The sequence below is a fragment of the Oreochromis aureus genome, linkage group 14, assembly GCF_013358895.1.
Source record: "Oreochromis aureus strain Israel breed Guangdong linkage group 14, ZZ_aureus, whole genome shotgun sequence".
Lineage (NCBI taxonomy): Eukaryota > Metazoa > Chordata > Actinopteri > Cichliformes > Cichlidae > Oreochromis > Oreochromis aureus.
In genome coordinates this window covers 9,198,047-9,342,225 of record NC_052955.1, presented here as the reverse complement: position 1 = coordinate 9,342,225, position 144,179 = coordinate 9,198,047, and the positions used below count along the sequence as shown (strand labels likewise).

At 39.1% G+C, this 144,179-nt stretch overlaps 6 protein-coding genes across 10 annotated transcripts in view; 1 reads left to right on the top strand and 5 right to left on the bottom strand.

Annotated features, from left to right (window-relative positions):
- spartb (spartin b) overlaps positions 1 to 5,256 on the bottom strand; it is an 8,046-nt gene extending 2,790 nt beyond the window's left edge. Inside the window, exons 1-6 of one of the 4 annotated variants that reach the window (XM_031727763.2) lie at positions 5,162 to 5,256; positions 3,677 to 4,502; positions 1,567 to 1,764; positions 520 to 679; positions 186 to 380; positions 1 to 93 (exon numbers count right to left, since the gene is read on the bottom strand). The exon at positions 1 to 93 is cut by the window's left edge and continues 66 nt beyond it. In XM_031727763.2, the coding sequence (XP_031583623.2) occupies positions 1 to 93; positions 186 to 380; positions 520 to 679; positions 1,567 to 1,764; positions 3,677 to 4,498 (1,468 nt within the window). In that variant the 5' untranslated portion in view covers positions 4,499 to 4,502; positions 5,162 to 5,256. The other 3 variants (XM_031727764.2, XM_031727762.2, XM_039598081.1) reach the window with 3 other exon arrangements.
- A 21,947-nt stretch (positions 5,257 to 27,203) lies between these two features.
- On the bottom strand, positions 27,204 to 40,088 carry postnb (periostin, osteoblast specific factor b). 2 transcript variants are annotated; one of them, XM_031727760.2, is made up of 21 exons: positions 39,928 to 40,088; positions 39,429 to 39,527; positions 36,370 to 36,434; positions 36,001 to 36,158; positions 35,758 to 35,922; positions 35,532 to 35,678; positions 35,194 to 35,335; positions 34,255 to 34,467; positions 33,990 to 34,124; positions 33,182 to 33,330; positions 32,901 to 33,037; positions 32,581 to 32,711; positions 32,326 to 32,456; positions 31,904 to 32,006; positions 31,742 to 31,809; positions 31,454 to 31,499; positions 30,073 to 30,249; positions 29,952 to 29,999; positions 29,537 to 29,611; positions 29,413 to 29,445; positions 27,204 to 28,481 (listed from the first exon to the last, which is right to left on the bottom strand). In XM_031727760.2, the coding sequence occupies exons 1-21, from the start codon at positions 40,044 to 40,046 to the stop codon at positions 28,453 to 28,455; spliced, it is 2,370 nt and encodes a 789-aa protein (XP_031583620.1). In that variant the 5' UTR covers positions 40,047 to 40,088; the 3' UTR covers positions 27,204 to 28,452. The 2 variants fall into 2 exon arrangements, with proteins under 2 accessions (XP_031583620.1, XP_031583621.1); XM_031727761.2 differs by lacking the exon at positions 29,413 to 29,445.
- Positions 40,089 to 49,730: 9,642 nt separating this feature from the next.
- trpc4b (transient receptor potential cation channel, subfamily C, member 4b) lies at positions 49,731 to 59,436 on the bottom strand. Its single transcript, XM_039622275.1, has 12 exons — positions 59,366 to 59,436; positions 58,566 to 58,979; positions 57,215 to 57,733; positions 53,512 to 53,854; positions 53,193 to 53,332; positions 52,733 to 53,049; positions 52,433 to 52,628; positions 52,134 to 52,328; positions 51,835 to 51,876; positions 51,613 to 51,702; positions 51,438 to 51,510; positions 49,731 to 51,224 (listed from the first exon to the last, which is right to left on the bottom strand). Exons 2-12 carry the CDS (start codon positions 58,941 to 58,943, stop codon positions 50,962 to 50,964), a joined length of 2,556 nt encoding a protein of 851 aa, XP_039478209.1. The 5' UTR covers positions 58,944 to 58,979; positions 59,366 to 59,436; the 3' UTR covers positions 49,731 to 50,961.
- A 6,122-nt stretch (positions 59,437 to 65,558) lies between these two features.
- Positions 65,559 to 66,629, bottom strand: LOC120432807. Its single transcript, XM_039598014.1, has 2 exons — positions 66,187 to 66,629; positions 65,559 to 66,050 (listed from the first exon to the last, which is right to left on the bottom strand). Exons 1-2 carry the CDS (start codon positions 66,457 to 66,459, stop codon positions 65,559 to 65,561), a joined length of 765 nt encoding a protein of 254 aa, XP_039453948.1. The 5' UTR covers positions 66,460 to 66,629.
- Positions 66,630 to 74,725: 8,096 nt separating this feature from the next.
- frem2b (FRAS1 related extracellular matrix 2b) lies at positions 74,726 to 124,470 on the top strand. Its single transcript, XM_039598011.1, has 24 exons — positions 74,726 to 79,917; positions 81,020 to 81,109; positions 97,933 to 98,079; positions 101,434 to 101,664; positions 103,629 to 103,754; positions 104,279 to 104,530; positions 112,393 to 112,542; positions 113,444 to 113,653; positions 113,740 to 113,937; positions 114,116 to 114,280; positions 114,469 to 114,651; positions 114,747 to 114,877; positions 115,001 to 115,156; positions 115,402 to 115,705; positions 115,838 to 115,969; positions 116,138 to 116,469; positions 118,045 to 118,237; positions 118,361 to 118,465; positions 118,693 to 118,820; positions 118,903 to 119,037; positions 120,271 to 120,397; positions 121,007 to 121,194; positions 121,286 to 121,432; positions 122,260 to 124,470. The coding sequence occupies exons 1-24, from the start codon at positions 74,907 to 74,909 to the stop codon at positions 122,755 to 122,757; spliced, it is 9,339 nt and encodes a 3,112-aa protein (XP_039453945.1). The 5' UTR covers positions 74,726 to 74,906; the 3' UTR covers positions 122,758 to 124,470.
- Positions 124,471 to 124,693: 223 nt separating this feature from the next.
- LOC116310845 (tripartite motif-containing protein 3-like) lies at positions 124,694 to 142,378 on the bottom strand. The gene is made up of 13 exons (XM_031727756.2): positions 142,242 to 142,378; positions 133,380 to 133,552; positions 132,642 to 132,882; positions 132,295 to 132,446; positions 131,992 to 132,172; positions 131,164 to 131,893; positions 130,871 to 130,974; positions 130,630 to 130,797; positions 130,358 to 130,526; positions 129,735 to 129,794; positions 129,435 to 129,505; positions 127,361 to 127,501; positions 124,694 to 127,262 (listed from the first exon to the last, which is right to left on the bottom strand). The coding sequence occupies exons 2-13, from the start codon at positions 133,523 to 133,525 to the stop codon at positions 127,110 to 127,112; spliced, it is 2,316 nt and encodes a 771-aa protein (XP_031583616.2). The 5' UTR covers positions 133,526 to 133,552; positions 142,242 to 142,378; the 3' UTR covers positions 124,694 to 127,109.
- Between the last annotated feature and the right edge of the window lie 1,801 nt (positions 142,379 to 144,179).

Below are 144,179 nucleotides of genomic sequence, written 5' to 3'. Positions count from 1 at the left end.
TCATAGACTCTGGGATCAGCTTGCCTCCGTGTTTTTTCACATGTGGAGCCAACTCTCGACCCACGCAGCTAGCAACAGAACACACGCCATCCACTGCAGTAAGAAAGCATTAGTAAATTATAAGTTCACTGCCAAATTATCACTCAAGGGCAGTAAAAAATGCTGACTGAAGATGACTTAATGACCTAGAAACTGGCTGACTTTGACAGCTCCTCCTGTAGCTTGCTTGGCAACATGGAGGCCTTTTGTGACTGTGGGGCTGACGGGGGTGGGTTTGTCCTCTGGAGTGATATGTTCTCTGAGTTTAGCTGCCCCTTTGTGAATGGCTATGCCTGTGTACTCAGCTCCTTTGACCAGTCCCCAGCTTAGCCAGGATGCACCTGACAGGATCACACAGGGCAGACAGCGTTAGTGATCATTAGTGAGGACTGCTGACCTATATTCATAAACAATCCAATTCCAAACTAACTCCTAACTTTGTAAAACAATGATATTAAAAATTTAAGAAACACTGCTTACCTGTCAGGATCCCATTTGCCACCTTTTCACTCCATTCGGGTAAAGTCTTTTCCTCTTCGGTCTCTGCTGGAGTCTCTGTAGGAGTCTCTGCTGGTTGCTCAGGTGTATCAATAGACACCTTCTGGCTGAGATTAATGGTGTCTGCAGCTTCTTCTGGAGCCTGATCATAGAGACACATTGGTTAGCCAGTGCAGAATGAAGACAGTGTGGGATGAAAATAAGAAATACTTTGGACAACTTGTGGAAGCTGCACACATCTAACTTCAGATGTTCGTCTCCCAGTAACCCCCCAATGCACACAATGCATCCTCTCATTCTGCACTCCTCATTACAATGCGCTATTTGTTTGCCTTCAAACAGACTGCCATTTTAAAAACGTCTCTCTGCTGTAACGAAAGATTTGAGCTAAAAGCCTCAAGTATCCTATTAGACTGAATAATAAAGAAATTAAAAAATTGCTTACTTTCTGATGTGATATCACCTCCATTTGACAAGATAATTAGCCTGCGTGCAGTCATTAAAACTGACCTTGCCTGGTGTCACTCCAATCAAAATACCTCCATCATGGCTAAACTGGCACTTGTCTTTCAGCTGAAGCTCTTGGGTTCTAACTGCTGCAGATAAGAGCATTATAACTGATTAATTCTCCTCACCTGCCTGAGTCAAATCCCCACAATGCTGACGCAGGGGTAATTTGGGGAGGGCTGCTAGATCAAAAATAAGCAGCAGCAAGAGTTTCATTGCAAGCCAACAATATAGCAGAGTGCAGCATCAAAAGTATTGTTTGTGTAAGAATAAACAAAACAATTAAACTGGAATTAAAAACTTGAAGTTGGAAAAGTTTGGATTTTCTAGTTTTTTTTTTTTTTTTTTTAAAAAACACAGAAATTAAATACAGCATGATCTCTGTGTGGGGATATATTTAGCCACAGACTCTTCTGTTTGGGAAACAAAGGCCTTACAGCCTGGTCTCAATTGCAATTGTTTGTCAGATAATACCAAATATTTCATGCTGTTGCAGATCTAACCACAGTGAAACACACTGACCTGAACCCTCAGATCTGTCATCTGGGACAACAGGTCCTGAAACAGTCCTCTGTCTGTAGCAGGGAGCTCAGAGGACAAAACCACTCCCACATAATACCCTGGAGCTGGTGCCATCATGTCCGGAAACATAAACACACCAGTGTTACAGAGCAACACTGGAGAGTTCATGGCCATGAGAGGGTACAGCCAGTCACACACCTGCCAGGATCAAAAGAAAGTAAAGAAAATAAAGAATGCAACAGATGGAAAATGTGAAAACAAATCAAAACAGGTATACTATGATATGAAATGATGTGTGTAATATAGTACAGTGAGTGAATTGAGGTGAAAATAAGATTTAACAGGGTAAAGAAGCCTGCAGACATTTTGTTTAACTAGAGGTTTTCAAAAGTAACCTTAAATGAATGCTGGCTTTACAAATGGTGCTTCTGAGGAGTGCACAACACAGTGAGACAAACTAGAGTACACAGTCATCCTGTGATTGCTGCATGTCTAACAAGATTACAGAGCATAACTGTGTAAGCAGGGTTTATGTAATTACTTGCACTCATGTGAATCACTGATGTCACACACTTTCAATAACACCTGGGAAATTCCCCTACTGAATAGGCAAATTTTAGTCTCATGACACTAGTGGCATGAAAGCCAAACGTAATCATAACAAATAATCCTGAATAGGTTAGAGACATTTGATGGTATTGATTTAGTCCCTTAATAAAGAACTTAAGCTGTGTACATACCTCCAAACTCTTTCTTATCTTATCATTGACTGATTGCGGTGCTGACCTTTACAAATCCAACTTGGCAGTTCAAAACACCTCACAACCTTTGATTTCACTGCATCATTGCTTTTTATTCACCAACTTATTTCAAGTCAAAAGAAAAAGAAAAATCTGGAAAGCATCTCAAACATTGTTGAAGATTCACAAACCATGTGATATGTTAAAAAAGTATGATCCCTGCTTTCATGTGACAGTTGAGGCATTAGAGTTAGGGTCCAGCGGACCATCGATTGTGCAATGTGGACAATTTGGCTTTGCAAGACAACTCATGTGAAATAAGCAACTAATCTCTCTTTTTTCATTATTTGTAATTGTCTTGTTATATTATATAAAAAAATGTTCATTATAATGTTCATAGTACATTTTAAGCTTAAACTGAATGACAAAACTCTTCCAGGATAATGTGCATGCCTACAAAGTAGTGTTGAAAATTTTTCTGTTATAATTAGAGTACCATCTGGAAATTCTAGAATTTTATTCTATTTGGATAAGACTAAATTGAAAATTTAATCAAAATAGTGTTTTATTCACTTTTATGACTATGAATTTTATGTTAATGTGTATTCTATAGGTTTTATGAAACAATTGGTGCAGTGGTTAGCACTGTTGCCTCACAGCAAAAAGGTCCTGAGTTCGACTCCTTTTTCTTTTAAGTAGCCCAGGTCATGTTTCAGTGTATTTGCCTTTAAGTGCACACCCTGATTCAATTTTCAGGTAAACCTTTTAGGTTTTCATCTTTAAAGGTCTTTGAGATATTAATGTTCAAACACTGCTTTAGTTTTTAATGTGTAAAAATGTGTAAAAAAACAAACAAACCACCTCCTACTAAAAAAACCTTTATACCCTTTATCATTTATAGGAGCATGCCCATCTAGCTCCTAGCTACTGTTATTCTCTTTTTAAAACGTCAAATTAACTTCACACATATTCTTGGCATAGTGCACATACCTAAACATATGAACACTCCAAATAACTTCATTTCTTTTTTTGAATATAGTCACCTGTGCCCCAAATCTGATTCATGTCTGCGATTCCCCTGAGGATGACATCATAGCCATAAACCTACTGGGATTAGGGCATTAGGTAAACAACCCTCACATGACTCTGTCCTTTGGAGGAGGGACATTGATCTTTAACTGGCCTATGTCCTTCTGCTGATGACTCATTGTAATGGGGATATTGAGAAATTGAGCAAACATCTTATAAAATCGGGTAAAGGGACACAAAAAAGAAAAAGAGGGAGAGAATTGATAACTTATTTTCTCCAGTGATTGCTTAACACTGCATGAATGTGTCATTTTAAAATCATATAATTTTTTTCCTCTTACCTGCAGAAATGCTGGTGGTCGATTAGGCACTCTGTCTGAGTGATCACTGGTAAACCTCACCAGCCGCAGGTAGCCCGGGTATGAGGGAGCGCTCACTTGCCCCTCAGGTGTGACAAAAAATATCTGCACACCGTGGGGAATGTACAGCAGCTCCTCTCCATCTTCACCTATGCTCTGAGGGGAAGGTGTCGAGTTAGATGTATGACTGTAGAACTCTTCCCCGACAAATGACATCTCCCCTGAATCTGTTCCATATGAGACAGATATGTGACCATCAGCCGCCTGAGGAGAGTAGGCTGGAGGCTGTTCTGCAGGAACTGCAGAGGGTCTGGTAGGTGACAGGGGTTGACCCACTCCTCCGCTTGGAGGCAAACCTCCTACAGCTCTAGCTGGCTGACCATTAGCAGAAGGAATGTCTGGTGGAGGTGGCCGTGCTGGCTTCTCTGTGGTGGGAAGTCCCGGGTAGAGACCTTTCGCAGAAATACTTGTTGCATCAAGGGCAGATACTGCAGATTCAGGGTCAGAGCTGGTCTCTAGTATGGCCATGCGGGTGGTGATGTTGTTTAGTGTCTCCTGCATCTTCTGCTGCATCTGCCTTGCTGACTCCCAGGAGTTGCCAACACACTCTTCCCCCTTCGAAGGCACACTGATAGCCCTAAGAAGGTGCTGTCGTCCTTTCTTGTAGAGCTCCAGGGCCCGACTCTTGTCTCCAGCTTCATCTGCAGTGAGTCCTTTATTGATGCACTCGAAGGCCCTTTCATAGCCATCTTTGATCACTTGAAGTCTGGCATTATCAAATGCATCTTGTTTAGCTTTCTCCATTGCTCTGAAACAAGACAATTGGATTTACATGTAAATTTCTAGAAAGTACAGTACATGCAGGGAAATGATTATCTTGGTTAGACTCTGCAAGGGCTAAAGGTTATTCAAATAATATTTTACTGCTTACTTAACTTCGACCCCAAACTCACATGTACAAGTCACTTAGAAATAAAACACATCGCGCAAATGGCCCTTTTGGTCTTTCGAGATCACAGGTAACCTGGTTTATTTTCGTTACGTACGTCAGTGTTACTGGTTTAAAATGATCCACTAAAACAGGCTTTAAACACACTAATCCTCATGTTAAAGTTGCTAACACAGACCAACAAGAGCTAACATCTGCGTTCGGACAAAGTCAGGAGTTACGCCACGATTTTAGTGTACCGACAGCAACATATATATATAACACATGAAGTCGTAATTAGTGATAACTACTAGCTGTCAGCTAGCTCCAACTCACCTAATAGCGAATGATATTAGCTCTTACCTTAGAGAGCGGAAAACCACCAAAGAACAGCTTATTAATTTGCCTGCTAACGTTCCTCCTAGCTAGCAAAGAGTGTTAACTTCGACCAGGAACCTGAGTAAATAAACTAGGCTTCTCTGCTTGACGACTCCCTAAAGTAAAGGAGTGCCTAGTGATGTCATGAGGTCATTACTGACCTTTCAAAGCAAAAGTTCCGCGACCGACGTGCCCAATACTATCATATGTCAGCCCCCCTTTAAAAAACATAGCAACCGGAAGTAGTGAAAACCACCTAAACTTGACAATTTTTGTAGTTCGTCACTATAACCACAAGAGGTCACTAAGCATCCATTCAAATTGTTTCTACTGATAAATGAACCATTTGAATAAGGGGACACTTCCATCTACTGGTCATAGTGAGCAACTGCAACAATTTATTTTCCATTAAATCAAATTTCAGTTCCATTAATGTCAAGCAGAAATTATACACTTATACACATTATACACTTCCATATAGATTCAAAAACGGTGATTCAATGATAGCAGTGTATATATATATTTTAATATTAATAAAGAGAGTTTGCAGTTAGTTTGCATCAATAATACAAACTAGCTGAGCTTATGATAAAAAGCAAGTTCACAATGCAGCATTTTCAACAGTCTCAAGCCACACTCATGTTTTTTGTTTTGTTTGTTGTTTTCAAAAAAAAAAAAATTTATTAATTTTTTCTTTGGTGCTATTAACTAAATTTTTGGGAAATCTTGGGTGATGCACTAATGCAGAAAATTTTAATTTTGATCTGACATGCAATGCCATAAGGTAAGCATGTGGCTGCCAATGTGTTGGTTTTTCAGCATCACAGTATCCCAAACATACTGCCATTACAGTGATACTATACTGTTTCAAGGGTAAGCCAAGAAGGAGGCAGAGATCTCTAGTTTGACCTGGAGACCCTGTGTTTTTTACACTTTTCAACTACCACTGTGCATCTTTTGAAACTGTCACCCTAAATCACAACGTTGGTCATTAACTGGTACAGCAGCCTCAGTCATGGTGGCCATTGCTGACCACAATCAACACAGAAAAACAGCTGCAATAATGTTAAACAATAACAATAACAACAGATCAAGTTAACTGGAATAGCTGTTATAACTCTGTAACTTAACACGTGAATGTCAGATGAATAGTCCCATGAGTCTTTAAGCTAGTGGCTCCTCCCCTTAGCCCGCTACAGTACTTCTTTAGAAAAATGGAACACTATCGGTGATGGATTGGCCTCCCCGTAGCCTGGACCTTACAAGAAATTCACAAGAACATTTGCTTGAGAGAGTTTAGGCTGTCCTGAAGAAGGTGGTCATGACCCTCGAGCTTGATGTCCAAACTTAAACTATGCACTGAAGATTGCATGCTATTCCTGTGTCTGCAGCTTACTCAAGATTGCTCCCATAACCCAAAGACATACATGGATTAGTTTAATTGGTGATTCTAAATCACCAGTTAAAGTAATAAAGTGGACATGTATTCATTAACTGAAATGAATGTATTCAACAAAAAATTGAAAACAGCAACAACTAAAGAGATTCCCGGAACCCTCTTTTATACCTCAGAGGTCTGAGCTGACCTCAGGTCACCCAGCTGTTGAGAAAGCTGAAATATTAATCTGCTCAGTGACCGTTTCCTGTTTACTGAACACTCACAGCAGCTGTGAAACTGAGGAATCTGTTTACCGGTGCTAAATCATTTTAAAGTCAGACAAACCGTTGACCGACTTGACAGAAAATTGTGCAGGTTCATCCAAATGTTGATACAAATGTTGTATAATATTTCCAGAGGGGAAGAAAGTGGGTCAGACAGGACATGTCCACTTCTTGTTCGTTGTTCTTCTTTCAACACTCTCACTGCAAATGGCTCATTGAAATTGCTAGCACATGTTATTGAGCCCCCAAGGACAATAAGAAATTTATCTACAAATCTACTGACAAAAAGAGAAGATTTGTTATGGATTTTAAAAACATGTCACGTTGGCCATAGACACCTTCAGTGACTAGATTTCAGATTTTTGAGACTGCACACCAGAGGGAGTCAAATCCTACCTCAAACATAGATCTTCAGTAGTAGGTGGTGAAAACAGCACAGTTTTTATGTTGCTCTGAGTTCAATCTAATCAAAAACTTTTAGCATCCTTCATAGTTGAAACATGTTGTCTAATCATGGGAATGATTAGACATGCAGCTTGGTTCAAATGCGCCTCTAATGACTGTGAAATTACCCAGCATGTCGCCATCAAACAGCAGAAACCTACAGGCATTTTAAAAGCAATAAGAACAAATCAACATGCATAATTTACTAAGAATGGACTTTTTCTGAATCACTTATGTTTTTGTTTTAGTAGTCTGACTCTCATCAGTTTCTTAGCTGCTGCGACCCTGGAAAATAGCTCAACAAGTCTAATCTCCAGTTTGACAGATTCCCAGTATTCACTGAGCACAGATGCCAAAACACTGGGACCAGACTGGACATGCTCTTCACACATGTTGCGGTGTTAATCCAGTGCAGCTTTAGCTCACTATTTTCAACTCTGTCATGCCCGAGGGCAAGCTGATGTTCAAAGAATCTGAGCTCCAGTCCTTAATATGAAAAGGTCATATTTAATAAGAACTGTGTTCCTGTGTTTCTGTAAATTGTGCTCAAAGTGAATAAAAAAGAAATCTATTTTTCATTCTCTTATTACCGACTTTGTTTTCTGAAGTTAGTTATAGTTTATTATTCATCTCGTTGAATTGTATGTGCATCATACTCTGCTTCACTGCAGTTTTGTCCAGTTGTACTGAGTGCACTACAAACAGGTTGCCTGTCTTTACTTTGATTATTTTACCAGATGGGGAAGTTTTGAATTTGTTCTGCTTCACCGAGAGGTCGACTAATGTCTGTAACTGGAACAGGCTGGTAAAACATGTCTTCTGTTGTTAAAGTTGGTCCACATATGGGCAACGTATGTATGGATCATCATTTTGCAAGACAGATTGCTTTAGATCTATAGATCATGGATTTAGTTTGGTCACAGCAATATTTTTTCTATGTGGATAAAGAATATTCTTAATAATTCGTTTTTCTGAGTCATGAACAGCTATAAATTATCATGCCTGCAGCACAAACTACAAGTTAGACTTGGTATAACAGAGAGAGTATGACTGTTAGTCTTGCTGTTTAGTTGCTGTTTTCATGAAGAGTTGCAACATTAAGATTTGTTTTAACCAAAAACAGGTTATTTGAATTCTTTGTATAAACAGACTTCAACATTTCAATACTCATGGAGCTACTGAAACACATGCACAGTGATGAATGAGGAGTTACATCCCAGCCAACACTCAAATGATATGCATGTGGGTTTTTGGCTTTGCTAATCCTCAATTATTCAAGTAATTTAAATTCAGTAATCTACTTTTCTGTGGAGTTTTAGTTTTGAGTTTATAAGATAAAAGTCAGATTAAGCAGCTATAAAATGAGTTATTTAAGAAGTTATTTGGAAGAACCAGAGACAAGGCTGTAATGAATGTACAACTCTTTTACAGGCTGCTCTGTGGGGTTTTTCCACATGACTACTATATAATGTTCATAATGCCCCTTAAAAAAACCTTCATAAAACTGTTTTGTCCAAATTTCCCCCTGCCTGACCTCGTATTTTCCTAGACTGCTAGTCTTCAGTTTAATCACAGTGCGGATCAAAACATACCATTACTTTAATGATTAGTCAGTTAAATCGCACGCAGTTGTTTTCATATTTATCTATTTTTATCTTTTGGGCAGACTTTCATTTTAGCTGTAGACGCAGTTATGTCAGTAATTTATTGCTGCCTTTTTGTCAGTGTCACTTTGTTCCAGATTTACACTTTGTTAAAGATATAATGATGCTTTCTTTTCCATAACTTTTTGAGCATATATGCGATGGTCGGTGTTCATAAAAACAATTATAATCAGAAGAGAGTAATGGTCACATCCACTTCTATTTAGTATTTCTTTTATATTGGTTTAGGAGAAAGATCGGAAGAGAAATGAAGGGTTGAGCAGGAATTATGGCACTGAAGGGCTTCTCAGGCATTGTGTAAACAAATTTCTGCCTGTGTGCCAAAAAGAAGAGCCTTTCTTTCATAGTTATTTGTCAAAATGGAAGCAGAAATGCAATCAATCATAAAGGGCTTGTTCCAGGCTCAGATTTTTGCTATGCAGGTCTAATGTTAGGTTTTTATGGCGTTTGTGTGTATAATAGATAAACAATTCTCTTAATCTTCATTATTCCAAACAGTACTATGATCTGTTCAAAATGAAGACATTCATCTCGAGTAAATGATTAACATTTGTATTTACTTATTTATATGTCCTCGTGCAAGCCCACTAAATAAGCATTCACCATAACAAGGCAACTATGTCACTGCAGTGGTGTAAGATGGCAATTAACTTGAGACTAGAACTTGATATAAATACACAATAATATATATGTTGTTATCCAGTGCACATCTCCTATGAACCAGTAACAAAAAAGGTAGTGGTATCCCATGTGTTTCATGTTTTTATATTATGACCATGAAATAAACAGGTTTGTTAAAGAGCTAAATGTGCATGAATGAGCTATAACCACAAGCAGAAACAAATGGAAATTGTGCAACCACAACAAATGCGAAAAAATGAACAACAAATGATTCCAATTAATGCAAGCGTCAAAATGAATTGCCTTTTTTTTTTCCTGGTGAAGCTGTAAAAGACACACTAAAATATGGTGCAGCTGTGTCCTCTGCACTGCATTTTTGAGCCACAAATACACGCCGCTTGTCCACATGTCATAAAACCCCATATGAATTAATGGTTTTCCTAACAGACATCAGGATCTTAAGTCACAGTTTCCCCTCAGCCCTCCACTGAGGTCCGTATTATAGAAAGTTAGTGTCCCTGAAGTGGCTGCAAAAAGTCAGTAAAAGAAGAAAAAGTTCCGCTTCAACAAAACCCTGTTCTCTAAAAAATGTGAGTGTTTAAAAATAATCTTGATTAAAAGAAAGCTGATAAAAAAGTATGGGCAACAGTAAGAATCAAAAGGTGACTGGTGTCCTCTATTATTATTATATCAGCAAATCTCACCAGTTTGGTTGAGAGTGATTAAATTAGAGGAAATTGAAATACCTTTTCTTTATGAAAAACTAAATGTGGGCACCCTGACCTATTTTTTTAATCAAATGCTTATTGTCCTCAGTTGAAATCCACATAAGCTGCACAGGGCTGACTGAAAAAAGAAAACTGGATCACGGTCGCTAGTAAACCTGTCTCAGGCTATGGGATTTATGGACAGAGAGATCATGTTCTTTTCTGACTCCGGCAAGCTGCACAGTCTTGCACTATCATCCCCAAGGTGAAACAATGCTCCAATATTTGGGAAGTCTCGCTGTTCCTACTTTAACATCTGGTTCAAAGGGCGCTAAATATTGAACAGGGTATACCAATCTAAAACACTGCTTTAATAGGAGTCATCAAGAATGACACGAAGTTAACTTAAGCGCTCCCTCACAGATTTAAAAAAAAAAAAAAAAAAAGAGTCTCCTGCATGAATCACCCAGCTATTAAAAAAGTTATTATCTGTACCAGGGGCTACAGTTACTCCTTCCAGCAGTCTGACAGTCTTACATGCATGAACGCTTTAGCTCAGGAAAAATGCAGGGAAAACTGAGGTAACAAAGGTTTGCACTAGACTAAAGTAATTTACCCATAAACTTCATCTCTGGGGTGTTATGGGGCCTTTACATAGTTTACAGTTAGTACATTCCCCTTATAAAATTACTAAAAATCCAAGCTATTATAGTCCATGTGATGATCTGTTGCTTCTTGTTTATGTGTTCTTACATGTTTAATTACATTAATAAGTGAAGGGAGTGTTTCAGTGTTGGCTAGTGAATCATATTCATGTGGTTAAAATGCTGTCAGGCTAAAACATTTCGTAAAATTGCAATTGCATTACATTTAGATAAGATGTATGACTTTGTTTGTATGCTCAGTCTTATGGAGGCAAATTTCACTTTGAAGTACAATCTTCTTCCCTCACTAATGCTCATCATATGTAGTGCATAATTATTTTTTGGCAGAACTCAGACAACAAACACAGACATGTAATGGTTTTGCGTTCAGCTATCCTTCTGAGCCATGTTTCCATCTGAAAAACAAAAAGCTGCCTGAAGCGACTATAAATGATATTCATACTGCACATACAGCATCTTTAGCCACCACCCTTCCTAATATTTTGCTAAGAAAATGGGAAAAAGCTGCAGAAATGTACTGAAACATATAAGACAAACACGGAGTTTGTACAGTTCTAATGAGCTTGAAAGTTATTTACACCTTATTCTTTAACACACCCTGAAATTTCTTAGGAGAACTTTCTTTAAGGAGCCACTCGGAATAGTTTCTTGAAGGACATTCAAAGCTCCTCTTTGGATTTTGGCTTTCTTTTGCTCCGTTGTAAGTCAGAACAATCCAGGAATGCTTTTACTGCATTGGCAGTGTGTTTGGGATCACTGACATGCTGAAAAATTGAGTTCTTACCAATCAGATGATTTCCATATGGTATTGCATGGTGACAAGATCTCTAATACCACAGGCTGAAATGCAGTTCTATATCATGACAGAGCTTCCACCATGTTTTATAGACAGCTGTAGACTCTGTTGAACCTCTCTTCTGACATCCTTTTTTGAACACTAATCATGATTTGAACCAAAAATTAAAAATTTGGATTACATCACTCTGTAAAACATGCTACGACTGATTTTCAGTCCAGGTCTTGTATATCTTGTGTATATCTCAGCCTTGTCTGCCTGTTTCCCTTTCCTAGGAGTGGCTTATTGAAAGACACCCTTCCACTGAGACTATTTTTGATGAAGTGTCAATGAAGGGCCAGGTCCTATGTCAGTTCTTTGTTGGATTTCTTCCTATTTCTTAAGGACATGACTTTCAGATGTTGTTCATTTTGTAGTAGACATTTTTTTTAGGACTGCCTTTTACTTTTGTCCCCCAGTTACCTCAAATTAGGGTAACACAACACACCGTGCAGCGATATCTCAGGTTTTTGGTTATTAAGTGGCTTAATAAACAAAACAAACAAACACACATTCTTCTAAAGATGATCAGACTGGAGGACTGGACTGAAAATGAGTGAAAAAGCAGCCGATGTCTAAAGAAAACCCCTGAAAGACCTTCCATAAGCCTGGAGAACAAGTGTTAAGGATTAGTGATTATTTCGTGGATCAGATTTTAAAGTGTTAGAATTAAGTCTGTTTCCTTGGAAGCAAAATATAAAGAAATGAGGGGTGAAGCAAGACGTCTGCACACAGCTGTATGTTGAATGTTGTGTGTGAACGTAAAGTCACTGACCATACTTGAAGAATACCATGTGGATGAGCCATAGTGATGACAAAGCCAGCAACGGAAGATTCACAAACGCACGCAGACATCAGTGGAGCAGTTTCCCAAAACAGTAAAATATCTCTGGCAGGAAAGTGTGGAAGGAAGGCCAAACATATTGGGTCCGGTACATCAACATCAAAACAGCCAAAGACTGATCTAAGAGACATAAAAATGAGAAACACACAAAGTTCTTTTTTTTCTTCTAGAGTTTTAAGATGTATTAAGATGTAAAGAGCTTTTTGTAACCAGTCAGTATGGTAATATGTGGAAAAAAGAGAAGCTGTGATTTAGGGGAAAAACTGGCAAGTCACTTGTGGAAAAAGAAGGATGATTAGTGACGTGTATTTTGGCTACATTCTGTTTCTGACATGATAAAAATAATCCTGCTTCTCACGTATAAGGTCTTGAATAATCAGGCTTCATCTTATGTTATTGACCTTATAGTACCATATCACCCTATTAGAGCACTTTGCTTTCAGACCGCTTACTTGTTTTTCCTAGAGTATTTAAAAGGAAAATGGGAGCCAGAGCCTTCAGTTTTGAGACCCTTCTTCTGTGGAACCAGTTTCCAATTTGGATTCGACAGACAGACACTATCTCTAATTTTAAGGTTAGGCTTAAAACTTTCCTTTTTGCTAAAGCATATAGTTAGGGCTGGATCAGGTGACCCTGAATCCTCCCTTAGTTGTGCTGCAACAGGTCTAGGCTGCTGGGGGATTCCCATGATGCATTATTTCTTCTTTAGTCACCTTTCTCACTCACTATGTGTTTATACACCTCTCTGCATTGAATCATTACTTATTATTAAACTCTGGCTCTCTTCCACAGCATGTCTTTTATCCTGTCTTCCTCCCCTCACCCCAACCAGTCACAGCAGATGGTCCCTCCTCATTGAGTCTGGTTCTGCTGCTAGTTTTTCCTTCCCACTTTTGCCAAAGTGCATGCTCATAGGGTGTCATATGATTGTTGGGATTTTCTCTGTTGTATTATTGTATGGTCTTCCTTCAAATATAAAGCACCTTGAGGTGACTGTTGTGATTTGGTGCTGTATAAACAAAATTGACTTGAAGTATGAGAGTATAAAAGCAAGTATAAAAGCTAAACAGGGTAAAAATAGACTAAGATGGAATCATGATGAAGGGTATGCAATTTTTCATGGTGGGGGTCAAAAATAGATACTGGTCTGTGTGCGCGCGCTTCCAATAAACGTCAGTGTTGAGGTTTCCATTCTCTTCAATGCACACAGCACAGTCTAGAAATGGCAAACTACTATCCTTTGTATCTTTTCTAGTGAACTTTATGTTTCTATCCACTAAGTTGATGTGAAGAGTGAAGGCTTCTACTTCTTGGGTTTTGATTTTGACCCAGGTGTAATCCACGTATCTGTACCAGTGGCTAGATGCAGTCCCTTTGAAAGAGCCAAGAGCTTTACTTTCCACGTCCTCCATGTAAAGGTTGACTACAATGGGTGACACAGATGGGTGATTCAGAAGTCCATATATACAGGGTATTGCATCCCCTGTGTACAGACGGTGGTATGCAATTAATTACTCCTTATTGCTGTTTTCGTGGCTGTGATGACATCCACCATGGGTGGCTGTTGTGGAGAAATTGCAAAATTAAGTCCTTTGGCTAATACCTTTTTGTGATTCAGTGAAGAGAAGCTGTGATTTAGGGGAATGACTGGCAAGTCACTTGTGGAAAAAGAAGCCTGATTAATAACATGTATTTTGGCCACATTCTGTTTCTGACATGATAAAAATAATAGTCAAATTTTAGTAATGAATCTACTTGTGTACCATATCTCACATGGCCAGACTCAAATGCAGGACTCAGTTCAGTGAAGGTTTATTTACAGTTCACAAGCCCAGTATGTACAATATGTCTGATAATTTCTTCATCCACTTTTCCTGACTGTCTCCAGTTGTGGTGTCCTCCTGTTGTTGTCTGTACGGTCTACGTATCGACTCGGGATGATACGTTTTTGTTTGCAATGTACGGAATGAAGTTGTCTGTCTTTTCATTTAATTTGTTGGGCCTGCTGAGCCTTTCCACAAACTTAGAAACTTCTTCTTAAATCAGGCATTGTAGGAGTGTTTTGAATCCCTGCAGAGTCTGATTGATCTTATTCTGGAGTGTATCTATAGTGAAATGGACCTGTCTTATCCATTAACTTAGAAAGTGGTTGTGTGCTCTCCATAGAATCAACTTTGTTCTATGTCCTCTGACCGTGGATCCAATTTGCAAACTCTTGGGAACAAGTCTGCTTTGTCTTCATCTTAGGTTAAACCCTTAATGGCCACTCACAGCTTGCATCAGTTGATCTCAATAAGGCTACATTCACACTGCAGGTCTTAATGCTCAATTCCGATTTTTTGATCAAATCCGATTTTTTTGTCTGCTTGTTCACACTACACATAAAATGCGACATCAAACGCCTCCAGTGTCTTAAGATGTCACACACAACTCGCTCTGTTTAGACCCAGAGCAAACAATATTGTTTGACTGATTGCCCTTAATATAAAGACTTCGGACTTTATGTTTCCAGATTTTTGCTTTAAGTTATTTTGTTATTTACATAATAATGTAGATGACCTAATAATGATCCTTTTTGTTGTTTAGAGGAGCGGTGCTTCAAAGGATAGTTGCAGATTTCTGTCAGAATCTGCAGAAAATACAGTAAAAATAAAATGTTCACATTTCTCCAACGTTGTCTTCCCAACAGTTTCACCGGATGGTAGGAAATCGTTCGCGATGTCTTCTCGGGCGCTTCTCCGCGCTGATAATTGGCGCCTGTCTTGTGTCAGTGACGTAAAGACGGATTTAATGCGACTTGACCGCTCACACAGCAGTCGCTTTCTAAAACATCGGATATGTATCGGATTCAGTACCACATACTAAAGTGACCCAGATCGGATTTGAAAATATCGGATTTGTGCCGCTCACACCAAGATCGGATACGGGTCGCATAGGGGCAAAAATCGGATTGATGCGCTCAAACGTAGCCTAAGTCACATGATAGGGTGAGGCAAGGTTGCACAATGATTTCACCTGAAACCTCTGAAGATAATGACCCACACCTTTTTCACACCATGGCTCATGTGATGAGGCACATGACCAATAGTGGGTCAACAACCCTCTTAAGGGACAACTCCCATTAGGGTTTAAATACCTGGGACTCTCCACCATTTGGTCTAATACTTGAATAAGCTTCTCTGAGAGGTAAGATAAGATAAGATAACCTTTATTAGTCCCACACGTGGGAAATTTGTTTTGTCACAGCAGGAAGTGGACAGTGCAAAAGTTGTGAAGGAAAAATTAGAATAAAATGAGATAAGAATAAATACAGTACACAACTGTACAGAATAGAATAAAATAATATACAGTAGAATAAAATAGAATAAAATATACAATAAGATAAAATACAAATGCTATATACAACTGAGTAAAGTAAGTAACTGGTGAAACGTCGTCAAGAAACTTAAAGAAGTCCAGTCGCTTTTCTTTCCAAGCTCCTTAGATTACCATGACCTGGATGACTACTAATGTGTTCAGCATGCCAGAGCACATGAAGGCATTCATTAGATGCATCAAGGTGTGGCTCTGGTATGTAGCCTTATCTCAGTTTGAGAATTGAAACAATCCGTTTTCATATCAGGGTTTGGAAAACATAGTATTTACAATTAGCAATAGTGCATGTCTAACCTTCCCAACAATCCTATGAACCACCAGTCATCATGTAAAGTTCAGTAAAAATATACATATTTTAAGTCAGAAGGCTTAATTTTTTTAGCTGTAACCTAAACACACCCACAAACTGCAGGAACGCACAAACTCATGAAAAGGTTGTAAAATAGTTTTCTTTACCATCAATAAGAATACAGTTTAGTTCAAGATGAACCTTCTAAAATGCAACATTTACCTAACTTCTTAAAAACACCAAAGGCAGAATGAAGCTCATCTCTAGGCAAAAAAATAAATATGTATGTCATCACTTCAATGTTTCAGCTATTCTATATGTGTAGATTGATGAATGTATGGAGTCTGACAGCAGAAAGATGCTTTTATTAATTCTGCCAAAGGGGTAAAGTTTCTCTCTGGTGAGGTTTTCTGCTCACCTTAAATCTGAGTTTGAGGCAGGCACTTACAAGTATGTTTGATGAGTTGTTTGGGTGCCAAAATGCAAATTTCTGGAAGGTTGTTATGAAAACTAAAAACTTTCAGGATGTATGCACAACACTGACTAGACTGATGAGTGATGCAGGGAGTGACTTTATTCAGGAGTTAAATATTTTAAAATGCATGAAGTGTTTTTTTTTTAAAGGAGTAGGACTCCTTTTAAGATTATTTAACCCCATATTTTGCATTTTCACTGGAATTTTAAGGTACAGTATTGCAGTATTTTTAATGTCTTAAAATGTGCGTTCAAACACTCTTTATATATTTAGTATCTTCTATCAGCTATTAGTGCAACATCCTGTCATATGTATAACATGTTGATCCTGAACGCAGCTCATTGCTATAATTCAGTATTGGATTTGGATTAGTCCTTTATCCTTTTTGCTAACCGGACCCCAGTGCACTATGGGATAAGTCTTGCAGGAAGCAAAACAAGAGTCGCTGTAATGACTCCCAACATTGTTAATAAAAGTTAAACCTTGGTATGTCTGGACCCTTAAAGTATACAATACAAAACAAGGCAGTTAGTACATGCACGGTGCTAATGCATTAACGAGCTAACCGCGTGCAGCCCTGGCACTGGGCGTTCCGCGTTAACTCGCTAACGGAGGTTAATACAGTTATGGCGCTAATGTCATTTTAACGAGATTAACGGTGACAGCACTAATTTATATTAAAAAAAAGGTAATTTAGCACCTTGCAAAGTAAATTATAGGCATGTATTATTCAACCTTTGTGGAAATATCATAGTACATCATGCATATTTCAGCTTCAACAAAAGGTGGTTTTGGTTAATGAATGCTAAAAATGAGTCTTTTTATCCCATTGCTAGGCGGGTACTGGGCAATGTGATGACATAATAATATCTGGTATAGAAAAGTACTTTTAGGGGTCTAAGATGTACCTGTGTGCCAAGTTTAATTGCTGAACTTCAGATTTTTTTTCGCAAGGAGCTTGTGGACAAAGAAACAATCAAAATTGTGTATGTCTCTGTTCTGTGTCCTGTGTACTGTTTGTTTGTAGTGTCTTTTTGTGGACAAAAATTTCCCCTTGAAATTAAAGGATTATTCAATCATTCTATTCTATTCTAAGTACAGATAGGCTGAAATTTTGTGCATTTTGGTAACATCCACTGGTATTGCTGAGTGAAACATTAATTTCAGAGTTATATTTTGCACTTTGCTATTACATCATTGGAGAAAAACAAAATCTTGGCATCATTTTACACACATTTTCCTAATTTAGCCTGACACATTGAGCTTCTTTGGACCCTGTCTTGAATTCAAAACAAACTTCTGTGGGTTTGAACTGTGCCTAAAAACATGACTAATGATGTACTTGCTGCAGTCCACGGGGAAGATGAGGTAAGACCAGCCATTGCCTTAATGAAACATATTTTTTTTTTCTGTATATGAAATTTATAGTGCATATGAACAATTAGCTTCTTTTTCATTTACAACTTTCCACCAAAGAAAACATCTCACATGAGTTTTATGATTTATGATAGGTCATGTTGTATAACTGTGAACTTTATCTGCTTTTGGCAAGGAAACACAACATGCTAAGAGCACTACCACTGAGCAGAGAGGAAATAACAGACTGAAAATCTGGACCACAAAAGCACAGGGAATCCCATCGACGTGGCTCATGACTCTGGGGGAGGGGAGAGCTGTTGGCCAAGACCTAATGATGGAAAAGAGTAAAATAGTGCCTTTCCACTCCTATTACCAGCCACACGAGGATAACTCCTATATGTAATGTTTTGTAAATTAAGTAACCTCAAGGCATACAGAATCCAGTTATGGGCATGCTAAATGAGGTTTTTATCAAAGTTTTACCCCAAGTTGTAGTATAGCATAATTAGTTTTGCTAATTAATTTTAAGGACCAAGTCCAAGACAAGATAAACCTGGCATCATCACAGTTAATGTTTAGCATGAATTTCTAAAAAAGGAATCAGGCTGAAATTCCACTGTTTTGAGTTATCACTGGGGAATGCTGAATCTCATAATTTGGATTCAATGACAGCCTATCTTGGAAGTTAACTATTCATATGTGGATCTGAATGCAGGAATTCTTTTGGGAGGACTCCTCATCACAGCATACCAGAGAAAAATGTATATTTTGCATCATAAAAAATGCATAAAATAGAAATGAAGTAAGAAAATTTGGAGACATCACAGACTAATCTGAACTAAATAAAATATTATCACTTTGCAAATTAAATTTCATGCTTTTCTTAAATGCCCGTGCAATGGGCTGATAACATTCAATATGGGTTCAAGAATGGTTGGTCTAATTCCCCATCCAAAATACAGGTTGTGTTGTACATTTGAGGTATAATTGTTAAATGGTATCTTAATATGCTGTACTCTAAGATCTCAAGACTGTTAGGTTTTTGTAATGTTGATTGTCATTTATGCTTAGGAATATTTAACCATATATGCTTAGAGGTGTATAATCGATTGTGTAGTGATAGGATGTGTGATCTTTAGTAGTCTGCAGAACGTTGTGTGCATTCCAGAGTGGTCTGGCTTTCACACTCACATTCTGGGAGCATGGGAGAGGTCGTACCTTGTCTTATTGTTTTATGGTAGGATAAACGTGTTGTAGTCTAAGTGCCTTTTGTTTAGATGAACTGCTGGACTTCCAGGCCAGCAGGTTTAGGGAAGTCATATATGGGGTCATGCTTTGACCCCACACACACACACACACACACACACACACACACACACACACACACACACACAGAGGGTATTCTTTGTTCACATGCATACCTATGTAAGATGTCATATGTTAATGAACCTATGCATATTCATGTAACCACAATAAAAGAGCAGTGTTACGGGAGAGCGGACGAGAGCAACTGGGGTCAAGCGAAGGAACGGCGTTTGTCCAGTTCTCTCCCGTGCACGTGAAACATAAAGAACTTTGCCTACTTCGTGTCTTGCTTGCTGTGTAATTACATTGTCTTCAACGTTCCAGCAAATAGGTTCAAGCTACAAACCTATCAAAGACCACTTCCACCAAGACCACCATGCAAACCTGGTCAGGGTTATAGTCTGCATTTTGAATTTGCCTCATAGTAGCAAAGCCTCAAAGCTCAAAGCTGTCACTAACGCCAAGAGAAATAAAACAAAGAGTGTTACACAGCTGTGCAGTGTTTGGAGCTCGTGTTCCACAGGAAAACACAATGGTAGCATCAGTCATAACAGATTTTATAAACTTCTATTAAGACAATTTGTTCTTGGTATTTAAAGTAGCAGTATAAAACATTTTAATGTGTTTGTAAGTTCACACTTTCCCTATAGGTTTATAGGTTCCAAAAATACAGAAACAATGCTTAGTGTTACATGGAGGAAAGAGGCTGCCTTTTAATTTTGTAAAATGTAAAATTTCCTGTTGTACAGTATAGGCAAAAAGTGTTATCTCATTCACATTGTAGTCAGCATGAAAGAGTTAATATCCTTATTTTATCATGCATGGAAGCTCTTCTGCAAGCCAAGGCTCATGAAAACTAGGGCATTTCACAATATTTGGGTTGGCCCAGGTAATGAAAGGTGTTGGACTTCAATGTGATGAGCTGCTTTGAAGAAGAATGATGAATATCCTCAGGTGTGTGCTGTCAGGTTGTAAATCAGAAACAGTGAACGAGGTCAAATGTATAGTGAGTTCATGCACTGCTGAAACCCCCCCAGAAACAAAATGTACTGACAGTGTTTTTCAGTGATGTTTCAGTAAAACGAAGAGAATAATCTAATCACCGGATGTCAGAGTTCTTGTTTACCAGATCTCCTCTATCCACCTGCCAGTGTTGGATAAACTATGCAGGAAGTGGTTGCATTCTTTTGATCCTTCTTGTGCACAAAGCCAACTATGACATTTGGAAAAAAAACCATGAGATTACAGCTACCTTTGGTCAAACTGGTCAAAAAGTTTTGTTTTACTTTTTCATGTGTAGATACTAAATGTCAATCATTGTTAAAAGAATGAATGAATGTCACAGCGACATCTCTGAAATATATTTATTACAAAGGAGTCTTGAGTTGGAAAGTAGTTTGGGAAAATTGAACTGCATTGAAATTAAGAAAAAAAAGTATCTAGATTTTCCTCTGAATAGGACAAAATGAACTGCCCATAAACACTTAGTTAATTTGCAATTCCAAGGAATTGTGTGTGAAAAACCTCAGATTGTGTAATCGTCACTTAATCATTACAATGATTTGCATGCCTAATTAGTAATTCTACTATAAACATTCAGTCACACACATGAAACTGAATAAGGCATAATGAAAACAATGAAAAAAAACTAAATGTGCATAAAATCTAATATCTGTCTAGCTAACTAGAAAGATTTTTGTGTATTATATATATATATTATAAATCAAACAGCCAAGATGCGACTGACATGCAGACTTTCAGCTTAATTTCAATTTATTGTTTAGCAATTACATCCATTTTTATGTATACATAGTCCCTCATTTTCAAAGGCTCAAAATTAATTGGACAAACAAATACAAGTTTAGACATAAGGCTTGTTTTTAATACTTGAATAAAAATCATTAATAGTCCAGAATCCATGGGCATCAAAAATCCAGTGATTACTCTCTTGAGATGCTTTCTTAGGACTTTACTGCAGCCATTACCAGCTGTTGCTATTTTGTAGATTTCTACCTTCAGTTGTGTCTTGAGTAACTATAGATTATGACCTGCTGGGTTGAAATCTTTGGCATTGCCTTCTTTGCCTTGAGAAATTTTTTGCTTTTCCGGTATATTTGTGGGTCATTATCCATTTTCACTGTGAAGTGGCTTCCAGTCAGTTTTTATAAGCAGTCACATCAGTTAATACAAATCCTTGAATAAAGCTGGAAGTTTTCACTTTAATCTCATATTGACTGCTATTTAAAGTCCACTGTGGTTGTCTAAAGAGGCAAAATTTAAAAAAAAAAAAAGAAAAAAAAAGAAGTGTCATTCAGACTTAACTGGATTTTGTCATGCATCAGATACCTCTCTTATGTGATTTAGGACTTTAATCCAGTACCACACATGTCCTGTAATAGCTTATTTTTGAAACTGAGTTATTGCTTTCAAGTACAACAGTCCAATGAATTTAGCATCTGTTGCACAAACTATGCCACTCAATCCCCATGGAATATTCAGGAATTACCTGATAATAGCTATTTTTGTGTTTCTGTATTGTGCTGCAGTTGTTTCAAAGTTGGCTTTGACAGCTTGGGGTCCTTAAGGGAATATGGAGCGATTTGTGGATATTGTCAGTCACAGTTGTTGTCAGTGACTGTCAGATGGAAGATAATCCACATGTGCTTTTCATTTGAGGAATTATCTGCACTAGAGCAAAATGGAGAAATTGAAAACATAAAGGCATATTTCTTTCTGGAGAAAAATAATGAATACACTTCAATAAATACAGGTCTGCAACCATTTAAATAATAAACATGGTGAAATATTAATGTTGTTAAAGACCAGAAGTCTGCTTTTTTCTGTAGTACTTGAGCTTATAATAATTTGCCTACCATGTCAATTTCATCTTCCTCCATCTCTTCCTGACTTCTCCACAGCTGCAGCCTCTTCTGACTGTGAGGCCTGGTTACTAGTTATTGCTGGTCCTACTGTTTATGGTGCAGAAGCAGCTGCTAGCTAACATGTTGGTTAATTTGACACATCTTGCTGCAACTGTTTTTACTTGTGATGTCTTCAATAAGATTTAATATTAGGGACTAATACCAAAAAAGTCATCAGGAGTTTATGATTTTCTGGTCAGTACTGAGATTATAGAGCAAGGGAACCAAAGGCTGTTTTCCCAGACTTCTGTGCAACCGGTTGCCACTTGCTTTTCACCTTTCAGGATCAATTTACATGCCAGTAATAATAAACAGTTGGGAATTATTTTGTGCATAGTCTTCAACTGTACTGAGAGAAGTTCCAAAGAGCTGGCTGTTCAGATTTTCTGGTAAGTAACCTGAATCATTGTTTAAGCCTGTTTTTGCTAGCCTGAATTAGCATCTGACTTAATATATAATGGATTATGGGTATACCTTGCAAATCAAGCTAGCTAGTCAGAACTATTGATAGAACTACTGTAAAACAGAACTTAGGTACATACAAATAACTTATTTTAAAAAATACACATACATACATACACAGATAGACATTCACATGTGCTTAAGAAAGTAAAACTGGTCAAAGTCGTTTTATAAAAATATTGCACTTGTGTACGAAACTTTGTACAATTCAATATGAATAGTATTGCACCAGGTTTAGATTGACATAATGTGTTATCGATTTATTTTGTGCATGATTTCATGTCTGAGTTCCCAGATGAATTTGACATAAAAAATATTTCTCTATGTAGTGCTTGCTTTGGACCTAGAACATTTGCCTGGAGGCAAACATTTAAACAGATGATAGGCAGGGTGAGTTGTAGCCTTTAGGTTTCAGCCTACTTTCTGCAGGCAGCTTGATATGTATCCGTCATCAAGAGCAGGCAGCTGTGTGTTGGTAATCTATTGTGCAGTTTTTATGACTCTCTTTAGATCTCCTTCTTATCCGCAAGAGAGCTGTCATCTTACCATATGTCTGTGTCCTTTAAAAATGACAACAACGATAACAGCAATCAACATTTTTCAGCCAAACTGCCAAACTCAAAGCTGAGTGATATCACAGTGGCAACAATCTTTTATGCCTTTATTACTTTTTTATGTTTTATTCGAGTTTTTTAAAGTCTTTCTCTTCACTGCAGTGTTTTGCTTTGTTGCAGTAATAAAATATAAAAGCAGGTATAGTGCGCATATGGTGCGTCTGTAGCCAAATTCTAATGTTATTGCCTCTGTGTAAAAAGATATATTTGTGTAATTATTTTCAAGGTTTTTTTTTAACCATTTCACCTGAATATTTTAGAAATTATGTTATAACAAGACATCTCTGAGTGTTCAGTGCCAGATTTTTGTCATTCAGTTCAAAAGTGCAATGTCTTTGGGCCAAGTTAAAATTATGTTGCTGTTTGGAATGACATTGGCCCATTTTGTATCCAGTTTTAACATTTCAAAGCACACCCTTAGCAACATGAGTAATTCCCCAGAAACAATATTTCCTTGAACTCATGTTATACAATATAAATAGCTACTGCTTTGCACTTAATAAATTTGCAGATTTTGTGGACACTTAGCATTACCATAGCCTTACCTTTTATTTATACATCTGATATTTAATATAGTTATATCAAACTTTTGCGTGGGCTTTTTCTTATTGACATTATTATCTTAAAATGTACTTAGTTCTTTAAAAAAATCTTTACCAGCCCAGTTGTTAAAAGTCTTGTGGTATATGTTCATTAGTCTGTGCATGTCTGCTATTTAATTATGAGCAGATACAGCTTTTAGAACTGACTCGTGCAGCTGAATTGCATTAAATTGGGGAGAAAGAAACAAAACAATAGCATTTATGGAAGTTTGAAGTGTTCATTCTATGTGAAATCTGTTCTTTTACAATGTACTATAATGTTATTCTCATGCATCTTTTGGCCAGACAGTGTATTATGTGACATCTTGGCATTTATCATCAAACACAATCTGCTTGTGAACAGACATGAATATAAGATTGGATCCATCGAAGCCTCATTAACACTGATAACTACGTTGTTGTGTAAATTAAAGCTGTTTTTGTTTTTAAATTTATGGATAATTAAAACTAAGTTCTAACTAAAGACATGTGGGTTTGGAAGTTCTCAAAAGCCTACTTATGTAACATACATTTTGAGAAAAACACTATCTTGTGAAGCAAGAGAGCAAATAAAACTCTTGGAAAAAGATTCTCACAAAACCGTCTGATTTAAATTTACAGAAAATTATAACTGTGCTCAATTTATGTTGTTCTGGCAATTATTCCTGGTTGTCTGTCAGAGAATGAATGATTATCTAACTTCTGAATCTGCTTTTCTTTATGAAACATACCGCAAAGATGGAAAATAAGTCACTGTGCGCTAAGCCTTAGATGACCTACATTACTGTTAGGCTTAATAGTCTTAGTTTTGTACCCATACAAGGTAAAAACAAAATAAAATGCAAAAAACGATGAACTAGAAACTATGATTGTGTTTTGTACATAATGATCACCTCGGAATCTCATGTGAATACCTTCAAATTGTACTTTGTGAGGGCCAAGTCTATACATGATGGGGCTGCAGTTGAACTTCATCAAACACATCCAGTGTTCCAGAAATATGACAGCTCTTTGGAGCCAGCGTTGCTTTCATGCAGCTGCATCCAGGCAACCTCTGATACGCAAATTTGCTGGACTGAAGTGTTGTTTTGGTAGAGTGGCTGATGTGCATCAGTTAAAACTGAGTGAAACTTTCCATTAGATTCTACATTTATTGGTCAGATAAGGTTTGTCATATATATTTCATTGTATTATTTCACTGTATTATTTTCACATCTTAAATAGTAATGTCACTGCAGTTCCCTGATTAGTAAAGTAAAATATGATAATAACAGCTAAAGAAAAAACTTTTAAAGACAAAAAAAAGAAAAAAGTTTAAAAATGGTGTTCAAAATTTGTAGCCTGATGCACCTTCAAATGCGGGTTTTTTCAAGTACAGATGACCCATGTCATTAGGAGAAATTTGACAAGTCAACACAACAAAACTAGGTAGAAGTATCTGAAAGCTTATTAAAGGGATGCTGCACATGAATTTGCCAACTCTGTTGTTTCGTTTATGGATGAGAAGACAGTCGCTTTTTGGTGATGAGCAGTGGAAACTGTTGTACTAAGTCAAGTGAAATTGGAGACTGTTGTTATTGACATGAACAGTCTTATAAATGACCAAATAATTGATTGGTAGATCGCTGCTGAAGAGAGCATGGAAAATCATAAGGCTAATGGAAAAGTAACATGATCCCGCACCAGATGTTTTCAGAAGAAGTTGTAAATGTATAAAATAGTGCCCACTGTGAGTCTGACTGCAGAATGTATTAAACTTTATCTGTAGCAAGGTTTGCATGTTACTGTAGGGCTTTAATGGTTACTTGATCTCTGTTACACTCTATGGTGACACAAGAAGGATAAAAAGTTGTTTTTTTTTAATACAGACAAAAAACAAAAGATGGAAAAATAAATGGTTTCTTTTTTTATGGCTCCAATGCACCAAGATAATATCAACATGATGCCACACGGTACCTAAAATGTGCTGCAGAGGTTGTTTCAGCACTGCTGAATTTGAGACATTCAGTTTTAATCCCCTTGTAAAGAACACAAACTTATCAAACAGCAAATGAAGGTACTTCTTGTTTCTCTCATCATGCTGAAAGAAACAGCATCAACAATGTGAGCTAAAATATGTTTAATTGCTATTAGGTAAGTAAGAAAAATGTAGCATGCAGACTTACATAACTGAGCAGCTTCTGTGGTGTAAGCAATTATGTCAGATATTCAGTAATGATACCTGTCATCTATAATTAGAGGTATAAAAAGTTGCCTCACAGTTATACTTCAATGCGGATGAGCTTTTGACAGTTCATTACTTGTTAAAACAGCCACAGAGTACAGATGTGAGCAGGTTTTAGGCCATATGGTGCAGGTCTCGCTCTACAGAAAATACTAAGATATTATTTGTGCTTCTTTGCTTGGTAGACAAATATTATTTTTGATTTTTCATAAGCTACTGACTGCATGAGCAGATGTGATGCTTCACTTAGGCTGTCAATAGGGATGTTTTTGGGAAAAGCAACACATAAACGGCAAAACACTGATTATTTGTATGACTTCATCATATCAGGCCATGTGAACCAGCAGCCTGGATCGCCAAAGCTTGTTGACGATTCCTGTAAATGATTTCTGATGTGAAATAACAGATAAAAAACAAAAAAAACAAAAAACGTTTTATATTTTGCCATGTCTGTTTTGCCTGTTGCAAAAGTTTCTTGGCTGCTTGAGGTTGTAATCCGTTTTAATGCATCCAAGAAGCCATAAACTGCACTGAGGAATTTCTTCTCATGAAACAATAACGCAGAAGCTGGTGCTGACCCAAATATCTGTACATAACAGCAAACATAATGTCCCTGTAACCTCAGGGAAGTATCTCAGCTGCATTGTCACAAAAAACATATTACTTACATATTCTTTTGACAAATGAAATTCGGCAAAGCATTTTGAAATGAAATGTAAGTATTTTGTAATTGATGCCAATGTTAATTTTTTTTTGTCATCATATTTTGTAGTTTACATAAATTATTTGTAGTTTTATAGTTAGACCTTTTTTTTTATCAGTAAAGGCAGCTGACTCTTCTTGAAAATTAGGATAATGCAGTTATTTTTTAAACCAATTTTTATGTTTATTTTGTACAGAATCCAAACTGCTTGGATCCTTTTAAACTGGCAGATGCATGGCTAAACCACTGAAAGGAATGACTCATACGTTTTAGAATCTACAGTTCTGTTTCCAATAAGTTGGACTGCTGTTTAGACTTTACAACTCTTTAAAACCCTCTTTTAGGCCACTATTAAACTAAAAATACTACTATGAATTTATTGTGAGCAAAATATTTTGAAAAACTTGGGTAAACAAAATACTGGAAAAGTTAAGTAAATATAAAGCAGACATCCACAGGCAATCTCACATTTAATAAAGTTATTTTGGCAAAGGGTCAGCAACAGTCACAAATGTGAAAAATACCATCAAATGGCTATAATTGAGTACATTACATTATGATGTAATTTGTGTAAATATTTTGAAATCACTGCTTAGGAGCATTTCCAAAATGTGTGTAAAGGCTCCATTAATGCTGAACAACAATCACATTTTGGTAGAAGAAATGCTGCTACTCACACTGCCATAATCCACGCATATAGAGGAGCATGACTCTAATAAAAGTGTCCAGGTGCTAATGTGTTGGTCCTGTGTCTGGATATGTCACTCATTAAAAACAGCTGGCACATTATGAAATTAAAATAACAAAGGAAGCTTGCATATACTCACTAGATAAAATCCTATATCAAGTGGCAAAACATTTTCAGAAGTATACATTTTTCTCTGAGCAGGACCATCATAATGTTAAACATTTAACAGGCTAACAAAAGCAGAATGAGCATACATTTAAAAAAAAGTGATGTTGTTTGTGTACTATGGTCCAAATTTTGTGGAGTAAAGAATTTTTTTCCAAGCACAAATTTAGTTTTAACATCTCAATGAAGCAAAACTTACCATTAAAGAATTTTGCAAAGACTTCAAAATGACACAATCTCCACTAATACCCTGTTCAAACAGGCATATTTATCTCAACAAAAGCACTTTATTGGAAGTTGTTTGAAAAATAGAAGGCAAAGCCAAAAGCATTCAGCTACATCATTCCAAATGATAGAAAGAGAGACAAATTTACATTACATCTTAAACAATACACAGAGACAATTAAAAAAAAAAAATACAGTTAAAGTCAGAAAACATGTTTTTTTTTTGTTTTTTGTTTTTTTTTTTTATCTTTATCATGCTTAGATTTTGAAATTTTCCAGGCAGCTTTTAACCTCTTCGCATTAAGCAAAGTCATAGAGAAGCTCACAATTAAAGTATTTTATTGTAAATCTAATGAATGAATGAATGCATTCAGACTATCCTATAGCTGCATTGACTTTCTGTGTATTTAAAATCATGCTAAAATGTTCATGTGAACTTGCTTTATATACATTCAAAGCACCATTAAAGTGTTTATGAGAGTAGTTTTTTTGTCAGGTATACCTATTACAGTATGAAATCACTGACATTTTAGGCAAAGCCCTTGTATTAGAACACCAACTTTAACCTCTGGGTTTGACGTCTCTTTCTGCTTTTACCCGGGAGGTGTTCTCATCGGCTTGTGCTCAGTCCCTTCCCCTCCTCCTGCCTCCATCTGGAAAAAAAAGAACAATAAATATTTGTCAGTCATGTGGATTAGGTTGTTGTCTAAGTCTAAAAGATATACTGTGCTGAAGTTTGGCATCCAAACTCTCATCACTGCCCAGATGGAAACACCAAGCGCATGGAGCAGGAGTGATGATGATGACTTCCCCTCTTGGGAAGTGTATAGTCTCAGAAACTATACAGGTGGATGCCGGGCTGGATGTGGGTCTCACAAAATGTTGTATAACAGCCACTGAAGCAACACATTTCAGCATAGCCTTTGAGGAGAGCATTGTGGCAGCAAGCATGACAGCAGATGAGTAAAGAGACTGCAGCTGGAATAAAGGAATGTTGATATTTTGGGGGAATTGTATTTGCATCTTTCTTGTTGAAAGTTAGATGAGAAGACTGATAACATTACTGTATGCACAAGACCAAAATGAAGCTATAGCAGCTGGCTTAACTAAGAAATAGCTGGAAAATAACTAGCCTGGGTCTGTACCAGCACCAGTTAATGAATTTTTGTCTGTTTAATCTGTATCGGAATTCTGAAACCAGCACGTGGTTTTACAGAAGGCTTTGTGCAGGACTATATTTTCTTGGCATTACAGTGTGATTGCCAGCTATCTCTTTTGTCTGTGTTAAACTAAGCTGGGTTGCTGGCCCTCTCAATCCATAAATGAGTGTTACCAGTTTTTTTTTTTTTTATCAAACTCTCAACAAAGAGTGAGTGGAGTAAGCAGATTTCCCAAAATGCCAAGCTATTCCCGTAGGTTCCAAAGTGATTGCAGGGATGTGTTGGACATATGGTACAGGAAGAGTATGGAGCATAATTGAAGCCAAAGTCTTAAAGTGACAGCCTAAACTATCTGTCTCATTTCTTTCTGTCTTTCTTTCTATTTCTTTTTCCTTCTTCTTCTTTTTTTTTTTTTTACTTATACCTCTTCTGGGATTAGTTCCTCTGGAACTGCCTTCTATAAAGGCAAAACAAACACACAAATCACACACATTATTTATGAATTATTTTCCTGCTTTCCACTTCCTAGAGACTTGAAAAAAACTCACTTTGGATTATTTTGGTAAGCCTTGATGCGTCAAGATCGCTCGTTTCAATGGTGGAAACTTCTGAAAGATCAACTCCTAATGGAAAAATGAAAGTATCTTTAAAGTGATGCTGAAATATTTGGCAAAAAATATCAGATAAGAGTGATAGCACATAAATTCTACCTAAATCCTCCAACAGATATGTTTTAATGAGATTTAAAGTCTATTATATGTATTTGAAAGTTACCTATGATGTGTGTATAAATTCTCTTTATTATAGTCTAGATTATTGTATTTTATTTGTGATAGCTAAATTCAGAGATAAAATATGCAGTATATTTTCTTTCCATACACATCTAACAATAATTTATTAATAATATTAATTAATAATCACACAAACAATCCTTAGTTTTAAGTTTCCAAGCATTTCACTGACCTTCCAGATCGATGTTGCTGGTGCGAGTGCTGACTGAGTATTGAGGCCCTGGAAACAACAGCATTTGTGAGTTCTGAATATGAAGTCATATGATTGTGTTTTACACTTAAAAAATACTTACCAGAGACAACCCTGGTAACCTTTTGGACAGGGTTCTGCCTTTCAATCACCCTGGTAACCTTTTGGACGGGGTTCTGCGTTTCAATCACCCTGGTAACCTTTTGGATGGGCTTCTGCTTTTCAATCACCCTGGTAACCGTTTTGACGACGGGTTCCCTTTGAATGACCCTTGTCACTTCTTTTACCCCAGGAAGTGTAAAAGAGCAAAGAAGCCATGTTTTACTACACCGAAATCAAGAGTGCACAGCATTGTACGCTGATCAACTTCTGTACAGCCAACATACACAAAAAACAGTTTCAGTTGATCAGAAAACTTCCATGAAAGAAAATGGTAAATGGCCTGTATTTGTATAGCGCTTTACTAGTCCCTAAGGACCCCAAAGCGCTTTACACATTCAGTCATCCACCCATTCACACAGTGGTGGTGGCAAGCTACATTGTAGCTACAGCTGCGCTGGGGCGCACTGACAGAGGCGAGGCTGCCGTACACTGGCACCACCGGGCCCTCTGACCACCACCAGTAGGCAACTGGTGAAGTGTCTTGCCCAAGGACACAACGACCGAGACTGTCGGAGCCAGGGCTCGAATCGGCAACCTTCCGATTACAAGATGAACTGCCAACTCTTGAGCCACGAGAAAAGGTGATTCCTAATCAAAGGATATCTACTAATATAATTTTGATATAATTTTCTACAGCTTTATGATTTGCTTTAGCTCAGCTTTATTTTAAATACATGTGACTAATACATCAGTGATATCCAAATATTGTGTTTTAAAATTTGTAATTAACTAGCTTTGAGTGCATGACTACATGTAAACTGACAAGTTTGGCTACATAAAGTGCACTGTGAAATCCTGGATGGTAATCTCATAAAGATTCCCATATTTTGTTATGTACACTGTACACTCCCTGTCCTCACTGTTCACCATCTTGACTACCTTAATGGAAATGGAGCGATACCAAGCAATTTTTGGCAAGTGGAAAGAAGAAATGCCAATGGATTAACAAATGCTAATCTTAGCTAATTGCCTAATGTTTTTTTTTTTCTCAGGCAGTGACAGGTATTGTGTGAGTACCTCAGGGTGGGGCCTTAAACAATTTCCAGAATGTGGTAGCAAGATCAGCAGTCATAATCAAATATTGCGGTTCTCATTAGATGAGGAATATATTATTTTTATTTTTTCCACCGGTCCTCAGTTTTGTGCTTCCAACAGTTTCATTAAATATAACTGGTCATACTTCACTGATTAGGAATCACATGATGTTGATATTCTTTAATCATCATTACTATACCTTCCTGAATGACACAAGTGACAGTCCTCTATAATAACAACAGGGAGCACAGAGTTATTAATGACAGTGAAAAATGCAAACGACTTACTCAAAAATGTAAGAGGAATTTCCTGATATCTGAATCCAGAAATGTACTGTAAAAAAGTAAATACAATTGTTAAAGCATATTAAATGTCTATGCTGCATAATAAAGCATATAATTGCTCAGCTCAGCTGAAAAATATTGTATTTGCTACATTGTATGTGCTATTTCTTATACTTTACATGGAATTATAAAAATTTTGTTACGACTTAAATAAAGAATAAAAAACTGCAAACTAGACCCAACCCAACATCTCTGGAACTTTAATAACAACAAAAAAACAAACAAACAAACCTTAAATTGAATATAAGAGATGAGCTTCGTCAGAACCATCTGGAGTTCCTGGGATCCAATAGGGATTTCTACAAGACAGCACGGCATTGACTGCAATTAGGTATTTACAGTTATCACGTTTCTTGACAGATTTATAAGACAAAAACTGGATGAAAGTTTTACCTTCAGGATACAACAGCTTGTTGACAAAGTGAATAACTCCATTTGTGGCCATCATATCAGCCTCAGGGACTTGAACAGAATTAACCTTCACAGTGTTGTTTGCCTGAGGACAACCATTAAAACAGTTACAGACAAGAAAACCACAAAGTGTTGGGTGTGAATGAAACCACATACTAAAATATGAGGAATGATCTCTGTCCCACATTAAATATCATTAGCTTACTGGAGTCACTGAGTTTCAAAGTGGACAATGACTTTTAATCAGACAGTATTCATAGACACTACCATATAAAACAGTTTTATTGAATACTTAACTCTTTATGATTAAATAAAACAAAACAAAAACCCCCAGTAATTATCTGAGGTATAAGGTTTAATAGATTAAGACATATAGGTTCCATCTGGATGCACAAAATACCTACAACTACAACTTTGAGGTTGCTGCCCTGGAGGGACTTGAGAAGGTTTGTCACCCCAGGCTCCAAACCACCACCAATGAAGATACCATTATTGATGTGATACAGAAGGATGGTTCTAAGTGCATTTATGTCCTCTGAAATAAAGCAAAGACATACACATTAGCTATTATTTTATTTTGCATTTCTATCCAGACTTTTACCGCCCAACATAAGTACTTAAAACAAACACAAATAGACAAAAAAGTCTGGTAAACTTACTCTTCAACACAGCCATGTCCCTTTCACTTAAACCTGCAAAAGCCGTGTCGCTTGGGGCAAACAGAGTAAAGCCTCCCTCCTGTTGAAGCACGTCAGTCAAGCCAGCAGCTTCCATCAGAGACAAAAAGATCCTAAAGAGCAGAGAAGAAAACTGTAACTTGGCTGTTGTAGACGCCTCTAAGGGATGACATATTGCAGCAACAGCACTTTCCCATTCCCATATGTGCCATGTGGATTTAATGTAATGATAGTCAAGATGTGGTTTGAGTATTATACTGGTTTTTAAGACCACAGTCCATTTTCATTCCCATTGTACTTACTTGAACCCTCCGTTTTCTGTCAGAATCTCGTACATAGTTTTTTCTGCAGGTTTCAACAGAGTCCTCATGAGATGAAGGGCCCCATTGCTTCCTTCTTTACTGCCTCGTATCAGGCAGGAATTCTCGATGCACACAGCCTGCAGATGTAAAACAAGTTGAATAAAAGAGAATAAACTTGAAGTCTCAAAGATTTGAAGATTGATTGAGGCTATTGCCTATAACAAGTCTTTAATGGCCTCCAGCTATAACTACTGGGCAAAACTTTAGAGAAGAGTACTCACTGAACGATAGATGAAGACCCGAAGAATTTTCCCTCCAATGGTCTCCAGCTGCTGGCCATTGTACAGCTGTCCCAGAACAATCTTATTCTTCAAGATGTGGTTCTCCAGGATAATTCTGAGTAAGTCCTGATCCATGGACATTACTTCATCTGCAGAGGAAAGAAACAGTTTTATGTTTCTCATTTCAAATTAATTACGCAGGAAAAAAATACATTTAAATTTAAAGCATTGGCTTCAAAAAACTATATTCTTACTACTTTGACTACCATTACCCTAAAGCAGCAACAAACATATTTTGACCAAAGTCAACTCTGTACTCAGTGACCTGACAGTTCTGCAGATGAACCACAAATAGTATCCTACAAATGACGATAAATGCTCTGTAGGTCCATGTTCACAGACAGACAGAGGGAAAGTTTATGGATTGAGCACGAAACATCATCATCTGTCACAGTTTTCCAGATTTTTCTTGGACGTGTCTTATGCCAAGATAGACAATAAATAGAATAAATGCACAGAATAAATGTGACAACATTCAGTGATAACAGTCACTTTTAGATTTTCTTATTGTGGAATTCTTTACATCCACTGACAAAAGAGTATCAATATAAATAAGATACAATTTTTCCCTAGCTGACTACAATTAATTGTTTCTTAAAACATGAGAAGCATAGCGGCTACTTTTTTCAACATATGACATTAAGACTTTGCATGAATTCATTGAAGCATTTTTAAAAAATCAACATTGCAACCTGCTGAGTGGAAAATAGAGGAGTGCAAGTGGTATAATGAGCAGTATGTAACTCACCAGTAAAGACACTGTTGAATGGAGCCAGTAAAGTGTACTCTGCATCTGATCTCATGCCACCAGAAAGGCCCAGCTCGGACACCATGTCAGTGAAGGTTGACTGGGAACTTTCCAACAGTTCCATTACCTGCTTGGCTTAAAGAGGTAAAGGAAATCCTGACAGTTTTAGAATATGAACTATAGACAAATATATACATATTCTTCGATATGCATATTCTGTAATAAACAAAGCATGTCCGAATAGGAAGCAAAGAGGTGCTCTAACCTGAGTCTGGAACAAGTGCTTTGTCAATAATATGGATGACACCATTGGTGGTGACAATGTCCTTCTGGCGCACCATTTTAATGCCATTGACTGTCAAGCTTTCGCCATCACAGCCAATTTCAATGTTGTTGCCCTCCAGTGTCTCATAAGAGGTGCCAGCCAGGATACCTTCAGAGCACTGGATTGAGTCCAGGAGGTGGAAAGACAGAAGAGCTGAAACAAAAAAAATAAAAATAAGTAAAATATTTGAGTTAATATATGATTTAGTTGTATAAGTAGATGTTTGTCTGATACACTGGGACATTAATGTTTTTTCCTTTGTTATACCACAGCCAAGATGGTTATATCCAAGAAACCTGCATATCCTTTAGATCCCAGTGGTCCTCTAGTGAGGCCCTGTTTGTCTTTGAGGGGAACTGTTCTGATCTGAGCACGGCACAGCAAATATATATGAGGAAATACAGATGAAGTACAACTTTTTACTATCTCTTGGTGCTTAGATTGAAAATTATCTTGAAAGCCTTTTAGAAATTCTGATTCTTTAAGAAATCACAATGTATATCTCAACTTAATTTTAAATAATAACTAATATTACTGATAATTATACAAGTATATTTTATGAAGATACATATAGGTGAACAGCAGTTAAAAAAAAGGCCATAAAAATGTCAAATTATGTGTTGCATTATATGTTTTCAAACTCACAATTTAATGCTTGGCTTGAAAGACAAAAGTTGTTTTTTGGTTCACGTTAGTTTTTAAAGCTAAATAAGCTCCAGATCTATTGTGGCTTCATCTGTTTTGAATTGGAAGAAGCTCAATGCACAACCATGCTCCCAGCAACCACTACATTTCTTTTCCAGTACTTCCATCAGTAAACATCGTTCTGCTACAATTAACTTAACACTAAAAATAAGCCTTTGAAGAAGTCTGATTTACCTTTGAGGGCCTGCTTGTCACTCTGAATTCTTTCCAGTACATCGCTGCCGAGCTGCTCAAAGGCTTCATTGGTAGGGGCAAAAAGAGTGTAATGTCCTGGCTGACCCAGTTTCTCCAAAAGCTCAGAATTTTGAAATAGATCCTAGAAGATTATGTCACCATCAATATTATATTTAGTGAACTTCATTATACTGTAAAGCAGCATACAAAGAAAATATTCACAATTTAATTGTATAATAGTAACTGTAAGAGTCTCATATTACATCAATAAGTCGTTTACAGCAGGGTTTGCAGTTTTAGTTGTTAATCATTTTTCTTCAACCAAAGCTTGTACTCACACTCAGTGTTGTCAAGTCATCGTTAACTTCAATGACATCTTGAATAGTGTTTCCAATAGTACTGATGACGCGGTCGATGACATGCACGACTCCATTTGTGGCGATCTGGTTGGCGTAGATGATCCTGGCGCAGTTCACAGTCACTATCTGTACACAACATCTGTTTCAGTGTAATACCCCTGACAAATGGTTTATGTAAAATGTTAAAATAACACTGAGTACACACCCCATTGGAGTAATGGTTAATATGGAGATCAAGGTCGTTGTACATGGAGGTCACTTTTATTCCATTCTTTAAGTCTTTGGTCAGGAGGCGGTTGTTGACCATATGATAATGAAGAGCATTGTATAGTTCAATATTGACGTTGCTGACCAGCGCATCCCTCACTGTCTGTTAGATGAAAAAAACTGGGTGTTAAAATCTCAAAGATGAGGATCTCCCAGAGCTTTTTGTTTTGTCCTGACTCACTGCATCCAAATTATCCCAAGCCTCATTGCTGGGAGCAAAGAAGGTGAAAGATCCTGGTCCCTCAATCTCAGATCTTAGCTTGGAAATGTCAGCGTAGTTTTGGGTTGATGAGGCCTTCACTATAGACAAACTGCCATACACGTGGTCAATCGGGGCAACTAAGAAAGAAAAAAAAATCACGATAAGTGTCGAGCTTTGTTTTTGAAAATAGAAATAAAACACAATCTTTGAATTGATCGATTGGAACTTGAAATAAAAAAAAATGCATCAACAATATGCTGTGGCACTTGCTTCTAGTTTATTTGGTCTGGTTTCAAAGCTAAAACACAGCTGTTCTACAACTGTTCTACAAAACAGTACAGACCATACCTGCAGGGCAGCCAAGCATGCCATCCATTTTCATATACCCTGGGCAACACTCATAAAGCACAGTCCTGCAGGAAAAAAAATACACACATCAAAAATATGGATTTGCACATAAGTTTAAGATACCAATCTTAAGAATACGTGTAAGAAAGTATTTTTTCTTGCTGCTATGTTTTTAGTTGAATCATCGTTCTGTGATTTTCTGTTTTCTTCAGTGCTTCCAGATGTTACCCATTATCCTCTGCATTACCCAAACAGACCATGTGATCCAAAGGCTTTTGCCAAAACCTAATTGGGTTCATGCTAGCATTACAGTAGTAGATTTATAACACCAAGTCCTCCTCTTTTAAGCTACAGAATTAGTCTGAACTCTATGTGACATTTATATTAAGATGTCTGTCTTGAAAGTCTGATTAGTAATTATATCTGAGTTTACGAAATGTTGGTTAACATAAAAAAATGGATTTGATGGACTTAGTTTAGCTACTCTGGACACCAGCATACCCATTTTTAAAACAGACTTTTATACTGAGAGAATAGTCATTTTGATTTATGCTTTGACACATTTTTATTTGCTGTTGGACACACATATGAAGAGCAGCAGCATGTTCTCCAAAATGCCTGAGGTCATAGCCTGAAGAGACCAGTAAAATTCAAAGTGCAGCTGCACGATGTAAAAATGTCTTACGTCAGCAGGTTCGACCATGCTGAAGCTATAGCATTATCTCTTCCTCTGGGAAAACTGGACATTTGAATATATCTACTTTACCTCAAATACCTAACGTGTATTCAACAGTAAAAAGACTCCCAAGATGATGAAAACGTCAGAGACATAGCTATGAGGAATAAACAATGCCATATGCACCAAGAGTAGGCAGGGGAGATCATTGAGGTAGATTGCCCAGTTTTAATTGTCAGAAAAAATAAACCCTAACTGCAGGAAAGCTGCTACTTTTCCAAGTCATGGTAATTAGTGTATAATAACAAGTAGTATTGCTTTTGGCAATGCATATACCAATTCCAAATACAAGAAAAATAAACTAAAGGAAAAAGGATGTTAAAATACAAAAGTTTAGCAGTTCATTTCTATCAACAGTATTCCTGTGAGATCGGCATGTGAAATCTGCCATTAATAGTTTAGAACAGTTTAGGCAAATTTAGACAATAAAGACAGAATTTACACACATGTTTTATGGCTTTTAAGGGATACATGTGAGAAACATTATACAACATGGTGGCAAGATGAATTACATTTAAGATGATGATTTATAGTCTAGACTTTACTTTACTGTTGCTCTTATCTGATTATTATGTTTCAGCCAGCGTACAGACCAACGCTTCTTGGTCTGCATCAGAGTTGCGGGAATTGGGATGAGATCACATAAGCCCCATTGAGGCAGAGTCAGCAAAAACCTCGTAACATTGCTTTCCCACGCTGTGGAGCTGTGTCTGGCTACGGAATTGGAAACTTTTGATTTAGCAGCATCTCTTCAAAAGTACTGCTCCGCTAACTTTGTTATTTTGTATCCTCCATGAAGCGTAATTTCAGTTAAACCCATCAAAAAAATTTCAGCCTGGATTCTGAAGTTTGTTAATATAAAGCTTCTTTAGAGGCAGACCTGCTCTGGCAGAGAATATTCTCTCAGAGGGTGAAGACAAACACTTTGAGTGCAGCACCAACTGCCATAAATGGAAAAGTTCTATTCAGGTCTCACTGTCTTTGATTATCTTGGTGAGCTAGTTACCCTGAAGTTCTTCAAATGATCACAAAAGGCACTGGTGACATTTTAGCTTAAAATGCACATGTTCTCCCCTACAAGGAAAATTTAGAGATGGTAAACAAAATCATTTTGCAGTTTTAATAAAGCACTTCTGAAAGTTATAACTGAAAGAAATGTTTTGCTCTAATGCTGGAGGACTACTAACATCTGGGGGATTTATGGAAGACAGAGTAGGAGGAATGATGGGAGGAGCAATAGGCTTGGTTGGAGAAGGTAATATAATCTGATGCAGTTAATGCATCCAGGAGACCTGGCCTCCTCAATCATGTAACATGTACATTAAAAAAAAAAAAGAAGGTCAATTTATTTGTACTCAACCAGATGATCCAGTTAAACTTCACTGACAAATATGAATATCTCTGCTGTCAGTGCAGCTCTTCTATGGGAGAAAAGTCTAACTCAAACTGAAGTTTACTTATTTAATTTAGAAGATTGTAATAGGTTTAAATGAGTAAATCAGTTAGCTTTAACTGCAGCTTTAGCTCAGCCAACTTTTCATTGATTATATAGTTCCTTGTCAGACTTCCGCTAAAACAAACACAATATTTTGACTGTTTTCAACCTTATCATTTGCCAAGTTCAGTGAGCAGAGGGTATTCAACATGAAGAACTAAGCCTATTTAGAGTGCGAAGCATGACTCAGTCAAGCACTGAGGGCAAACTCAGTGTGAGTGCTGTATGTATGTATATGTGTGTGAAAGGAAGAAAAAGAGTAAAGGGGGTTGTTAATAGCCACAAACTTGATTCATGTTTAAACTAAAACTGCTGAGATTGCTGGAACAAAACCAATATAGAGGTTTCTTATAATGGCTGAGCTAAACGCTTTTCCATTCAAGAATACAGTCAACATTTTGCAGCCACATCATATCCTGGAATCAGTGGTTCACCACTGTGGCATTCAACATCAACCAGACTGCTCAAGTTATGAAAACCCTAACTTTTAGTTTATAGGGTCAAACTGGACTGTTTTCTATACAAAGAGTTTAAAGGCTGGATCTATAAATGTGTTTTTCATTTTAAGTGGTAATGTAATTCAAAGTAAGATAACAGATGTCTATCTCTGTGGAAACATCCGAGTTTCCATGAAAAATGGGGGCAGGAGGTGGTGTGTGTGTGTGTGTGTGTGTGTGAGCGCGGTGGGGGTTGTGGGGTGGGGGTGGAGTAGAAGAAATGGGAAAAGAAAATAAAGAGAACAGTAAGCCCACATAACTGCTGAGTGAATGTATTTGTTTGAACTGGAGGTACAGTTTTTCCTGTTGGATACACAAAACAAGCACTCACGCTTTCTTTCCACAGATGGACCCTCTGTACCAGTTACGGCAAGTGCTAAAGTATTTCTTCTTGGTTCCCATGACTTGCTGAAGGGCGCAGACATTGGGTCTAATGAGAATTAATACCAAAAAATGTGATGAAGAATTAGTCAGCAAGTAAGACATCAGTAGGAATCTATGAAATTATTCACGTGTAAAGGATTATTTAACAGCCCAGATGGATAAGACATCAGGCCGTCAAGCATGAATAATTATTTGGCAAATACTACTGCTGCTTTTGAAGCCAGACTGTTAAGTATGAATATTGATAACGACACATGCTGGATTAAACATGTCCTAAGTGAAATGCAAGATTTTAGATACCCTTCAAAAAAATACACAATTAATATTGTTGAAATAGTTGGACTTATAGAGTTATACAACATACAGATGTGCAGAAATGATAACAACTGTTCAATGTTCATGCATGCACAAAAAGAGAGCAAAACAATATATATAGATGAGCTTACCCTTCTTTTCTTGCCCTGATCCTGCTGTGGGCAACAATTTTGTCATAAGCTGAGGAGTCAGCATTATCAAATGTACAGAGCACAAAAAGTGCACAGGCAACCACAAAAAGGAGCTTCATCCCTGATTCCTTCGCTAGCCCACCCAGACCCAGAGTAGTGGGAGCAGACGGAGAGCAGGAGTTTATATTCCACAAGTCTCACCCACCCTAGGAGGATGGCAATTTTTTTTGTACATGCATGGACCACCCAGCACTTAAAAAAAATCCCATATGACTTAAAACATGTACTGAGCTTTATCATTTATAATCAAGGATTGCAATCTTTTTTTTCTATATTAACTGATCTGAGAAAAGCATTTTTAAAGTAGTGAGACCATTTTTAATTGTTAGCAGTTTTACCATTTTTTAAATTAACCTTTTCAATTCCTTATCTAAATTTGAATGTGCACATTTGCCACAAAATAATTTCCATAAACACATGTTTTAGCCATATAAGAGTCATTCTAAAAGTCACTTTATCTGTTTATGCTTTCACTTTATGGAAAAAGTTTTATCAAAAAATCAGTTGTGTTGTATTGCATCTGCACACTGATTCAAAGAAAGATTCGAAGGCTCACCACACATTCTCAGTGCACAGATGCAAAATATTTCAGTTTGTGTCTAGTGCTATGAAGCTGAGTGATGCATGATAGATATAGATATTGAACAGATGGGATACTTGGGATGAAGAGTTCAAATGTATCTTGCCTATAAAAGTGTCCTTTATTTGGAGTGCAAACAAAGACACATTACATAATATCTGCTCTGAACAAATGCCAGAACAAGGATGGTGTAAATCTTTCAGAATGCAGTTTGCTCCACCTTGTGGCTGTGGGAGTACAAGCACCGAGGCTCACAGTGCTGTTGGACATGGATAATATCGCCCATGATAACTTTTACATTCGAGGAGCAGTAAATATTGAGATACAGAAGTATCTGAAAGTATCTTCTTGTTTAGCAGAAAACTATTTTTGTAGTCTTTGAAGTTCAGCTGGTGTTTTCAGTTCTTTGCATCTACTATTAACTTGTCAGATGTTTTCATAGTGGAGCCATGGTATTTTTTAAGGCTACAAAGAATGGAGTCTCGAGGCAACACTTAAGTGCTGTAACACAAGTAGTAACAGGACATAGAAACTCGCACTGGCATGTTAACAGAAGCGTCTTAAAAACAACTTCACATATATAACAGAGCACAGGAAACAATTGTCTGGGAAATGTCTCAGATGTGGAAAATGTAAAATCCCACAACTGTTACAAGGAAATGATAACAGGCTGTAACTATGAACAGCAGGAGCCCATGTGCCAAGCATATGAAAGCAATGTATATGTCATCTTTTGTTATTTCTAAAAGTTGCAACTCTCTAGTCTATTAATAAGCTAAATGACTCATGGCACTGGTTAATGATCATTAATTTGTTTTCACTGTGCAAATATCAACAGTTCTGGATTGTAATTGTTATTTGTACCATACCCAAAGGTTTTAGTTATAGAGTTCTGTTTGCCACATGTTGTGAAACCAATCTGGTTTTAACCAGATGCTCTAAATAGGATAAGGAAAAGATTGTCTTAACCAGCCAAGTCAGCGGATTTGAAAAAAAAAAAAAAAAAAGCTACAATCTAAGACCCAATACTGTGCACACATTGAACTCAGTTTAGTTTTATTTATGTAACATCAGTTCAAAACTGCAGTTATCTAAGTGAGCTTCATATTGTAGGTAAAGATGTAGGTAAATATTAGAGAGAAAAGCTCTCTCTAAAAGTTCCCGTTTAGCAAGCACTTAGGGAATCAGAGCTCAGTCGTCACAGAAAGAGACCTCTGGAAGAACCCTGTTCGGGGAGAGGCAGCTGCTGTGACTGGTTGAGGGGTTAGAAAGGGAAGATGGCAAAGAAAAGCAAACAGACAGACATCTGGAGCTGAAAATCAGTGGACTGACTTTGTATTTTCAGCTTGTAAGCCTGAAATGAAAAAATCAGCCAATCACATTTAAAAAGTGACAGTTTGAAGGCCCAAGCTTCTTATCACCTTTATTTAATGCATTTAGAAAGCCCCTTAATCCTCGAAAATCCAAAACACTGAAATACAGTTACTATGCAGTCCCGTCATCCTATTAAACAGCCAGTGAGAGATAATGGAATCACCACACACTCGTTGCAGTGATAATCAAATGCAGTGTGGCTTTTGCACTTTGAATCAGAACACGCTCTCTCTGAATCAGTCCTTGACACACACGCTGGCACCGACACAAACATTTCATGTGCCACAAAGAATAAAGTAAGTCTTGATCCCAAGTACGGGCTCCTCTCATTTTACTTTTAAGTGGAAATGAAAGGAAAAAGTGCAACAGCAATCTTAACTGAGTGAGCTTTTCAGATATAGTACAAAGACCCAAACACTTTGTTGATTGGTTTCTAAAGATAGCAGGGCTGCTATGGTAACAGAAACTGACATCAGTTTCATCCAGCACCCAAGGTTGCCTGCAAGCTTCAAACCATGAAGGTGTGAAACGGTCTGTGAAAATACAAACTATGAGTAACCAAGCACCAGCAGCACTGATTCACAGGCACCTATTAGCTCAATTAATCAATGTAGTACCATACCTCTATTAAACTCTGTGTTGTTGACTACAGGTTAAAAGTAGCAACAAAATAGGCCTCTGTCTACCTGAAAGGTACCATCATGGCATGTTTTTCACAGGTTTTCTACTTTAAATAGTATGATTAGTTACATAGTCACTACACAGAGGTACCATAGTATTGTCATTAGCCAACTACTCTTGTTTTTTTTAATATCCTCACAGATCACTAGAGGGTGCTTCATGTCCTATTTGGCTATAGACCATATTACAAGCTCCTTTTTCTTCTAACCACAGAATCACTAAATCATAAGAGAGAACCGGAAATATCAGTGCTGAGTGCTAAATTATTAACAGTGGTGAAGCTCTCACATGTACCAACAGCCTGTAGTCTTACTGCACCAGTTTCAGTGATCAATAGCATAAAACCATACAGGTTTCTCTTCCATTTAAGTCAAGGTTGACAAAAGGTATGCTGGGCTTACCAGCTAATTAAAAATGACTTAGAAAAATCTCTTACAAAGAGTCATGGATGTAAGAGTGTTATTACTAGAATATTCATACTAATGCACTAACATTCAAACAGTTGTTCTTTTCTGTAACTCTTCAAGGCAGACCTCATTTTGCAAATTGATTTACAGTAAATATTCAACATGTCACATTTATGATTATGATAAGAAGAAACCATATCTGGATAAAAAAGGCACTTAATTTATCTTAAAATGAATGACTGTTCTGCCCAACTGTTCTTGGTCTTTGGTTAAAATAACAATTAAAAAATGGCCAAAACTACTTTAAAAGGTATTTATTTATAAGAAGAGCTCCACATGTAAGAATTTATAGTTCATGACAAAAACAGAATTAGTATTATTTGTCATATATGAGAAAGAAAAATATGCCTTTAGTGTTTTTTTTCCTCTAATACGTCACAGAGTCTGTGAGAAAAGGAGAAATATTGAGGACAGCTGTGCTACGCTGTTCCATAGAAGAACGACTGTATATACAAGTAGAGAAAAGGTAAACTATTTACTAAATTCTTTTCTCCAAGCACAAACAAGATTTCTGCAATTAGGTTTGGTTTAGTTTATTAAGATCCTCATTAGCTAAAGCAGCTATTCTTCCTGGGGTCACAGGTCTTTAAATTTTAACAGTGCATTATTACAATCTCCACACAGATATATAACATCAATAAAAGCATAAGACTTAACAAACTCTGTTTTAATTTAACCAGCTAAGACCTTTATGCTCCCTCCACAACAAAGGTAATGCATGCCACTCATAAAATGTCATAAAATGTCAAAGCCTGGATTAACTGTCTGATTGAGTCTGGTCTTTTAACCCCAGAAATCCCATTTCCTAAATTAGCGACAATCTTGATATGTTCTGTCCAGGATAATTTACTAAGATTATACACAGTCTCACAAACTTGGTCAACAAACACACAATTAATGGAAACCTTTAAAATTTGAGCTTTTGAAATAGAAAAGTTAGAACAAAGTATCATGCCTTATAGACATTCAAAATAAATTTATTGCTCCTTTTCCACTTAACTACTGACTTCAACTCAGAATCTAAATGACATTTAACTCTTTCTTAGTAGTAGCTAATATATATATATAGATGAATCATCTGCATACATTGAAATAATAGGCTTATTAAGGATGACTGTTATGCTATTAGTTAAGATAACATACAACAGTAGGCCAAGACACCTTTCTTGGGCCATTACACACTTAAAAGCCCTGACATTTAAGCCTGTCCTATTTACTGTTACTTAAATAATTCCATCCTTAATAATGCAAACTGGTTAAAACCATAACAGAATTTCTTCAACAATGAATTACATGAATTATATCAATTGCCACTGTAATGTCCAGCAGTACTACACCACCCATTTTCTTCTTTTCTTTGCTTCTTGTACACCACATACTGCATGCGGCGTGCTCTCTTGCATTTAGATCATGCAATGATTGAGCGGAAAACTGCAAAGTATGACTGAGGAAAACCATCAGAGCAGCCAAAACGCAGTACAGAGAGAAGCTGGATGGCTTCTATTCTACTGCTGACTCCAGGCACATGTGGCAAGTCCTACAACACATCACAAACTACACAAGCACTACCAGCATCACCAGCTCCATAGACAGCATCCCGATGACCTCAACACCTTCTACACCCATTCTGAGACCTCCAGCCTTAACACAGAGAGGAGACATACATACAGGACCACCAGCCCCTCATCCCTTCACCCAACAATCTCATCAGATCAGGTACACACAGCACCGAGGAAGATCAACCCTCATAAGGCAGCAGGACTAGACAACATCCCTGGGTGGACTCTCAGAGCATGACAATGAGTTAGCTGATGTTCTCTTCTTCATCTTCAACCTCTCCCTCAGCCAGTGTGTCAGGATTAGTAAAGGAATTTTACCCAGCATTACTACAAACATGGGCACTCCACAGGGATGCATCCTCAGCCCCATCCTCTACACCCAGTTCACCCATGACTGTGTTGTCTATAACAAGGCGCCTATCATCCTAAAGTTTGTGAATGACATCACAGTAATAGGATCCATCATCAGTGGGGATGAGCCGACAGCAGGGAGGTTGCAAATCTGATGAAAGATGAAAGAGATGGTAGTGGACATGAAAAAGGAGGGGAGAAGCCACCGGCCATTGTTCGTCTGGGAGCTTAAAGTGTGGGCAGTAGCGGTTATAGTTTCTGAGGAGGCTGAGGAAGTTTGGTATATGCCCTTGAATTCTCAGCAACTTCAACCGCTCCATGGTTGAGAGCATCTTGATCAACTGCATCACTGGGTGGTACAGCAACACTGATGCTATGGACTGCAAACGCCTGCAGAGAGTGTTGAATTGCTGAAAAGATCATTAGAATGCCACTGCCCTGTATGCAAAGCATCTATTATTGCAGAGTCCATAGGATAACTGCCTCCATGCTCAAAGACCCTACCCACCCCCAACATGGACTGTTCACACTTCTACCCTCAGCTGTATCCCCAGGTATAGAAGTGTGAAATCTAGGACCTCCAGGAGAAAGGACTGACTGGTTTTCCAATACAACTGAGTTGTTGTCATAGCAACACGGCCGAGCATCCCGTTACGTAATTAGTATGAGACACGATATTAGTGTAAAGTACGTAATTAGTACAACCCGAGTAGGTACTAATGGAAAAGGAACTTAAAGCCTTTTTTTCCATTAGTACCTACTCGGATCGACTTGGCACAGTTTTCAGGGTTTTCCATTAGGTCATAGTACCTGGTACCAGGTACTTTTTTAGTACCTCCTTAAGCAATCCAAGCAGGTACTAAAATGTGACGTCGTCAGACTGCATGCCACCGGTTAGCTGGTAAGAAGCATCACTCGATGAGTCATGAGGGCATTTCGTTCATGAAAATCAAAACCGCCCTTTTGGGGACTTTTCTTAATTTGCACATGCTTATTTGCACGCACACTACTGTCTGTCTGCTGCACATGCTGATGTAGCATTCTTAATTGTAAATTGTGTAAATATGTACTTACCCTTTTCCAGCTCAGAATCCTTTTACTTTATTTGTATACTTCTGCATAGCTTATATTTATATTGTATTTATTTTATTGTACTTAGTGTAGTTCCTTTTAATTGTTTCTATTGTTTTTAAATGATCATTTATTCCTGATTGGCTCACTATTTTCTAATTTGTCTTCTTTTTATTGTTCTCTCTCTCTTACCTATCAGCTTGAGTGTGTGTATATGTGGGCAAGTTAACTTCAGTCTCTGTTTCTTGTGGATTACCGCCTTCTAGCTCAGTGCAGCTGGAGGTAATGAGCTCACCTGTTTGCAATCACTCATCACTGCTTGCTACCTAAGGTTGAGAAAAGCCTGTAGTTGATGCCTGTGTCAGTGAAGTTGGCTCTTAATGCTTTATTGTTTACTCTGTTTTTGCCCTGACCTTTTTTTTTTCTTCTGCAGAGATGCTTAGGAGTGGAGTTTGAGAGAAATCGCAAAAAAGATTTGTCAATTTGCTGGTTCTTCTGTTCTGTTCTAAGTGGAACCCTTTGCTCAAAGATCCATTGAAATGTCTTCTTTTTTGCTGCAATGGAACTACATTGAGAGCTTTCTATGCTTGTGGGTTGTTTTAATGACGCTTCAATTAAAAATATGAAGAATAGTAAGAACAGTTAAAGTAGCTGACATAGTGTCTCAGCACATCAATGACCGCCCCCTCCCTCGACCCCCACTAGTTTGCTTACACAGCAAATTGACATCACCATCACCCTTCGCAGAGTGCTGAGCCATCTGGAGAACAGGAAGAGCTACGTGAGGATGCTCTTTGTGGACTGCAGCTCAGCGTTCAACACCATAATACCAGAGAACCTTACCACCAAACTGGACCACCTTCAGATCCCCCTGCCACCTGCTCCTGGATGAAAGATTTCCTTACAAACCAGCCTCAATCAGTCCGACTCGGCCCCCACCTCTCCCCGCCGACTGTCACTCAGCACTGGATCCCCACAGTGCTGCATTTTCAGCCCCCTACTTTACGGCCTGTACACCCACACACCCAACTAACATCCACCATGGTTGGGTTCATCTCTAATGGAGATGAAACAGTGTACAGGCAGCGGTAGAGAACTTGTCCCACTGGTGCTCTCAAAATAACCTGAAGCTAAACGTCCTTAAAATAAAAGAAATCATAATGGACTTCAGGAGGCACAGATAGGTCCACTCCCCTCTGATTATAAATGGAGAATGGGTGGAATCAGTTTCCACCTTTCAGGTTTCTGGGCACCCACATCTCCGCTGATCTCACCTGGACCCACAACACCAACGCCCTATTAAAGAAGACCCAAAGGCAGCTGCACTTCCTCTGTGTCCTAAGGAAGAGTAACCTGGACGGGAAGCTTCTGGCCTTCTACTGCTCCTCACTGGAGAGCGTGCTCTCCTACCAGTGTTGGGGAGTAACAGAATACATGTACCGGCGTTATGTATTTAAAATACAAAATATGAGTAACTGTATTCCTTTAGAGTTTACCGTTTAAAAAGGTGGTATTCAGAATACAGTTACTTTGTTGAAATAAATGGATTACACGGCGGTCTTTTCCTGTTTCATATGTTTTGCTATGCCCTCTCTATTTTTGGTAATTCCACGCCGGTGGAAACCCAAACAAAACACGCTTCAAGAGGCTCTAATGCCTGGGTCTCAATCTCGCGGCCCATGTCACCTCTACTTGCGGCCCGCATAATGACGTGACGAAATATTTTTTTAAATTATTATTCAAAAAATTATTTAATATGAAGGCAATAGGCAGAGTGTTACAGGCATAGCCCTAAAGAATGTAGCCTCATGGGCAGTGTAGTTCGTGCTGCAGGGAGAATGGACTGCCATACCCGTTATGTGTCTGTGAGTGTGAGGGAGGGAGAAAAAGGAGAGTCGAAAAGTACGAGTTGTCACCGACCAGAAACGGGAGATGGAAGCATGTAAATATAATAATAACCACTTCAGCCAAAAAGAGTGCCTGACGAGCCCAGTTGTAAGTAAGCTATTAAGACTCGATTGTAAACTGTGTTCGTGTTTTCCTCCGAAACAATAAGTTCAGTTGGAGCATCCTTTCAACGCCTCTCTCTGTCTCTCGCTAGCAAAGTTGACCCAGACAACAAAGTAAAGCTAGTTTTCAGCTACGAGCCCAACACGGAACCCACCGTATTAGCCACAGGTCCCTTTACTATGGTTCGGAGCCGCGGACCTGTTTTATATACGTGCAGAATAGTTTTCTATATGAGATTGCTGCAAAAAAAGCAGCCTTACCTAATGTCCACCCTACTGTTACTCATTTTATATTAAGATTTAAAAATGTAGTTGGTATTGGTATGGCGAGTTACCTTCAGTGACTCGCCATCTGATCTGAGTAACCCTTAATAAATCACACAGCAATAGTACATTCATGTAGTTGTAAAAAGCATGATAATATATTAAGTAATCCAAAGTATTCAGAATACGTTATGTTACGCAGGAGGCATTACTGAGTACAGGAAGGCTGCGCAGAGGGTAATTAACACCGCCCAAAAAGTAATTGGTTGCCCTTTGCCACCCTTTGAAGCCATCGCTAGTTCCTCCTGTCTCAGAAAAACCAGGGCCATCACAGGTGACCCCTCGGGCCCCACCCACTACCTGTTTGACCCGCTGCCCTCTGGTCGGCGCCTCTGGTCAATCAGGTCCCACACCTCCAGATTCACTAACAGCTTCTTCCCCTGGGCTATTTGGGGTGCTAAGAAACACTATTCCCCCCTCACCTCACCCCACCCCTGCCCACCCACCTCAACAATCTGAGCCATGATCTGAGTAACCCTTATCACTCAGGTTACTCACAGACAGACTCTATACTCAAACCAAGTCCTTTTGCACTGCTTCCAAGCACTTTGTTCTCCATTGTGTGCCTTTCTCTTGTTTTGTATATATATGCTTCAACTGTATATATCTCTTCTGTTTGCTATTTATTCCTGATGTCTTTAGTATTTTTATCTGTTTTTACTCCTGCACAGCTGGCATGGAGCACCTATAATTTCACTGTACATGTACAATGACTAAAAAGTTCTATTTTATCTATATATGTACTACAGTCAGGAGCCTGTTTATTATTAGACAGTTCTGCGAATTCCAATTGATATTCAGGTCACCTGTAAAGTAGATCTCATAATTAAGATCACAAATTTGATCTAATATGTCACACATTGTATACAGATAAAAAAAAAAACCCTTCACACTTGGTCTATAACAACAAGCCATTAACACTTTCATTTGGCATTAAATCATAAATGTCTAAGTTCAATCTATCTGCCATACATACTCCTCACCCTTGCTGAAGATACTGTATGATTGAACCATTAATTCTCCATTCATTCTCAAATGTAAACTCAAGATGTGTCTGATATTACTAAGATATGTTATCTGAGAATAATATATTATGTAACTTATTTTAAATAAGAAATAAGTTACGTATTCTATTTCTAGAATATGTTTCTGCTTCTACAGTATTTATGTGTCCTATCATTAATCCTTTTCTCAGTAGTTTAGAATGACCTAACATAGACTAAACACACAGAAATGTCATTGCTTACCAAAAGACAACCAAACAACTGGAGGACTTCTAACTGAAGAGAGGTACATGATGTGGTAGCAAGACAAGATAACACTTACATTAGCATTCAATTTTATTTATTCAGATCAATTTAAATACATGTGACAAGTTACTAAACTGAAGAGTAATCACAAATTTCTAGAACGCCTTTAACCTTGCAAGCAGTGTTAGGAAAATGTAAATCATACTGAAAGAACTGGAAGAACTACACCTAAATCAACACATGAAGAAATTTTGTTTATATAGAGCCACTTTAAAATATAACTTCAAACAGATTTTAAAAAAAGAAGAAGATTAAACTGGCAATCTGCATATGATATAAAAATTTTAACAAAATATTTTTATAAAATCATCATTGTATATCTCAGTGATATACAGAGATATGGCCAGTGAATAAACACACTCAGTTATGTTTATACACTGGCCATCACACAGTTGCCTAGGAACTCCAGGTGGGGATAAAACAGCATGTAAAACCCATCACTTTTATCATTGATGATGTTGCTTAGTGAACGCTGGGCAATACCAGCCTGCTGTACCTAGTTTAAACGCTGGTTGATTGCCATCGTAAAACTGTTTAAATAAATGGGTCAAAGCTGTAGCTTTAACAGCTAAGCACCCACAAAAACATAAAAATGAAGTGCTTACGTTATTGTGGATCAACTGTAAGTTATTGCAAAATAAGTTAAACTATAAATCAAGTTAAATGTAGTTCACTAGTCTGCAACACTGCCTGCAAGGTTACAACAGTTACTACAGGACCAAATCTAGATTACATCATCTAAATTCCAACTGCAAAAATAAGAATAAAGCTTTCCCTTTCACCTCCCAGTGTAGGAGAGAAGGGTCTTTTGTACTTGACAGTATGATTAAATTTCAAATTACCTCCAGTACTGAATACAATATCAGTGTTAAAACTGTTGATTATTTCTTCTGTACAAATAACTGGACACTGGGTTAAGATACAGTATTTTTGCATAGCATAGTAAGTGGGCAATAAAAGAGTAGAAGATAGGCAGCGGGGTGTAAGGATTCTTTGGAATGAATTGCTCAGTGTAAAACATAAATTATTAACTGGTTTGGCAATTGCTTGAGGATCAAGTCGGCACTGATGCCTGTCCTCAGCACATATTTTTGTGGGTGTATGCATCTCATATAATTTGTGATTTTCTAATACCATTATATACCAGATAGAATTCATGATTAAGCAGAATAGGTAATTTACCACAGTACAGTTTATCACAAGCAAACTTATTTCAATAAACTATTTTAAGTTTTACTTGCTGGCAGATTAATTTTTATATTTTGTCAGCTCATCCTTATCAAGTTCTTTGCAAGAAGGTTTAATCTCCTTGAATTCCTTCTCATCAGTCTGTGAAACGTCCACAATTATGTCCTCAGTCTGATGTTTTCCTTGCATTTCTTCATCAGTACCCAACATTTCTTCTTCTGGCAATGAGCATATTTCATCACATTTCAGAGAAGGGAGTTTTTTCCTTCTGTGAAGGGATCCAGTGTTTGAATCTTCTTTGGTAGCCCCTTTTTGAGTCTTTCCTGCAGTAGACAAAATAACTGAACCACTGATTTGGCTATTAAAGCAAGCAGACCTGGTGATTTTGGCAGGTTGTAGGGTGGTGTTGGTAGTGTTGGTGGTGGCAGTGAACATATCAAAGATGTCCTGCTTCTGTTGAGACTCATCAGTAGGGAATTTAGGAGAATATTTGAATGGATTTCCAGGGTAAGCCAAGGTGGTACTTGCAATATTACCTGCTAGCCCGGGTTTACCTTTCATCATTCCCAGAACTTCAAAGCGAAAGCTGGAGATATCCTGTTTGAGCTCCTATCAATTATTGGGAATCTGAGATTAAACAGTGGAAAAAATATATGGAAAACATAATACAACTGGGTATTTAAGCTTAAATGATAAAGAATTTAATGCTACCTTGAAATTTTCTTCTGTCAACCCCTGCTCTGTCTTGGCATCTCTAATCATTGCAGCCACATATCGTTTCATGAGGTTCTTCAAAACCTCCTAAAACACATTATTTTTAAACAAGTGAAGAGTTATGTTTACATTTAATCATTTACATTTAATCGAAATAGGATAGTAAAAAAACAAACAAAAATAATATACAATACAGTACAATATAATACAAATTATTACCTGATACTCATGGCTTAATTTTACATTTTCAGCTGCACGTCTCTGCAATTACAAGAAAAACAAAAGGCTCATTAAGACAGCACCAGGTTATTTCCATTTTCACTGATTAGGTGATTTTTTTTTTCTTACTTGCCCTTTTTCAATAGGTAATCGTTTGACACACATTAACATGGATGAATTCATTTTCGAAGCCACTTAGAGGCTGTAATAGTAGACAGGGTATAAACAGGCATGCATGAAAATGTATGCCATGCAGTGGTGACAGTACAGGTCAGAGAAAATCTCTGGAAACACTTTACCCCCAAAGTTTCAAAGGTTTCAAGACGTTTTGTGCTTGGTCTCCTAAACAAATGTGTTTTTATCCATCCAATTAGATAATAAACTGACTTTGGACTGGGTATTATATTGAATGGAGATGGCAAAGTTCCCCCTTCTTCAAAATAGCTCATCCATAATTTTGTCCGTGCAAATTTCCACTCTATGTCTGCATGATCCTGAAAAGAAACACAAACAATTTATACAAAAAAGCAATAGGCAGATTATTTTGATAACTCTAATGGGAAATAAATAATTGTGTAATCTTTATTTTGCTACTTACAGCAATGTGCTGGTATGAGTTGTTCATCATTGCAATTAGCATGTTTAGAAGCACTACCAGGGAGATGATATTATAGGTGCCAAACATGGTAGAGCCCACAAACTCTGTGAATGTATGGTCCGGCTCCACGTTCGTCACATACAGGTTAATCAGGCCAAAGATAGACCAAAATAATGACTGCAGTGTTTCAAATAGCCTAAAAAGAAAACAACCATACATCACAGTATGCACTGTTGGAAAAACAAACATATTAATCAAGTCAGATTTTCATGGGTAATTTATGTAAGAATTTCAACTTGCGTGGAGAAAGCGTTGTTTTGCTGATTACAGCGGATGCCCTTGCAAGTCCCATTAGTTTTTGTTTCATAGTAAAAATAGAGCTGGTTGAGGCCATTGGCAAATGCTAGCAGCACTAGACAGTAGATGAAGAGAAATTTAAGGATGTCCAGAAGCATGCGGCCCAATGAAATCTGTAAAGGCCCCAAATGGGAGTTGGCAGTGAAAAGACTAATGAGACGCAAGGAGCTGAAAATGTTGGCGATGGAAAACAATGCCTCTGCCACCAACGTTGGGTGCCACGTTTCCCAGGTGTCTCTCAACTGGCACTTTGCACTGTACTGTTGAAAAAAGAAAAAGAACAATAGTCAAACATGCTCAATACTGATAGCACACAATGTCAACTTTTCCGGCATGATGCTTGCTCCAGCACAAAGTAACAAATAAAACAGACAGACAGATAGAAGCCTTTAATATAAATTACCTTAATATAGGCAACAATCTTCAGTGAAATTGTTGCAAGATACAAAGAGTTCATTATGAAATCCATCAGGTTCCACCAGTCATCTATGTAGTCTTCTAAACCACTATCCCACATCTGTTTGATCTCAGCCCATAAAAAGCCTTCAAGGAATGAAAATAAGATGTGTCATTGTTGTATTTTTGCTTAGGTATTTGTCCAGAGGGAAACACACATGAGACGCAATGAATGAAATCATGTGACAAACCTCTGTTTAGACTACAGTGTTCATGTACACAGGAGTGAAAGCTAAAAAGAGTCTGCAATGTGTGTGTATTATTACCAAGCACCCAGGGCAGGATTATCCATTCCACAATGGTGGGTGGTGGGCCCTGACGGTGTTCCAACCGATCATCACTCTGTAGATGCTGCGAGGCCAAGAAGAGCAGGAAGAGGAACGTCAGGTAGGAAGCAGTGTGACAGATGAACTTGATGAAAGGCTTACGGATGAATAAGCCATAGCGGCTCTTTGGAGCGATCAGGTAGAAGATGGATAACAGCGGATACATGAGGCCAATGAAGATACAAGTGATGAGCTTTACTGCCCAGTGACGCCTCCTCCAGCCGGGGAATTCATCATACCAGCGAGATGCCAGCAGCTGCTGGCAGTTGGGCTGAGCAACAAACTAGGAGACAAAGATAGAGACAAATAAAGATTAAAGATGTTTACATGAAATAAATTGTCTCTCAGGTCCAACCAAAAACTGACTAAACAGAACAAAGGTAATTAATGGTGCACACAAGCTATTTTTTTGCCACAATAGATCAAGAACTCCAAAAAACTAGAAACATTCATTCAAGACAAAGAGTTTCAAAAAGGTATTTCTCAAGTGATGTTCAATGCTCTGTTAAGAAATGATTGCCAGATCTTTTCCCCATGCACATTTTCTCTGCTCTATGAGATTTGATATAAAAGTCTGTTGGACATCTGCAGATGGTGATGGAATTCAATTTCAACATAACCCAGTTATCGCTAAATGGATCCCAATTATGGTACTAAAAAGCATTTTGTTGCGGGTGATGAGGTCATCTATCAGTGCAGAATCTGCCTTTTTAAAGTTTCCTTCAGGAACTGTCCTGGCCAGATTTGAACTTGACATAAAATGACTGGAGGCAAATGGTGGCATCTGGAAGGAACAGATTTTGTATGGGGACATTTTCTGACGGTGAAAATGACGCTACACAGATCTCACGCTAGACTCTCCTACATCAATTAGTGTTCTTACTTCTGTTTCACAGTATATTGCAAATTACATCATATAGAACATTGATATTCACTCTATTATCTAAAAATTCACAGATAACACTACCACTATTTGTAATAGTTACTGTAGTGAGAATCCAAAATTCAAAATCAGTTAAATATATTTTGTACTTTTTAAACACTTAACACTTTGGATTTGGAGTTTGAGCTCAGGTTCAGAGGAAAATGTGCAAAAGCAGAATGAGCACAGCAAGTAGCAAGAAAAGAAACCTCCAGAGAAATCTCCAAAGAATACAAGAAAGAAGATTTTCATGATACTAATATTGCTGACATCAAACAAGTTCTTGTTTGTGTAGTCCAATTAATATTGAAGTGAATAATTTTTTTAAATCCTTGACTAATATGGCTCTGTGTCTGTCTTTTTAATCTGAATTGTTATTAGAATTGCTATTATTGTTATTATTAAACAATGATATTCTACACTCATGAGCCACTCTATTAGGTACACATGTACAACATGTTACAACAAAGATTTCTAATGATGGCAAACATGGCAACAACTCATGGCATGTAGACATGGCCAAAACAACCTGCTGAGGTTCAAATGAGCACCAGAATTAGAAGGAGAGATGATTTAAGTGACGTTGAATGTTACATGGCTGTTGGTGTCAGACAGGGTGGTCTGAGAAAACTCCTGATCTACTGGGATTTTCCCACACAGACTCTACTACTGTGTACAGAGAGTGATGCAAAAAAAGCAAAATATCCAGTGAGAAGCAATTTTCTGATACAGCTGGCAGAGGAGAATGGCCAGACGGCTTTGAAGTGATAGACTAGACATGGTAGGGTCAGAATCTGGCATAAGCAACATGAAAGCATAGCTTTTCAACAGTCCAGGTTAGTGACAGTGGTGTATGGTGTGGGCGATCAGCATTTAAACACCACAGTGTACTTCAGTGTTGTTGCTGACCATGTTCGTCCCTTTATGACCACAGTGTACCCATTTTTTGATGATTCCTTCCATCAGGATAACTCTGCATGTCACAAAGTTAAAATCAAGTCACCAGAATATTGGAAAAATGTTACCTTGTCTCATGACAAGGTAACATAATACAAAATAATACAGAGACCCCCTATGAGCAATAAACAGTGGAAGCAAAAACTACCTTTTAACAGGAAGAAACCTCGGGCAGAACCAGGTTCCAGAGGGAGACGCCATGGTTGGGGGTAATGGGAACTGCTTTTTATCATCGGTTCAGTTTTCTGTAAGGCCCATTAAATATAATGCTAATGCTGTTTTTAAATGTGCTGATGTAGATTTTTAATATGGACCCTTTATCTGTATTACAGCTAAAGAGGTTTAAAATAAATTTACAAATAATCACATAAGCTGAAAACCAAATGTCAAAAATGTTTTTTAAAAAAAGAAAATGATCTTTTTCTTACCAAGATCATTTTTCTCACTTCAGGCTCACTGGAGTCCATTTAGGCCAAATGATTAGATAAACAAAATTAGTAGGAAGGCCTGTCTAAAGCCTTTTCCATGGAGATAAATTGTAGCACACAGAACTGTTGGCAGTCATACTGATCTTTCTTATTCATGTCGCCAACTGTGTCATCAAAATACACTGCTGACTCTTAAAGCCTCAATTCTAAGACTACATGGGTGGTATGAGCCATTAGCTCTGCAAATACTATACAACTGCTGTAGACAAACAAGACCCAAAAGCTCCACACAGCCTCTTTAATGAGTGGAATAAATGAAAGACACCCGCAGAGTGCACGCAATGTGTACTTTATATTCCAGTCTGTTATCCAGGAAACACCAAAACAAACAAAGCAATCCTGAATTTGTAACAGTGTAAGTAGAGTTAAACCATATACCAGAAAGAGCTGCATGTGAAAACATAAATGCCAGGTGGACTGAACATTAACTGGTGTTTACTCTCACAGCTACCTGGTATAAACGCTGTGTGATGCACCGATGTGACAATAGCACCGGTCACTGTCAGGTGAATTCACAGGGAGCAGGTGGGGTCAGGTGACCTGCCTCTGCCTCTATACATGCTCTACAGAGACACCACCCTCACCAAAACAAAACAGATTCTCCCGACACTATTCGCCGTTTAGGTGTGAAAAAAAGTTACATGTTGTGACCTGACACCAAAAGCACCACTTTTTAAAAACTTGTTGTCACCTGCTCTGTGTTAGGTTGATATTCATGCAATGTACTGTTATACTCCAAAATAAATTAAACATACATATAATTATGAATGAGACAGATCTTTGTGTGAATGCCACAGTATCTAATTATTAGTAGATTTTCTTTAAATTGCCGCAAATAATACAAAACTGGCATGTAATTGAGAAATATCCAGAGAATATGTTAAAAGACAGTAAAAGGTCCCCACCCAGTTTAAAATATTATGAGTTTGTATTTCAGGGAAATGGCCATTACTTCTCCCATCATTATCCTCAATTATCCAATTATCGTGGGATTCTCTAAGAGGGCTACTGTAATGCATCGCTAAGAGCCAGCCTGGCAATTACATATTGCTCTAAACTCCCACAGGACATCTCCACCCAGGCCATTTACAACTCATCTTGGCGCATTTCTTGTCATATTCAACTAGAGTGATTCTTATTTCTTGTTGCCTCTCTGAATGTGCGCTGGTGTAGACAAATTCCTGTATTCATGTCTTTTTCACCTTGAATATATCCAGAAAAAAAACGTTTTGTTCCAATGTGACAAAGACCATATCGAAATCAAATAAAAGCTCACCTCTTTCTGGGAATATTTGATAGCCAGTTTCAGTCGGGCCAGCTCATTAGTGTTCTCATCAAGCAACGGGTTGATGTCGTCACGGTAGTTGAGGATTACTTCCAGTTCTCTGGAACTACGGGTCTGGTCCAAGAGGTCCTTTGCGAATTGTTTACATGTACGGGACAGCTCTTCATACTCTGATTTAAATTCGTTCTCCACCGTGCTGAGCTCCTTCAGCTCCCAGCTAAGCTGAAATGCCGTGAGGAAAGGATCCTCGCTTGAGAGGGCAATGAGTGACGGGCTGGCAAGGGCCTTGTAGATGTTTAGACGAGAACGGGAGTGACGCAGGACATCCACGTCTGAACTGGACACACACTCCATACAGTTGCAACGTATAGCGTGTGGCTGGGGTATAGAAACCCCTCGCTGCAAGAGCAGTTTGATGATCTCATAGTTGTTAGTTTGAGCTGCGAGGATGATTGGAGTAATGTCTGGGGTGAAGTCTGAAAACTGTTTGTCCAGCAGAGCTGATGGAACCTTTTGAAGAAACCAACAGAGCAACACACAAATGAATAGACATAAAATAACGCATTTACAGTACACAAACATTTTATCACAAAAGTACAATGCTTTTAAACCTCTCACAGGAACTGAAACAACTCTTTGACTGGATCTAATTTCATTTGTCTTCAGTCTCTAACCATCTTGTCTAACAGCAAGCACACAACTAATGGCTTGTGGTTCAGCTGGCCTCAAAGTGTCTTCCTGGTTGGAAGCAACACCCTGTTTTTTCCCTTTTCACAGAATACATAGAGAGAAGCAAGCAGTACTGGAAGACCTAATTTACAAAGATGTCAAGAAGCTAAACACAAGCGGGGCCTTTCTCAAAGCATCTGATAAACAGACTGTGGAGAATGGCTAATTTGTTGTAAAAGCTGGAGCAGAAAGACCCACAGAAGCAGGGGTTTGGTAACTTATGAGAGAAGATAATAGCTTTATTCCCTAAATCATCCAGTCATAGCTAGAATACAAGGGCAAAGAACACACTTATTTGCATCTTATCTCTTTCAGAGTCAGACTAGAAAATAAAATGATTTTTCTCACTGCTCCTACTTAAACATATGAGGAGTTTATACTATATACAAATATTTAACAATAAATTCCTGTATACAAATATAACCATGTAATAATTAGTAACTTGTAGTAAGACAGTGAGACACTTCTGCTCTAACGTAACCATGTAAAGTAAAGTCATTGTCAAATGTCTCTATGCAAATACATTACAAAAGTATAATGCACAATAATATCACAGATATGTTGAAAGGTCAGCAATAACTGCAAATCAGATGTCACTGATTATAGATGGTACCTGCTTTTCCCCACGTGGCTTCTTGTGGTTGAGCAGCAGCTCAACGGCCCCCACTACCTCTTTACGGATGGCATGTAGCAGGGCATCACCCACGTGTACGTTATAGCTGAGCAGCAGCTCAATAATCTCCAGGTTCTCGTTTTCAATAGCAATGAGCAGAGCTGTGCGTCCTAGGGGGTCAACGCAGTTGATGTTGATCCTGAAGTAGATCTCAGCCTCATCCAGAGCTTGCTTCACGCTGGCGTAGTCCCCCTTCTCTACAGCCCCCAGGTAGGCCCGCTCCAGAGCAGAGAGCTCCGATTCTGCCCGCACGATCCGCAGAGGGATGCGGTCCCTGTACGTGGAGCTGTCAGCTTTCTTATAGTACAGCTGAGACATTGCTGCCCAAGCTGTCTCAGTCTTCACGGAGAATTACTGAAAAATAAAGACAAGAAAAAATACCAAGTCAAATGTCAACTACTGACAAAGACTGACCGTGTTATACTTTTATACACGAAAAAGACATATTTCTGCTCACATGACACATTTTGAGATGCCAGTGCTTAACCAAAAACAAAACAAACAAACAAATAAAAACAGGTATGTTTGCCTTTAAAACATTGTAAAATATATATTTAATCACCCATACTAACACAACGAATAACAATAACATATCATCGTTAACTGAACGATGATTAAAGTTGTTTTTCGCTTACAAATGCAGGAAAAAAAGCGACTAAAATCCTTTAGTTTTCGTTTAAAGTACCCTAGTCCTTGTTTAATCGTGGCTTTAATAACACACGAAAGAATACAAACTTTACCTCCTGATGCTTTCCAGTTGTAAGTCACATGAATCAGTCGACGAAGCTCCGCGCACAGCTGCAGTCGGAAAGGGAAGCTGCGCGCTCTGATTTTTTTTTTTTTTTAATCTCTGAAGTCTCCACCAAAGAGTCTGCAACTTAATGGCATGTCAGGTCCCCTGCCCACCCCTTTCCTTCAGTTTACCGCAAATGTCTCTGTAAAATACACGCAAGAAAACAGCACGTGACGTTCATCCAGGCGCAATTTCTACTGTAACTGTAACTTTGTTTGTAGGTTTAAGGACATTAACACTGGTGTAACAGGTGTCGGGGGTAATGCTAAATAAACGAAGGAACAAAACGAGTAATAACGGTGCTTAGAAAATAAGATCATTAGTCTCTTAAGGGCGGGATTAAAATCATACAAAATAAATAAATTTAAAAAAACAGTTAAAATATGTTCGTGTGAGTGTATAGCTCACATGAACAAATTTTAATTGTTATTATTAGATAACGGCCAAATCATTAGATACACATTGTTAATACTCGTTTGGACCCTCTTTTGCCTTCCGCAGAGATTTTGTTTTTGGTAGCTGTGGCGACCATTTGAGTGGCGTGAATTGATTGTCATGTGCAAGAAACCAGTTTTAGATGAATTGAGCTTTGTGACTAGGCGCCTTATCCTGCTGGAATTAATCTTCAAAATATGAGCAAAATGTGCTCATAGATGGATCGCCATGGAAAGCAACAACACTAAAGTAGGCTGTGGTTTTTAAATACTGACAATCCCCCACACCACTACACCACCATCACTAGCCTGAACAGTTGAAAAAAGGCCCAGTGGATCCATGCTTTCATATTGCTTATGCCAAATTCGGACTCTACCTTGTAGTATTGTTGGAGAAATCAAAAGTCATCAAACCACACAATATTCTTAGGGGTTGGTAAAAACGATCGCCTCAATTTCCTGCTCTTAGCCGACAGAAGTGACACCCACTGTGGTTTTCTGCTGCTGTAATCCATCTGCTAACGATGTTTCCTGGAAACCACAAGGAATAGATATACATCACTGAGAAGCAGATACCAAAGATCTGTGATTTCCCTGGAATTACCAACACATGCAGAATTTGCCCTTTAGTAACATCACACATTTCCTTTAAAAAGCAGAGATTTGTATCTGCGCAACACCCTAGCCTGCTACTTTCCTCTTTGTAGTCTCAAGGGTTTTGCAGACATCCTGCAACCCCAGACTCCTATAAGAGTGTATTTTTTGTATTGCAAAGTTTTTGGTTATTTAATAAATGTTCACAAGAATCTACTTTACCAGTCATATTGCTGTTCAAGAGATCTTGTGAATTCTCTTTATATTATGATATCCACTGGGCTCTTAAAGGATTGCTGTTTGAGTTATGTGAACAACAGCCAAGTGATGTAAGAGGTTAATATGAGTCTTTAGCTGGCTAATGCAAACACAGAAGTGGCTAAAAACATTCTTTCAAAACCACCTTTTCTTCCGCAGCCACTGTCGGTGCTTCCTCCTTTTGAAATACAGCTATGTGGGATGACTTTGTATGAGGTACTTTATACTTTTGTGAGGTGCATACTTGTAAATTCCTTTTACTCGGTTCTTTTCAGCCTTTTGGTTTTGCTCCGAAGGTAATTGCTGACTTTAATCAGTTGCAGGCATTGTGAGAGGACAGTCTTGAGATGATGGACTTCATCAAGTGATGTCCTATGAATCATGCACTCACATTTAGTATTTCCTCCTTTTCTTTGTAGTTGTTGCAACTTGCACGTGTTAGTCTTGTGTGATTTTAGCAGATACTGTATGTGTGTGAGAGAACACCGCGTATGATCCGACAAATTTCCCCTGCTTTGGAATATCTCACTTACAGGACTTGTGATCATTGTTATTGTTTTAACTCCAGCTGTTATTACATTGCACCTGCAAGACATCTGCAAAACAGTCTGCTGTTTTGTGCATTTACTAATGCAATTATAACAGAGCAAAGAAAGATTTATTACAGTATATGCAGATGGTGTAGCTTTCCTTTTTGCGTCCTGTTGCTCTCAAGTAATAAAGAGTGTGGCTGGGGCAGCAGGTGTACAGTTTTTGCTGCAAGCAGTCTGTATAGCATGATTTCCAACACTAATGATCAAATATAACCAGGATACATTTAGACAAAAACAATTTCCGGTTAACTTGCTTGCCATAATAACGTCTTGTATGATCAGCTCATGTCCCATATTTTTATTATGATGCATTTTTGGTGGAGATTAGCTGACAGAGAGAGCTGATACATGGATGCAAGCTGGCCTTCTTTATATTACAGCCCTTTATATCCTAAAAGCACACTGTAATGCACTTATATATGTTTTTTGGTACATTTTATTTAAGACAAACTGAGACAGAGGAAGGGTGGAATGGTGGTTTGCACTGTAGTGTCACAGCAAGAAGGTTCTGAGTTCGAATCTACTTTGCTGGCTATGGTCTGTTTGAATGGAGTTTGTCTGTATGGGTTCCTTCTGCTTAATCTGGCTTTCTCCCACAGTCCAAAGACATGCTTGTTAGGTTAACTGGTGATTCTAAATTGGCTGTAGATGTGCATGGTTATCTGTCTCCCTGCGTCAGTCCTGCAACGGACTAGGAACAGCATACACTGCCTATTACCCTTTGGCAGCTGGTATAGGCTCCAGACCAACCATGACTCTGAAATTGGATAAGTGGAAGAAAATAGATGGGTGGAAGATAAGATTATTGTCTCCCATAGGAGAAAATCATCCTGGATCAGGCAACTGCTGCATTGAAAATCAGATAACAAAAATCAAGACAAAAACCTAAAATGGGTGCACTTTTAGTAAATACAGATCACATAACAAGTAAAAACTTAATAAATAATTAAAAAACAAATATTTCAAAACCTCTTTACACTGTCATTCAGTCATGAGCTGTCCATTCATCAATTTAACTGACGGAAGGAGGAATAAATACTCTAATTTATCAGATATATTTACACAAAGGGACTCTATCTCCAACCAGAATTCAACAGCCAAACTGTGGACTATACACAACTTTCTTGGGGAATGAGAAGTTTTGTGTGCTGTTCCTATGACCTATCCTTATGTTTTAACCAAGCTAGAAATTTAAACTTTATACTTAGCTGTTCTACAACAGATGTAGCATCACTGCATAAAGTTTTCTCAGTGGAATATGAAAACCCAGATGGCCTCTGGTATACACACACCTTAGTATGAACAAGTATTGGCTCCTTTCTTTGATTTCTTAGATGCATATTTGTCATATGTTTGTTTTAGATTATCAAACAAATCTGAATATTAGACAACGATCAAATGCAGTTTTTAAATGATCATTTCATTTATTAAGGGAACAAAGCTATCCAAACCTACCTCACTCTATGTGAAAAAGTAATTGCCCTCTAAACTTAATAACTGTTTGTGCCAATATTTGCAGCAAGAGCTGCAACAAGCATTAGCAAATATGTAGCAGTGAGTCTTTTTACATCAGTGCAGAGGAATTTGTGGGACTGGTGATTATTGTTATTATTGTCATTGATCTGCTCTGTTCTGAAGTGTTTTAAATCAAGTAATTTTGTGGTAGAGAGCAGAATTCATGGTTTCATCAAAGACAGCAAGGCATTCAGATTGTAAAGCAGCATACACTACCACCACCATGTATGATTGTGGGTGTGGTGTTCTTTTCATGAAATGCTGTGTTAGTTTTAGATGTAATAGGACTCAAACCTTCCAAACTCAGTCCACACATTATTTTTCCAGAGGTTTTGGCAACCGTTGAGATGTTTTTTGCCAAATGTGAGATCAGCCTTTGTGTTCTTTTTGGTCAGCAGTAGTTTTCGCCCTGGAACTCTCCCATGAATGTCATTTTTCTCCAGGTTTTTTTCTTACTGTTGAATCATGAACACTGACTTTAACAGAGGCAAGTGAGGTCTACATTTCTTTAGATGTTGCTCTGGGTTCTTGTGACTTCCTACTCATATTTCCTACTCCTACTTCATGGATGGGTTGTCAGTGTGCTTTTGGAGTAATTCTGGTAGGCCAGCCACTCCTGGGAAGGTTCACCACCGTTCCAAGTCTTGTAGATAATGGGTCTTACCATGTTTTTCTGGAGTCCCAAAGTCTTAGAAATGGCTTTGTCCCATTTGTTAGACTGAAAAATGTCCCTTACTTTGTTTCTCAGCTGTGTCTTTCGATTGTGGCATAATGTGCTGCTTTTTGAGCTCTTTTATCCTGCTTCACTTCAGAGGGGTTCTATTTAAGTGATTTCTTGATTCAACAAGTCTGGCAGTAATCAGTCCTGGGTGTGGCTTGTGAGATTGAATTCAGCTTTCCAAGTTGTTAATCAAGTCATCATTTAACAAAAGCAGCAATCACCTTTTTACAAAGGGCTAGACAGGTTTGGATAGCTTTTTTCCCCCTTAATAAATGACATCAGTATTTAAAAACAGCATTTTGTATTTACTTGGTTGGCTTAATTTAATATCCAAATTTCTTTGATGAACAAATTGCAAAAAAACAACTAAGAAATCAGACAGTAAGAAATACATTTTCATGGCACCATATTTGCCAAATAAGTACATTGTCACCGTGTTCCCCTATATCTGAGTTACCTGTGAGTAAACTAACATTAGCAGTGGCATCAGAAAACTTTGCAGTATGGTATAATATGTCAACATGGTAAAGCTGGGAGCTTTTTAAAAAGCTTGATAAAGTCACAGACCTGGACACCTGGTTTTGAAGGCAAGCTCATAATCAGAGACGTTTAATGATGATCCCAGCACCAGATTCAAAGAAAAAACTATCAACATCATAAAAATTTAAAGCTTGGTATTGGAAACTATTATCACAGTTGTTTTATTACTAACGCTAAACAAAACGGAAGCCCATGAATGTTCATCTTGGCAGTGTTTGCAAGCACATCAGTGAAATGGGCCCACATTTTTTAGATTTATTTTAGGACATTTTGCTTTTATTTGAGAGTTAAACATGGAAGAGTAGACAGGAAAAGGGGGAGAGAGAACAGAGGAGAGAGAGATATGCAGCAGGTCAGAGACTCAAACCTGGGCCGCACTTAGGCATATAGGCGCCTGCTCAACTGGTGCCCAGATGTACATTCTTTTAAATTTATAAGCCACACCCTTTAATTATTTGGGATTTTACTGGATAGAAATTGTGATTTAGAGTTAAACAACCCTCACCAAGTCACTTAATGCATTTTCCACTAGAGGGCAGAGGGATGTTGCCTTCTCTTCAGAAATCCTAGTGACCTCTTAAATAATGTTTTTCCTTTCTTTTTTACACCACCAGGCCACCGGGCTACTACAATTGTTTTATTTTTATTCATATGTATGTATATGCAGTGTCCAACAAATGTATTAGACCACTTGTCATTAAAACAAGAAAACACAAATATTTTAGAAATCTGCCAAATTTATTTGAAGAAAATTTATTTGTTCGGGAATGCAAGTAAATAAGTTTCATTTGGTAGTTTAGTTTACAAAATATTACAGTTTTTCTCAAATGCTAAAACACATTTCACAAATGTTCCCACCATGTTCTCCAATAAACACAACACCCTTTTCTAAAGCTACATAAACACAACCACACCTTCCCACTGCAAAACTCAAACTTTCACACCAAAAGAGCAGCTTGAAGCTTTCAAAAATGTAAACACTATACACATCATTACACACTACAGCAAAACAATTGAAAACACAATGCTCAATTTGTGAGAAGGTTCTTTGTTTCATAACTGCCAATGCATATTTTTCAAAACTATACAGTAACGGATCGTCGTAGATCTCTGCAGAGGATTAGGCATTTAGATTTGTGAGTTTCATATGAAGAGTATAAATCTATAGAAAATCCTGCATGTACGTACACTACTGTAACACAACTCAATGCAAAAACAGAATCTATTGCACACAACAGTAGTCTTGAAAACATGATCAGGGCTTGAAGTTTTTTCATTTACTTTATTCACACCACACACACACCACAATCACTGTGCGGCATCATGTCGCTGAGCTGCATCGGGCCACATCACCTCATCCACATCGCAGGCTATATTGTCTCTCGCCAGGCACCGCGGGAAAAACGCCCTGGAATGGCGAATCCATCCTTGGAAGGTCTCCGCTGGGATGTCAACACAGGCCAGCTCCATTGCCCTTAGGAGGTTCTATCTTGTGTATGGTTGTCTGTCATAAACCTTCCATCTCCATGATGAGAAGAACTCCTCTATGGGGTTCAGGAAAGGGGAGTATGGTGGCAGACAGACGTTTAAAAAGCGGTCACTGTTGGTGGTGAACCACTCTCTGATTTGGTTTGTTCTGTGGAAGCGGACATTGTCCCAAATGATCACATAAATGTGATGTGCGGGCCCAGGATGGTGTTGTTGGCGGTCCAGGAGGATGTCTTTTAGCTCCTCTAGGAAGATGAGGAGACGTTGGGTGTTGTAAGACCCAAGGACAGCATGCCGGTGGACAAGCCCCTCCGAACCCATGGCTGCACAAAGAGTAATATTACCCCCCCGTTGGCCAGGGACCTCAGTGATGGCTCTTTGGCCAATGATGTTACGGCCTCTTTGCCTTCGTTTCTGCAGGTTGAAGCCAGCCTTATCCCGGAAGAGGTACTCATGAGGTCTGGCCATCGCGTCCAACTGTAATATCCTCTGTGAAAATGTGAAAGTGCACAGGTGTTTAGAACAACAGTCAATCAGGTAGCACAGTATTGTCCAGAAGTAATGTAGGCCACTGAGCAACACAGTATGTCCACTAACTGTACTGTGAACATGGATGTATACTTACTTGCACATACTCGTAACGTAGGTCTTTGTGTCGCGCAGAGTTGCGCTCAAAGGGAACCCTATAGATCTGTTTCATCCGCGTCTTTTGGCGCCAGAGAACTCGGTCTATTGTGGCCAAGCTGACATCGTCAATGCTCTCAAAGTTGACATTATCGGCAATGACTTTGTCTCTGATCTCCCGGAGTCTGATGAGGTTGTTCCCACGAACCATATCCACAATGAGGGTTTCTTGTGCCGCTGGAAATATGGCAACCCTCCCACCTCTATGTGGCATTCTTTCAACTCTAAAGAAAGAAACATGTGTTGTCAATTGACATGTGTTACAATACAGTCACAACTGATTTGAAACCAATAGACTACTTTCACAGGTTTGTAAAACTGTATTGTGACAAAGAAAGCAATAGAGTACAATACCTGTTGTGTTGTCTGAATGCCCTGATAATGGTGGCCACGGTGAACCTACTCAGGTTTGGATGGACTCTTAGTCCTGCTTCAGCCATTGTCGTGCCATGGACAATGACATGGTCAATGACTGTTGCTTGCATCTCGTCCGTAATGATGGTGCGAGGTTGTCTTGCTCTCCCTCCAGGACCTTCTCCTCTCCCATGTTGGCCTCCTCTTCCTCGTTGATCTGCTCCTCTTCCTCCTCTCATTTGAACTCCTCTTCCTCGTTGGCCTGCTCCTCTTCTTCCAGGGCCACCTCTTCTCCCTCCTCTGCATCGAAATCCTCTTCCCCTGACTCTGCCTTCATCCATTGTGTTTGTTTGGAATCTTCAGCAAACTGTGCACTCTGAACTTGCTTTTATACATGTGGTCACAGCATTAGCAACAAGTGTCTTCAATTTTGAGTCGTTGTGTGTAATGAATGACGCCAGGTGTGTTCATTGTGTTCAAATATTGCTGACTGTGGCAAGCATGTTGCATCACATGAGCTTTCATTTGAGAATATGAGCAGAGTTCTTTTGCAACTTGTGTTTTAGCAAGGCAAAATGTGGTTAGATTTATGACAACGGAGGATTGTGTTCTGTGAATTGTGTCTTCATGTGACATGTGTTTATGGCTAGATGTAGTAAATGTGTTTAGACAACTGGTCATTTGGTTTAGAGGTTTGGCGTTTGTGTTTTAGCATTTGAGAAAAACTGTAATGTGCTTTACTGTCTTGTATTTGTTTTTGTAAAACAGTGAATTTGAAAGTTCATTGAAATTCATTGAAAATATCATTAGCAAGCTCTTTAATCGTTTTGATTAAAGAGCTTGTGGATACTGATGGATTAAGCATTACAGAAACATAAAAAAATGATTTTGGCAATTATTAACATTGTAATTTAGGGTAAATCTGACCTAAGCCTTTCACTGAGTTGTGGTCAAATTGTTAAGCACTGAATTTACTTACAAGATCATTATAAGATGGTTTCCAACCAGTGAATTACAGAAAGGCTTTTCAGGAGTATACAAACTTCCTTAAGAGGAGAACGTTCAATGAGAGTTAGAAAATCTAGGTCAAATGTTTGTTAATGATGTTTGTTGTTCCTGCGACCCAGTTCGGCTTGTTGATTACTATTTTCACTTTTCTCAAGTATGCAATGACTCTTATTTTCTGTGCCAGCACTTGGGATTTATGTGTTTAATCTGCACATAATTAATAACAAGAACTGCCATGCACTTACAGAAAAAGGTCTCAGTAGTAAACTTTTGATCAGGTTGCTGGTGCACCAGCCATCAGCAGATATTTCTAAAATTATGAGATTGTATTAAGTATGTGAAGAATATTGATACAAACATTGCTGTATCACTGTGAAATTGTGCTTTCATCATTCAAGACAAATGTATTAACAATATATCAATAGATTTTTTGTATCTGTTTTAAGGGTTACAGTTGTTGATTTTGTTGTTGGTTGCTTTAATGAGAAAGCTACTGTATGGCCAGGTTTTGACCCTGCTTCTATTTAGTCATTACTTGATAAATTGACTGAACTTTGACTGGTACAGAAGACCAGGCATATATAAGCACTCCTTCTACCTCACATTAGTCAGTCACTATTTAGTGGACGTTTCCTCTGTCTGTTAAAAAGTTATGACTGAATTAAATAATAACAATAAGAGCAAAAATAAACGATTAAATAAAAGAAAAACTGAAAAAAAACAACAAAGTATACATAGTTATAGGTACACAGTTTCCAATTATTGTGCGTTATATATGCTCACTTTTAACAGGACCTCGGGGCATTTGCTCTGCCTGTGGGTGTAGAACTCATTTGGCATTGCAGTCCAGCTTCTGTCAATTAGATGTGGTATGTATCGGCCAGGTTTTGACCCTGCTTCTAAAATTGAACACTGATGCAATAGTAAAGCTAGCAATAGAAGTTCAAAGTCATTTGATGAGATCTTGAACTAATTAGGCCTGGCAGTCTTTCAGTAGTGAGAAAACACAACTACGGAAAGTAGCGTGACTGACAAGCTGGACCAAAATGAACACGTCTGAAAATTTCATTGTAGCACGGTTCCCATGTAATTATTGCAAGATCCATGCATGAACGTTTTCACCGTATGCATGTGAATGAAACTGTGCTGTAAAATGTTGTAAGTTGTAATTGCCTTGTTCAGCTTTATTTTAATTAATCAAGACTTAAAATTAAATTTTTGTATCAGTTCTGCACTAGAATAAGACTTTTTTGTGTGTGTTTCTTAACACTGTATCATGCTGTCACACAATGATCTATTTCTGATGCAATACTGTACACTCTACTGTATAATGTGATGTTGCCATCTTCTGGTAGTGGCAGTGAAGTAAATAGACGTGTATTCATGCATATAGATATTCAATTTTGTTATAATTTATATCTTGTAAGCTAATTTTACATGTTCAAATAATTCGGGGAAAATTAAGAAACAGTGCTGCTTTCTCTCATTCTACATATGTGGTATTGTCTCCTAGCACTCTGCTGGGACTTGTTATCTCTGTTTGCTACCTGTGGAGAAGTGATGATGCGTGTAGGTTATAGGTTCTGTTTATTTCTGTCTACAGGAGTATTAACAAGCTCAATGAGATCAGCGGTGCCCCATAACCTGAAAAAAATGAAGAATTTGTCCGTTTGTGTGCTGGTGCCTATAAGACCTGTCAGCAGCGGACATACAGGTACGCATGAGTGTGTGTTTGTGTGCTGTGTCGGAAGTCAGGGGGTTAAAAATCACCCTTGAGTCTTCACATCTATCAGAAAGCATGAAAAGCACCTTGTTACAGCAGTTAACTTTAACAGATGACAGCTGGCTTTGGCAACTAGGGGCTAATGGAAAGATTAAGTCAATTACAGCTTGGCAGGGGGACTTAGAAATATTTGAGACATTCCCCAGCATATTGGAACAATAGGCACCTACATATGTGCTGTCACTCTAAGGCAATAAATGTCATTATGTCTGAGTAAATAAAACAAAAAATGTGCTTAGTTCGGTATCTAAAATAGATTAATCTGGATCATAACACAACAATCACAACATTGAAATGCAGACAGAGTTAAATTGTTATTATCTCCACATGTGCTGTGTATGCAGCTTTTTCACAAACATCCAGTGATTGCACTCTGTTTCGTCCTGATGGTATCGCTGATTTAGTCCCCAACTTTAGATCAAACACAGACGAGAGAGAAAACACATTCAACTCATCGTAAAGTGGAAACTGAAAAGTTTAACAACCTGAAAAGACTGCCTAAAATGAAGTACTTCAAAAAAGATCTGGCACTTTTAAAAAAAAATCAGTGCAGAAGATCATGAACTAAAATTTGTAATTTCCCACACCGATTACTCTGCTCAACTTTTTCCACTCATGACAAAATGATGTGCAGAAGTCACGCAGTGACTCTCACCAGTTGAAATCTCGTTTTTCTTTCTTCTTGTGCAGCATAAACGAGTTCAGCCCACAGGGTGGGCATAAATGTTAAGTGCCTCTTAGCTTGAAAACTCATCAAGAGTAGGAAGGCCTGTGGGGTATCCGGCAGCAATCCGATTAACTGATGTAACCTTTGACCTGTAGGCGACCACATCTCTACAGGAAGCCCATAATTTTGAGTTTTAATAACACATAAAAGACTGCACACAGTTTTCAGTTACAGATGAATTGGTAAATGTGCTTGTGTCCTTAACTGGCACTATATTGAGCCAAGCCATAATGAAGGCAGTTTTGACAGTAACCTGGTGCCCCTCAATTGCTTTAGCATTGTTGCGCTGTGGAGGATTTGAAACACAGCGTTACACATCACACTTGATTAAAATCTCATTATAAAATGGTTACTTACAAGAGGGCAACTACATCAAACAATTAGCAGCACATACAGGAAATGGTTTTATTGTAGATTGGAGACTTGTGAACTCAGATCAGACATTTTCCCTGCACCTACTATGAAAAAAATTAGTATTAAAGTCATGAAATGGCCTCCTTTAACAATCGTATATCACAGGTAATAGTGGGCAAAATCCAGTTATTATTAATCCAAGCTCCATTTCTTTCACTCTGCTAGTTCACGTTCCAGACTACATGTTTTCCACTAAGGCAGACGCCATCAGACTTTTCCACAAGCCAAGGATTCCCCACACCACACTACATATATGTTATCATTTGCACTATTCCTACCATGACCACTGACAATACTGTATGAGTTTTTTTGTGACTCATCTGATTGTTTTATTCACGCCTTTTCCCATTTCTTATTTTTCTCATCCCAGCCACTATCCCTTATTCTTTATACCAGGTTCTTTGCATGATTTTTTGCATATTTTTTTGACATATTAACGGTTAATGAACCAACTGCATTGCTGAACTGGATTTCTTTCCTGCCCCATAGACAAACCTGGTTATGATGATTAATAAAAAGTTCAATTTTTCTTTCTTGATTTGCTTCCATCTGCAAACTTCTTGAAGTTAAATTTGAACTTTTATGCAATTTTTTTCTAAAGTCACCTTAAATACCATGTTTCATTAAAAATCAATATCCATGAATAGCTATCATTTATAAATAGGCGAAATATAAACACTGCTATTGACTAAAAGAGAATTTAAAGTCTGTTTTTTCGTTACACAATTTTTAAAGGATGATCACATTCATAATTCTTTAATTTTCTGAATTCTTTAATTGCTCAACAAACTTCATTCTGCAAAGCAAGTGACTTTATGGTTTGAAATCGGACGTTCTTCTACAAATACATCAGTCACACTGGCACCACCCATGTATCTGGATTTTCTCCACCCTGCTAAGGCTAAAGTGCTATAGTCTGCAGTTTTCCTGATTTAAGTGGAAGTCAACATAATGTGGCCAACCTATATTTTATACACACAAAGGTAGCTCCACATGCACATAAAATTATGTCCCAGTTCATAGAATTGGTTCTATCTGTTGATTATCCCTGGATTTTTGCAAAGTACTTTGCATTGTAGCTATTTATTTAAAAGAATACCATAAATATACTTGACTTGTTTTGCAAGCAATATGTGTGCTCAGGCCATATTTTATAGTCTTAATTCATGGGTTCACAGACACCTGGGGAATTTGGGAGTGCAAATAAAGAATATGATTACACTTCACTAGATCAGCTGCCTTTTTGTTCTTTAGTATCCCAAGAGTAATATAAACGAGAGAAGATGGATTTGGCTGCTGGTAGGCTGTGCATCGTGCTTTTGTGGGTTACACTATTTACTTTTATAGGGAAGGGCTTCAGAGAAGCTGGCATCATTTCAGCTTAGAGGTTCGACTCAATGTTACAGAGAAATGATGAGCTAAAATAGCCCTAATGAGATCACTGGGTCCAGGGTTGCATTGTCTCTAGGGAATGACCACCAGCAAAAATAGCCCTGATAAGTCAAGGCAATTGTTGGAACAGAGTCACTTATGAACTCTGAAGCAAACATGGTAGTGCCAAAGGAGACATTTATCAAGAGCACAAGGGAGAAAGGGAAGCGGCTCAATTAATTCCGATTTAATTAATGCATTCTGTGGTCTATTAATTACAATATTGCTTTTTTTAAGAGTTGCATTCCACCCACGTTTGAAGGGTATAAATCTCAAATGATGTTAATGCCAGACATAATGGTTAATGTTAATAATGACAGTATACACACATAACAAAACAATGTGAAGAGTCTGTTTGGCTCCGGATTTGAGCTCAGGCTGAAGGCACAGATGGTCCATCCTGCAGCGCCTCATTATCCAAGTATCAGGTTGACTTGATGTCACTTCTCAGAGCTCAAGGCGCCTTACATGATGTATATCTCTGTGAAAATGGTTAAAATAACAGTGTTGTTACTGACAGGAGGGAATACAAGTCTTCCAGTATTTAGCCTGTTGGGAGGCCATCCAGCTGAGAGGAAACTGGAAGCTAGGTTTTCAGTAAACAACAAGCAAAAACATGGCATTTTTGGATAAAGGATCCATCTAGTGTAAATATATGTATCTTTTTGTTCTATGCAGATGCTGTCTTTGGACTGCCGGTAGAAGTGTAGTTAGCTGTCACCAAAGTTGTCTCGAGACAAAGTAAACCAAGGTTGGAGTGTTAACAGCCACAAACAAAGAGTAGTCGAACTCCCGAACAGAGAGCCTGGAAACTTGTTGTCAGCCGTCAGCAGTGTGAAAACTTGAGCAACCTGAAATCAGCTCCTACTTCGATAAACACAAGCGGTATGTGAAATTGAGCCGAAGTGCAATTTTTAAACCTCAGTCCCACCTGGGCCATGTGTTACTGCCCAGCAATAAATCCTCTGCACATCAGGAGCATGATTACAGTCTTCAGTTGCTGCATGGACTGACAGTTCTATCTACTAAGAATGATTGGTCATTTACAATAAATTTGATATAAATGTGATATGACAGAATATCATCAAACTTCCCCTAGCCCCAAAATAAGCCTGAAGGTTTGGATATGATCCAATACCTTCTTTGCCACTGCTGCTGTCAGAAAGTCCTATTCATCTTCTTTTTCATTTTCTCTTGTAACTGGGAGCTGTCAAGGACTGGGAGCTTTGCCTTGCAGTTTGCTGGGCTATATTTATAATTGGACCCTGTCAACAGTGTCCAGTGCAACTCAAGTGCAACGTTTGTTATGGCAGCTACTGTGTACTGATTTCAACACATGCCAGCTGCAAGATGGTTTGTGTGTCATTAATGCATAACTATTGGTAGGTGCAGACACAATGCTTGCGTCCACGAGCTTGTGGATGGAATGAAAAATCATCTAAAGGGGATCAAAAGAAAGTGAGCGCAAATGAAGTCAGATTTTTCCAGGCACTGTAAAGCTCTAGAGTTGCTGCCTATTTACAGGGAATTTTAGGTATCTGTATACATACTATATACACAGCTGAGCAGCTATTCCTGCAGCTGGGCTCATGGAATACCACGGCTGTGTTGTAGAAATCTGATTTTTTTTTCAGTCTTGCTGACATTTTAATTGAATGTGAGAACAGTAAAAATGCCACACATGTTCAGGATTTTGCATGTTTTTTTCTCCATACACTCCCCTTTGGACATATGTCTGAATCTACCAGACAAATTTCTTAATCTATCAGATTTGTAATTCTTATCTGACTGTGCAGCTGTGCTCATGGCACCAAAATCAACCCTACTTGGAATAAAATTCAGTCATTCTGTCCTGCCCTGCTGTGTAGTGCAGTATCTTTGTGGGTGTTCTTTTCATCAACACTGGTTCTCCAGGTAAGTGGTACAGAGAGCGGTTCATGACTGGGCTTGTCAGCTTGTCAGAGGAAACTGCTCTGCTGGGGGAAGCACCTGACATCTGGAGGACCTCTGTGATTAGATTGTCCCAGCAAGAAGCAGGACAATGTTCCCACATGATTTGGATAAATAGAACTTTTGATCCCATTAAGAGTGGATTGTGAGTAGGGTTAAAAAAGCTGAGGAGTGCCTTCAAAGCATAATTTAAATCTCTAGTGACGAAAACAGTGACTTCTTAAATAAAACAGAAAACATGAAATCAGAAAATCCTGCAAATTGCAACTTGCACAAGATATCAATATAATAATAGACCAGATTTTTCGAAATTGATTAAAAACAAACAAACATGCACACAACAGTAAGTATTACAAAATGTGAGTTTAGAGGGTAATGAAGACGTGCAGAGCATATTCACTCCAGCGCAAACCAGGAGAGGGAGACAACGCTCTTCTGCACTCACATTGATACAGCTGGACTTCTGATTGCCTTCCCTTATTAATGCGGATATTTTGGAGTAGATAATCTATATTTGAATGTATATCTAATAAAGACTGCTAGTCTGCTTTTGGTGTATTTAAACGAAATAATTTGCTCACATATCTTATTGCAAGTTCTGCTGGAGACTTACGCAAAGTCACGTCTCATACATAAATAGCACCACATTCTTTTACTAAATGAAACTGAGCGTTTAACCGACGCGACATTCTTTTTCCGCCCAGAATGACACAAACCACATCCATTTAAAACCTGTCTAACGCGTTCCGGAGGAGAGATATCGACCAATTGGCTGAGTGGAGGGCGTGACTCTCCTTACTCCAGCAAGGCAGGAGTATGAAGTTTGGGCTATCAGTGCACAGCTACTGTGAGAGAATGGTGCACCTCAGTGTTCACAGGTGCGTGATATTATCCAACTCCGATTTTGTACTCTTGCAACTTTAACCGAGGTACGCGGTTTACAAGGGTGCATGCACAAAGTTGAAGGTGTTTCCTCTGCAGTTCCACTCTACAAATGGCTTGGATTATTCACCCGCATCTGCACGGGACTGTCGCCGCTCTGATTCTGCTCGCAGTGATTCTGACAGGTGATGTGGTTGCACAGGTTTTTGACAGCTATGGATTATCATACGCCTTGAGGGCTGAGCTGTCAGAAGACACGATATTGGTTGCCAATAATGGGATACGCGTGCCTTTCGGGAGATCAGTCTTCATTGATCCCATCAACGATTTGGTTATCCAAGTTCAGCCCGGTGATAGATGCAGCATAACAGTCCTAGACAACGATCCTTTGTCTCAAAGGCCTGGACACCTGTCTCCGAAAAAGTTTCCGTGTGAATTTGGTCCCAATGACGTGAAGTATTCTCACTTTGGATCTCGGAGTCCTCCGAAGGATAGAGTGAGGTTACAACTCAGGTACGACACGCAAACGGATACAATTATAATACCTTTTATGATGGAGGTGGAGGTAATTTTCACACAGCTGGAGGTGCTGACGAAAAACATGCCGCTCACTGTTGAAAAACTGCTCGGCACAAGTAATCCCATCGATAGGAAAATTTTAGAATTCACCTATGATAGAAGTGCGCATCAGTGCAAAATAGCTTCCCTCTCCAGTGGCAATGTGCTGCCCAGGTATGGAAAACTTGTGGATGAAGAGAGCCTCGGAACAATGGTGGACTGTGATGAGTTTATTAAAATGAACACCCGTTATCAGCACACTTTCGCTTTGAAGTCACCTAACAGAGATTACATTCCTATGGTTGTGGAATTACATGATAAAGAAGGCAATTTGCTCAAGCAGGAATTTTTCCAGATTCTGGTCAGAATCAAAGAGGGAGAAGACAACATACCTCCTAAACCCAGCTTTGTTGCCATGATGATGATGGAAGTAGATCAGTTTGTAATGACAGCAATAACCACGGATATGCTGGCTGCAGAGGATGTTGAGTCTAATCCCGATGAATTAATCTTCAATATTACATCTCCCCTGTCCTTTGAGGAGGGCTACATAGTAAGCACTGATGATAGGAATTTGCCAATAACCTCATTTTACCAAGGAGACCTCAAAGAGCTGAAAATCGCCTACAAGCCCCCTGCTGTGGATTCGGACACTGAGAGGATTTTCCAGATTGAGTTTGAGGTTGTGGATGGAGAGGGAGCTGTGTCAGATCCTTTTGCTTTCATGATTGTTGTAAAGCCTATGAACACGCTGGCCCCTGTGGTTACTAGGAATACTGGACAATTGCTGTATGAGGGTCAGTCCAGGCCTCTGTCCAGTTCACAGAATCTGGAAATCAGTGATGAGGATAATTTAGAGAAAGTCAAAATGACTGTTATTGATGGCCTGAGGCATGGTGAATTGACTGTTCTGGGCTCCAGGAGGAAATTTTTCACCCCAGCTGACCTTGATGCTGGTGTAGTAATTTATCAACATGATGGCAGTGACACATACAGTGATAATATTGTTTTCAGAATGACAGATGGCACAAACGAGGTGGAGTTTCTGTTTCCTATCACTGTTGTGCCAACAGATGACGAGCCTCCCATTATAAATGCCAACACTGGTTTGGTTTTATTCAAAAACCAAATGATGCCTATCTCCTCGCTTATGCTCAGTGCAGCAGACATCGATTCAGAGGATTCCACGATTAAATTCACAATCGAGCCGCCTTTTTCCACACTGGGGCAGGTGATGCTGCGTCAGTCTGAGGCCCCAGAAGACCCATCAACCTGGAAGTTTAATACAGAGGACGAAATGTATGAGAAAGTAGTGACTGAATGGCTGCAGCAGGATATTACTGATGGTAAACTGTTTTACAAGCACATTGGACCTCACAGTACCAGCACAATCATGGATCAGTTTGTGTTTAGGGTTCAAGATGACAATGACCCACCAAATCAATCAGGTCAAAGCTCATTTGTCATCAAAATTCTCCCTGTTGACGACCTTCCACCTGAACTGTACCCTGGGGTGACGTTGCAAATGACTGTGCATGAGTATCAGCTTACTTACTTCCGAAAGAAATTCCTCCGTTACACTGACCTCGACTCAGACGATCGTGATCTCAAATATACAATCGTGCAGCCGCCGACAGACACAGATGAGAACAGCCCTGTTGTACTGGGAGCTTTGGTATTGACTGAGAACCCAAACACTGAAGTCACAACTTTCACTCAGGCTCAAATCAATCACCACAAAATAGCTTACAAACCACCTGATCTTGAGCTTGGAATTACCACTCATGTTTTGCAGTTTAGATACACTGTTGAGGATGTTTCTGGGAATACTGTAGAAGGGGTTTTCACTATATTTTTAAAGCCTGTGGACAACAAGCCGCCTCAAATAAAGAACTCTGGATTTACTGTGCTTGAGCGTGGCAGACATATCCTTACGAGTGCTGAGCTGGACACCTCTGACACAGACACGGATAGCAAAAAGATAACCTTCACTTTAACTCAGCCACCCCTGCATGGTCACGTCCAGTTTACATTCACTGATATGACCAAAGGAAATTCTTTCAGTCTAGAGGATATTGCAAATGGCCTAATTTCATACGTTCATAATGGAGATGAATCAACAGTGGATTCCATACAAATAGACGTCAGCGATGGGGTGCACATAGTCCCGATTACTATAAAGATCAATGTGAAACCAATTGATGATGAGGCTCCAACTATAAGTCTTCCTGCTGGCACAATTGGCTCCTACATAGATGTACTGGAAAATGGAGCAACAGAAATCACAAGTAATGTCATTCAAGGAAGAGATGAGGACACAGATGACCTCAGATTAACCTTCATAGTTGAAGACCCGCCGTCACTGGGTGAAATCCTGGTTAAAGGTGTTTCATCGGGCACGTTCACCCAAGCTGATATTATTAATGGCTTTGTGGTCTATGCTCACACAAGTGGGGAGATAGGCTCGAGCACAAAGGAGGACTTTTTCAATCTCACTTTGACAGACATGTCTGATGAGTGGACTGTGGGAGGAAATAAGATCACAGGTGTCAGAGTGCATGTAACCATTCTTCCTCTGGACAGCCAGGCTCCAGAGGTCTTTGTGGGGCCGCAGTTCACTGTTGTTGAGGGAGAGAAGAATGTCATTCAGATTCTCCACATAAGCGCAGATGATGTCGACACCCCCGACGATGACCTTCTGTGTACAATCATCGTACAGCCGACTTCAGGGTATGTGGAAAATATTTCCCCAGCCCCAGGCTCAGAGAAATCCAGGTCTGGAACAGCTATTAGTGCTTTCACCATCAAGGACATCAAACAGAATCACATTTATTATGTTCAAAGCATTCACAAAGGAGTCGAGCCAGTAGAAGACAGGTTTACATTCAGATGCTCTGATGGCATCAATTTCTCTGAAAGGCACTTTTTCCCCATCTCCATAATCCCCTCTAATGATGAAAAGCCAGAGATTTACATGAGAGAGTTTGTGGTTATGGAGGGCATGAACATAGGTATTGACACGCCCATTCTGAATGGTGCTGATGCAGATCTCCCCTCTGATCAGCTGACATTCATCATCACCAAACCCCCCAAGCATGGATTTATTCTCAATCAGCTCACTACTGGCACCATCCCTGTGTCTAACTTTACCTTGGATCAGATCAGGGAGGCCTCCAGCTACGTGTATGAGCATGATGACTCAGAGACAACAGAGGACAGCTTTGATATTGTTCTTACAGATGGAAAGTTCAGTGTGGAAAAAACAGTCATTGTTATGATTATCCCTGTGGACGACGAAACCCCAAGGATGGCAATCAATGATGGCCTTGAAATAGAGATAGGTGATGTGAAAGTCATTAACAGCGATGTTTTAAAAGCTACTGATCTGGACTCTGAGGATAGCACGCTAACATACATAATTCGATACGGACCTGGTCAAGGGTATTTGCAAAGAACGACGCCTTCGGGGACGTTGCAAAATATCACAGTTGGAATGAATTTTACACAAAGCGAGGTGGATCAGGGTCTGATTGTGTACATCCACAATGGACAAGAGGGAATTCGAGACCTCATCAAGTTTGATGTGACTGATGGCATCAACCCTTTGATTGACAGATACTTCTATGTTACAATCGGCGGCATAGACATGGTTTTCCCTGATGTGGTCAGTAAAGGTGTATCTCTTAAAGAGGGTGGCAGGGTTACTTTGACAACAGACCTCCTCAGTACCAGTGACCTCAACAGCCCAGATGAACACTTAGTTTTCACAATCACCCGAGCACCAATGAGAGGACACCTGGAGTCCACAGACGCACCTGGAATGCCCATCTCATCCTTTACACAGCTCCAGCTGGCTGGCAACAAAATCTACTACATTCACACATCAGATGATGAAGTGAAAATGGATAGCTTTGAATTTGAAGTGACTGATGGCTATAATCCTGTGTTCCGCACTTTCCGCATCTCCATCGCTGATGTGGATAATAAAAAGCCTGTACTGACGGTACACAGTCTGGCAGTGACTGAGGGAGAAAACAAACTCATCACACCTTTCGAGCTAACAGTTGAAGACAGGGACAGCGTTGACCGCCTCTTGAAATTCACAGTCACTCAGATTCCAGTTCATGGTCGCCTGCTCTTTAACAACACCCGGCCTGTCACCTCATTCACAAAGCAGGACTTGAATGAGAACTTGATCAGCTACAGGCACGATGGCACAGAGAGTACAGAGGACAGTTTCTCCTTCACTGTCACCGATGGCACTCACACAGACTTCTATGTCTTCCCCGATACTGTATTTGAGACCCGAAAGCCTCAAATGATGAAGATTACCATCCTCTCCGTGGATAATGGTGTGCCGCAGGTTCTGGTTAATAAAGGTGCCCCAACACTGTGGGTTCTGGAGACAGGCCACTTAGGCTTTGTGATCACTAGTAAGACCCTGAAAGCAGAGGACAGAGACAGCATTCAGGATTCTGTGACCTTTAGGATTACTGTAGCCCCAGAACATGGCTACCTTATCAACCATGCCAGAGGAAATGCAACTATCAACAGCTTCACACAAGGTAAGAGGGCTGCTTTTTAAAGCTTTTCAGTCCTGTGACATTCTGATGGATTTGCAATCTGCTGCAGTAAAACTCACATAGAAGACTTTTTTAAATATTCGGAGCAGTTTGATGTGAATTTAATCTTACTTTGCTTTTACTTAGACTTTTAAATGGCCTTACCCCAATGGTCTTAAAAATCATAAACTTTTTGTTTTCACTCTAGAGAGCGCCTATTTACAGAAAGAAGTATGCTAGTACCTCAGGCTGACCAGTTCTCTCTGGAGGAGAGCATTTTTCAAACAGTGCCTAAAACATTTCACTTTGGAGGCAACTTATGGTGGTTTGTGCTTTACCAGAGGAATATAACAGTAGACAAGAGATTTACAGACGTGATGATAAATAATGTGAACATGCAAACATGTCAGAGGGAGGGAGATGTGGTATTCTAGCTCACAGCAAATCACTGGCTTTGTAAATAACATGGTGTGCTACAGAAGTTACATTTCAAACAGACCAGAGGGGTGTCTTGGTAATGGTAAATATCAGGGTAGCAGCCACAGTCAATATCCACGTATTCCCTGCTTTTATTTACTAAGCCACTGTGAGATGCTTTCCCCTAGAGGCCTGTTCAATATTTCAAGAGTTCTCACAAGAGTAAACAGACAGTAAATAAAGACACTATCTCCTGGGCATTTGAAAGTTTAGGCTACACATTTGTATGCATCGGTCCCTTTGAAGGGAGATATTCTGATATAAAATATTGAACGCAGCAAGTGTGGAAACTTTGCAGTTTTTAGTGCTATAAGGAAGCCTGTCTAGCACCACGCTATCAAGATGGCAAGCAGACAGACTGCTGTGATGGCATCCCACGAGTCAAGCTGGTCTTAATGTCCGGCATCATTCAAGAGTCTTATTTGTTTACAGCCCTTTCAGGCAGTTCTTTTTGCTCGGATTCCCCTGGCGCTGTCAGCGTGCACATTTAAGCACACAGGCACAAAGACACTGACAAGTAGATAGGAACAAACTGAACATATTTTGTTAGTTGTTTTTGCCAAATAGCTGATGCAAAATTTTGTGAGCAGGATTTTGCTTTTACTTATGTAAATGTGCTCTTTTTCAGCTGAAATTGACGACATGAGCATATGCTATATTCTGAGGGATGGGGACAACGCGACAAACGACATCTTTCATTTCTCCATTGAGGACAGCGGTAAGTTCCTCAATTTAAACATCCACTCTTGGAGTTATACTGAGTGATAGCCGTTAAATTTGAAATGAGTCTGTGACACGCTCACTTTTGAGAATGATACAGTGAATTTGTCACGCTGTTGCTGTTTAATAAATTCAGATTTCTCTAAGAAGGGAAAGGCTTGAATCCACTCAACAATGTGCCTAATTAGGCAGAATTACAAATCAAAAGGCATCTGCAAAGATTGCAGAGATTTCCATTATTTCAGCTTAAATAAGTGAGATAACAGGCATGCAGCGAAATAGAAGGAAAGATATACTGTTTCTAGATAGCTTTTGTTTATGCTCTGGTGAATTTCATTCCACCAGCATTTCGGGGAAAAAAGGAATGTTAGATCTTTTACGCCTATTAAAATTTTATTCAAATATTCATTAGTATATTCATTAGTTTGTCCTACTGCAAATGATGCCATAGGTAGGTCAGTCTTTTTGCACCTAACCGTAGTCGCTCATTATTTTTTAGAAAGTAATGATTGATTTAGCCAGTTACTAATTAGTAGAGCTGTAGATATGTAATCAGGCGCAGGCTCTGTGAATGGTTTGAGGCAATCATGCCGGTGTTGCCGATTAGCAGAAGCAGTGTGCCTGACAGTGTGTCCTTTCTGCTATCCTTCAGCTGTGATGAGTGAGCACAAAGGACGGCTCTAATAGGGGCCCTCTTTTCCCACAAGCACCTCAGTGAGCTCCCATTCTCATTTCTCATTTTCCGTGCCTTCGGTTTGATATTTGACAGGTTAAAATCAATCTCAACAGGTGGATGGGGTGCTAATAAGAGATGACTCAAATGCAGGAGCTGGTACTGAATATCAGCAGTTGAGCCCATGCAGATTTTTTTGTTGCTGAGTGAGGGCTCAGTCCCTTATTATTGTCTCACTTGGGCTTTCTTTTTTTGTTTTGTTTTAATGGATCTCTGTGGGCCTCTCTCCCTCTTTGTCACTTTCTTTCTCTGTGTACCTTGCTTGATGCTTGATGACACACATATCCCCACACTGGTAGTTTATCTTCCAGACTGGCAATTAGATTCACTCCTTTCAGCGCTCACTGCGAGACTTCAAAACAGCTTTTGTCTTATTCCGTCCTCAATCATAGTTATGTCCTCAAACAAAACAAAGCATAAAATGGCAACTATCAGATACAGTGCACCTCTCTAAAATGTCATTCTTTGATATGAAAATTGTACTTTATAGTGGCACCTAAAGAGCTTAACAAATTGATGAATGATCTCATTGGATGGCCGATCCATAAGGACTCACCACGTACTGCAGTGCAGTTTTTGAGGCAATCAGTGAAGATTTTTTTTTAATAAGATTTAAGCTGGGCTGGTGGCTGCCCTAAATCCCTAGACAGAGCCTGCAGCTCTTTGAACAGCCGTGTTGTGGAGGAGCTGAATGCCGTACACTGGCACACAGCTGCACTATGTCATGTTCAGCAGTGGAAAACATTCTCTTTCTCACTTCAAGTTCATTGGGAAATTTACCAAATGCACTTGGCAATGCTATGAGTGTGAAAAGTTGCTTTTCATGTTGCAGCTGTTCAGTGAGATTCCACGGGTTTATGCCAATAGTTGTGATGAACTGTGAATGTAGTCACAGTTTTGAGTATGCGCCTGCTGCTGACTGCTGATTACCATAATTTGTGTGCTTAAGCGTGGTGGTCATTGTTTAAACAGCACATGTGTGCAAAGCTATTGGATTTATTTATTTACTGTTTTTCCCTCTTCCAGGTGAGGTCCTGTATTGAGTTTTACACCACACAAAGGGCTATAGGATTTCTTCTGGTTCCATTGTCAGTCCAAACATAAAGTGACTTGGAGTCTGCACTTATTACAGGGCAGTGCACTAATTTACTCCCGGCATGTATTCTCACAAAGGAGGATGAATGGAAAGTGCAAAGCCGTTCATTGTGCTCTATCCAAATACTTATGGCAGTCTCACTTCTAACCACAAGCTTGCTTTAATTGTAGAAGCTGACATCATAGTTTTCCTAATAGATGGGTTGTCTTGTTAACAGGGTACAGTGTTGGATTTTAATCTGAGCTGCCAGAGCTTCAGTTCCTCTTTGCAACAATGTATTTGCTGACTTCTACACGTTTCTAATTGTAAATGGTGAGTTCAGAGTCCAAATGTGAAACTGTGCTAGACCTGACTCACTCTCATCCATTGTATAGCACAGTTGTATTAGAGTATCGACTAAAGTAATGACCTGTGCTTTAAGCAGGCAGATATTTTGTTTACCTAGATTAATTATGCTTGTGCATTTTATACGGTTTCACTTGATTAACTCGGCCACATAAAGAGAGGAGATGGGCTTTTTACTACAAGTAAAAACAACTGGGCCACATCCCAAAGTACTTAGCATTTTTAATTAGTGAATAGAGTTTCTTACAAAGTACAACTTTTAATCCTGTTAGTGTATAAAAAACAGAATAATATTGAATTTACTTCCAAATTATGCTGCATTTTACGTGCAGTGGTCTACAAGTGATTTGTGCATTTTTTTAATCTGATTTATTTTCCTCTTGAATTTCTTTAGAGTCTTAAAGTTGACACTGTGGGCTTTTAAAGCTGCATTTAAGGTGTTTTTGCCAAAAAGGAGACCACAGGGCGAATTTTCCCAGTGAGTCTTGTGTATCATTTTTGTCATGCTTGTCAGAGCTTTAAATTAATCATTCCAGATGACTAAAATCACACATTTTACCTTGTAGGTGTCTGCTGTTTTGAAGAAACTGTTGCCCAAGTGTCTTGTTTGGGAACACAACTGGAATGTTGATTTTTTTGTTGGGGGGGGGGGCGCTGTATCTGTGTGTCTGTATGTGTGCTGCCCTTGTTATTCTAAGTCAGTTAATTGTTGTGTTTTGATGGACTCCAGCTCTCCCCTTGTCTCCTAGGGATTCAGTTGCATTCAGGTGAGCTTACCTGAGCACACACGAGCCCTCCCACTCCCAGGCAGTTGTTTATGGAGCTGATTCCCTGTCTACTTCCAGCCAGTCAGTCAACCTCACAAATGTTCTTAATGACAGACACAATGTAGTACTCTTTGTTTTTTTATTCCAGGCAGTCAGTGCTTTTTTATTTTTTATTTTTTTATTTTATTTAAGTGAGCTACAAAAAGGCAGCCAAAGATTATTAATAGATTGGGAAAAGAAATATATTTTTAAGGTCAAACTCTGCAGGCATGCACAAACTGTCCATGTTTTCCTCATTTGATTAATGAGACTTGTTCACTGTAAGAAGCATAGAGTATGTAAGTCAATAATTCAGATTTCTAGTGAAATGGGTCAGCTGTGAAAAGAAAAATAGAATCACTTTCTGTCTGGAACACATTTTCTCACATGGAAAGAGACAATAGGGTGCATGTCTGCAGAGCCCACCTCAACAAGCGTGTTTTGTTTGTTATTTCTGCTTCGTGTAACAAGATAAGTTCAGGTCACCATGCATACCTCGACCTAATAAATCCTCCAAACCATTTTTCACCTGCAGTAACATCTGATATGTATGTTGTCAACATAACTTCCATGTTATCGGTTTGTAATCTCTTGTGACAATGGGTGCATACTCCATCTTCTTTGTCTCCCGTCCTAATTCCAGGCTTGGGGGGGGGGATTATCTTACTCCCCATTGCGTGCTAGAGTACAACAAAAGTAAGTGTAGAACATGCACTCACATGCAGTTGTGAGGTTAGTATAGCTATATGCTATAATATCCCCATCACCGCACAGGAGATGACTCTGCAGTTTTGCAGCGTTTCTAGCCTGCTATTAATGAAACTGTCTCTTCTATACTTTCTTGTGGGGTATAACATTCCTCTGTCCTTGGGACCAGTGGTATGAATCATATTCATAAAGTATGCTTTAAGCTTCAGCAAATTACATAGCTGCTCTCGTTGTAGTGGTAGTTTAAAGGGGTTTCAGGGTGTTCGGTTTTCTTCACAGTCCAGCTGTGCTGCAGACAATAAAATAGGTGAAGTCGTTTTATTGTTATGGAAAAACCATTTAGTGATAAAACATCTGGGCTTTGATTACAGAGCTGTTCCTGAGTCACAGCTGCTTCACTTTGGGGATGAAAAACTGAATTACAGAATGGATTTAGGCTAATCATTTTAGTTGGAGAGTGATTTGCGTCTCTTACCGGTCCCTTATGTCGTCAGCAGCTAACTTTGTGTTATAATTTTCTCACCAGTCTGCATTGCAGTTATATTTGCAATGTTTACCACCCAGCAGCAGCCTTCTCCATTCAGCACAGCATAACGAGGTGGATGTGCAAGTTTGCTTTCCTTTAATGTGTGTGTGAAGAGTAGAGACGACTTAAATGAAAGCATATCTGCAAAGAGCTGCAGCGACTAACCAAACAGATGAAAAACCTGTGCTCATCTGTGAGGGGATCAAACATTCACTGTTGTCTAGCAGACTTGAGCCAGCGAAATACTTAAAAAAAAAGATTAAAATGCTTTTATTGATGATGAAAAGATGATAATAGAATTCTCCAAGGCAGGAAAGCCTAAACATGTTTCAAGAGGTTTCATTGTTCTGAAATGATTTAGGCACTGAATAAGCCAATGAAGTCTCTTTTTTTCAGATTTCTTTGCCCAAGTCTGTTGGATCACTTTCAGGCCGTCTGTTAGTGCTGTGCTTCCTTTTTTCCATTGCAGTTCATTTTGCTCCTGAGTGCAGATTACTGCTCCATATTTACAATCCATATTTAGTCCAAAAGGCATATTCTGCTGCCTGAAATGCATCAGAAAAAGAGAACACCAAATCCATTAATGATAGATAATGATTTAGAGCAGCCGTGACAATATCACATTTATTTTTCATTCTGGTGTTTGTGCTGATTACAACAAAGAATGTGGGTGAATTGTTGCTTAAACATCTAGGGAACTTACTGATTTATTCTGATCTGCTTTAATTTTCCCATTAGAAAACAGAAGGGAAACCCTGTTTGATGATTTTGCTCTCTCTGTCTTTATGTGCTGCCAAAGTGTATGTTGCCAAGGTTAACAAAGCAAAGGCAAATTCCCAAAAGTATAGAAACCTCAGGCCCAGGCTTGTTCTCCGAATGATGATGTGTGTCGTCATTACTGCCTTAGGATATCAGTCTAGCAGAACTGAGATTCCTCTGGTGAAAATCCCCATTATGTGGAAAAAAAAAGGTTAAAGTTTGTGTCATCGGGTTTTAGGACGGCCCCAGACAAATTGAGTCATACTTAAAATAAATATAACAGGGGCAGAACAAAAAGGAAATAAACTTTAGGTCAAATTAAACTATCCAGGATTTTATTTTGCATTATTATGTCACAATATAAAATATCACTTTCTTTTCACTCTCTGTGATGTGTCCTGTGTGATTTTTGGCCTCATGAAATCGCCCGATGGGACCGTTTTGACGAGCAGCAGGGAATCTGAGTGTTTGTGATGCTACAGTTGCTGCTGTAACAACTCTCTTTTCACAGGAGTAGAGCTTTTGTTCACTTTTGAAAAATCACTCTGGATAATGTGTTTCTGGCCCCTGAATCCCAGCAGTGGACCAGAGCTGCTCCTCTCCGCCCTGCCGCATGATAAGCCACTGACAGCTGGGCCGAGGCTGTAGTGTGTCACAACTCTCTCCAGCTATACTTGGGTTTCATGATTGGAGCCCTTTGCACGCTGCACCTCCTTTGTACACGTTTTTCATGCACGTTCACACTCGCGTACACAAAGCATTGACCGTCTTTCCATCACTGGGCCAGCTGTCTGATTTCATAATCAGAGATGAGGCTGGCGCTGCTAAAATGTTTCATCAAGATGCTTGGCATCAGCTACAGTTTAATTGATAACGGCTTTGTCTTTGATTTCAAGCTGTTGTCTCTTTTGATTAGAGTGCTGTGATGTAGAGCAGAAACAACACCAACTTCTTTTATTGTGATATCATCAGCATATTATTGAGGAGGGACAGAGGGGTTCAAGTTAGGGGTGCGAATACATCACGGATTGGTTGCACTGGTGATAGACGGATTAATAGATGAAGTCAGGCAGGAGTCTCTTTGGACTATATTGTTTGCAGATGACATTGTAATTTGTAGCGAGAGTAGTGAGAAGGTGGAACCTGCAGAGGTGGAGGTATGCTCTGGAGAGAAGGAGAATGAAAAGTAGTAGAGGCAAGACAGAATACATATGTGTGAATGAGAGAGAGACGGATGTAACAGTGACGCTACAAGGAGTAGAAATAATGAAAATGGATGAGTTTAAATAGGTGAGGTCAGCTATCCAAATCAGACCGTGTACACGGGAGGTGAAGAAGAGTGTATTGGCATGGTGGAGTGACTGGAGATGAGTGTCAGCTGTGATTTGTGATGGATAGAAGCAACAGTGAAAAGGATGGTCTGATGGTAGATGTTTGGTTTAGAGACAGTGGCACTAATGAAAAGACAGGAGGCCAAGCTTTGGAAATGAGTGCATCAGAGGGACACCTCAGGTGGAGTGGTTTGAAAACAAAGTTAGAGAAGCAAGGCTGAGATAGTTTGGACATGTGCAGAGGAGTGATAGTGGATATACTGGACACAAGATGCTGAATATGGAACAACCAGGCAGGAGGCAAAGTGGAAGACCACAGAGAAGATTCGAGGATGTAGTGAAGGAGGACGTGCAGAGCGTTGGTGTGACAGAAGAGGATATTAGGGACAGGGTGAGGAGGAGGCAGATCACCCGAAAGAAGAAGAAGAAAAAGAAGTTTAGTATATAAATATGCAAGGGAAATATATACAGTAGAGGGGAAATGAAGATGATACGCATTTAGACACAGACTCACTTGAGAAGGTTTTTATTTTCACACATGGTAGGAGTGTGTCTCTGGGCTCTCATCTCATGAAAGGTGCTGATGAAACCCTTTGGGGATTCTGATCAAGCTCCCACTCACCATCACCTCCTTTCGATAAGTGTAGCCTGATACTCAGGATATGAGGAGTCATCGTGTGGAGAAATGGATTGGGAGGTGGGGGGGTAGTCATAGGAGATGAAAGATTGAAGTGCTTTGTTGGTCCCTGTATTGGTGAGGGCAAGGCGTCAAGCTGCTTCCTGTCGCCTGTAGCGACGGCATGAATGTGCTGATGTGCACTTCACTCTCTAAACACTGCCTGTGTTGACAAGTTGTGAGAGCGCAAATGTAGTAGGTAAACTCTGCATGAATTCAGCTGGATCTACATATGAATATAAATGATTTAGAGTTTGCTATAGATTTGATTAGCCGTGAAGAAACGTTATGTAGTCAGTAAGTATCAAGCTTCTCTCCATTTCAAGGAATATATGACAGCCTCAAACTATGGTTATTTAATTCAGAGAACATTCCTGTCGCTCACTTCATCTATTCTCTTATATTTTTTTAGAGAGCTGAAGGCAGTGCATATCAGTATTTTTCCACTACTGGTCAAGTAATATGTCCCACCAAAAGTTGCATTTGATATGTGAATCAATTCTTAGTTATTTGTCTTACATTGCATTTCCTAAAATTTGTTTTGGCTTATATCAGTTTGAGAAGCATGAAAAATAATTCAAAGACAGCCGTGGAAATGTCCAGCACTCAGATGAACCCTTCCCCCCATTAAGAAAACTCAGGAATGTCTTGCTGCCAGAAATTAACTAGACCATGCATGGGCTTATCTTGGTTTTCCAGCACATGAGCTTGGAGTGAAGTGAAGAGTTACATATTAGCAAGAAAATGGGACAAGAGACAGAAATAAAGGCCAAAGGAAGCAGGTTGAGACAACTGAGCAGTCTGGTAAAGAGGTTGCATTTTACTGCTTATTTTTTCAGGCGACTGGCTAAAGTCATTACGCTCGCCACCAAACATTACTGCAAACGTGATCACTGGTTAATAAGTCATATGTATGAGCAGAACATTTGGTGCGATTAAAGCTTCGAAACATCAGGTGCAGATTTAATTTCAACTTTAAAAAGAGGTGATAATGTTTTAAAGGATATTCAGTGTGGCTGTTAAATTTAACAAAGCAATCTGAAGGTAAGAATGACATTTCTGCTCGCTTCTCTTGTAACTCCAACATTCATCTCTTGTCCTTCATGTCTAATAGTTTTCAGTCTGAGAAATATTCAGATTCATTACATCGCATTACTTTATTCCATTCCATGGGATGCCAGGTAATTGTGCTCCCTACAACACTGAGTGCCTTTATGTGGTAGCACACAACACAGTGGTCTCTGAAGAGAATAAATTTAAATGATATTATTATGCAATGTGGTATACTCCGAATAGAGGTCTTGCAGCACAGAACTCATCCATGCAACGACAAGAGTGTATCTGACTTTGTACCAAAAGTTGGTTTTCATATCATAAGGTTCACTGTCGCCAACAAAGACTTCCAGAAGCTATTTTGACAATGATTCAAAGGCCAGAAAAAAAAAGAAAAATCCATTTGATTGCCGAAATTAAATGTTGCAGGCATCCTTAGAAGTACTCTTCTTTTAACATGCCAGCACATATTTTTGAACCCAGGGCTTGTTCTGCTGCACAGACTAATCTTCAGTCCAATATTACAAGGAGAAGACAATAACAACACTAAGTCCTTAGACATTTTCTTCGCTCTTTTCATGAATGCAGAACAGCATGCTTATCTTTAAAATGCAGGTTTGCACAGTTCTACTCAATGGCTTCTTTTCACCCATCATAAACAAAGGGCCAACAGTCATTTAACACTTCTTTAGGAATTACCATTTCAGCTTTTTAGGGAGCATTTTGCTCCAAGGCAAACGCTTTACTACATGTGAGGATTTGCAAGTAACAACTGTGAAATGCAGCTGAAACATGTTGTTATAGCCGAAGCCAATGGAGGCCGGCCCAACAGACTCGAGAAATGCCCGGCTTTATTAGTATGGAGCGCATGAGTCTGGGGGACTGGGATGGGGTTTTATATTCTGTGGCCTCACACTGCTGCTTTCAGCAAACAGTCCACCATTATTCGGTCTGACAAGAGAGCAAACACTGAGCATTCAAGGGTCAAGAAAAAGCACGTCCCCCCTCTCTTTGTCAACTCCTGTCTTCCTGCATCCTTATGTTTCTTTGTTTTCCCTCCCATATTCGCACTTAGCCTTGTACCTCCTTGTTATTTCGCTACCTTTGTTCTTCTGTTCAGTCACCAGCAGTATTTGAGAGTTGGGATACATTTTGCATATGCACCTGTAAAAATGTAAGCTCAGGCAGACACATTCTTTTCTGCCTGAGATCGTTTCCTCTGAAATGACTTAAAAATGTTTATTTATTAGCTAAGATAAGCTCAAAAGGTATCTTATTCTTGTATTCTTTACAGCATGCTATTTGGAAAGGTGTTTTTTTTTTTAAATAACTCCATGTAAATAAAACTCAAAGGGTTGCTAAAATTTTTTTGGCACCAGCTTCACTTCACGCAGCTTTTTCAGCAGGTCACAGAAGATTTGCACATCTACCTCAGCAGCTTATGCGCCATGGTGTTCATACTGTACATAATTGACTGGTAATGAGCAAAGAACTCCTGATTTGAAATCCACTGTGACCTTTACTTGTGAATGTTGAAAAAAAAAAGCCCTGTAGTTGCTAATTCAGCCTTTTGTTGTTACTTCCCTTGCTATTGAGAGTTCAGGCTTTTGCTCCGTAAACCGTGTGGCTGACTGTTAATTAAGACACTCGAGGCCACGTCCTCTTCGACAGGCTGGAATGCTATTCAAGGGCAATCAATGAATACTTTGTCTGAGCTCACCTATACAATCAAAATATACAAAGCCCTCAGAAGAGGCTTTGATACCTCTTTGGAAAAAGAGATATCCTTCAGAAATTTGATGCACTTTAAATGCCCTGTGTATTAACTTTCAAGGTTAAATCTTTAAACATTTGTTAAATCTTTATATATTGAAATTTATAACTTGAAATCTATGTCGATTGTGATCTTGTTAAGTACTGTATTTTCATCAAATATAAGAAAAATATAGAAAATATTAGCCGTAAAGCTGTGATAGAGGTCCTGGGCACTGGTATAGCTCACCCATATGCTGAAAGACTACTGCAGCGGCCTGGGTGTCCTCACTTTCCTGTCTGTTATACTATCCTGTCAACATGGCTAAACACAAAAAGTACCTCTAAAAATATAGAAATAAGTCCTCACCTTGAGTGCTTGGCACAATGCCCCATGTTGTAAAATCGCAAAGTGCAGACATGCACTGCAGAGTTGGCTTCATGCTGCTTCTTAAGATTTCTGGAAATATTCTAATTGAACTAATATTTCCTCCCAAGGCTAATAGGATTGAATATAAAAAGCCTGAATGTTTTCATTTGCAGTACGCGATGTCAGTAAAACATAGAAACGCTACATTTGTCTATTGTCAGGATAACTGGAAATTGGAGCTGTCCATGCAAGTCTTTACTCTCAACTTGATAACTCTTTAAATGTTTTGGTAAATAATTTATGAACTTATATATTTGAGAGTAATAAACCTTTAAATGATGGCGATAATTTGCTAACATTTTATTTGTAAGAAGGATGTTGGATTTGAATTAATTGTCAACATGTATAAATGTCTGAATTTATACACCAAAGTCAAAAGGCGGATTTGTGACTTTGAAACTGGAAATACAGCAGAAGTTTTACGACGGATGTTTTTATTTCAAAAATGTATTCTCACCAGTTATTCTCATGTGTCTTTGTGATATCTGCACCCACAAATGACATCATTTGTGGCAGTGTGTAAAGACACTGGAGTGTGAAGAAGACTCCCAGGGAATGGGTGACCTTTTCCTACAGTCACATTGAACTGTACTTCCTCTGCCACATTTCTTTCCTGGGGACGAATAAAGGAGCCCCGTCTGAAATAGGAGCTCTGGGAATTGCTCATTGCCTTTTTACACATGTGAGTGGCTCCTGCTGTTCGACCCCAAAAGAAAGTCACTGTGCAGTTTCCACAACAACCTGGTGCTGCAATTAGGAATCAAAAAGTGTAAACAGGATGATTGCTTAAAAGGATCCTTAGTGTCAAGAACAGGGTAGAAGAGAGTATTGAAATCATAATGTTAAGTGTCTTGAATTTCATTCTGCAGATGCTGGGTGGAACATTTTTTTATTTTCTGATTCTTGTGAGGAGCTGATAATTTGATCCTGTTTTGATTTTGTAAAATGTTTTTATCAAACTATAAAAATGCTTTAAAGTGTAATCTAATCACAGCCAACATAGTTATAATTGTCACCCCATAAAGTCTCAGAGCAGAGATGTAATGCAGTAAGCAGACACTGACCTTCTAAACAGCTTTAAAAAATCAGGATTTAGTCACTAAGGACAGAGGTAATTCTCACTGTTGCACTTGAAATTTGGAAAGAGCTCTGAGAATTTAATCACCTTTGGGTTCAGATGTTAATCTCGAAGAACTTTCCCTACTGAGAGCAAAGCATTGCTCGATTTAAGCCTTGTATGGCTCTATGACCTGGCACCTTTGTGCAAAAGCACCTCTCGCCTTTCTTTCAGCATTCACAAATCTTGCCCCAGAGTGACCACCGTGTGTTGGAGTGGACACAGAGGCAACAGCAGCCAGAAAGGACGCTGCTGGAGTGGCCAGATTTATGGCAGACCAGTTCCCTGAAAGTCTGTGTTATAGAAAAGGGTTTAGGACCTGTGAAATCATAACCATTCTAAATCTTTCAAGCCATGGCCAGCTCTCCACTCGTTACTGTGCATACAAGGCTTAGGGTGATTAGACCATATCGCTCTCTCTCTCTTTCTGTACTCTGCCATGTGCTTTTTTTCCTTCAACAGGATTATTAAATCCCTTTTCCCTTAATTGGAGAGGTGAAAAGTATGCTGGTATAGTCTCACACACTGTGGACCTCAAAGCAAAGGTCATTTTATAGGAGATGATTATATAACATGTTTACTTTCCATCACAGAAATTTACCTTTGCTGTTTCTTTGAAAGAAAATTAGGTATTGATTTTTCTCTTGACTTATATGTTCTCAAAGGCGACGTTGCCTCTGTTATGCAAATTAATTAAAGACGATTATACTAAAATCGCTAAAATCCTGGATGTATAAAATCGAGTAGACACTAGAGACCCTAAATAGCATGATTACATCTTTGAGGACACATTGGATTCTGATGAAATTTTAACCTAGCTGTAAGATCGAGATAGCAACCCAAATTATTCAAAGCAATTTTCAGTGCGACCATGAATATTCACCAAATGTAGCCAATTACCTCAAAGCTTGATGGCAGCCTGATCATTAGATGGGGCGTCTTGCTAATGATCCACATGCTGAATAGACAGACTGATTAACACTTATTGACATTCTTTTATGCTAATTAAAAGATGGCACGAACAGTAGTTGGGTTTTTTTTGTTATTGTTTGATTTTTTTTTGCTGCTGATTTAAGAAAAACAGGACTGCATGATAATGTTTTAGAGGTGCTGATTAATGGTATGAATGAATTTGCTTTAGCAAATTGCTTCAGGAGACTTTGCGACTCGCACTGCAGGTGTGGAAACATCATTTTGTTGTCCACACCAGTGCAAACAAATGAAGTGTAGAAAAACATTATCTGTGCAACACTGAAGCAGAGTTTGTAGTTGGAAACATCTGCATATGAAATAAATTTGAACTTATTCCTTGAATATTTATTTCTTGGCTTTTCTCCAACATATAAATGCATAAAAGTCAAAGAAAATGTTATTCTGCACTTAAACATGCTCTGCCTTCAGTCTCTGATAGCTGTACAGAGCTGTGAAGTTATACTTCACAAGTGATTTCATACATTTATTAATAAATTTAAAATAAATAAATAAATTGAAAAGCTCCTGTGGCTTTTTCTTGTAGTGGGGTCTAATTGCACTCGAAAGCTTTGAAACACACAACAAACCAAAACACTTAAATTACTTTGCAGGTTTGGTGCACATTTAGTTATCGAGCTATATTTTTATTAACATTGCAGTGCTGAAATGTGCAGAACAAACCATTTTGGAGAAGTGATTAGCACAGACTGTCTGTGTTGATGTTTCATGTTCCTCATGTCCCTTTTAGAGTTCTCTCGGGTCCTTTGGCTTCTTCTTCCAAAATCTGCATCTTAGATTATAAATTAGCCACGTGCATGTAACATAGACACAGCTAATTCTTAAATATACAGAATAAAATGCCTTATGAATATGAGTGAAAAGGTGAATGTGGCTTATAGTGTAAATTGCTCAGCAACACCTCAAAAGCACTGTATAAATGCCAGTCTATTCCATTACATGACAGTGAATTTAGAGTACATGTATTTTTAGATACATTTTGTCTTTTGAGTCTAAAAGGATTCATCAGTTAGTCCCAGTTTATCCTTCATAATCAGTGCATTGCAACTCTGTGAGCAAAGAGCCGCCTATCTGTCTGCCTGGCTGAATGAACAGACAAGGGTCCATGGGGCACCGTGGCCTGCAATGCTTGACGGTGACCAAATAAGGGCCGACTGCAACATGTATGCAGGGAGGAGACCATTTTCTAAGTTGGCACAGTGCAGCCTCTCACATTCTTTGGCCCCTCTCAAAAGGCTTCTGTCCTTCATCACACATCCACTATGTGAACGGACAGCAGCTACATGAACTGTACAAGAGGGTTTGTCAGATGGTTCATGTATGAGGTTGGCTGTAGTTAAGTGCTTGTTTGCAGAGTCTGACAGTTGTCTCTAATATTTAGAGTGACATCCACTGCCAGCGCTTAAAGGCATAGTGTGAAACTAACAAAGACAGAACAAAGGCAGTTTGTCAATCCGGTGAATTCATTAAGATTATCCAGGAAAAATAAGGATAATGTGGAAATATGGTCTAATATTAAATCTAAGACTAGCACTGCAGAAGAGACCCAAACATAAGTGATACAGATATTCACTAAATTCTGTCTCACTACTGTGAGACCTAGTTAAAGATTAACTTGGATGTTTTCCTTTGGGCCTCTTTGAAGTGGAATTAGTCCAACCCCTGCTTATCTTAATTAGAAAGAAATCTAGGGGAGTGAAGTGGTCTTCTGGAAATGAGCACCTCCACTCCCTGAAGCCCATACTAAAGCTTAACAAGACCTTGAGGAACGCTAAACTTAACGTTTTCTAATGTCATTCCGGGACTCTACCTATAATATACTCTGGTATAAACTGTGAACATAAATATTTTTCTTCTGATGTTTGAAAGTGCGGGTCAGTGCTGTGTCGTCCTCGGTCTCTTATGGATAGGGAAAGTGAATAATTAATAGAGCTTGTTCATGTTTGTGAATAACGCTGAAGGTGAACAGGTGTTTAATGTGAGTGATCCTGAAAAAAAGGAAGAAAATCCTCCTTGAGGCTAAATTCGTTGCGTAGGCACTTTCTTGAACATGAATTGGTGTGCATCTGACTATATTCTGTCCCACTCTCTATCTGAATATTTTAGTGTGCAAATAATCTGTTGCCTTCATTTTCTATACCTACATAGACTCTATCTAATGTAAGGTTCAGATAAACAAGTGGTGGCAGAAGAATAGCCAAAGCCTCTCCACTTCTGTGGAGCACAGGCGCCACAGCTCAGAGATCACACACACAGTGTTTATTGGTGGCATGAGTGACATGCTGCTGGCTTTAATCCAAATAGTGTAGGGAGGCCCTGTCATACATAGGTCACCTGTCTCCAGAAGAATGATGTGGAACACACAGGAAGCAGAAAGCCTACACTGTGGTAGACCTCAAGAATGTGCGTCAGGTTCCCATAGGATGTTGTATTGTCATTTAATAGAAGTTATGTGTTACACATGTAATATTTGATGCATTTTGCCAACAATATTTTTCTTTAAAAGCATGTTTTCTCTGCACACAGTATTTTATATTTTAAATGATGTTGTTTTTTGTACTGCTAGTGTAGTGAGAAGCATAACAGAGCTGAACAGCTTGATTTTATTAGTTCAAATTTAACGCCACATTGACTTCCCAAACAGCTTTTCCCTCTGGAATTGTCATTTGTGTCTTGAGATAAGTGATGGAAATTTTGTCATAATGTGGTGCAAATGTTTTGCACTTACCTTGCCGAGCTACTTGATCTCGCCATCAGCGCCGGTGGCTTTTCCTACTAAAACAGAAAAGCGAGGTGTTCCACAGTGACATGGTGCCTGAGCAGACAAGCGAGTGAATGCTAGCATTAAAAAATGATTAAATGTTATTACACTGCCAGATAAACCTTTTGATCAATTTTAGATAGCTACAATTTTCATATTTAAGCATAATTTAAACACAGAGGGAAATCCACAGTATTTGAAAGTATAAACTTTTAAAACGTGATTCTGAATCAGAATGAGGTGAGAAACAGCCGTGCTTTGAAGTTGTGTGTCAAATAGATATGCCTGTTGTCAAACTGAAAAATAAATACTCTGTTATGGGCAGAGAAAATCTGCTTTCTACTCAAGGTTCACAGTTCAGTCCTTTCCATCTGGATCTGTAATTTTAAGGAACCTCAGCATCTGTCTTGTTTTGTCTTCTGTCTTCTTTCAGATTTTACTGCATTCTTAATCTTCTTAACTTTAAACCTCCTGTCTGGTTGAAAACATCAAAGTAAATCAGTGTGTTCATTATATTTTAATGACATAAATAATACAACGAGTTTTCTATGAGATGAGGGAAAAAGAATTATTTTTTGCTACTTGTCCTCATGCATCACACTGACTTTTTATTCTTTCAAGCAGTTAATGCCCCATATTGTCAAATGGGTATTTAACACATAGGTATTAAAGGCCCGGTGTTGCTCAGTGCAAGGAAACATGTACAATAACACCCAAAGTAACAGGTGCAGAGAATATTAAACATGTGCGCGCACCCACTCAAGCATGCACAGAGTCACCGAACCTCATAATGCATGCACCCTCACACATAATAAAACACCCAGGGTGAATGTGTATAGGTTTTACCCTTCACAGTTAGGAAGGAAATGGACACAGCAGAGTGGTCTGCTGGACGTGACAGATTTACTGGCTGTACCGACAAGAATGGGGAGGAGTTGAGACTCTCAGTTGTGCCTAACATCTGCAAAAGCAGCACTTTAAAATCTCTGAACAATGTCCCGGCACCCTCCTGACAATTTCACTTTTATTTCACTACTTTCTGAACTGCCAAATGTTCTGTGGCTCATGCATCTCCATCTCACCATCCTCAACCATTACAGCACCAGCCAGACAATTTAACTGTGCAGTCTGGTGGATGCATTTGGATTTTTTATTAACCTGTGTTTCATTATTTAGACTCCCAGCCATCGCACTGGAAATGACCATATTAAAATGCGTTCCTGTATGGGTCCGTGCATGCATGTGTGCCCATTTTTGTCTGCCGGAGTTTGTGTATCTGCGTTTGATGCCTGTCTATGTGGCTCTGCTTTGAGTCTTTACGGTCAAATAGTTGCAGACATGCCCTCCAGGACTATAACGTCTCCCTTTGAGTGCAGCTTCAAAAGGCAAGGATGAAAAAACCCAGTTCAGACAGGAAACAGACACCTTTTATCTTAATCAGAAATGAAGCAATTAGATGGCACAAACTGTTTTCCTTTTGCGTAAGGGCTGTGCACACCGCATACCTCCCACTGAGTGCAGGCTAGAAGTCAAAGTCAAAACCTGGGGGTATGCAAGAACCCATCCTAATAGGGGGTATTGAAATTTCTGTATCACCTCTGAATCAAAATGATGTGCGCATTTTTGGACCATTTAGTCCTGGTTAGGGTCTTTAATTCGCCTTCTTCTGTGTGTCTGTATTAGGAGTTCTAAGTAGCCCTTTATGGAGAAAAAAATAAACTGTTTCTTTTTGTAACAGGCGGCAACAAACTGAAGAACCAACAGTTCCGTCTGAACTGGGCTTGGATCTCCTTAGAGAAACAACACTACGTGGTGAACGAGGAGGCCAAGTTCCTGGAGGTGGTGCTGAAGCGTAGGGGCTACCTGGGAGAGACATCATTCATCAGTAAGCAGATTTTACATCAAGTCACCTAAAATGTCCTTAATTCATCTTAAATGTTACCAGAAAGCAATGAGAGGAGTTGAATATGTTCATCTTATCTTAACAAAAAATGTTCCCCATTTTCTGATTCTGGATATTTTCAAAATAGTGAAGGAATAAATGCTGAACATGTTACATGTTTGTGAAATACTTTATGCATTCTTTGGTCAACCACTGATGATTTGCTTGCTGCTTCGCTCCAGGATTAAGTAAAGATTAACTCACCAAATTCCACAGAGTCTGTTAAGTTGTTTTGCAGTTAAATTCAAATACACAGGGAAGCAAACATATAGCCCTTGTTGGAAGATATTCGCTTTCTCAACACCCGTTTGTTTAAGTCTGTTTACTTGAGTGTCGCAGGCCACCATATCGTCACGCATTCACCGACTCAAAAGCCCACACGAACGCGCTTTGTTATATTTCAGGACAATTGCAAAGCTGGCCTAGATAACCAATAGGGTCACACGGGTCGTGACCTTTTACCTCTCTTTTCTGGACGGTATTTACGTTCCAGTCACACAATAGCAGAGGATGTTCCCTCAGGGACTGTGCATGCTCATGAAAAAGGTCAGCCGAAGTTAGGGCCTATGGAGAGGTGCCACTTCAAATGTTAGTCGAGGCAATCTAGTGTACAGAACTAAACGAGCAATAACTGTTAACACCGTTTAAAAAAAAAAGAGCTGCTGTAAGCATTTATGAGTGGCAGGAATTCTTACTGCTGGCACTAGTAGCCTGTTTTAGTGCTGCCATTTATTCTGTCCATAAAGATGAGGTGTAATTAAATGGCCTCATGCTGAAGGTCAAACCCCATAGGATCATTTACTGTACCGTCCCTGCAACTTTGTACGCTCAAGAGCCCCAAGACTAATGAAACATCTCTGAGGGGATATGCAAATTTTACTGACCTTTACAGTGTCTCACACCGCGCGGCATAACCGCTCAACCTTAGGGAATCAGTGAAATAAAAATATAATATCTTTATATTATAAAGCTAAATGCCATAAAATGTATATGTTATGTAATGTTATTTTATGGCCTTTTGCGCTTATTAGAGAGGTGCAGTAGAGTAAGAAAAGGAGGAGGAGAAAACATGCAGTCAAGCTCTGGCTGCGATACATGTGGTAGATAAGGATTCAGAGTAAGAAGTAAATCCAAAACTTATAACAAGAATTAACGTAATTTTCCTGTTCACGTTGATGAGATGCAGAACAAAAGAAGCAAAACTGATTGTGTGTGTGGTAACCCAGTAGTGATCTGCCTGTGGGATGATTTTAAACAACAAAGTAAAATATTGTTTATAAGGAGGTTGGGCAAACAATCAAATAGTTGCTGTTTGCTTTGATTTTCTGGAGCACTGATGCTGATTTATTAATGACTCCATTATCAATTAAAGAAGTTCTCCTTTGAACTTTGGATGCACTGTTTTCATTGCATAAAGAAAACAAGGCTTGCATTATGTCCAGAATTGCTGTTGTGTTATTGGTATTGCGTGCTAAGGTTTTAAAAAACAAGTTTTCTTGTTACTGCTGCAGCATTAAGGTGGATGATAATGGACGGGGGAGGATGATGTACCTCTCCGTAGAGTAGGAAAGCTCATACAGGCAAAGCTTGCCATCGCACTTTTATGATACCCAGAAAAAATGACGAGAACTAAAAGCAATAGTTTCTCTTACTGAATATATATCACAAATGCTTTTATGGTCTCTGTTTGCAATATCTTTACATTTGCAATCCTCTCTTCTATTTTTGTCTGATCAAATAGTCCTGAACTGATTTTCTGTTTTTTAATTTCTAGCCATGAAAAAGAAAAATAGGTAGCCTCAAGTTCATCAGACATTTAGACAACCTTATTGGCATCTCTCAACCATGACAAGGTTTGCTGTAGCACTTGCCATTGGTTTCAATTTAGAACTTAAACTTTTTGGGTCTATTTTTATTTTGTTCATCATTTATTCTGGTGCTTCAATATCTCTACACTATTCCGCCTCCAGGCACACACATAACAACAAAAATCCTGTCTTAGAAAGGTAGTATCCTTCCTTGTAACGAAAAAAATAAAAAATCCCAGAGCATTCATGACATTCTTACAGGAATCATTTGTAGTTTCCTGCCTCCTCTGCTGTGGTGGGGATAGCAGAGCAAAAGCAGCAAACTGTTCGGATTAACTGGCATAAGCAGGCCACCAGAGCAATGTGGCACCTCAGACTCTCTGCCTCAGTGTTGTGATAAGATACCACCTGATCTTAGGTCAGTGCCTTCAAGTGAAGACAGCATATTTTATCTTGCCTAACCCTGCATGAGTGAACACTGATCTGAGGACCCAAAGGATGGGCTGCTTCATCTGTAGCCAATGTGCACAGTGCAGTTCACACCAGTTAGGAGGCTACAGTGAACCCAGCTGCTGCGAAGGCTCAGAGTGACTGCTGTGAATGGGACCAACCAATCCAGCTTGAAGGAGATAGACTTAACAGTACATCATTGTGTCTCTTTTCATACTCTTTGAAGGCTGACGATATTTCAGGATCCACTAAACCTTTTTTTTTCATTGTATCAAAGCATTTTACTTTATTATTTTTATTTAAAAACAGTACATGAAATTGTAGTTTTCCTAGTTCTATCCTGCTCAGTTCCTTAGCTATAAAAAACAGTATTTAAAAAAAATCCTGTAATCCTAAATGTTCAATATCCAGTGATATTGTGGTTTTCTGCATTTACAGCAGCTTGCAGGACTTCCTTGTTTTGTTTAGTTTTTGTTTGTTTTTTTCATTTATTGCCAGAACCCTGCTGTGTGTTGTGTGACCAGTTAGCAAACACAATGGAAAGGCTGTGTGACATTTCACCAGCTTCAGCGCTCCTGCTCAACAGGCATCCAGCCAGTGTCGCAGCAGTAGTGGCTGTAAGCTCCATCAAACAGCTCACATGCTGAAGGTCAGACAGTGCAAGTCAGCCTCCAACCACTTCTGCTGAGGCTGGGCTGACATGAGGGATAATGGTGTTTATTTCCACCATGATCATCTCAAAGAACGGTGGCGGGAAACTGCACCCTGGAGATGGACAGATATTGTTGTGTTAGACCAACTGGGGTGTGAGATTTTCCAGGTGTTACGGGAGGTGAAAAGCAGTTTAATTGTATGTTTGTTTGGTTTTTCAGCTTTTATATAGCTATTCATAATCACATAAATATTTACATTCGTGAACGGGCATGCATTAAACAAAGCCAAATGTTAAAATTAAACACAAAAGCCGGCAGATGGTGAGGTAATTTTTACAGAATTTTCAGATGTTGATTAACAATAACTTTGTAATGCCCTTTCTAAGGTATTGGCACAAAGGATGGCACTGCAGAAAAGGACAAAGATTTCCGGGGGAAATCTCAAAAACAGGTGCAGTTTAACCCAGGCCAGACCAGAGCCACCTGGAAGGTCAGGATCCTGTCAGACGGCGAGTATGAAGTGTCCGAGACATTTCAGATTGTTTTGTCTGAGCCGGTGATGGCAGCCCTTGAATTCCCAGAGGTTGCTACTGTAGAGATCCTGGACCCCGATGATGGTCAGTATTGATTTTACTACTAGAGATTCTTCCTTACTTTCTTTTATTTTTTTGGTGAACATTTTTCATGAATGTTTGATATAATTGAGTGTTTGATATCACGTGTCTGAACATTAACACTGATCTGTCATTTGTGCACAGAAAAAATAATGTCGTGGTTGTCATGGTTGTGTTGATCACGCCCATGATAAACTAGTTGGCCACATAGCAACGCATAATAATACGCACCCTTCCTCTGCAGGTTAGAACATGAAAAAGGAATTTTTTTAAAAAGAGAGCGAGATAATACATTTACAGGATAACTAGGTAAACTAAAACTGCACAAAAGTGGTTAAAGTTGACAACACAACTCTAAGCCATGCTTATGTTTAGGGGATTAATTTGGGAAATTTAAGGCCTGGAAAAAGACATCGGAGCATTTTAAATGTAGCATTTAATCTCAATTACACTGAAATTATAGATGAACTAACTCTATCTTGAATCAAAAATGAAGATTGGCAGATAATAAAAAATAGAAAGTATATTCTTTCCACTAGAGATGTAACATAGTGTCAGAGGGATATGAAATAGAGATGGCCGTACTGACCTGAATGTAAAGTTATCGTACTGTAAATATGAACGAGGCAATGCCTGAAGAACTGAACAACTGTTTCTTAAAACAGCTTGTCAGTAACAGAGATGACACAGAGAACTGCATGATACAAATGTGGATATAAATATGGATAATGTTTCTCCTCATCCCATAGGGCTTCAGCTAGTGAAAGCAAAGCATTTGCTGTCAACAGTGTAAGCTAATGATCGTGTTTAGGTGAAGCTTGTTTTGCAAAACTCGTGTCTCTGGAGGGCAATCCAAAAAAAAAAAGCAAAAACAAAACAAGAAGAAACCCTCCAAAAAACTGACAGCTATCTATCTGCAGTTCTATTTTTGTATCTTCATGCCTTGCACAGACATCTTCTTCGTCTTCATACGCCCATGTCAATTATCATATCATTACCCTGTTCATGGTTTCTAAAGTTTTAATATGTGTTTTAACCTCTCAAGGTCAAATATACTCTGAGGGCTTATAAAACTATGTTTCATGTTTCTTTTAACTGAGAGCAGAAAAATTTTATAGCCCAAGGGCACCGATTGAATCACTTGTATCGGTGAAAAATAAATAATTTCAGACCATACTGACTAAAATAGCTCAGAGTGGAGTCTTAGGGACGAGAGGTGAAGAGCAACCGCATAATCCAATGCAATTGTTTGCATAGAAAGGGAAAGGACAGCTCAAGTTCTAATAGCTTGTTAATGTGGCCAAACATGACACTTATTGAGAAGAATACAAACCATTTGTCTGTGGATTTCATGGCCGAAGTGATAAAAACTCATTACCTCGCTAAATGTCACACACGACTAAGAGATGGAGAGAAACAGATAGAGAGATGGCCGTAAAACTTTAAAGGTAAACAAAAGGTTGTACTTTCACGTCTTCTAGCCAATTTATGCGGGCTTATTATTTTCTAAACAGCTTAATCCTTCACGTAACAAATTCCATATTCATCTGCATCAGTTACCAGGTCAATAAACAGAACTGTTTGTTTATTATGCTGTGGAAGCCAATTATAGGTGAGATATTTACTGCGGATAAACAACAAATAGTGTCTGATAAAACATGATGGAAGCACCATCAGCAGAGCTGTAATGAAAGCTGTTGTTGGTCCCAGCGCACACGTCTGTCTAATGAAGGGTTTTGATGCAAATAATCAAAACCATACTTTGATATTCTGAAGCGTTTCCCCTTTCATTATCGCCAGTGGAAGTGCAATTTTATTTCACTTCAGATTCTTCTTATCATGCTCAGATCATACATAAGAGATTTCCTCATATCAATTCTGACGCTACTTAGCTTAAATCATAACAAAACACCATGTCAGAGTAATGATCTAATATCTTTATTGATGATTTTTTTGTTCACACACAGAGTCGACAGTGTTTATACCCTCCGCCGTGTACAACATAGAGGAAGACATAGGTGAGCTGCTTATCCCTGTACGCAGAAGTGGGGATGTCAACCAGGAGCTCATGGTCATATGTTACACCCAGCAAGGTAACACAATAACTTTGTGTTGAAATGTTTGTGATAAATTGTGTCATTTCTCGAGTGAGTTAGTACTGTCCTCCACATCAGATGGATCCCTGTTCTCAGTACTCAGTCTGATCACCTCTTCTCGGTGAAATCTAATTTAGGCTGAGGCAGAATATCTATAAATGGCATCTTTAAAGGAGAAGATGAAGGCTGTCATATTGATAATACATCTGGAGTGCTAATGACTTTCCTCCTTGCACATCAAAAGTGGGTGCAATGTGATACTTAATGCATCAGAGGAAAAATAAAGGCCATATGCTGATCTGCTTTTAATCACTGACTTGACTTGATGAAGATCCATGTTGCATTAGAAATTTTCATTAAACAGTGACATTAAGTCGAAAGGCACTGCCTTCTGTTATAGCTTAGTTTGAACTCAGGTTCATTGTTCATGAAAATCATACATAAATAATGATCTTTAATGTGACGAAAAGTACACTGTTGTGTCATTTTTCTTCCTGTAATTCTGTTTTCTGCCTGCTCAGTTTCTGCAACAGGCACCATCCCCACCACCGTGCTGTCCTACTCTGATTACATCTCCAGGCCTGAGGACCATCACAGCATCCTGCGCTTTGACAAGGGAGAGATAGAAAAATCCTGCCGCATTGTCATCATCGACGACTCCCTGTACGAAGACGAGGAGAGCTTCAATGTCACCCTCAGCATGCCCATGGGGGGCCGTCTGGGCTCCGAGTTTCCCACAGCGAGAATCACAATAATTCCTGATATGGATGATGGTAAGATTACATTACTCTGGTGGTAAGTATGCAATTGAATGCAATCCAGTCTCAAATAGTCAGTGCAGGTTAAGAAATTTGACTGCGGAATCACTTTAAGGCAATTTCTACCTATTTTTCATCTTCACTTTTTCACATCTAATTAAAGCCTAAAAAAAAAGTCAGCATGAATTTGTTCCTTAACTAAGTTTCATTGTATTTGCAGTGTTTTTTTATTTGTGGATTTTAATTAAAAAATATTTGTAAATGCAATTTTTCACTGCATAAGCTGATTCCAAAAGATAAATTCAAACAGATAAGCATGTTGCAAACATGCTGGTATAGATGTGAATGTGTGTTTGATTTTTTTTTTCCCTGTATGTGTTTGTGCTTGTCTGCCAGTGTCTCATAGAGAAAGCATTTGAGTGTGCGATCCTTCTTCCTGAAGGCAAAGCCTTTATCTCATATCTGCAGGCTCAGACTGGAGGTCTGATAGTCTCCCATATCTTCCTGACGCCTCTTTGTTCCCCAACACCTGACGGCCTTATCCACAGTTCTCTATCGCTCTACAATCTCCACAAGCACTGCTGTGAATTCAAGACTCTGTGATGCCAAGCAGGCAACACCGCAGCTGAAAAAAAGCAGCACATTTGCAGAAGGGTCTTCCCTTGAATGAAAATTTATCTGAAGCCATGTAATTACAAATGTGATGTAACATTCAATTTAGAATTCTAATAGTCAGAAAATTCTTAGCCAACCATTGAGAAATGACCTTTATTTTGTGTGTGGCTGAAGTTAAATAGCTTCACTGAGATTTTTTTTACTACTCGTTTTAGTTAGTTTCATTTCTCATTAGTGAAACCTCAAATGCATTCAAACCCAGATGTTTTATGTTTGATAACAGTCCTGTCATTCACGCTGTTGGCTTTAGTATGAGAGCTTCTGAAATAATATTACCTGAGACCTCAAATGTTTAGCAGCACTAAAATATTCAGTGATCCATTTCCCGACAATAAAAAAGTAGTAGTTTTTGTTTCAGATCGTGGCCAAAAATCACTGCCAACAAGTGCATGAACCTGTGTCACGGTGACTCCAGCAGCAGTTTTCAATTCAGTTTAAAGCCTCAATCTGTGTCAAAGACTTTTTCGCCCATTCAGTTCCCAGGGTACCTGAGGCAGCCACGCTTCAAGTGTGTTTCTTTGACCTCCTTGAGGATGGAGGAAGTTACTAATTTAGAACGTTTTTATACTGTAGCAGTGTGCGGTGTAACCTGAGAGTGAGCACTAGGCATTTTGACCTCTACTGCTTGTGGGTACTGAATCGAGACTGCCAAAACAGCTGCTGAGAGGCAGAAATTTTTAACTGTATGTACAACAGTTAGTCCTCACAGCAGTCGTCCTGCTTCACAAAGGGATATTCTTTCACTGCAGCTATTGAATTACATTGTCACAGTCTTCGTGGACGTCTTTGACTCTAACAGTATGAGACATACATGTCTTAACAACCACCAGAAAGAAGATATCTAGTCTATTACTGACCGTCTGAAAAAGTCACATAATGCTGTTGCTTGTCTTTTAAATTTTTTAAATCTTAAAAAAAAACAAAAAAACAGATTGTGTGGCAAATGAAGCAATTGGATTGTAACAGGTATTAACCAGGATAAGATAAGAAAATTTAGAAGCGATCTCTAAAGACCAAAGTCCTCTAGTGCTGCACAGCTTCTTATAACTGATGAATAACATGTTTGTGCTGGTGCATTACTAAAAGCTGTGAAAGACAAATTCCTGCTTTAAAATTAGTCATCTTGCGTGTGTTATCTTAGCTGTTACAAACTCACGTCTTACCTAAGTAATCCTTTCTCGTATCTCCAAAAGAGGTCTCATTATAAAATATCCCAAAAAATAGTCACTGTGCTAATTTGACACTTGCCTTTGCCTACATTAGAAGTCCTCAGTGTATTATCAAACAGAGAAAAGGAGAAAAGGATGCTCAGGGCATCATAGGATTAACTCGACTCAGACTGACAAGCAGAATTAACAGTCTGCGCTCTATCTGTTGTCATGTTCTCTTTGCCTCTGGCTTGTGACAGTCAAAATATTCTTATGCATATCAGTTGTCAGAAAGCAATGAACTCACAATAGTGCGCCTATACAACATAATTGTAAGGAGTACAGTATACAGCGCGCTTTTGAAGAAAGTTCCTTTGTGTTCATTTTGCTGTTATTCTCAAGATCTGGTTCTTACTGTGGAATCTTTTAGTATGACATGGAGCGAAACAATGCCTGGAGCTGCTGTCTGACAGGTTTGCACCTTATTATAATGACACCATTACCTGACATGAGATCAACCACCTGTACATGCAAATACACACAAAAGGTGCTTATGCACATAATACGTGTAAAGTAGGCACAGCGAGTATAATTTCAGGATTAGGTACCTAATGTTACCAGCATCCACTGTATAAATGGAACGTGAAGAGCAGGGAGAAATAAGGTCATGTCGACCTTTCACTTCTGCCTGAAGGAGGTGATTATGAAATGCCTTTAATATTGATGGAGAAGTAAATGGTAAGTAGCTCTGAGTCAAGCAGAATAAGACCAATGAAATATCTGAAAGAGCAGAGAGGCGGCGGGAGATTCAGTTCCACTTCAAATTTAGCTTTTCTAGCTAGGTATTAAATTCAAGTATGCAATCCAGGTTCCCTTTGTAACTTTGCCTCAGTATATAAGAGCTTGAGGCAAATGGGGGCATCACATCCTTCTTTGTTATCCCTCTTGTAGGAATGCCTGTCAAGCGGGTGCTATAGGAGGGAGGTAGGAGTCAGAGCCTGGCTAAGCACCTGCCCCTGCCTGTGAGAGGTCCGCGCAGGGACTTCCCAGGAGGGCTCTGAGTAGGTTTGCCAGCTTGTGGGGTCAGACAGTTATTAAACATATACTACTGATATTTGCAAAAAAAAAGAAAGAAAAAAAAGAAAGAACTGAAGAGAAAAAAAAGGAGGGAAAAAAAGCAGCTGTCTTCTTTCCAAGCTGGCAAGCTATAGTGCTGCAGTGAAATATGAAGCACGCACCAATATATGCACTCCCTGCTCTGTGCAAACACAATCCTGGCCACCTACAGCGGTGGCATGTGCAAGAAACCACACGTGCTGTAGAAGGTGGAGTTGCTATTGTCTTCCAGTAGTCTGATATTAATCTGACAGTTTCTGGAATTCTAAATTGATTATGTCTACAGCTTTTATGCCTAAATGAGGTGAAGTTTACTGCAGTAATAACCAGGTTTAAAGACCTGTGGCACAGAGAGAAGACGTGTTTTCTTTCCGACCAAAAAATTCATTTTACTAATTAGCAAACATCCAGAGATGGCACAGAAACATATATTCCATATACTATGCATGTACTGTGCAAATGGCACCGGGCTCCCTTTCAGAAGCAATTAAACTGTCAAGCTAGAGGTGGAAATACAACACCAAAAATCACTCATACAAATGAAACAATTACTGAGGAGGAGCAAATTAAAAAGCCAAACAGAAGCCAAAATGTCCTAATAACAAGTGAGGACAGACTGTACTAGCAAACTGAAGCCAAGAGAAGACAGCAGAACGTAACAATGAAGGAAATGGTAAACAACAAGAGAAGCTACAAACTGACAAGCTCTATAGAAATTTAAAAGGCAGCGCGGTAATTAACATGAAACCGTGCCTGCATATGCTCAGGAAGGTTCAGGTGGTTTCTATTACTTATACTGAGATCTAAATGCAAAGCATTTCACAATCCTTCTCTGTTCTCTTCTCATCAACAGAAATACACACTGATGCAAAAAAATACACACTACAGAGCTACTGCCCTGTCATAAAAAACTGGAAAAATCCCTTTCAGCTCTGAGCTTATTGTTAAACGTCAGCTTATTGTTAAGACCTGTGGCACTGAGAGAAGACATGTTTTCTTTCCAACCAAAATATTCATTTTACTAATTAGCACACCTTCACCCACAGAGAGGGAATAAAAGTAAGGGAATACCGCCAGACTCTGAGACGGCACAGAAACTGATATTTCTGTTTTTGAAGGAAATTTGACTGATCCATCACTTAAAGTCTCCCCAGGTGGTCTCTGCAGTTTTACAATTTTACATATTTCTATGCTAGTCTGGTGGTTTTCTCTTACTCTTACTCACTCTCTGTGGGTGAAAGTGTGCTAATTAGTAAAATAAATGTATATTCTGGTTGGAAACCACATATCTTAAACAATAAGATAGGTTGTAGCAATAATTTACAATAAATAAATATGATTACAACTTTTCCTGGACACATTTAAATCTTGTAGATTATTAGCACTGAAAGGGATTAACGTTGTCAAGCTGTCCGGGTATTCTGCAGTAACAGGAACATCTGCAAACCATAGAATACCTGCTATTTTCCCAGCAGCAGACCATCTGCACATAAACGGCCACATCCTTACAGACTCCACTCTGGCTTTTCCTGTGATGGTTCGGAGAAACTTGTCCTTTCTTGCAGCGGTAATTGCTGTTTGATATTGACTTTGCATCCGGGAAAATATTTTGGTGGTTGGGAGTGAAAGACATGAGAATGCTTGTACAGCAAGACTTGACTGGTGTGTTTATCATCTTGTGTCACTTGGTCTGTAAATTTCGCACTGGTTCTGAAGGTATGATTATGACCTGTTTGAAAGATGGGCGTGTTCAGTGCATGTGCTGTACATCCTGGATGGGGATGAATTGAGGAAGACCTCTCAAACCCTGTCATTATGTCTCACCTGGATTCCTGTTCGTTCTGATATAAACAGATGTCTTAAAGCACTTAAGCAGAGAAGTGCTGACTTCAGTCGTCGGCCTTAAGAGGCTCAATCTAGACCTTGCTTTGAATTTTCAAGCGTGTGTTGCTGTCAACCGTTGTTAAAGTTGTTGATTTTCCTGTATTGAATATGGAGCTGATTTTGTATGCATTTTCTGCTGCAGAGAGATTTGTCTAGCACACAGTGGGCAGAAGTGCATTTGCCAGGGCTCAATTGAATCTCACCATTAGACAAGCCACTTAACGCTGTGGGAATGTCATGCAAAGTTCAAGTGAAATCAAGCAGTCAGTGGGAGCGCAACAGTCTCCTTAGGGATGTCTGTGTCTCTTCTTGTGCTTCTTCTTTTATACTATGTTCACTCATATGTAACAGTAAGGATATTTCTTTGTTTGCTATTGTGTTTCCGGCATATTACACAATAATGGGACGAGCCCAATGGTTATATAAAAGGTCCTCTTACTTCTGATCTACATTTTTATGTTTAATTTCAAAAGAAGAAGCCCTGTGGCTTTTTCCTTTTATTCCACATTTAAAGTTTGTTCCTCTGTTTACAAAGATATGGGATTTCAACAATTTACATGATTTTGCATAATACAAATAGGTCTAAATGTGCATTATCACCACTAACATCCATGTAATCTTAGATGTGCTTTGAGGTATAGGAGGCTACTGCTCGTGAGTCTAGGATACGGTGGCTTACCTTTCATTTAATGAGCCATAGTTCTTTGAAGCTCAGTGTTTGTCTGCTGCACAAACCTTATCTGATTACTGGGCTAGTACAACAGGGCCTGAGTTGCTGGCTGCTAACCTCAGGTTAGTAGATCTGATTACTCTTCCAGTTGGGGTCCCACTGCAGGCAGCCAAAACCATCTTTGTTTGTTCTCTCTGTGGGTAGAAATTCTGGCAGCTGCAACACTCTTGATGCACCACTCTTTGTCTTGGCCATGCTCTCAGAACAGATTAAAGCATAAAAGTCGTATGTCCTTTGCTTACACTTAGGAATAATATTACTTCAATCACAGAGATGGTTTCTCTAAGAACCATGAAACCCCAGGCTTTGCTTAAAAGACGTGTTCCTTTTTTGAACTTGTCTTTTCTTGCTAATATCGAGCTCTTGCTGCCAAGGCAGACTGCATCAAAATATTCAAGATCTTCTAAGAGTCAGATTACTTAGAAGTATAATGTGGTGAAAAATAATAAACGCTTTTCCCTGATCCGTAATTGAGCCTGGCAGCACTATTGACGGTTAATCTCTGTCACTAATTCTCTGTTTCCTTGGTCTTGTGTTTTGGTTTCACTAGATAACATAATCATAACGCATAACAGCGTGGATTTGTTTAGGTTTTTTTTTTTTCATGGCATTTATCGCTGCGTTCCACGTATTCAGTTTTGCCCCATACTGTGTGATGAGAAACAGCTAAGTACCTTTTTGTAGGTGCATTGTCATGGAAACCACAACTCTGCCCATGGCCACTGCCATTCACTTAATTTATTCATTATTTGGTCACAGTAGCTTTTGAAAGCCCAAGGTTTTTAATGCTCAGTTGTGGCTCTCATTAGTGATATTAACTACAGTACTGTGCAAAAATATTGAGCCACCTCTCATTCCTTTATATTTTGCTTCCAAGGAACCAGACTTTTGTGAATCTTTTAAAGTGGTCTTCATCAGTAGTTCTGAAGCTCTTTTAAAGAGCATTGGCTACTTTTTCACTCATTTTCAGTCCAGTCCTTGGACCTGACAATTTTCAGAGGAATGTTTTTTTGTTTGTTAAACCACCTCCTCTAGTCTCTTCCTAGAAAAAACAGCTTTTCTTAATCTCTGCTGCTATCTCCACTTGGAGACCACTGATAAAGTAGTTTCTCAGGTGGACTTCCCAGATAGTAATCTAATAGGCCAGAGCTGCAGGCCAGACAATGCACTTTTGTTTGGATACAGAGATTTTTGCACCTCCATACATGGAGGTGGCATTAAAACATCAAAAAGGCAACTAACTCCAGGGATGTGCCAGTGTTGTATCTACACATAACAACAGCTTGGCAAAGAAACAATTTACATTGTTAAAATGTATTTTTAGGTACTTTTTTACTAGCACCTTTTTGCAAAAACAGTCTGCACAGGCATTTGACAGCAACAAAATATTATTTGTGCACCAACAAGATGATTTCCAAAGAGCTATTAGCTGAAAACATTGCATGTCTTGACATTCTGTGCAGTGTGTCCTTAAAAACAGTGAGCAAACTGGACAAATGGGGTAAAAAAGAAGAAGCAACAAGAAAGGAAATGGGGAGAAAAGGCTGAGATACACAAAATTATACAAAAACTGGACTGAAAATCAGTGGCAAAAGGTCTTCAAATCCAAATGTAGAACCTTTGGTTCATTCATATCGTTATCATTATGTTCAGTTGTGAGCGGTGCTACAGGGAGTTTCTACAGCAATCTGTATTAAACCCCTCAAAAATTCTTACAGCATCTTCTTAGGAGAATGTCCATCAAACCCTTACACAACCATTTCACCAGCAGCATAACATGCTGGACATCATTGAGAGGACACAGGTTCTGAAAGAGTTAACTAGAATAACAGTGGGTGAGTTTGGCTGCAGTGGAATCTCAGCTCAGCTCATAGAAACACTAATTGCAGTCAGGCAGGCCTGGGCTGGCGTATGGAGCTTTACAACCCCCCAGACCTTCTGTCAGGCCTCCTGTCTGGCTCTCAGACCCATCGCTATCAAAGTGAGCTCCACCAGGACAAAACCAGCCGTCAGGTTTCCTTTTTTTCCCTTTGGATACTTGTCACAGTTATAGCAATGCCACCAAAACATCGTGCCAGGAAGTTAGAAAGCGCTATTTAAGGTCTACAATTACTGTGTTCGCTACCTGCTGCTTATTCAATGGAAATGTTCCTTTAAAATCTCCTGTAATCACAGATAATTTTACAGGTTATGCTACCTATTAAAAGATTCAGCTCAGCAATTACACCAGACATTCAGATATCCTGTTGTGATTCAGGTTGAAGGTTATTATGGTGTGCATTCTCCCACGTGCTTTTCCTCATGTTTTTTTTTCTCGTTTCCAGATCCCGTCTTCTACTTTGGCAACACAGACTACCACGTGGATGAGAGTGATGGCTACGTGGAGGTGCAGGTGTGGAGGACAGGGACTGATCTTTCCAAAGGAGGAACTGTCACAGTGCGCTCCAGAAAGACAGATCCTGTCTCAGCTGAAGGTATCTGTTGGTCCCCTTCTCCAACAGCGTTGTCTAGTTTATTCTTAGATAAATGTAAATTCACAGAAAACAAAAGATTTCAGATGTCACATTGATAGTCATTTTGAGCTCAACTGTGCAAACAGATTTCAACACTGAATATGTTGAGTGGATGGCCTGGGGGAATGTAAACCCTGGTTAAAGGTGGGGGGAGGGGAGCTAGGGCTTTTCTGTTCGGACCATGTCTTATACGCGCTGGATCTACACATTGTTGTGAGGATAATGACAGTCTGACTGAGAATAGAGCTTCAGGAATGCATGCTAATTGTTCTGCTTGTTCCTAACCGCTTTGGACTGTAAGACTGGTTGCTATCCCTTCAAGTCTGCCCTATAGCGTCTATTATTTGGTTCCCCCTGGCAGTCTTCTCTTCTTTGCACAGATTCCTAACATCTCTACTCCTGCTTGCTTTGTAACTGCAAAAATAACCAAAATCTAATCATATGCAGCATGGTAGAAATTCAGACTCGCACTTACACACACAAGTGGGTCATAAGTACATGAAAAAAGCCTGAGGGCAAAGTTTGAGCTCTCAATACTCAGACTCTTCACAGAATAGCAGATGAATAACCTGTCAGCACTCAGGGAGATGTCCAGATTCTAGCAGTGCTGCTTTAATATCACAACAAATTCCAATTGTTCATGCCTATGAAACATGAAATCAAAGCAGGCATTTTGCTAGCATGAAGTATAGAACTTTTCAACTTGCTTGCAGCCTGAGATTCACAAATACATTATGAACATGAGAGCTGTTGTCAAGAAAAATATGATCATGTACTGTAGTTGATTTTTGCTATATGCACTACGTTTTATAAACACTATGTTCTTTGAAACATGTCTGACCTATATTGTGTTGTGGGGCAGCTGGTGTGGATTACGTGGGGATCAGCAGGAATCTAGACTTTGCACCAGGGGTCACCATGCAGACAGTTCGTGTGACAATCCTGGATGATCTGGGTCAGCCGGTGCTGGAAGGGCCAGAGAAGTTTGAACTGGTACTACGGATGCCAATGAACGGGATCCTCGGGGAGCCAAGCAAGACTGCTATCATCATCAACGACTCAGTTTCTGACTGTGAGTGAAAAAACATGGGATGCAATGAGAGCTTATTAACATGGCCACACTTATGTTTATCTATTATTTGTGATTTTTGGATTTAGTGCCAAAGGTGCAGTTCCGTGAAGCTACATATGTGGGCAATGAGAATTTGGGGCAGATCTCAGCCACTGTATACCGTAGCGGTGATATCAGTTATAAGTCCACAGTACGCTGTTACAGCAGACAGGGAACAGCACAGGTCATGATGGACTTCAATGAGAGGCCTAACACAGACGCTTCTATCATCACCTTCTTACCAGGTTGTATAGTAAAACTTTGCACATGTCCTCTTACATGGTTGGTGTGTGTGTGTATTTCTTACCTGCCCATAGTATTATAAGGCACCTTATGCTATATAAATAAAATTGAATTAAATTGGAACATTCAGTTTTGAAATATATTTGGAATGGTTAATTACTCATTTGTACTTTTTTCCAGGAGAAATTGAAAAACCGTGTCTACTGGTTTTGGTTGATGACACTGAACATGAGGAAGAGGAAGAGCTCCGTCTTGTTTTGGGAAGCCCTAAGAGTGACTCTCCATTTGGAGCATCCATTGGAGAGCAAAATGAAACACTTATCAAGATAAAAGATGATGGCGACAGTAAGAATCCTTTTTTGGCTAAAGAGACAGTGTAAAGGCTTTTGATATCATTATAACACATACAAAGTTAGATTAGATCTACAGTAGTGTTTTTAACAGATCACAAAGGTTGTGCCCACTGTGACTGTAATATAAGGCATGTGGAAATGTCAGTTATACTTTACTGTCAATATTTCATGGTTTTTCAGAGGCAATTATTAGTTTTGGAGAGACCAAATTCAGTGTGACTGAGCCAAAGGAAACTGGCCAAGTGTCTGTAGTAAGGATCCCAGTGCTGCGTGCTGGAGACACATCCAAGGTCTCTGTTGTCCGAGTTCACACCAAAGATGGATCTGCTACCTCTGGGGAGGACTACCATCCCATATCTGAGGGTAAATAATACTGCCAGGCACTTTTATCCCTCTAGCACAATTTTGAAATTTGCTCGAAAATATATTTGTCAAGTGTCTCTCCTTTCTCTCTGCAGAAATTGTTTTCAAACAAGGTGACAGAGACCATTTTGTGGAGGTGGAGATTTTATATGATGGTGTCAGAGAAATGAGGGAGGCGTTCACCGTGCACCTGAAGCCTGATGAGAACATGGTGGCAGAGACAAAGGTGAAAGCCAAACTAAATTAGTGTTTACCTTTAAAGCATCTAATTACCACGTTATCACTTTGCAATCAGTAATTTGTTCCCCTTTAAGAACTTGTCTTAATTGCTCTTATTGTCAATCAGCAGATGAGTAAAGCCATAATTTATATTGAGGAGACCAACAGCATGGCAGATGTGACATTCCCCTCAGTGCCCAGAGTGGTGTCGTTGCTGCATTACGATGACCCTGATGGAACCAGGGGCTCTCTGCCTGTGGCCGGATACCCAGTCATTTGTGTCACTGTGCGTCCTGATACTATGATAAATAGATAATTGTTGTCATTTTCTGTGTTAATGGTTAATTTAACAAAGCTTTGTGTCTCACAAGTCCAGATGAAATCTCTTAATGAGGTAGTATTTAACAGATGTGCACACTTTGTTTATTACGAGCTACCTTCAGGGCTCCTCGCTGACATAAAGAAACAATTTTGCTGTAGGTTTTGGTGGTGAATTTCACTTAAATGCACTGTTTCTTTTTCCTTTTACAGGCCTGTAATCCTAAGTACCCAGACTATGACAAAACAGGCTCCATCTGTGTGAGCGAGAACATCAACAACACCCTAACTCGGTATCGTTGGCTCGTCAGCGCCCCCACTGGTCCAGACGGCGTTACCAGCCCGATGAGGGAAGTTGACTTTGACACCTTCTTCACCTCGTCTAAAATGATAACTCTGGATTCAGTCTATTTCCAGGCTGGTTCTAGGGTTCAGTGTGCAGCAAGAGCTGTGAACTCTAATGGAGATGAAGGTCTAGAACTCACTAGCCCCATAGTATCCATCAGCACAGACGAGGGTGAGTTTAGTTCATTCGCTAACTTTGAACATTCAGTGTCTTTCATAAAAAGAGCTTATCATGACAAAAATTTGAATTGTTTATTAGAGAAATAGAATATTTGATGTTGCTTTGTATATGTCATGGTTGCAGGGATGTGCCAGCCCCGTGTTGCAGGCACAGTGGGGGCCGAGCCCTTCTCTGCTAAGCTGCGATACAGTGGAGCAGAAGACAGAGACCACCCCAATCTTATCAAACTAACTGTCACCATGCCTCACATTGATGGTAAACAATTCCTGACTGAAAATTAAGAAATCATGCAGAGACAGAATGTTGTTTTGAAACATCATTCATGTCACTAATCAACCATATTCTTTTAATAAGAAACTACTTAAGTTATTCACCAATTATTAAATTGTCTGCTGTCCAACTGCTACATGTGTGTCCCTGTAGGTATGTTGCCTGTAGTATCTACACGGCCTCTGTCAAACTTTGAGCTGACGCTTAGCCCCGACGGTACCCGTGTTGGGCACCATCGCTGCTCCAACTTGCTGGACTACACTGAGGTTAAGACTCGCTATGGCTTCCTCTCTGATGCCACCAAAAATCTAGAAGTAATCGGCGAGACTGCGCCTTACCAGTACAGCACTTCCCTCAGGGGGTCCAGCACACTACGATTCTACAAAAACCTTAACTTGGAGGCTTGTTTGTGGGAATTCACAAGCTACTATGACATGTCTGAGCTGCTCAGCGACTGTGGAGGCACCATCGGAACTGACGGACAGGTAAGCAGTCCTGCCTTGGAGGTCTGGCTCACCTTTGAACCCGTGGCTAAAACAAGCCTTGTCCATTTGCCTAGTTGTTTTTTACTTGGAAGATTAGGTAAATCCTGGTACATTGTCTGGAGATCTCTTCATTTCCTAAAAGGACCAGGGGTTTGTCTTGCTAAAGTAGCAAGTCTCCCTGTTTTCCCTTTTTTGCTATTGGCACATATGCCTTACAGGCATCAACATTTTTTTTTCACCTTGGCAACGTATTCTTAGTTTAAGTTAAGTTAATTAAAACAGAGTGTTGATAAAGATGGTTTGGAAGCGTACAGGGGGCAAATCATGGTAAAAGCCTCCTCTACAATCCATGCTGATGATTATTAATTCATGCCCTACAGCACTTGCAAATATATTTTGGCTCTGAGGATATGTTGAATTGTATATTGGTTTGCTATTATAATGGGAGATACTTATTTTATATAGCTCCAGGTTTATTTAATAACAAGGGCATCACCCAGGCGTTAACAGCCTTTCTCAACAAGTGGAACTTTGTTGCCTTAAGTTATGAGATCTAAAAGTGAACGCAGCAGAAATAAACACGTCTTAGCAAGTAAGCAGTCTGCTGCCAGTAACATAATTTCTTTATTGATTAGTGACCACATTTATCAGAGATATTATTTTTTTTAAAAACAAACAATACATTTATAAGTTATGAAAAAAGATTAATGATGTTTTTTTCACTGGTATACATTTATATACAGGACTTGTACTGTGTATAAATGTAAAGAGTGAGGCCTCACAGGTTCACTTTGAGCATCAGTGGAAAAAGGAACAGTCTTTTTTTGTTGCTGCCCTGTGACCCAAGTGCTCTTCTAAGTGGGCAGGCTGGCTGATTGGAGACAACTCTGTGCAGGCCGGGGCGACTGTCATGTCACAGTGCAGGGCTTAGTGCCCAGCCTAACAGGGCCACAGGAATCTATTAAAGCCCAGCAGGTTGTGTCAGAAGGCCATTCTGCAAATCGTTTGCCTGAGCTCTAAATGCCCAGAGGCGTAGGCACGTCTACACATGAACACAGAGCCAGTGCAGGCAGGTACCGCTCACAGGTCAGAGGAAAGTGCAGATACCAGAGACTGCTCCCACATTCACCACTTTGACCATTTTAAAACAGCTCTTTTAGAGCAGAAATGTTTCCAGTGAGTCAGTATCTCCAGCAGCAGTATAATATATGTAGCACATTATTGCAGCCACATAAGTACAATGTACACTATAAAGAATGCAGTCATATCTTACTGCTATAGATCTTAAACTGGACTTGATGGTGTCAGATTTCCCTGTAAAGTGTCCTTTAGGTCCACAGCACACACATATACTGTACACACGACTACATGCGTATTATTAACTTCAGTAACATGAAGCATTTTTTCAGAATATACCTTAAAACAGCCACAATGGCTCATTTTCTTTGTGAGCTATTCTATGTGCACTGTATTCATGATGTTGTTATGTCTTTGAACCTCAGGAACAAGACCAGGTTCGCTTTTGAAGTTTAAATTTAATCTTACTCTGTCACGTCATGTTGCTTTTCACTGCAGGTGCTTAATCTGGTCCAGTCCTTTGTGACCCTACGAGTCCCATTACATGTGTCATATGTCTTTCACTCCCCCGTGGGAGCGGGAGGATGGCAGCACTTTGACTTACAGTCGGAGCTGAGACTCACATTTGTGTACGACACTGCCATCTTATGGAGAGATGGAATCGGTAGCCCGCCAGAGGCTGAACTACAAGGCAAGATTTGAGCTGCAGTTTGCAATAAAGATTTAACACAATACTTTTATGTCATTTCTACAATCTAAGGCCCTGTAAATTAAGGAATATGCAACCTAAAATAGTCTGTCACTGTCTTTGCAGGTGCCCTTTACCCAACCAGCATGCGTATAAATAGTCAAGGACAACTAGTTGTCAACTTCCGCACAGAGGCTCGATTCAGAGGCCTGTTTGTGTTTTCACATCCAGGTATGTCATGAGTTATATAATATGCAGTTTAAATGTAATGAGGCTCTTTAGCATGTCATAATATGTTTCAAAAATGCAAAATAAACAGATTCTAGAAGATGTTTAGTGTAAAAAAGCGTGACCACAGCTTTGCAGATTTTACCTGTGACTTATATTTAATTAATGATACTAACCAATAAGGTCATTTTATGTTTGCTTCTGATGACTGATGTCTTTTTTCCCAACAGCTTCACTACTCACCTCCATGGTTATGTGTCCTGAACACCCTGGTTTAACCTTTAACCTTAGCCTTGTGAGAACTGAGCCAACCTACAGCCAGCCTATCCAGCAGTGGATATTCATCTCTGATTTTGCTGTGAGGAGAGAGTTTGCAGCATTTGTTTTCTCATTTATTTTTCTTACACTTTATTCTTAATTAATCACATTTTTCCACTCAGGTGCGTGACTACTCTGGCATGTACACAGTGAAGCTCATCCCTTGTACGTCCCCTCCCAGCCTGGAGTACGCAGTCCCTCCTGTCTGCAATCCCAGAGAGCCTCTCACCTTCGACCTGGATATCCGCTTTCAGCAGGTAATTCCACCTTGTCTAACAAGTTATGCCTGCATCAGATTTAACCACATATTTCACAATTTTACTCACAATATACACCGATCAGCCACTTTATTAGGTATACCTGTTCGACTGCAGTCAACTGCATTAATAGAAATATCTGATCCAAATATCTATCCAATCATGTGGCAGCAACTTAATGCAGGTAGACATGGTCAAGGTGACCTTCTGAAACTCAAAATTTAACGTTAGAACTGTATTTATAGTAAAATTATATTTTCAACACTGATCATTACACTGTTTTCTCATTACTCATTACATTACTTATATCGCCTATGTCGATTGGATCTATGGGGAAGAATGGTGTTTAAGTGACTCTAAACGTGGTCTTTGTTGGTGTCAGATGGGCTGGTTTGAATATTTCACAAACTGTTAATCTACTGGGATTTCCCCACACAAACATCTCCAGGATTTACAGAAAGTGGTCCAAAAAAGAGAAAACATCCAGTTTGCAGCAGTTTTCTAGGTGTTAGAGGTCAGAGGAAAATGACCAGACTGCTCTAAACGAATGGGAAGGCAACAGTAACTCAAGGAACCAATCATCTCTGAACACGAAAACACATCAAACCTGTTAGCAGATGAGCTACAGCAACAGAAAACCACACCAGGTGCCACTCCTGTCAGCTAAGAACAGGAAACCAAGGCTACAAATCGAAAAGACTCACCAAAATTGCAAAATAGAAGGTTGGAATAGTTGGCAGGTTGGCATAGATATCATGAAAGCATGGATTCTTCTTGTCTTTTACCAGCAGTTCAGGCTGTCACAAAGCTTAAATCATCTCAAACTGGTTTCTTGAACATGACAACAGTTCACTTTACTTAAATGACCTCCCCAGTCAACATATTTCAGTCCAATAAAGCACCTTTAGGATGTGATGAACCTGGAGATTCACATCATGGATGTGTAGCTGATAAATGTGGAGCACCTATGCGATGCTTTCATGTCAATATGGATCAAATTCCTCTCTGAGGAATGTTTCCAGCACTTTGTTGAATCAATGCCATGAAGAATTAAGGCAGTTGTGAAAGCAAAAGGGAATCCAACCTGGTACTGGTAGGGTCTGTCTAACAAAGTATTCTGTGAATGTTAAAAAAAAGAAGACCCATCAAATCTTCATATTTGGTAGTTAAATATCCAAACTATGAATAAATAGTAAATATGTTTGTTGTTTTCTGTCTTCTGTGTCTTCTTAGGTTAGTGATCCAGTGGCTGCTGAGTTCAGTCTAAACACACAGATGATCTTACTTTCTAAACGGACACTCTGGCTCTCAGACGGCTCCATGGGCTTTGGACAGGAGAGTGACACTGCTTTCTCAGAGGGTAATACTGTAACATTTATAAAGCGCCTTGAAAATCTTTAACAAAAAACTATTTTAAAAATGTGAAAAAGAAAAAATAACATTAAAGAAATGAAATAAATAAGCTCCGAGCTTGAAATGTGGCTGTGAATGTTTTCATTGCTCAGTTGCGTGGACTTCTCTTCATTCTACAGATCAAAAAGAAATTCCTGTGTGATGAATGGTTCTGTTGATTTGGCAGAAACGTCCCCATTATTTACTGACTCAACAACTCAACAAAACAAAATGAAAGGAAAATGAGAGCTTCATGAAGTGCCTACTACTTCCACATCTTTTTCCTAAACAGGCTAATTATGAGAATGCCTGCATTTTGTGTCCATCAGCAAGGTCTTAAAACACTTAAAGTCCTTGAAGCTGCTGTCTGAGTCAGTGTAGAGAGTGAGAGTGGTTTTAGCTGGGCTTTTAGTGGTTTTTCCTCATTATATAGCTGAGCAAAGTACAGTCATTTGAGAGAACTGAATCTGCAGGCATAATAGAACCACTTTTACTAACTTTTCATTAAACCATCAAATTTATGCTTGTAATGACCGATGTTTTACTCGTGATGAAATCTTTATTTCTTTTTTATCAGGGGATACAGTTTATGGGAGAGTGATGGTGGATCCAGTACAGAACTTGGGCAGCTCCTTTATTTGTAACATAGAAAAAGTGTTCCTGTGCACTGGAGCAGATGGATACGTCCCTAAATATAACCCGAGCAATTTTGAGTTCGGCTGTCTGGCTGATGCTCCGTCACTGCTTTACAGATTCAAGATCATTGTAAGTAACAAAAAAAATATTTCTTATAGAGTCATGTGTCCTCTGGGCCTATTCAAACTTCATCGTTTCCTGTGTAATTTTTTGACTTCAGGACAAGGCCCAGCCGGAGACCCAGGCTCGGGTATTTGGTGATGTACCTTTTAATGCCTTCCTGGCAGTGGATGACCCCGGTGCCTTAGCACTGGTGAGACAACCTGGTTCAGATGGTTTCAGAATGGATTCAACAGCTCTTTTCCAGGTCAGTAAAAACAAATTGAAAACACACTTGTAAATACTTCACATGATCTAAAATCACAAACCTATGAGTCATTCCAGAGGATACATTACACTGAAACTATTTAGAGCTAACTTAACCTACCTTTATGGTGTGAGCATGGTATCCCACTCTGTAGAGATCACAGACTAATAGCACCAGACTAATGGGTTTTTATTCCGCTGACATTTTATCCCTAACAAGCTGATAGAGAAAAAGACTTAATGACCAGACACTGTCTGTGCCCTCATGAAAAGCTCCTTAGGCTGGCTTTCATAGAGGTTATGATACCAGAGTTATGTATTTTTGGTATGACTCACACTCTCCACTTTTCACCATGTCCAAATTGCTGCTTTTGGTCAGGGAATCTATGTTTCTTGGCTTGTTAACAAGGAAAAGTCAGTATCATTAAGTCTGCAGACTGGCAGGGCATTTTCCAGTGGTTAAACAAGTTTTGTGCTTTTCTATTCAGTTTATGCAGTGACTGGAGTGAACTGGACTCTAAGGTTTAGCTGTTTTAATCACAAAACTAAACTAAAGTTGTTCCTTACAAGAAAATGCCAAAAAATAAAGGTTTCATAGCACATATGTACTACTCTCTGCATAGAACTGTTAGATCTGACTCTAATGGGTATAGTTTAATAAAGCTGGCAGTTAAGGATCTCTGAGAATAGATATACTTTTACCCTTCCGCTAAAAGATGGGGAAGAGGCGGCAAAAACCACTTTATCAATTGTGTCCTTTTTTTTATCTGGTTAATTTGAGACACATGGATGGATGGACATCAAAATAATAGCTGTTGCTCGTTTCAGGTGGCTGCAGGAAGAGAGTGGTACATACACACCATCTACACTGTCCGGTCCCGGGACAATGCTAACCGTGGCATAGGGAAGAGAAGCCTGGAGTACCACGTGATGAGTCAGCACACTGATTTGCTTCCCAGGAGTCAACATCGCCTCAGAAGATCAGCTAATGATGTCCTAGATACAGTAGAGGACATTGGTGTGAGTAACAATCGTGGCACCAACATCCTGCACATCGCCCTGGACCGCAGTGGCCAACAGAGGACAAGCCCGGACAGGGAGATCTTTACCAAAGGACACATCCCTCATGAGCTCAAAGAGAGGGATGGTGACGACAGCCTGGTTTTGATGATTGGTGTCTTTGTGGGGCTGCTACTCACCGTTCTCGTCATCATTGTGGTGGTGTTACTAGTTCGGTCCAAGCAAGAGAAGAAAGAAGTGCCCAAAAACTCCAGCAGCGCAGAGCCCATGATGACACAAAACATCAGTGACAGCTCAGAGGTCTAACTGACAGACTGAAGATTGAGAAAGTTGTTTTATGTTGCAAGTGCCTCACATTTACATAAAAAAACTGAAGATTGCGTGTGAAACAACACAAACTACAAGAGCTTTGATTCTATTCAGAAATCTACTTGAAATATTGCATCACTCCTAATGCTGGAGAGTGGTCTGGACACTAGGAGATGGACAGTGTTAGTAGCTGTTTTAAAGCACTTGTCAAGTTGTCACTTATTGATTGGCCTTTGATGCCACTTGATCCAAAAAGATGTTATTAAGTTTCCAAAGGTGCTACAGAAGATGCCTCTTACCTTGAATGGCGTTTGGTGTTTTGCTGAGTAGGTCTAGAGAGGTCGGATATTTTGCATTTGCTGACACTGTCCACGGTACGCTTTCACTGGAAAAACCCGTCTGTTCTTACAGAGGATGATTCGATTCTGTGTGTGCCTAAGAAGTCACAGGACTTTACGGTTTTATGATGTAAAATGTGTGTCCTGTGCGTTCAGTAAAACGCTCAGTTGAAAATCATCCAAGTGAATATTATTTTCTTGTGCTTATGTTCTTGCATGCAATTAATTTTTGTACTTTAGGATTTAAAAAAAAGTCTCACTGCTGATTTAAACTGGCTTGTGGCAAATGTGTCTGATCTACTGTACTTCCACATGTTTGTATTTTACAGTATATCCCATGAGAAACTGTATTTATCTAATGGTTATTGTTCTTCTCATAGTTAACATATGGCACTGAATCAGATAGGGGAACTTAAACAGTTCTCTTAAAGGATCCTGTGGTGTTACAGCAGCTTTCGGGACAGCTGGTCTGCAGTGTACAGTGTAGTGTAGTAATGGTTTCACATCCACTATTTCTAACAGGAACTACATTCACAACTGGTACGCTTAAATTCTACTGTAAGTGTTGCCTACTGTAGCTTTGTAGAGCTTGCTAAATCCCTTTCTCAACAGGGCTACATGTTGACTGTGCTTATTTTTTATGCTTTATTTCACTTAAAGGGAATGAAATGTTTAATCTGCAATCATTCTCTCTTTGATTTTTGATATTTTGGTTTTAAATATATTTATTTTCCAAGTATTGTTCTGTTGACACAAATCAATGCTTTTCTGCCTTTGATTTTGATTCATCTGATCTTTTTTTCTCAGACGGTATGACATGCTTATTATTGTGATATTGCAGTAGATATTAACAGTTTGCATTGAAAGAAAAAACGCTAAAAACTTTATCCATGTTGCCATAAAATCTGATTACCTCATACTACTGTGTATCCTATAATAAACATCAGCTTCATAATCACTTTGTAAATGTCAAGGTTTTTTGCTTTTTTTTATTATTATTTTGAAATTGAAAACAATTCTATGCAACCTGTGATAAAATACCTTGATGGAATGTTTATCCACAGTATGATTTTTTTGTTTTTCAGTGCACATTTTGCTTGCTAATCTAGGTTTGACACTGTATCAATGTACTGTGCTTCTTTTACTATACTCTAATACGCTGAGTGCATTTGGAGCTTTTTATGCACATTTATGTATCTATGTATATACACATATGTATTACATATAAATATACCATTTGGATGTTTTGGGAACAGTTATTGTTAAAAGATGCATACTGTATGTGCTGTAAGTATTTGTAACATAGACCAGGAAGACAACATGGTCTGCAAATAAATAATTTTTCAAGAAAATAGCATTGAACTTAATGATTTCATGAAATAAATATAGAAATATTGGGAAAAGAAGCGTCTTCACAAGTCAGTGAAATTGAAATTTGTACCCACTGTAGCCCAAAATGTGTGTCCCCAGTGCCTGTGTAAATTACAATTTCACTGTCAATACTGTTAAACGATTTGGTTTTATTTAAATGGTGGGGGAGAAAAAAAATCCCCTGCAGAGCAAACAAACATGTTAGTCACACACATACACAGCAGCTCAGTAAATCATGTGCTTTTATTACCAGTGCATATTCATAGAGAAAACAAGACTGGGTTGGATAAAATGCTTTAGACACATCTCAAAAAGATGAGCATGTCCTTGCTCCTGTTTGGCAACGAGTCGAGGTGCATGAAAACCACAGCTTCCTAGCTGACTTAACTGGTGGAATTTGAGTCATATCCTGCAGCTCAGAAAAGCTCCACACTGAAAGGTTATGGAAGTGTCTGGGTGTTGAGCATAGTACTGTGATTAATTAAGTCAGACTGGGAGTCTGTCTTGGCTGCACCCGGTCTTTCTTCTATTGTGGCACCGTGTTTTTGTATGACATTACATAGAATGAACAAATGAGTCCTTCATTTAGAGTCATGGCATGATGGAAGCCAGGCAGAGACTCAGATTTGACAGAAAGCTTAGAACAGTATCACAAATAGTGTACTCTTAAGCGTGAATGTGCTTGCTAGTCAATGTCCTCTCATAAACGGTCATTTCTGGTAATACATCTGTAACAGTTTCTAATATGAAAACCACAAAGCAACAAACACAATAAAACAGAATTCATCTTCCGTCCCAATAAGTTATGACCTTGGATTCAGATTAAATTTGCACAAATTAACAGTTTTCTCGCAAAGCTCCCAATGTGCCTGTCCCACTATTATGCCTATGAGTTTATGAAATTTAAAAAAAAAAACAAAACTATTTAATATTCTCCTACTGATATTGTGAAATTTGGATGGATTTCCTGAGATACATGTATTATTTCTGTCCAGGTGGTAGCACTTGAATAAAAGCTATTGAATTGTTAAAGGCAAGCCAGTGCTTCTATGAACCCAAAATCCTAAAAACAGAAACCTAAATAAATACAGATAGTTTTTGTTGTTATTGTAAATAAAAACCAGATAGGGTTGTAGCTTTGGAAAAGAGCTGCCCAAGTGCACAAACACTGATCTACATTTCCCAGATGCGGGTGGATACTGAATTCTGCTTTAAGGGGGTTAATTTGGGGAAAGGGAGAAAGTGTGAAGCTTGAAAGAAAGAAAAAATATTTAGAAAAATAATTTGCAAATGCTGAGCTAGTATAAAATAAAATAAATTAGCATTTTACATTGTTTTTCCCCTTCAAGATAACAGATAATAACAAAAACGATCATTGTGCTGCTTACAATAGCAATAAATATGACGATTCTTCATTTAAGCATGTGCTGGGTATGTTTGAAAGCACACTCTTTAACAGCTGCCATACACATGTTTAAAATCCGGGAATCCTTGACTCCTGTGATCTGGACTGCCACAAGGCTGAGTGTTTCAAAAACAAAAAAACAAAAAAAACAAAAAATCATAGCACATACATAGTGAGTGATCTAATATACACAATATACATTCATGTATATACAGTACATACAGCAAATCAATGCACAGATGGTGGTGACACTTATGTGAGATGTCAGTAAATGAGAAGTTTTACATTTCATTGCTGGAGAAGCATAGCGCTGTTTATTTCACTGTAAGCATTAACTAGTTCATGAGAAAGCAACTAATGGGTGCACTGTGTTGTTGTCTAGGTATCAAGATAAAGTAAAGTTTCATGCATCTGGACGAGTTATGGCTGATTAAATAGTTCCAACTATCTCCTACCCTGTCAGCTCTCACAGAAAGTGTTGTTTAAGAATACCATCCATGTCAGTATTTGCAGATTTTCAAAAACCAGTCCATAGCTTCAAGTCATCGCTTGTTCCGAGGTACGCTACGTCACTCAATTTTAAAGTTAACCGTCAGTTCCACAGACAGGATAAAACATGGACGGAGTTTCCAGGTTAGCAAAAATGAAGCCAGTGCAAGCAGCTTAAATGAGCATTCTATCTCAAGGCCACCAGATGGCAATAGATGACGTTGCAAATAGACTTTGACCCTATAGAAGTTTATGGGAAAATGGCTTTCTGTTTTGACCTCTGTAAACCCTTCCCTCATGACTTTAGGGCCTTAGTCACTCATTTTGGGGCACACTGAATAAAAAATTAAGTCTACTTTGTAAATCTTGGTCATACAATGTTTCAAAAAGGATCATTATCTGTGGATTAATGTGCTGTGATTATCCCAATCATTGGCTAACCACTTGTAACTGACAAGTCATTAGCCAATGAGCAAGCAGTTTCAGATTTAAACCCACCCCTCCTCATCACATCTGGTATTTTGAAACCAAGATGGTGATGGTGAAAATGCTCATCTCAAGTCAAAATTCATGGATGATGCCACGGTAGCAACGTCCACCTTTTATGCTGTCTATGGTCAATTCACATCATAAAGGTAAGGTGAGGCGACACACAAAAGGCTGTACTGGAAAAATCATTGCACCTTGTGGAATACATTGGTTGTGTCGTCAGTGCTTGCGGTGTTTAAGATGGCTATCTTGGGTATCTACTGTAGGTAACGGTAGACCTTGAAGCAGTGGTTCCCAGAGTCTGCCACCGCCACGTGGCCATCAGATGTGAGAGCCAAGCCCTGGGGGCCATAAAGCGGGTCTGCTGATGTGTTGATATAGGAGAGGAAAGACCCTGAGCTGTCAAACACCTGGATGGGTATGGAGAATTGAAGGACAGATTAGATGAGTGACTGACAGGCTACTGCAAGTGTAACGCAGTTCCAATTATTCATTTCCTCAAACTAACCTGGATCCGACTGTTTCCCCAATCAGCAACAATGATATTTCCATTGGCATCCACAGCCACACCCGTTGGAGCATTAAACTGGCCGTTCCCCTCTCCGTGTGAGCCAAATTTAAACAAGAACTCCCCATCTGCATTGTACACCTGTCAGGTAAGATTAAGCATGGGTGAATGATGCTGTCACATTAAGACAAGTGAAGAAAAATGCCAGTCACATCCTCACAGCATGTGAGGCACAGCAGTGTTTGGTTTCTGATTGTGTGGTATTTGGTTGAGTCTGCCTGCCTTTTCTTGTTCTGTTGAAACTGATTGATTTTAAAATCGCTTTCTAATTTTGTTCCAAGTGCACGGCTGAAAACATTGGGGAGGAACACGTATGCAGCCTTTATCAGAATGCCAAGCACTATTTTAAGGTTTAAAAAACTTGCAAAATAAAGAGGCTACCGGAAAAGTTTGCTTCAGTTTTGTTATCTTAAAGTGACTTCAGTCCTATTGTAGGAAGAGAGTTTAGCTAACAACTCAGACTTTTAATCAGCTCACACTAAAATCTATAGTCTCCATCTTTCTCTCTCTCAGACTCTAGACAGTAATACAGCTGTCAGACTGTCAGCCATTTCCCCCACACTGTAATTGGTCACACTGTGGAAAATGTCTGTCACAGTTGGATCTTATAGAGGATGTGAACATTTGAGTGAAGATGAGGCTGAAATGATTTTATTTAAGACTTTAAACTGAAGTAAAATGAGTTTTTAAATGCAGCCACGGACAGCCTGTGTCCTGAGCGTTTCATGTTCAGAAATGTGTTCACAGATTGAGTTTCAGTCATTAAATGCTGTCAACATTTGGAAAGGCACAGTGTCTTAAAATTCATATGCTCTGTAACAGATCAGCAAACTGTGTCCAGATTGGAGTCCACTTGCACGGCGGGACGGATCCAAAATGGATAAGGATCAAACCCAGACTCAGTTTGGCTCCAGTCATTTCCCAGCTCATCCATCTGAATCAGTTCAAAAGCTTAATTTCTCCTGACATGATCTGCATTCTTTATTTAAAACCCCTCATTCTGATATAATTTTTTAAAAAGCTAAAACATTTACATTTAAACTTGTTTGCAATTACAAAAAAACCCCAAAACAACTTTACATTCATTTGAGTTATATTAAAAACTATTACTAAACTTTTACTATTAACAGCAACATCTAAACACTGTTGCTATGACTGTAAAAAAGCCATCATCTATCAGTGCAGGCTGAAATTAGATCAGATTAGAAATGGTTAAACTGGGAACATTAAAGAAGAGTTTTTTCTGTAAATCTCATTAAACTTTTTTATCCAGTAATCTCAGAAATAATGAAACTCTCTGTATGAAAAATTAAGCTTTTTACACTCCATTAGGAGATTCAGTTTTTACTAAATAATCATTCAGACAATGAAATGGTCATCACCTGTAGGAAAAACAGCTTTTATCTAATTAAAGAAATGTCCTGAAGGCAGATCCGCCCTGGAGTCCGTTGCTATCTGGGTAATTAATATCACCGGTCCATGAGCAATCTGCCTGTTATCTTTTGTTTCTTTCACTTAAATTTTGTCCTTGTTGGGTTATGGCTGAATAATTAGATTTGAAAATCAAATTGAAAATTAGGATTACAGATTTATCTAGTGAAAATTCAAGTGGGGATAATGATGACCACAGAGAGTTTAAAAAATATGTACTTTAGTCTGCCTATGATGATGACAGAGCAGACCAACCTGATTAAAGTTACTCTTTCCTGCCCTCCCATTTGAGATAAATACCATGGTCAGCACTGACGTATGTTCATATTTTTCAGTTTACTAGATTAAAATGGAGGCTTTGCTCTTTATTTACCCGTTGCCATGGTGAGTCCTGGTACTGGAGCACTACTGATAATGGTTTTCTTTTTCTACCCATGTACACCCTTAACTCAGCTGCTCTGGAACCGAAAACTCAGACTTGCTGATCTCAGAGCTAATCAACTCAGGTTTATTAAACACACTTTCTGGAAGAGGTCCCAGGTTTTCAGACATACTGTTCGCACATACTTGCAACAAGCCATACCTTCACTGAATGGTTGTGGAAGTCTGTTACCACAATCTCATTTTTGTTATTTACAGCCACAAAGTGAGGACCTGAAAGCAGAGGAGACAGGGAGGGAACAGCAAAGATGAGTCATCCGTCCGTTTACAGTGTATGAGATGAAGCGGCATACTATTTCTGGACATCAAAAACAAGACACCAAGTGATCACAGAGAAACTCTCAGAGCTGAGACATGACAGGTCTGAAGCACCAACATGTAGAAAAAGAGAACAAAGATTCATTTTTTTTTAGCTCACATTCACAGTGAATATATTACTTACTGAAAACAGGGCCAGATTTACTAATCTTTGTATCCAGTGCAATGTTTGCACCACTTTTCTCTAAAAGAAAAGAAAAGTTCCAAGTGAGAAATGAAAGTGAACGAACGGGTGAGTTCAACTTAAATATTGCTGTACAACTGGAGCGGCATCAATGAGGGGATTCCAGCAAAGCATGCAAATTAGTCCCGCCCCCCCCCCGACATCTGAACAACAGGGAAGGACGATCATCAAAACTTGGCATGCAGTAGTGTACATCATGAACTGCGGACTCCTGCTGTGCTATGATGACAGGATGTATAATTTATAATTAAGACAATCAGTGCAACAACCAAAACATTAACTGTGTGTTAATGTCTCTAATTAAGCAAGTAGCTATACATGCACTCATTAGTTAAAACAAATTAAGGGTGCAGAGACATGCTGATCACTAGGACTGTTCAAATCAACTTTCCTGTAAAGAAACAGAAATCAATTTTGTAAATCTGGCCCAACCACATGCCCTGATACATGAAACTTGATTAAGTGTTAATCTCTGTTGTTTTCTGTAAGAGAAATTTTTAATAAAATGATCATATATATATATAAAAAAATATCACATTTATTTATTTAACATCACTCAGTACCTGCAAAGTGTCTGTCTGATGTTCCTCTGGCTCCAAACTTTGTCACCAACTTCCCATTTGATTGGAAGATGAAGACACAGCAGGCCTTATTATCAACCGTGATAATGTGTCCATTCTTGTCCACAGCCACACCTTTGGGGCCCATTAATCTTCCAGCGCCAATCTTATTCTGTTACAGACAAAGTTTTGTTTTGTAATCTAGTTTCACTTTAAAATCGTGCAGTTTAAAAACAAACAAACAAATATTTCTTTTACTGACTGGAATTGCCAACCTTGAACTTGCCATCCGAGGAAAAGATGCTAATCCATCTGTTGTCATAGTCAGCTACTATTATGTCCCCGTTCATGTCTACTGTGACTCCTGTGGGGCGCTGCAGCTGGCCTGGTGAACGACCTCTTACCCCAAACCTCAACTTAAACTGGCCGTCGTTAGAGAAAACCTATAAAAAAAGAAAAGAAATTATTAAACAATTCAAAAAATTAATTCTTTGAAGCTAAAGGTTAGCCACTGACCTGTATGCACTGGTTGTTGCTATCTGCTACCACAATCCGACCATTACTGGAGGCCGAGATGCCTTGAAGATTGGTGAATTCTCCTTTATCTCTCCCTCTTGTTCCTGTCAAATCAACAAAACATCCCCATGTTTTTACACTATGAAAATATAAAAACTTTTAAGGATAAGTCACCATTTTGTGCCACTAAAAGTAAATTAAAAGCATTAAAAGCATAAAAATATGCATGGATGGAAGATTGTAAGAACAGTCAACAGTATGATTAATATCCAAAATAACGCTTTTTCACTCACCAACTCTATATATCAGCTCGTCCTCTATTGGATTTTCCTTTTTCTTGGTGGTGCTATACATGCTGGAAGGCCTGCGCACGGCCTTCTGGCGAACATGACCTCCTCCTCCGCTTGGGGACTTCACTCGTCTCTTCACGTCGTCTGGCGACTGCAGGACATCTGACGGTTTGACAGCACGCAAACGGAAAGGACTCCCCCTCACAGGCTGTTCATATAGCAGCAAAGAGAAGGTGAATTCTCCCTCAGAGCGGAGGGTGTATCCAACCTCGTAGGTGCCGTTTTTGTTGTCCACCACCTCAGCTTCAGTACACACCCCATCCACAGAGATAATCTCTGCCCTAAGAACCGCGTTACCAGTCTTCACCAATTCTCCATCTTTGTCTTTAGTGGTGACTGTGATAGTGGTGTGTTGGCCAACTAGTGCGTGTCGCAGACCTTCACCGGTGGCAACGCTGGTATGGCCGACAGCCCCTGTTGTGATCAGGACTCCTAGGTTCTGAATGGAGCGCCTCAATCCATCCGTCTCCACCTGGCATTCCAGATGTCCGTTTTCATGAGGATGCTCGGGAAAGCTGTGTCTTGCCAGAGCACTCACCCTCTCACCCATTTGTTTCTGGACCAGAAGGACTTCAGTGGCGCTCCCATGGCTCAGGGCATGCTCTGTGAAGTTACAGCTGCTCTGAATGTTCTCTCTGCCCTGAAGCAAAGAGGTAAGCTGAGCTTGAAGCACCTAAGGAGACGGAGACAGTCAGCAGAGCTAGTACAGAAATGGGAAATATCGTGATTATTTTTTAATGCATCAAATTTAAAATGAATAAGATCGCTGACCTTCTGCTTGGTGCTGCAGATGTTTTCCACCTCAGTAATGAGAGCAGTCTTGCGTTGGTGTAGGGCCTTCTCCAGCTCATCAAAAGTATTACTGATTTCTGTCACAGAGTCATTTTTCCTTTCTGTAAGTTGCTTGGAGATCTCATTCACAAGGTCAATGGCAGCAGTCAGCTGAGGTAGTCTGCCAGAGCAAAAAATAAATGCAGATTATAGCTCTTTATACTTTTACACGTCCAATTTTACTAATGTCTTCCAAAAACAATCACATAATTGATTATGCGTTAAAGCAGTGAAAAATCATACCTGTTGCGAACAGTGTCCAGCTGACCTTTAAGGGCTGACTTATGCTGTTCGAGCACATCCCTTAGAGGCACCGTCACATGTTCCCTGTGTTCTCCTTCTGTACACTCCAGACACATGGCTGTTTCACATGACTCGCAGTAAAACTCCATCACCTGCAGATGGTGCAGTTGAGGCAAGTAAAGTCACATTACTGAGGTTAAGGTTGCTCAGAAGTTCAAATGTATATATACAGAAGGCATTTCTTTTTAATCTAATAACAGTCGGCAGCCTGGTCAGGAACATGCAGATGAGGTCTGATAGTTCTGAAATATTTTTAATCAGCATTTTTGGGTTTTTTTTAAGCTTACCTTGCCCTCGTGATTAGGGCAAGAAAGGGGCTGACAAGTTGTAGCTGCATTGGCTGACTCAAGAACATTGCCTGCCTCAGGCTGGCTGCACTCTGGGTCTCGTTGTAACACCTCCATTAGGTTTGTGATGAAGAAGTTGTTCTGCAGGGCTGCCACACCCTTCTCTGGCAAGATAGAAGTCTGTCTGCATACTGGGCAGGATAGTGTCAAAGACTGGGGAGGGATGTAGTTCTGTAGACATCTACAATCAGATAAGACATTAAAGAAATCAGTTAGAGGAATAAAGCTGCAGTCAAGCACCAATTTCAGGGTGAGACCTGATTAGAAGACTGGACAATGTGATTTGAGTGGTTACTAAGCACAACAATTTAAAAACAGTACTACTGTAGCAACACAGCTGTGGAAACCAGTATTTGCTATTACCAAAGCTGTGCCCTAAAAAAAGGCTGTCTGCTTTTCTTGTGACCAAGCTTAGAGTAGCTGGTGACTTACGTCATGCAGAAGCCACGATGATGACAGAATAGCTTGCTTAAGCGAGGAGCTGCGATACCAAATTTAGAAATTGCTAAAAAAGACATTAAAGTAAACTAAAATCTAGCACGCTGCATCCTATAATAGCCAAACACTGACTCATCTTTTTATTTTGCTTTTAAATGTTTTATGTCTGCTTATCTCTTTACTGTCACTTTGATCTCCTGGTGTCGATCACCTTGTAAAGCTAAGTGATTCATAGCTTACTTCTCACAGAAGGTGTGCAGGCAGGGCAGCACCTTTGGGTTGTGATAATGGTCCAAACAGATGCTGCAGACCAGGAACTGCTTGTCTATCTGCCTCACCACAGGGCTGGTGCTGCCAGTCTCACGCTTCGCCATAATGACAGACATTCAAAGGGGACACTGGGAACACTTAACCTGTGCAAACAAGGTGAAAGAAAGAGAAGAAAGGTCAAGAAAGCCTTGAGGAAACAGTCAGGCAGGGTGAACAGGGTGTACACGCTTGAGCAAAGGAAGAAATGACTCATAGTCCCGCTAACACAATAAAACCTCATCTAAATCCTGTATCCGCGAGCAATTTATGGTCTCGCTTATCAAACTATGTCAGTAGTATGAGTTCCTTCACCAGAGGCTGTTTAACTTTATAAGTGAAAACCCCAGTTGAGTTCACACAGTCGAAAGAAACGTATACATGTGATTAAAACCGCAGGGTAGAACTCTTAGTGGAGACAATTATGCTGTCAGCAATAGTGTTAGAAGTTATACACAGTATAAGCCGATCGAAACATGATACCAATAGAAACGGCTTATGTTTTACTCTTGGTGATATTTTTCGGTGTACTGTGTCACTTTTGTTATTTAATATGAATCCTAGATGAGTAGATGCCTGCTGGCTTGCAGTTCAGATGGCAGAGTTGCTGTTACATGAAATTATACCACTGGGTCAAGCAGGGATTAACTTAGCATGCCAATGTTGTGCCGTACATCTGTCATAGTGTACACAAGCACATAAAGGATTACATGGAGTCCAAAAACACAGACAAGCTGGTCAATAAACACCGCTTACAAAAGTGAGTGACTCATATGATAATAAAATTCCAGCGGGAGGATTGGTGTGTTTTGTCATTTGTTTGGCTAACACTGTAAAGAGCCCTATTGTTTTCAGTTTTTTCCTCTACAGTTCCTGTCCTGCAAAACACCTTCAGTCAGGTAACTGACACTCTAGGCTCCTTATAATTTTCTGTAATGCACCATCCGCTAATAACCTTGACACTGCATTGTACGTTTGAATTAAAGCTCAAAAAATTCATTACAGATTAACTGAATTTATCCCCTGACAAAGTCAGTTCCGTGACGACTACTGAGACGTCAAATGGGAAAAGAACTCAAAGGCAATTAATTTATTTTATTTGCTTTTTCTTTCAATTTTCTTTGTAACACTAGCAAGATATGTTCTTGTTATGTAGGATCATGAACAGTTAGGATACTCAATAGCTTCATTAATGCCCAAGAAAGCTTAAAACAGCTATCTGATATGAGAAGGTTAATTCTGCTTTGGTGCTATTAATCAAAGTGAACCTTTGAGCCGGGGAAACCTGACAGTTGACCTTGAGCCGTCATTTTGAACCTGATTACAGTTCAAAATATGTAAAAGGTGAAATAAGCAAGGAGTCACTGCCATGTGTGAATGTAGTACACCATCATTGATGTAAGATGTCATATTCTGTGTAACTGGCAATGTATAATATTTAAAAAATTCTTGATCATGCTTGTGAGCGTAAAAACATCCTGCTCATTGCAGTTTAAGACAATGCACACAGACCGGACAAAAGAAGGATTCACTCTACTTGAGCTTACTATCAGTTTCCTCGTTGCGTCACTATAACATGTCTCACCAAACAACACTTTGTCTTTCAGCTGATGCCTTAAAAATATAACTAGGCCCCTTTTCTTTGAGAGAAACGGGAGGGAAGAGGAAGCTTTGAAATGCCACTCCCCAAATTCCTTCTAGTTCCTTCCCTTGACTCTCAGCAGGCTGAGTTCAGGAACCACCTGTCTCTCTGTCTGAGGGGAGATGGGGAAAAATTCACGGTGAGCTGGGCTCTCTGCCTCACATGAGCAAGCAGGCCTCAGCGGCAGCTGTCCCTTTTTGCAACACAGAGCAGCGAGCAATAACAATGGCATTTCAGCTCTGCTCACAGCTCACCGCCCCACATCTCTTCCCCTCCCTCATTCTCCTACCCTTTTTTTTTATTATCCTGTCATTTTTCTCTTTCTCTCTCGGCCACATAAATGCACTCATGACATCAGTATGCCTGAGCCCAGCCACAGACAGATGGGAATTTTCTCAAGCACGCAGACTCTATTGTTGTTTCTTCCCAAGTGATTAGAAGGCCTACTGACTAAGGAGGTCTGCCAAGCCCATTCACAACAAGCCCTTCCCGAAAAACTCTATGCCTCCCCTTCCCTTGTCTCCCCTAAAAAGCCCTCCCCTCCCTGGGCTGTCCTCCCTTTACATAGACTCTGAATTGCAGCAGCTGAACGGTGACATCAGGAGGAAGTATGATGAGCCAAGACCTTTAGGCTCCTCCCTTCTCGACAGACTGGCCACTGTCCTTAGGATTGCAACAGTCTCCCCCACCTTCCCTTCTCCCTGCCTGTCTGTCTGTTCTTCAAGCAGCCCTCCTCGGCTCAGTTACTCCCACTCGCCTCACCACAGACAGATCTTTCATTAAAAACCTTCTTTCCCTGTGTGAATTTAGAGAATACCTAATGTACAACATAAATAGTAATATATTTAATTAAATACAGACTAAAGACTGCAATCTGCAGTTTAATGTTTGAGGAAGCATGTGATTAAACAGCAATCACAAGGCTTTGTCATGAGAAGTGCACGGTCAGCGCTTCATACAGATGAGGTCAATAGTCCCTTTCCTCTCTTTTTACTGCAGAAAATCACGGTGCAAATGTTTGCAAAGTCAGCCGTTTCACTGCAAAACGTCACTTGCCACTCTCACCCTGCATTACTGTTAAGTGCTTTAATCTCCTCCTGCAGGGTCAGGTCCTGTCTGCCATCTGGATTACTGTCTCACAGATTCAGATGACACCATCATGCCCAGTCACTTCAAATTCGCTTTGAAGAAAATGCTTCATGTGCACATAAAAGAATGAAGGCTAGTCACTAGCTGTCCGAAGATGATACAGCTGTATTTCATGCTTGAAGTAAGTGTGTATGCTCAAAACCTTTCTCTTGAAAACAAGCACATGTAATATGAATGATTTAATTGGATTTTAGCAACAGGAGCTCGCCTTCAGAGAAAACACTGCCCTCAGCTTAATCTGCTTAGATTTCAATCGGTAGGGCAGGTAAGGGTTCCTCTCCTCTCACTGCTCCCAGTAAGTGCTACTTGTTTTTATAGCTTAGATGCTTTTAAAAAATAAAAATAAAAAAATCACTATGGTTATGCTGTCCAACAACAACAAAAATAATTACACATGCTTCCTAATCCAGGGCTTTTTGCTCCTCGATAAATTATAATAAATAGGCATGTTTTGCTTAATGGGTGGAAAGAGCAATGTCATCTTTTTTATGAGACGAAAAATTCCAGTTATAGAGAAAATATAATGTTATTCTGAATACATGACTAATTCTTTGACCCACAGTTATGTGACCAACTACAATTACATTTAATGGAAAATGTCATCTCTTGGTTATAGTCAATGAGACGGAGAGCAAGTTAAAGTCCTTAAAAATAATAACTCAAAATAACCCCAAGCCCCTAAAGTTATTAAACTTTACTTGTCTGATTTAAGTTAATGGTTATAAATCAGCTTGCTTCCAGGATGTAACGATCAGTATCAGCATGTCAGCATGTCATTTTCAAGTACAGAGTGGCCCTGTGGTGGAGTGATTAGCACCGTTACCTCACAACAGCAGAAAATTCTTGTTTCAAACATGCCTGAGGCCTTTCTCTGTTGAGTCTGCATGTTCCGCTTGTGCTTACAAGCATTTCCTCAAGGTACTCCACTTCCGACAATCCAAATATATACTTGTTAAGTTAAATCACGATTCCAAATGAATTGTGAACTATTGCCTTGTGGTAGACTGGTGACGTACTCAGGGTGTACCCCTGCCTCTCACCCAGTTACAGCTGGGTGTGCTCCAGCCTTCGTGCAACACTGAATAAGATCATAAAGTCGGTCATCCATAACAAAATAACTGACATTTATTCATTTAACTGTTGTTAACTTAGAAAAGGAATTTGATCGAGAAGTTTCATTCAAATATCTCTGGACTCTGCAGACTAAGCGAGACACAGTTAAACAAAGAAACTCTACTCTTTTATACAGGAGATGATAAGCCAATGAATTTGGCCCAATAAAATGGAACTGTCACATGACCAAATGCTTGGACTGGGTATGCTAACCATACTGTACCTTGGTACAGCCCCTCACCTCTCCAACCGCTCTAGTTAAAAACATACATAAATCAATCTATTATTCTGATTGGCTGCCCCTCCCAAACAGAAGGCTTAGACAGCAGATGGGTGGGGCTATTGTACTCACAGCCTCAGCTGAGTGTCTGAGATGACTGCATAGAAATATCTGGCACCACGGACATCATAATGAGCCAAGTAGAAGAACTTTCTGAACTTCTGAGCATTTAGAGCAGCCTGGAGCTTTTGGGTGACAGTCATTTCTTTTACATAAATACAGTGACCTTGTTATTTGAAGTTTTGGCCATATTTAATATGACCATGCACCATTTTAACAGTATTGTAGGATAGAGAATATAAGAGCAAATAAGAGCATAGATCCCATTAATGATACTTTCATGATAAATCAAATGAAAGACTGATGTTCAAATCAAATTTTTACTACAATCTACATAATGAGAAATCAGAAACTGGCCCTTTAAGAAGGCTGTAATTTACAGATTGTTAATACCATTCCTTAACAGTGACTATTCAGGATTCCAGGATGTTTGTGCTTCAGTGGCCATATAAAGTATTTGCCTCTTCCCTTCCTCTTTCCTTATTCGAGTAACAGACAAGTATCTTTTTCTCCATTGGTATCCAATATTTCAAATCTATTTTAAGCATTACTATCTTAGCCAGCTCAGTATTATTGAACTACAATTGCATACAGCATCTCTTAGAAAACGGACTTTGTAGCCGTGTTACCATCTTGTGATATCAGTTTTAAGAGACACAGCAGAGAGGAGTCTTCAGAAGTTGTTTATGTACTAGACCAGCAAACACTGGTGAAAGCCTCACTGACCTGAAAAGACAAGTGTTGGCCCTCAGTGATGTGCTCTCCAGATTATGTTTAAATATAGACTGTAGTTTATGTTTTCTGCTACATCTGTTGTGTCCTTCCTCATGTGCCAACACACAGTAATTGTTCACAGGCTGAGCAGAATTACCCGAAATGTAATTTTGAATAAACTCAACACATTGTTGAAAGATTTTTTCTGGGTTATGAGGAACAAGGTAGACTGTTACAAAGGAATATCTGTATACTTGACTCAGATATAAAGAGAGAAAAGACAAGTAAGAGTAGAAGTGAGAAAAGCATATGCTCCAGAGACACAGCATAAATTACATAATCACAAATGTCTCATTGTTTGTAACTTTGTTCAGCAGCATTCGTGATTGTGCTTTTTTTTAATAACATAAGACATTTGTGATCATTGTCTTAATTTGCAGCACTTTCTGGTGAACACGGGTCAAGCATAACTATTCACACAGTTATATCTGCACTAGGAATAACAATGTGGAGCAATTACACTCTTTACAACACCAAAGTTAATGTGGACCTAAGAATGAGACATTCAGGCAGCTTGATCAAAGCGTAGGGTCTGTTTTATATGTTTTCAGGGACAGAAAAGATGCTTGCTTCGTGATGACTCATCAATCATTATTCACACAAACTTCTCAAGACTAATACGCCCCACCCCCCCCCACCACCCCACCCCCTTACACTCCATCAGATGAAAAAATCTGTCTCGATGCATCAATCTCTGACAGAACAGTCACAGCATGGAACGCTGGGCTTTACATAAAAGAAAAATAGTGTCTGTATATTATATGTAAGGCTATTGAGAATGATACACTCAGCATAAGAGTGGAACACATTTGCATGCTAATAATGGCCTAGCATAGACACTTACTGATTGCAATTAGACACTGAACTACTAAAAACTAACACTGCGGCAGTTTTTCATCATTTTGTTTTGTTAAGATTGATAAGATCTGACAACAGGAGATTTTCGTCTCGCCCTGTCAGCCCACACTCCTAAACATTGTCAGAAGACAATGCGGCACACAGGGCAGCCTGTCTGCAGGCACAACATGCACTGCAGATTTAACAAAAGGTCGATCGGCGCACAAGCGGTGCCTGCAATGCTTATTCACCTGCAGTAAGACGACTGAGATGTCTCATACTGTGACTCAGTAGTTCAAATATGGTCTCATACACGCTGTACTTTGCAGATACACAGGCACTGTGAAGTATTAGTGGGGTTACACTTTGTAAAGAAAATGTAGTTCATGTTCAGAATATTTAAGAAACTAAATGTGATTTTGGCTTGGCAGTTTGCTGAGCAGCACAAATGTTGGTTTGATAAAATGAACAGTATCAGTGCTAAGCTGCTATGTTGTTATAATAGGTAAAGAGAAAAACTGTGACTTTTATTGTGCTATATTTACTTTTATTGACTTAACTATTTTGTGCTGTCACATGTTTTACATGGTGAATGTCTCTGTCTGTGATCTATAAAATGGATGTAATTTTGTTCATCTTGGAAGCCCTTCATCTCTGAACTTTGCACTGTTGTTCAATAAAAGAAACAACAGCACTTTAGTTCAATAGCTGAAGGTTTAAAGATGTCCACTGGTAAAGGTATTTTCCAGAAAATATTGATTATTTTTTTAGTTGAAATAAACCACTCCGCTGCTTCAGAAAATCTCATCTAATATTTATTATGTATAGCGAGTAATCTTGATGTGACTGCATCCCTCTTGATGATGTCTTATGTAAGACTGATGATGCCTCATAAACCACTAAACAGAAATAAAAAAAATAAAAGTGCTATTCAAACGAGGGCCGACTGATCAAACGCAAGTACAGAATTAGAGGATCCAATCAAAAGCATTTTACCTTCTTTTGTTTTGTATGTAGTCTACCTCATGGGTAGCTTGGTGGATGTGCCTTGTACTGGTTGATGGTCATCTGTAGCCTGTGTACTATCTGCATGCACTGGCTGTGATAAGTCATTATATTCTAATTTTAGATTGCCGTTTCAGGAACTGACCAGGGACACCAGCTGACAATTAGACTCAAGTCAAAACTCTGGCTCATCTACAGTCATTCTTCTGTTGATCAGTGAGCAATAATCTGATCCAATAAATGAATTAATAACACAAAATAAGCATGATCATTTTCATGGAGATTGAACCTTCAAATATTGTGTCCTAAACTCCAAAATAACTCTGTGCCTTCTAATTGGCTAGAGCTATAAACCATAATAATAATTATTATAGTTATTACCTAGAGTAATCTATTTATTCTGAATTGGGGTTTCAACAAACCTCATGATGACAACTAGGAAAGATTAGAAAGGGCGAACGATCCAACTTGTGTATGATATTAAATCAGGTTAATCATACACCGATTAGCAATTAACAGTGGAGCCAGATAAACTGATATTGCATTATATTATATTAGAGCTTTTCCATTTGATGTTGTTGCACAAATTAGGAAAAATAAACCCAGGAGAACTGACTCACTGCCATGGGTCTCATTTAAATACTGATATAATAATATGGAAAGCAGGTCAATAAATCATTGAAAATGAAAGATCAAAAAATCTAATTATCCTGCAATCTATCTTTTTATAATATATTTATCAAGTTCCCTATCCTCTCATTTGTGTTGGTGCACTGGGGGTTGATTTTGTTAACAGGTAAGGGCTATGCTACATGTCTGCCTTTGATCAAATTAGTATTCAAAGGCTGTTGCTGTTTCTGGTCACTTCTAAGCTACAGTTTAATCTCTGTTGCTCAATATTTGCAAAGAGTAGTGCTGTATACCCCACACAACACCCTTGTTGGTCCCCTGGTTCTCTTGCACATGTTCCCTGTCCTGTATACCTTAAGAACACAGATATAATTTGACTCTCTAAGCTCTGCTAACAATCTGCCCTCTGGCGCAGCATCCTGCACCGTCTGCACCCTCCCTGTGACCCATTGCAAGCTGCCAACAGAGCAAAACCAGCCAAACATCTCTATCACCTGCACTCATTTAAAAAATTAAACTTTTGAGGTACTTTTACCCTAAAATGAGAAATATAAAACGAGCCTTTCAGAACAAAGACAATCAATACCAAAACCACTGGACCATCTGCTCACAGTCTAGGCCTGAAGACTAAAAAAAAAAAATGTCTTCAAAAATGATGCATTGCCTGCTGCTGTTGCTGCAGTACAGTGCAACACAAGGAGCCACAGAGTGACACAAGAAAACAACATGTCGATTCACATGTGGCTCACAAAACTTCCCAGCAGCACACTCCATACATATTCAGATGAGGAAAACCAACGGAAGATCACTAATCCTCTAACAAACGAGCATGTATGCTTGATTTAAAGAGCCCAGCCCTCAGACTGCAGCAGAGATGCCCACCTGCTACTGAGCCGGCAGCCAGCCGGCAGCCAGCTATGAGCTAAAATGGAGAAGTGTGTGGGCTGAAAGAGGAAGCAATGAAAAAAATGCTTTAAAAAAATCACAGCAATAGAGAATTTCTGTGCAACAGTTTGTCTTAAACGGTGCTGGAATAACTGCTTTGACTTTAAGTTGTTTGATTATTGCAATTTAAAAAAGCACAAAAGAGGGGGACATCATGTTGTTGTTTTTTTTTTAAAAAGTATAGCCCCCTCTGATATGATTTATCCGTGCACAGATGCTGCTGGGATGAAGTAATCAATTATTCATCTGCTTCTAGCCCAGTCATTGTATCTCTGAGGACTCCGGATAACGGAACAAGCAGGATGAGAAAGCAGAAATTCGACACCATAAAAAAAGAAGTGAATGGTTACATTGTACTCACATAAATTCCCAACAGGAGGAACAGGAGTGTCAGCATTGCAGGCCGTAAAGAAAGCTTCCCATTGTCAGTGTCCCAAACCTCTCCAATACAGAATCCACAGACAGGGCGACAGAAAGGAAAGGGCAGGGTCTGTCTGGGAGAAGAAGGGGACAGTAAGGAAGAGGACAAGGGAAAGGAGGAGATTAGGGGAGTGGTTTATGCGCAGCATTGGTCAGATGACTAATGGGAGGAGTTAAAGAACCCAATAGCAGGGGATATGCAAAAGACGTGGAAAATCTCGAGGACTGACTGAGGGATAAATCTGACTACTGCAAAGGGGTTTGGCTTCCTTGGGTACCACCCATTTCCTTTAAAAGCACAACGTTTGTTTCTTTACCCTTTGAATTTTGGGGATGTAAACCCAAAAATGATCACAGTAAAATGAAAAAGCACGAAACTGACGGCAATATAGTGATTTAATTATATTATATTTCCCTAAACCTTCCTTTCTGAGACTTTTTTTTAAATCGCTAAACAGATAAAATGCTAATTATTATAAAGAGTAAGTTGCCCGAAAGCTGACGGATTTTTTTGTTTTTGTTTTTTGTTTTTTAGAGAATAGAAGGGGATAGGTGTGTTCATTTAATAATAGGAGTCCTGCTAGTTTTAGTAATACAGCACTCTAGAGGCCATGTGGTGGTGTAGTATGGAATATGTAATGGGATATGCTGTGTGTTTTCACTTAGAAGAGGCTTTTGAGAACAAAGAAAGACTCGGGCTTTTTCTTAGTGAATTTAACAGCTTTTACTTTGGGGGGATATTTGAAATGAGAGTATGTGTTCATGCAGGTTAGGATTTTGAATACAAAATGATGTCACTGTATAATAAAATGCTGGAGGCCTTCAGTGTTAGGTGGCTGTTGTGTTGCAGGCTATAAGGAGTTTGTTGGGGGTGAGGCTTGGGGGTGAGGGGCAAACAATTGTCTCTTGGTTTTATTCTGCAAGGTGGAGTTGCCATGGAGACTGCTTCCAGTTGAGTCAAGATGGCTGCAGCAGTCTGGCAGCAGCAGTGACTATAACAGACATACATAATGTAGGTCAGACTGACAATACTGACAGTGCTTTTCTCAACATGGTTTAAAATAGATAATTCAACAAAAAATAACACAACCCTAAAGTAATCTATTACAAACATTTAAATAAATAATCATTTATTTCAATTGAACTGATCTGTATTTTTATTTCTTTGTGACTGACTTAGTAAGAGACATCTAGGTCAATATTATGCTGTCAAATGATAAACAGCATGACTTCCCCTTTGAAGGGATGATGTAACAATGAAAACAACAATAACAAGGCAGCCAGCCATCACACAGCCATTATTGCACTAGAACTTTAAAGCAGGTTCAATGCATAATAAATCCGTACATCCACTCTTCACATCAGCCGCTGTTTTTATGACCTTTTCACTGTTCGGCATAAGAAGTTTAAATAAAGATTGTTTTTCATGAAAATGAATCAGTCTAGAATCCATGAATATCACCAAATGCTGCCTTGTCTCCCTTGAGAAGCCTTTAATGCAGCTGCCTTCATTTGCTGCTTGTTTGCGGGTCTGTCTGTTTTCAGTTTGTTATTTAACAACTGAAAAGCTCTGTTGTGCTGAGATCAGATGACTGACTTGCCTGATGAAGAATCTCTCATGTCTTTGCCTTGAGAAACTCTGGGGTCATGCAAAATGATTTGGGTCATTATCCATTTGTCCTGGGAAGCACAGTCTGATCAGTTGTGGAGCATGTGGCTGAATCTGAGAATATAGCGCTGTACACTTCAAAACTCATCCTGCTGCTTGTATCAGCAGGCACGTCATCATTAAACACTAGTGACCCAATTTGGCAACCATACACGCCAATGCCATAATATCGCATTTACTGTTTACTTGACAGATAATATGGAATTTTTT

Excerpts from the sequence above, each read along its gene's own strand:
- postnb (XM_031727760.2), bottom strand. The coding sequence starts at position 40,046 with ATGAAGCTCCTTTTTGTGGTTGCCTGTGCACTTTTTGTGCTCTGTACA. Across the intron at positions 34,468-35,193 it reads TGACAAGCAGGCCCTCAAAG|CTCTTCTGTCTTTCCACCTC; the intron begins GTAAATCAGACT and ends TTTTTGTTTCAG. Across the intron at positions 28,482-29,412 it reads AGGAACTAATCCCAGAAGAG|ATGGAGGCAGGAGGAGGGGA; the intron begins GTATAAGTAAAA and ends TTTTTTTTCCAG.
- trpc4b (XM_039622275.1), bottom strand. The coding sequence starts at position 58,943 with ATGTCTCAGCTGTACTATAAGAAAGCTGACAGCTCCACGTACAGGGAC. Across the intron at positions 52,629-52,732 it reads CAAAACAACGCTTTCTCCAC|GCTATTTGAAACACTGCAGT; the intron begins GCAAGTTGAAAT and ends TTTTCTTTTTAG. Across the intron at positions 51,511-51,612 it reads TGACAGAAGAAAATTTCAAG|GAGCTCAAACAGGATATCTC; the intron begins GTAGCATTAAAT and ends AATAATTGATAG.
- LOC120432807 (XM_039598014.1), bottom strand. The coding sequence starts at position 66,459 with ATGCCACATAGAGGTGGGAGGGTTGCCATATTTCCAGCGGCACAAGAA. Across the intron at positions 66,051-66,186 it reads TACGTTACGAGTATGTGCAA|AGGATATTACAGTTGGACGC; the intron begins GTAAGTATACAT and ends ACATTTTCACAG.
- frem2b (XM_039598011.1), top strand. The coding sequence starts at position 74,907 with ATGGCTTGGATTATTCACCCGCATCTGCACGGGACTGTCGCCGCTCTG. Across the intron at positions 114,652-114,746 it reads CTACCATCCCATATCTGAGG|AAATTGTTTTCAAACAAGGT; the intron begins GTAAATAATACT and ends TTCTCTCTGCAG. Across the intron at positions 115,157-115,401 it reads ACCCAGTCATTTGTGTCACT|GCCTGTAATCCTAAGTACCC; the intron begins GTGCGTCCTGAT and ends TTCCTTTTACAG.
- LOC116310845 (XM_031727756.2), bottom strand. The coding sequence starts at position 133,525 with ATGTCTGTCATTATGGCGAAGCGTGAGACTGGCAGCACCAGCCCTGTG. Across the intron at positions 132,173-132,294 it reads CTGGACACTGTTCGCAACAG|ACTACCTCAGCTGACTGCTG; the intron begins GTATGATTTTTC and ends TTGCTCTGGCAG. Across the intron at positions 130,798-130,870 it reads GCAACAACCAGTGCATACAG|GTTTTCTCTAACGACGGCCA; the intron begins GTCAGTGGCTAA and ends CTTTTTTTATAG.